The sequence below is a fragment of the Ranitomeya variabilis genome, chromosome 4, assembly GCF_051348905.1.
Source record: "Ranitomeya variabilis isolate aRanVar5 chromosome 4, aRanVar5.hap1, whole genome shotgun sequence".
Taxonomy (NCBI): domain Eukaryota; kingdom Metazoa; phylum Chordata; class Amphibia; order Anura; family Dendrobatidae; genus Ranitomeya; species Ranitomeya variabilis.
This window is the reverse complement of record NC_135235.1, coordinates 216,080,798-216,224,976: the sequence shown is the minus strand read 5'-3', so window position 1 is coordinate 216,224,976 and position 144,179 is coordinate 216,080,798. Positions and strand designations below refer to the sequence as shown.

The following is a 144,179-nucleotide window of genomic DNA, read 5'->3' as shown; positions in this document are numbered from 1 at the left end:
TCTGGAGCATTACATTTGTTGGTTCCATTAAACTCTCAAAAGGCCAGAAAAAAAGAACTTTCATCTGAAACTCGACAGTCTATTCTTGTCCTTAGATATGAAGGCTATTCCATGCGAGAAGTTGCCAAGAAACTGAAGATTTCCTACAATGGTGTGTACTACTCCCTTCAGAGGAGAGCACAAACAGGCTCTAACCAGAGTAGAAAGAGAAGTGGGAGGCCCCGCTGCACAACTGAGCAACAAGACAAGTATATTAGAGTCTGTAGTTTGACAAATCGACGCCTCACAGGTCCCCAACTGGCAGCTTCATTAAATAGTACACACAAAATGCCAGTGTGAACGTCTACAGTGAAGAGGCGACTCCGGGATGCTGGCCTTCAGGGCAGAGTGGCAAAGGAAAAGCCATATCTGAGACTGGGTAATAAAAGAAAAAGATTAATATGGGCAAAAGAACACAGACAATGGACAGAGGAAGATTGGAAAAAAGGGTTATGGACAGACGAATCCAAGTTTGAGGTGTTTGGATCACACAGAAGAACATTTGTGAGACGCAGAACAACTGAAAATATGCTGGAAGAGAGCCTGACGCCATCTGTCAAGCATGGTGGAGGTAATGTGATGGTCTGGGGCTGCTTTGGTGCTGGTAAAGTGGGAGAATTGTACAAGGTAAAAGGGATTTTGAATAAGGAAGGCTATTACTCCATTTTACAACACCATGCCATACCCTGTGGACAGCGCTTGATTGGAGCCAATTTCATCCTACAACAGGACAATGACCCCAAGCACACCTCCAAATTATGCCAGGACTATTTCGGGAAGAAGCAGGCAGCTGGTATTCTATCTGTAATGGAGTGGCCAGCGCAGTCACTAGATCTCAGCCCCATTGAGCTGTTGTGGGAGCAGCTTTACCGTATGATACGCAAAAAGTGCCCATCAAGCCAAATCAACTTGTGGTAGGGGCTTCTGGAAGCATGGGGTGAAATTTCTCCAGATTACCTCAGAAAATTAACTGCTAGAATGCCAAAGGTCTGCAATGCTGGAATTGCTGCAAAGGGAGCATTCTTTGACAAAAGCAAAGTTTGAAGGAAAAAATTATTTCAAATAAAAATCTTTTTTTCGAACCTTGTCAATGTCTGGACTAGATTTTCAATTCATTTGGCAACTCATTTGATTAATAAAAGTATGAGTTTTCATGGAAAACACAAAATTGTCTTGGTGACCCTAAACTTTGTAGGATATATACACTGCTCAAAAAATAAAGGGAACACTAAAATCCCACAATCTAGATATAACTGAATGAAATATTCCAGTTGTAAATCTTTATTCATTACATAGTGGAATGTGTTGAGAACAATAAAACCTAAAAATTATCAACGTGAATCACAACTAATATCCCACGGAGGTCTGGAGTTGGAATGATGCTCAAAATCAAATTGGAAAATGAAGTTACAGGCTGGTCCAACTTCAGTGGAAATGCCTGTCAGAACTCTGAACATTTTTTATTACCTTTTTGTGCATTACTGCCCTTTTCCAAGATGGCGTCTTTGGTCTCATGTGCACTGTGTCTTCCTGCTATAAAACTCCACCCCAGCCTTCAGTCTGTGCTAGAGTATTCTGCCTTGCATCCAGCTCCTGACCTCTGGTGACTCCCTGGCTATATACCTGCTCCTGTGAACCTGTGGGGTTATCCTGCTACTCTGCTCTGAGTTCCTGCTGCATACACCAGTTCCAGTAATCCTCCTTCATCTGCTGCTCGTGTTTACTTCCATCTGCATTTGCTGGACATGTAAGCTGTTGCTGCTCTGCAAGAACCTGAGACTATTATCCAGGCCTCCCTGGTTGAGCTAAGATATTATTTGAACTGCCTTATAAGCATATCTATCTGTGTTTTGGACTAAGCAAAGACTTATTCATGTCAAGTATCCTCAAGAATAATTGTGCTTCATAGATTTTCTGCGTGATTGCATTTTCCTCTGAAGTTTCCTATAGACTGCTGAGCTGCATTTGATATTTGCACCAAGTGTTGTGGACTTGAGTTTCTCTCATCACCTGTTTGATTCACCGTGTGATAATATAGACTTTACCACTTATAAAACTGAGTCCTGTAGTTGTCTTGTTCCACGCAAAGAGTCTCCTGAGTTATCCCCTATAATTATTACAGGATACTCTAGCCTAAAAAAAAAAGGAGACTGCTGGAGCAATGACTGCAGAAAGCAGACTAGAGCAGGTGTTTTCCATAATTAGATAACTGCAGAAAGATGTGGAAGGTCTGCAAAAAAAGTTTGTAAGCTTTGAACACAATCAACAAGTGTTTGGACAGACTTTGCAGGACTTATGCACCTGCATGGCAGCCCAGGAAAACAAACTTGCTGGCATAGAGTCCCAGTATGAACGGGCTTTTCAGGACATAAGCACGCAAATAGCTGCACAAGCGACTTTTCCCTCTGGGCAACCGCCACCAGCTAGCCCACCTAAGTTGCCCCCATTTAGATTTAATGGTGATAGTGACAATTTCGTGGCTTTGTGAATCAATGTATGCTATATTTTGATGTGCATGCTGACCGTTTTCCTAATGATAGATCCAAAGTATTGTGTGTAATAATGCTGCTGACCGCACGAGCGCTCGCCTGGGCGAATCCGATGATTGAGTCTTGTGACCCACGGTTAAATAACTTGGATGATTTCTTGGCCGCTATGGCACTAATGTTTGATGATCCTAATCGCTGTGCAACCGCTGAATCTGCTTTATTGTCTTTACGCCAGGCAAAATATTCTGTTATTGATTATGCTACTGAATTCAGGAGATTAGCGGTAGATACCAATTGGTACAGTTATGCACAATTGCCTATTTTTAAAAGGGGTCTGTCTAGTATTGTAAAAGATGAACTAGCTCGCTCTGAGTCACCACAAGAGCTAGAGACATTTATACAGCATTGTGTGCGCATTGACATTCGCCTTACTGAGCGTAGGCAGGAAGATAAGTTTGCTGCATATAACCGTATTTCTAACTTTTCCCTTCCTTCCAAAGAGCCTGCAGGTAAAACATCTCGGGAGGTGGAGGAGGTGCCCATGCAAATTGATTCTGTTCAGAGGCGCGAGATCAATGAGCGCCGGGAGCATCGCCTTCGTGAAAGTCTATGTTTCTACTGCGGCCAGTCTGACCACTTCTTGATCAATTGTCCTAAGTGTCCTAGACGGCCTAACAAGGTGCTAGCAGCAGTAGGGGAGTATGACAACTGTGATGATGAATCTGACATCTCTGAATGTAGCCTGCCTTTAAACGCTGTATTCCATTCACTTTCTATGACTTCACCCCCCAAGGAGCTTAAGGAAAAGAACTCTCACTGTTCTCTCCCTATTAAGATCTTGTGTTCAGGACAGTGGATTTCCAGTGCAGCTATGATTGACTCTGGTGCAGGTGGCAATTTCATGGATATTGCATTTGCCAAGGAACATGGTATTGAAATTCAGCAAAGAGCCTCTCCAATTACCATGGAAACAGTGGATGGGTCACCTTTAGTCTCTGGGCCTGTGGATCAGGAGACCGTACCCCTTGAAATTTTGTTGGAGCCTAATCATCAGGAGCAACTTTGTTTCTTGCTAATTTCTTCTCTTCAATTTCCTGTGATTTCAGGCATTCCTTGGTTGCGTTCTCAGAACCTAATTATCAACTGGGAGACCAAGGAGATTATCTTTCCAACAAGGAGCAACTCAGCGTTAACAGAAACTGTCCCTGAGTCCACGGCTACGGAACCACATGTACAGGTATTTTCTTTACCTCCAGCATATAAAGAGTTCTCTGACATCTGTGACAAGAAGAATGCAGATCAGCTTCCTCCACACAGGCATTATGACTGTCCCATTGAGTTGCTTCCTGGAGCAGCTATTCCATTTGGTAACGTATACCCTTTGGCGGCACCTGAGCTTCAAGCCTTAAAGGAGTATATTGATGAAAATCTGTCCAAAGGCTTCATACGTCCTTCTTCCTCACCAGCAGGGGCACCTATCTTTGTTGAAAAGAAGGATGGGACCCTGAGACCCTGTGTTGACTATCGGGAACTCAATAAGGTAACCGTACAAAACCGTTACCCTTTGCCTCTGATTCCCGAATTACTGGAAAGAGTCCATCATGCTAAGGTGTTCTCTAAACTGGATCTTTGTGGGGCTTATAATTTGGTGCGTATTCGTCCAGGGGATGAGTGGAAGACAGTATTCAGATGCCGGTATGGACACTTTGAATCTCTTGTGATGCCCTTCGGGCTTTGTAACGCCCCTGCAACGTTTCAACACCTTGCTAATGATATTTTCAGAGATTTGTTGGACCAGTTTATAGTGATCTATTTGGACGATATACTAATCTTTTCTGATTCTCTACAGGAACATGAAGAATATGTGAAAACTGTTTTAAGATGTCTGAAAGAGAACCATCTGTATATTAAGCCGGAGAAATGCGAGTTCCATCGTTCTGAGATACAGTTCTTAGGTTATATCGTCTCTCCCCAGGGGCTGAACATGGAATCTGGTAAGATTCAGGCTATCCTTGACTGGCCGGTACCCAAGAACGTTAAGGAGGTCCAACATTTTATTGGTTTTGCAAATTTCTACAGACGCTTCATTCAAAATTTTTCTGATATTGTCCGTCCCATTACTTCCTTGACAAAGAAGGAAAAGCCCTTTAAGTGGTCATCACAGGCTCAAGAAGCTTTTGATAGGCTTAAGATCTGTTTCACATCAGCACCGCTGTTGATACGCCCAGATCCAACACTTTCTTTCATTGTGGAGGTGGACGCTTCTGATAATGCTTTGGGGGCTATTCTCTCCCAAAGAACTGGAGAGAAGGGTCTGCTACATCCTTGTGCTTTCTTTTCCCGTAGACTAACCTCTGCAGAGAAGAATTACGATGTGGGAGACAAGGAATTGCTGGCTATTATTGCGGCTTTCAAAGAAAGGAGGCATCATCTGCAAGGAGCTGCACAACAAGTCATAGTGCTAACTGACCATCGCAATTTAGAGTTCCTTAGATCCGCTAGATGTCTTTCTCCTCGTCAGGCTCGTTGGAACTTATTTTTAAATCAATTTAACTTTATTATCTCGTGCCGTCCAGGTTCCCGTAATGGGAAGGCTGATGCTTTATCCCGAATCCATGCTGTGGATTCCGTACCTGGAGCCCCGTCCAAGACCATTCTATCTAATGCCAATTTCATCGGAGTTATCCATGATCAGGACTTGTGGAAGGAGTGCAGGGAGGCCTATGACAGTGATGTATTTCTGGCCAACCCACCTGTGGATATTAATCTTGTCTTTAAGGGTGGCATGTGGTTCAGAGATCGACGTATCTATGTCCCTGAGGTCATCCGTCTGCAGATCCTCAAGTTGGTACATGACTCCAAGTTGGCTGGTCACAGGGGGGTACAGAAGACACAAGAGTTCCTGAGCCGATTCTTCTGGTGGCCAACTTGCCTGAAGGATACAAGGACTATGTTCTCTCTTGCAAGGTATGTGCTCATTACAAGACTCCTCATGTGGCACCTACGGGTCTTCTACAACCATTACCTGTTCCGTCCTGCCCTTGGGGGTCTATATCAATGGACTTTATTGTGGAGCTGCCTACATCGGGGGGCATGAATACAATCATGGTGGTAGTTGATTGCCTGACTAAAGCTGCTCATTTTGTTCCGTGCACCGGCCTCCTCTCAGCTAAAGATACAGTGAACTTGGTTATACTGTCACGGGGATACAAGGAGGGCAAGAGCTAATAATCCGGGCCCCTGCAATTTCCCTCAGACTAGGGAAACCCTGTCTGACCCTCTACCTGAAGTTTACACTGAAGGTGTGCATGTTCAGGCCTCCACCCTCACCCTGACTCCTGATTCAGCCCTAGACTGAACACCACCGCCCACCACCCAGTGAATGCAATAGACCAATACCCACAGTTATAACAAACAAGGATAAAGGAAAATATACACCACGCCGCAGTCAATCAGGAATACACAATAAAGGTGCAGGGAAAAATACATAGAAATATAGGAAGGAGTAAATAAGACAAAGGAAAATACACCACCAGCAACGATTCTCCAACAACCAGCTCTCCACTCCGGACCGAGATAACTACGGATAAGACAGAAGCTATAATCGGCAATGCCCAAAGATCAGGAGAACCATTTAAAGGAAATGGGCATGGCCCAGCTTCCTATCTGAGGATCAGATAAATTAACCCCTGAGCAGCCAGACGAAAACTAGGCAACGCCAATGAGCAAACAGTGGTCAAACGCGGAATTACCGCTGTCTGTCAGACGACCTGGTCTGGACAGTGTCCGACATGACAGTACCCCGCCTTCTACGAGGGACCTCAGGGCCCTCACGGCTTATAGGACCCGGCTTGTCCGGATGGCGATGATGAAAACACCTGACCAGCCGATCCGCATGAATGTCCGAGGCTGGTACCCAGGACCTCTCCTCGGGCCCATAACCACGCCAGTGTACCAAATATTGTAAAGTGCGGAGCACCACACGAGAGTAAACCACCCTGGAGACTTCAAATTCTAGGTTACCATCCACCAGGACTGGAGGTGGCATAGGCGCCGCGTCCACAGAACCCACCACCTTCTTAAGAAGAGACCTGTGGAACACGTTGTGTATTTTATACACCGTAGGGAGCTCCAGTCGGTACGCTACTGGGTTAATGACGGCGGTGACCCTAAATGGACCAATAAACCGTGGACCCAATTTAAGGGATGGTATCTTGAGTCTTATGTTTTTTGTGGATAACCACACCCAGTCATCCACACTCAGGTCCGGACCTGGCACACACCTACTGTCAGCCACACGTTTGTACCTAGCACCCACACTCAACAGGCGCTGTTTCACTCTCCTCCAGACTGATGACAATTGTGTTCCTAACTGGTCTTCCTCCGGAACGCCGGAAGAGCCTCTCTGACTCAACGTACAAAACTGAGGATGTAGCCCGTAAACACAAAAAAACGGAGACTCCCCAGATGACTCCTGGCGGTGATTATTGATGGCAAACTCAGCGAAAGGAGGAAAGGTAGACCACTCCTCCTGGTTATCAGAAACAAAGCAGCGCAAGTACTGCTCCAAATTTTGGTTCATACGCTCGGTCTGACCATTTGACTGGGGATGAAACGCAGACGAATGAGACAACTTGATCCCCAGCCGTGAGCAAAATGCTTTCCAAAATTTTGCTACAAACTGAGTACCCCTATCTGACACGATGTCAGACGGAACTCCATGAAGCCTGAACACCTCCTGCACAAACACCTGAGCAAGAGTCTTAGCGTTAGGTAAAGAAGGCAAAGACACAAAGTGCGACATTTTTGAAAACCGATCCACAATCACCAAAATGACTGTGTTCCCAGCTGAGGGAGGCAAATCAGTGATGAAATCCATGGAGATTTTCGTCCATGGCTTACTAGGTACCTCCAGAGGAAGTAGTGTGCCAACAGGACAGGAGCGGGGCGTCTTCGCCCTAGCGCACGTGGTGCAAGCTGACACATATGAGACCACGTCCTGTCGGATTTTGGGCCACCAAAACCGACGTGACACCAACTCCAAAGTACCTCTAACCCCTGGGTGGCCAGCAGGGCCGGACTGGGACTAAAATTCAGCCCTGGCATTTGAAGTTACACAGGCCCACTTGTCACATGGTGACTGTATAATATCTTTGTACACTTGTAGGCAGGGCTGGTTTTAGGCAAAGTGGGGCCCTAGGTAAAGTTTAAAATGGGGCCCCAAATGCTAACATATTGCACATCACACAAAAGCATTTCTGTTGTATTTACGTGCGCTGAGTTCAGGACGCTAAATGAGTTTGATCGACAATACGGAAGTTGTTCAACGCTTGTTTCCCGGCCTCTTTCCACCAACTGAGGAATAATGATGGGACAGAACGATCACTAATAGATCACTAACAGAATATCATACAGTATCATGTTATCAGCAGCACATCTACAGTTTCCACCCGCGATGTGCTGCTGAGAACAATGATTTTTGTTCCAGCAAGAACAATCTGAATATGCAGCATTTTACTTGTTTAGTAAAATACACCCCATAGTCCTCCATATATTATAATGTGCCCCACAGTCCTCCATATAGTATAATACACTCCCTATAGTCCTCCATATTAAAATACACTGCTCAGTCCTCCACATAGTATAATACACTCCTCACAGTGCTCCATATAGTATAATGCACCGCCATAGTCATCCATGTACTACTGCACCCCATAGTTCTTCATATAGTATAACGTATTCCCCATAGTCCTCGATACAGTATAATGCAGCCCACATATAGTATAATGCAGCCACCCAACAGAGTATAATGTAACCCCCCATAGAATATAATACAGCCCACCTCCCCATAATATATAATATAGCCCCCCATAGAATATAATGCAGCCCCCCATAGTATATAACACAGCCTCCCCCATAGTATATAACACAGCCTCCCCCATAGTATATAACACAGCCTCCCCAATAGTATATAACACAGCCTCCCCCATAGAATATAATATACCCCCACAATAGTATATAACACAGCCACATAGTACATAACATGGCCTCCCCCATAGAATATAATATACTCCCCATAGTATATAGCAAAGCCCGCATAGTATATAGCACAAACCATATAGTATATAGCACAGCCTGCATAATATAGCACAGCGCGTATAGTAGATAACACAGCCCACGCATTAGTATACAGCACAGCCCAGAGTACTATACACAGCACAGCCCACAGAGCACTATATACAGCACAGCCCACAGAGCACTATATACAGCACAGCCCACAGAGCACTATATACAGCACAGCCCACAGAGCACTATATACAGCACAGCCCACAGAGCACTATATACAGCACAGCCCACAGAGCACTATATACAGCACAGCCCACAGAGCACTATATACAGCACAGCCCACAGAGCACTATATACAGCACAGCCCACAGAGCACTATATACAGCACAGCCCACAGAGCACTATATACAGCACAGCCCACAGAGCACTATATACAGCACAGCCCACAGAGCACTATATACAGCACAGCCCACAGAGCACTAAATACAACACAGCCCACAGAGCACTAAATACAACACAGCCCACAGAGCACTAAATACAGCACAGCCCACAGAGCACTATATACAGCACAGCCCACAGAGCACTAAATACAGCACAGCCCACAGAGCACTATATACAGCACAGCCCACAGAGTACTATATACAGCACAGCCCACAGAGCATTATATAGAGCACAGCCCACAGAGCACTAAATACAGCACAGCCCAGAGTACTATATACAGCACAGCCCACAGAGCACTATATACAGCACAGCCCACAGAGCACTATATACAGCACAGCCCACAGAGTACTATATACAGCACAGCCCACAGAGAACTATATACAGCACAGCCCACAGAGTAATATATACAGCACAGCCCACAGAGCACTAAATACAGCACAGCCCAGAGTACTATATACAGCACAGCCCACAGAGTAATATATACAGCACAGCCCACAGAGCACTAAATACAGCAGAGCCCACAGAGTAATATATACAGCACAGCCCACAGAGTAATATATACAGCACAGCCCACAGAGCACTATATATAGCACAGCCCACACAGTAGTATACAGCACAGAGCACAGCCTGCATCTCTTCTCTTCCTCCTCCTCCCCGAGAATGGCCCCACACAGTCCAGTAAAAAAAAACAAAAACTCTCCTCACCTCTCCTCGTGCCCCGCGTTGCTTCCTGGTTCCTGCTCCTGTCTCAGCAGCTGCAGTCTGCCCGGGACACAGCAGGTGCGCGATGATATGACGTCATCGTGCACCCGCAGTGTCAGAGGCAGAGCGGGGAATGATGGGAGAGGGAGCGTCTGTAGACGCTCTCTCTCGCCATCATTGCATTCAACTGTACCGGCGTCTATACGCCGGTATAGTTGAATGCGACGGCGGGGGCGGGGGGAGGCGGATCGAGCGGCCCACTACTGGCACCGGCCCTTCTGGCATTTGCCAGAAGTGCCCGATGGCCAGTCCGGCCCTGGTGGCCAGCCAGGACAGTATCATGATGCTCCGCCAACACCTTTAGGTGGAGATGAAGCGGTACAAAAGATTTGTTGATGGGAAGCTCAGATGGTCCCTCCTCCTGAGCCTCGGCAATCTCAGCCTCAACCTCGGTAGTGAGAGCCGAAACCACAACACCCTTTTGGAGGATGGGTACTGGATCTTCCCGTGGTTCTTTCCCCGGAAAACACCTGGACAGAGCATCTGCCTTAGTGTTTTTAGACCCTGGTCTGTAAGTGACAACAAAGTTGAACCGCGTGAAAAACAATGCCCAGCGAGCCTGCCTGGGAGACAGACGCTTGGCAGACTCCAAATATAGCAGATTCTTATGGTCGGTAATAACAGTGACCTGATGTACCGACCCCTCCAAGAAGTGTCGCCATTCCTCAAAGGCCAACTTAATAGCCAACAACTCCCTGTTGCCGATATCGTAGTTACGTTCAGCGGACGACAGTTTTTTGGAGAAATAGGCGCACATACGCAAACCACTCAAGGATGAGCCTTGAGATAGTACCGCCCCCACACCAACCTCAGACGCATCGACTTCCACGACAAAGGGTTTAGATACGCCTGGCTGCACAAGAATGGGGGCTGAAACAAAACTGTTCTTGAGAAATTCAAATGCGCGAACAGCAGCCTCAGGCCAAACGGAGAAATTGGTACCCTTTTTTGTCATGTCAGTTAGCGGTTTAGCAATGATAGAAAAATCCTTGATAAATTTCCTATAGTAGTTAGAAAACCCAAGGAACCGCTGAAGTTCTTTCAGGTTATCAGGACGTTCCCAATGCAGCACCGCTTGCACCTTAGCGGCGTCCATTTTAAAACCAGAAGCAGACACAATATAACCTAAGAACGGCAACTCTTGAGCAAAAAATACACATTTCTCAAGTTTAGCATACAGCTTATTCTCTCTGAGAAGCTGTAACACCTGCCTGACATGATCTAAATGAGCATCACGGTCGCAAGAATATATGAGGACATCATCTAGGTACACGATAACGAATTTCCCCAAAACATGCGAGAACACATAATTGATGAAATGTTGGAACACTGCAGGTGCGTTAGTTAACCCAAAAGGCATCACCAAATTTTCAAAATGACCCTCAGGGGTATTAAAAGCCGTCTTCCACTCATCACCTTGACGGACTCTTATGAGGTTGTACGCCCCCCTGAGGTCAAGCTTGGTAAACCACTTAGCACCTGCCACCTGGTTGAACAAGTCAGGTATCAGTGGCATAGGGTATGGATCACGAACCGTAATCTGGTTCAACTCCCTGAAATCCAAACACGGGCGTAGTCCGCCATCTTTCTTCTTCACGAAGAAGAACCCTGCTGCCACCGGCGAGGAAGACGGCCTGATGTGCCCTTTGCTCAAACTTTCAGAAATGCAATCCTTGAGCGCTTGTCTCTCCGGACCGGAGATGTTGAACATCCTTGCTTTAGGCAACTTGGCCCCTGGTTTAAACCTGATAGAACAGTCATAGGAGTGGTGTGGCGGCAACTCTGAACAACCCTTCTCAGAGAACACATCCGCATAATCCTGAAGTGACTCAGGAACGCTTGAAGTCACAGCGGACACACATGTGGCCAGGCAATTCTCCTGACAGAAATCACTCCACTGGATTATGTCCTGAGTTTTCCAGTCAATCACCGGGTTGTGTGTAGACAACCATGGAAAACCCAGAACCAATTGTGCCGGAAAACTCTTGAGCACCTTACATGTGACCTGCTCGAAATGAAGAACCCCAATGTGGAGTTTAACCTCAGCCACGAACTCAGTAATCTCCCCCTGTGGAAGAGGAGCAGAATTGATGGTGACCGTACGGATAGGATGAGGCAGTTTTTCAATCTTAAAACCAGCAGTGCGAGCAAACTCCTCATCAATGAGATTTGTGGCGGAACCACTATCCACAAAAATAGTGATTGGTATCTCTCTGCCAGCGACAACAACTTTGGCAGGGAGCATGCACTGAGAAATCATCATGGAGGATATACATAAGCTCAGATTGGACTCCTCCACTCCCTCTGAGCTCAGAAGTTTTCCGCCGTTGCGTTTTTCTTTAACAGCAAAGGACAGATATTAATAAAATGACCAGTTTTACCGCAGAAAAAACAGGCTCCCTGCTTCCTGAGTACAGGGGTACGATTCTTAACATGTGACACCCCTGCGATTTGCATAGATTCCGTGGGCTCACCTGCAGCAACCTCACGTGAACCTAAACCTTCACCCACAGGCGGCGTCTCATGATTCCCCTGACGCAAACGGCGATCAATGCGGACAACAAGACTCATAGCGGAATCTAGTGAAGCAGGAGTCTCGTACATCAGGAAGGCTTTTTTAACTCTATTAGAAACTCCATGAATAAAGTGACTCCGCAATGCTGGCTCATTCCACTGAGTGTCAACCGCCCAGCGGCGAAATTCAGAACAGTAATCCTCTGCTACACGCTCCCCCTGGCAAATAGTGCGTAACTTAGATTCTGCTAGAGCCATTCTGTCTGGATCGTTGTAAATGTGTCCTAGACCAGAAAAGAAACTCTCCACTTAAGGCCCCGTCTCACACAGCGACGCTGCAGCGATACAGACAACGATGCTGATCGCTGCAGCGTCGCTGTGTGGTCGCTGTGTGGTCGCTGGGGAGCTGTCACACAGACAGCTCTCTCCAGCGACCAACGATCAGGGGAACGACTTCGGCATCGTTGAAACTGTCTTCAACGATGCCGAAGTCCCCCTGCAGCACCCGGGTAACCAGGGTAAACATCGGGTTACTAAGCGCAGGGCCGCGCTTAGTAACCCGATGTTTACCGTGGTTACCAGCGTAAATGTAAAAAAAACAAACCGTACATACTCACCATCTGTTGCCCGTCAGGTCCCTTGCCGTCTGCTTCCTGCTCTGACAGTGCACCCGTACAGTGAGAGCAGAGCGCAGCGGTGACGTCACTGCTGTGCTCTCACTTTGCGGCGCTCAGTCAGAGCAGGAAGCAGACGCCAAGGGACCTGAGGGACATCAGATGGTGAGTATGTAGTGTTTGTTTTTTTTTACATTTACGCTGGTAACCAGGGTAAACATCGGGTTACTAAGCGGGGCCTTGCGCTTAGTAACCCGATGTTTACCCTGGTTACCAGTGAAGACATCGCTGGATCGGTGTCACACACACCGATTCAGCGATGTCAGCGGGACCTCAACGACCAAAAAAAGGTCCAGGCCATTCTGACACGACCAGCGATCTCGCAGCAGGGGCCTGATCGCTGGTACGTGTCACACATAGCGAGATCGCTACTGAGGTCGCTGTTGCGTCACAAAACTTGTGACTCAGCAGCGATCTCGCTAGCGATCTCGCTATGTGAGACGGGGCCTTTAGTTAAATGCAACAGAATCAGACGGCAAAGAAAATGCCCATGCTTGGGGATCCCCGCTCAATAATGACAACACCAGGCCCACAAGTTGAGCCTCATTACCAGAGGAGATCGGGCGCATACGGAAATACAGTTCGCAAGCTTCACGAAAAGAAACAAATTTACTGCGTTCCCCAGCAAATTTTTCAGGCAAAGGAAACTTGGGCTCATTAACTCCTCCTGTCGCTCCAGCCTGTATATTAGATACTGCTAGTCCCTGTTGCCGCACTGCTCCCTTCAACTCAGTGACCTGTAGGGACAGCGCCTCCAACTGGCGGGTTATGGAAGTCATGGGATTCATAACAAAACACAGAGAAGAGAAAAAAAAAAAAAAAAAAGGAACCCCTTTTTTTCCTTTTTTTTTTTGTAAGGCCGATTATAATGTCACGGGGATACAAGGAGGGCGAGAGATAATAACCCGGGCCCCTGCAATTTCCCTCAGACTAGGGAAACCCTGTCTGACCCTCTACCTGAAGTTTACACTGAAGGTGTGCATGTTCAGGCCTCCACCCTCACCCTGACTCCTAATTCAGCCCTAGACTGAACACCACCGCCCACCACCCAGTGAATGCAATAGACCAATACCCACAGTTATAACAAACAAGGATAAAGGAAAATATACACCACGCCGCAGTCAATCAGGAATACACAATAAAGGTGCAGGGAGAAATAAATACAAATATAGGAAGGAGTAAATAAGACAAAGGAAAATACACCACCAGCAACGATACTCCAACAACCAGCTCTCCACTCCGGACCGAGATAACTACGGATAAGACAGAAGCTATAATCAGCGACGCCCAAAGATCAGGAGAACCATTTAAGGCCGGAGACACACTGGTGCGAGATACGGCCGAGTCTCGCTGGTTAAAAGCAAGCTGTGGCACAGGCACTCTGGAGCGGAGCGTGCGGCTCCATGTATTGCTATGCAGCTGCACGCTCCGCTCCGGAGTGCCGGTGCCACAGCTTGCTTTTAACCAGCGAGACTCGGCCGTATCTCGCACCAGTGTGTCTCCGGCCTAAAGGAAATGGGCATGGCCCAGCTTCCAATCCGAGGATCAGATAAATTAACCCCGGAGCAGCCAGACGAAAACTAGCCGACGCCAATGAGCAAACAGTGGTCAAATGCGGAATTACCGCTGTCTGTCAGACGACCTTGTCTGGACAGTGTCCGACATGACATATACAGAATGTCTTTCGGTTGCATGGGGTTCCGGATGAGATCATCTCTGACCGTGGAGTGCAGTTCACTTCAAGATTCTGGAAGGGGTTTTGCTCTGCACTCAATATTAATGTCTGTCTCTCTTCCGCTTACGATCCCCAGACAAATGGTCAGACTGAGAGTACCAACCAGACGCTGGAACAATATCTAAGATGCTATGTCAGCCATCTCCAGGATGATTGGTTGGAGTTGCTGCTGTTAGCCGAATTTTCATATAACAATTCTCAGAGCACCTCCACTAAATTTACACCTTACTTTGCCAATCTGGGTTATCATCCGTGTATCTTACCTAGGTCTCCAATTAATTATCCGGTTCCGGCAGTGGAATAAAGGCTGACTGCGATGAGGCAAAATCTGGGGGTTCTCAAGGAATCCCTGACCACAGCTCAAGAACGTTATAAGAGATCGGCTGATAGATTCCATAAACCTGCACCCATGTTCAAGGTAGGAGATTCCGTGTGGTTAGCAACTAAGAATCTGAAGTTAAATGTTCCTTCACAAAAACTTGGACAGAAATTTATTGGCCCTTTCAAGATCAACGGTATTGTGAGCTCTGTGGCCTGCCGGCTGAAGCTGCCTGGGACTATGAAGGTACACCCAGTTTTTCATGTATCTTTACTAAAGCCTGTATCTCCTAATACCATCCAGGGATGTGTTGTGCCACCTCCGCAGCCTGTGGTGATTGATGAGCAAGAACAATTTGTGGTGGAGGAAATTGTTGATTCCAGGATTCGCAGGACTGGGCTCCAATATCTGATAAGATGGCAGGGATATCCCCCTTAGGAAGACTCTTGGGAACCTGTGGAAAACATCAATGCCCAACAAAAGATTTCTCGTTTTCATCAGAGATTCCCTGAGAAACCAGGTCCAGGATCGTCCTGAGGCCGCTTCTAAGGAAGGAGTAATGTCAGGACTCTGAACATTTTTTATTACCTTTTTGTGCATTACTGCCCTTTTCCAAGATGGCATCTTTGGTCTCATGTGCACTGTGTCTTCCTGCTATAAAACTCCACCCCAGCCTTCAGTCTATGCTAGAGTATTCTGCCTTGCATCCAGCTCCTGACCTCTGGTGACTCCCTGGCTATATACCTGCTCCTGTGAACCTGTGGGGTTATCCTGCTACTCTGCTCTGAGTTCCTGCTGCATACACCATTTCCAGTAATCCTCCTTCATCTGCTGCTCGTGTTTACTTCCATCTGCATTTGCTGGACATGTAAGCTGTTGCTGCTCTGCAAGAACCTGAGACTATTACCCAGGCCTCCCTGGTTGAGCTAAGATATTATTTGAACTGCCTTATAAGCACATCTGTGTTTTGGACTAAGCAAGGACTTATCTGTGTCAAGTATCCTCAAGAATAATTGTGCTTCATAGACTTTCTGCGTGATTGCATTTTCCTCTGAAGTTTCCTATAGACTGCTGAGCTGCATTTGATATTGGCACCAAGTGTTGTGGACTTGAGTTTCTCTCTGCACCTGTTTGAATCACTGTGTGATAATATAGACTTTACCACTTATAAAACTGTGTCCTGTAGTTGTCTTGTTCCACGCAAAGAGTCTCCTGAGTTATCCCCTATAATTAATACAATGCCCCAGGACAAGGAAATTATGCTCTGTAGTGTGTGTGGCCTCCATGTGCCTGTATGTTCTCCCTACAACACCTGGGCATGCTCCTGATGAGGCGGTGGATGGTCTCCAGAGGGATCTCCTGCCACACCTGGACTAAAGGCTGAGTCACACATAACGATATCGTTAACGATATCGTTGCAACGTCACGCTTTTGGTGACGTAGCAACGATCCCGCTAACGATCTCGTTATGTGTGACAGCGACCAACGATCAGGCCCCTGCTGGGAGATCGTTGGTCGTTGGGGATTGATCAGGACCATTTTTTGGTCGCTGATCACCCGCTGTCATCGCTGGATCGGCTTGTGTGACGCCGATCCAGCGATGTGTTCACTTGTAACCAGGGTAAATATCGGGTTACTAAGCGCAGGGCCGCGCTTAGTAACCCGATATTTACCCTGGTTACCATTGTGAAAGTTAAAAAAAAAAAGTACATACTCACATTCTGATGTCTGTCACGTCCCCCGGCGTCCACAGGGTTAAAACTGCTTTCGGCAGGAGCGCTGCTAATGCACGCGCTGCTGCCGAGAGCTTCCCTGCAGTGACTGTGTCAGCGCCGGCCGTAAAGCAGAGCACAGCGGTGACGTCACCGCTGTTACTGCCGGCGCTGACACATTCAGTGCAGGGAAGCTCTCGGCAGCAGCGCGTGCATTAGCAGCGCTCCTGCCGAAAGCAGTTTTAACCCTGTGGATGCCGGCGGGGGATGTGACAGACATCAGAATGTGAGTATGTAGTGTTTTTTTTTTTTTACTTTTACAATGGTAACCAGGGTAAATATCGGGTCACTAAGTGCGGCCCTGCACTTAGTAACCCGATGTTTACCCTGGTTACCCGGGTGCTGCAGGGGGACTTCGGCATCGTTGAAGACAGTTTCAATGATGCCGAAGTCGTTCCCCTGATCGTTGGTCGCTGGAGAGAGCTGTCTGTGTGACAGCTCCCCAGCGACCACACAATGACTTACCAACGATCACGGCCAGGTCGTATCGCTGGTCGTGATCGTTGGTAAGTCGTTTAGTGTGATTCCAGCTTTAAGCATCGACCAACTCCTGGACAGTCTGTGGTGCAATGTGACGTGGGTGGACAGTGTGAGACATCATGACCCAGATGTGTTCAATCAGATTCAGGTCTGGGGAACGGGTGGGCCAGTCCATAGCTTCAATGTCTTCATCTTGCAGGAACTGCTGACACACTCCAGCCACATGAGGTCTGGCATTGTCCTGCATTAGGAGGAACCCAGGGCCAACCACACCAGCATATGGTCTCACAAGGGGTCTGAGGATCTCATCTCGGTACCTAATGGCAGTCAGGCTACCTCTGGCGAGCACATGTAGGGCTGTGCGGCCCTCCAAAGAAATGCCCACACCAATACTGACCCACTGCCAAACCGGACATGCTGAAGGATGTTACAGGCAGCAGATCGCTCTCCACGGTGTCTCCAGACTCTGTCACGTCTGTCACACGTGCTCAGTGTGAACTTGCTTTCATCTGTGAAGAGCACAGGGCGCCAGTGGTGAATTTGCCAATCCTGGTGTTCTGTGGCAAATGCCAAGCGTCCTGCACGCTGTTGGGCTGTGAGCACAACCCCCATCTGTGGACGCCGGGCACTCAGACCATCCTCATGGAGTCAGTTTCTAACCATTTGTGCAGACACATGCACATTTGTGGCCTGCTGGAGGTCATTTTGCAGGGCTCTGGCCGTGCTCCTCCTGTTCCTCCTTGCACAAAGGCTGAGGTAGCGGTCCTGGTGCTGGGTTGTTGCCCTCCTACGGCCCCCTCCACGTCTCCTGGTGACTAGCCTGTCTCCTGGTAGTGCCTTCAGCCTCTGGACACTAAGCTGACAGACACTGCAAGCCTTCTTGCCACAGCTTGCATTGATGTGCCGTCCTGGATGAGCTGCACTACCTGAGCCACTTGTGTGGGTTGTAGAGTCCGTCTCATGCTACCACGAGTGGGAAAGCACAACCAACATTCAAAAGTGACCAAAACATCAGCCAGAAAGCATTGGTACTGTGATGTGGTCTGTGGTCCCCACCTGCAGAACCACTCCTTTATTGAGGGAGTCTTGATAATTGCCAATAATTTCCATCTGTTGTCTAATCCATTTGCACAACAGCATGTGAAATTGATTGTCAATCAGTGTTACTTCTTAAGTGGACAGTTTGATTTCACAGAAAATTGATTTAGTTGGAGTTATATTCTGTTGTTTAAGTGTTAACTTTATTTTTTGAGCAGTGTGTATATATATATATATATATATATATATATATATATATATATATATATATATATATACACAGTTAGGTCCATATATATTTGGACAGAGACAACATTTTTCTAATTTTGGCTATAGACATTACCACAATGAATTTTAAACAAAACAATTCAGATGCAGTTGAAGTTCAGACTTTCAGCTTTCATTTGAGGGTATCCACATTAAAATTGGATGAAGGGTTTAGGAGTTTCAGCTCCTTAACATGTGCCACCCTGTTTTTAAAGGGACCAAAAGTAATTGGACAGATTCAATAATTTTAAATAAAATGTTCATTTCTAGTACTTGGTTGAAAACCCTTTGTTGGCAATGACTGCCTGAAATCTTGAACTCATGGACATCACCAGACGCTGTGTTTCCTCCTTTTTGATGCTCGGCCAGGCCTTCACTGCGGTGGTTTTCAGTTGCTGTTTGTTTGTGAGTAGTGTTGAGCATTCCGATACCGCAAGTATCGGGTATCGGCCGATACTTGCGGGTATCGGAATTCCGATACCGAGATCCGATACTTTTGTGGTATCGGGTATCGGTATCGAAACAACATTAATGTGTAAAAGAAAGAATTAAAATAAAAAATATTGCTATACTCACCTCTCCGACGCAGCCTGGACCTCACCGAGGGAACCGGCAGCGTTCTTTGCTTAAAATGCGCGCGTTTACTTCCTTCCGTGACGTCACGGCTTGTGATTGGTCGCGTGCCGCCCATGTGGCCGCGACGCGACCAATCACAGCAAGCCGTGACGTAATTTTCAGGTCCTGAATGCCTAATTCTAGGCATTCAGGATTTTAAAATTACGTTCCGGCTTGTGATTGGTCGCGTCGCGGTCACATGGGCGACGCGACCAATCACAAGCCGTGACGTCACGGGAGGCAGAAAACGCGCGCATTTTAAAATTACGTCACGGCTTGTGATTGGTTGTGTGCCGCCCATGTGACCGCGACGCGACCAATCACAGCAAGCCGTGACGTAATTTTAAGGTCCTGAATGCAGAATTCTAGGCATTCAGGACCTGAAAATTACGTCACGGCTTGCTGTGATTGGTCGTGTCGCGGCCACATGGGCGGCACGCGACCAATCACAAGCCGTGACGTCACGGAAGGAAGTAAACGCGCGCATTTTAAGCAAAGAAGGCTCCCGGTTCCCTCGGTAAGGTCCAGGCTGCGTCGGAGAGGTGAGTATAGCAATATTTTTTATTTTAATTCTTTCTTTTACACATTAATATGGATCCCAGGGCCTGAAGGAGAGTTTCCTCTCCTTCAGACCCTGGGAACCATCAGGGATACCGTCCGATACTTGAGTCCCATTGACTTGTATTGGTATCGGGTATCGGATTAGATTTTGCCGGTATCGGCCGATACTTTCCGATACCGATACTTTCAAGTATCGGACGGTATCGCTCAACACTATTTGTGAGCCTTTCTGTCTGAAGTTTAGTCTTTAACAAGTGAAATGCGTGCTCAATTGGGTTGAGATCAGGTGACTGACTTGGCCATTCAAGAATATTCCACTTCTTTGCTTTAATAAACTCCTGGGTTGCATTGGCTTTATGTTTTGGGTCATTGTCTATCTGTAGTATGAAACGACGACCAATCAGTTTGGCTGCATTTGGCTGGATCTGAGCACACAGTGTGGCGGCTCTGAATACTTCAGAATTCATTCGGCTGCTTCTGTCCTGTGTCACATCATCAATAATCACTAGTGACCCAGTGCCACTGGCAGCCATGCATGCCCAAGCCATCACACTGCCTCCGCCGTGTTTTACAGATGATGTGGTATGCTTTGGATCATTAGCTGTACCACGCCTTTGCCATACTTTTCTCTTTCCATCATTCTGGTAGAGGTTGATCTTGGTTTCATCTGTCCAAAGAATGTTCTTCCAGAACTGTGCTGGCTTTTTTAGATGTTTTTTAGTAAAGTCCAGTCTAGCCTTTTTATTCTTGATGCTTATGAGTGGCTTGCACCGTGCAGTGAACCCTCTGTATTTACTTTCATGCAGTCTTCTTTTTATGATAGATTTGGATATTGATACGCCGACCTCCTGGAGAGTGTTGTTCACTTGGTTGGCTGTTGTGAAGGGGTTTCTCTTCACGATGGAGATTATTCTGCGATCATCCACCACTGTTGTCTTCTGTGGGCGCCCAGGTACTTTTGCATTGATGGGTTCACCAGTGCTTTCTTTCTTTCTCGGGATGTACCAAACTGTAGATTTTGCCACTCCTAATATTGTAGCAATTTGTCAGATGGGTTTTTTCTGTTTTCGCAGCTAAAGGATGGCTTGTTTCCCCTGCATGGAGAGCTCCTTGGACCGCATGTTTACTTCACAGCAAAACCTTCCAAATGCAAGCACCACACCTCAAATCAACTCCAGGCCTTTTATCTGCTTAATTAAGAATGACATAACGAAGGGATTGCCCACACCTGTCCATGAAATAGCCTTGGAGTCAATTGTCCAATTACTTTTGGTCCCTTTAAAAACAGGGTGGCACATGTTAAGGAGCTGAAACTCCGAAACCCTTCATCCTATTTTAACGTGGATATCCTCAAATGAAAGCTGAAAGTCTGAACTTCAACTGAATCTGAATTGTTTTGTTTAAAATTCATTGTGGTAATGTCTATAACCAAAATTAGAAAAATTTTGTCTCTGTCCAAATATATATGGACCCAACTGTATATATATATATATATATATATATATATATATATATATATATATATATATAGTGGTTAAAACAATTTAGAATGTTTTTATAATTTTTTTTGTACTCTTTTTCTGAGACCCATAATTTTTTTACTTTTTTGTTCTATAGATTTGTTGGCTTGTTTTTTGTATGGCGTGGCAATGTTTTTTTTATGTCATTTGGGAGTAAATATGTTTTGGTTGAGAGGATAAAAAACAAAAACTGAATATTTGGCAATTTGATCTTTTTTCTTTCTCTTTATACCATTTACCATACAGGTTACTTAATTTTACATTTTCACACATAGAACTGTTTTATATACAGTACAGACCAAAAGTTTGGACACACTTTCTCATTTAAAGATTTTTCTGTATTTTCATGAGTATGAAAATTGTAAATTCACACTGAAGGCATCAAAACTATTAATTAACACATGTGAAATTATATACTTAACAAAAAAGTGTGAAACAACTGAAAATATATCTTAGGCCGGTTTCACACGTCAGTGATTCCGGTACGTGAGGTGTCAGTTTTCTCACGTACCGGAGACACTGACACACGTAGACACATTAAAATCAATGTGTCTTTGCACATGTCAGCGTGTTTTCACGGACCGTGTGTCCATTTGAAAAACACGGAGACATGTCAGTGTTCCTGGGAGTGCACGGATCACACGGACCCATTAAAGTCAATGGGTCCGTGTAAAACACATACCGCACACGGATGCTGTCCGTGTGCCGTGCAGGAGACAGCGCTACAGTAAGCGCTGTCCCCCCCAGCGTGGTGCTGAAGCCGCCATTCATTTCTTCTCTCCAGCAGCGTTCGCTGGAGAGAAAAAATGAAAAATCATTGTATTTTGTTTTTTTTGGGATAGAAATAAATATCTTTGTCTCCACCCCTCTCCCACCCCCTGTGCGCCCGACCGCTGGAAAGAAAATACTCACCCGGCTCCCTCGAAGCGTCCTCTCCGCGCCGCAGCTTCTCCTGTATGAGCGGTCACGTGGTGCCGCCCATTACAGTGATGAATATGCGGCTCCACCCCTATGGGAGGTGGAGCCGCATATTCATCACTGTAACGGGCGGCACCACGTGACCGCTCATACAGGAGAAGCTGCGGCGCGGAGAGGACGCTTCGAGGGAGCCGGGTGAGTATTTTCTTTCCAGCGGTCGGGCGCACAGGGGGTGGGAGGGGGGTGGAGACAAAGATATTTATTTCTACTGCAAAAAAACCCAAAATACAATGATTTTTCATTTCTTCTCTCCAGCGAACGTTGCTGGAGAGAAGAAATGAATGGCGGCTTCAGCACCCAAAGCAGGGGACAGCGCTTACTGTAGCACTGTCTCCTGCACGGTCCGTGTGGTACCCAGTCGGCACATGGGCGGCACACGGCTGCCGCACGTGTGCCACACTGATGTGCCACGTGAGCTCACGGACACACGGACACGGATAACTCCGTTACCGATTTTTCCGGTACCGGAATTATCTGGACGTGTGGGACAGGCCTTATGCTGTATTCTAGGTTCTTCAAAGTAGCCACCTTTTGCTCTGATGACTGCTTTGCACACTCTTGGCATTCTTGTGATGAGCTTCAAGAGGTAGTCACCGGAAATGGTTTTCACTTCACAGATGTGCCCTGTCAGATTTAATAAGTGCGATTTATTGCCTTATAAATGGGGTTGGGACCATCAGGTGTGTTGTGCAGAAGTCTGGTGGATACACAGCTGATAGTCCTACTGAATAGACTGTTAGAATTTGTATTATGGCAAGAAAAAAGCAGCTAAGTAAAGAAGAATGAGTGGCCATCATTACTTTAAGAAATGAAGGTCAGTCAGTCCGAAAAATTGGGAAAACTTTGAAAGTGTCCCCAAATGCAGTTGCAAAAACCATCAAGCGCTATAAAGAAACTGGCTCACATGAGGACCGCCCCAGGAAAGGAAGACCAAGAGTCACCTCTGCTTCTGAGGATAAGTTTATCCCAGTCACCAGCCTCAGAAATCGCAGGTTAACAGCAGCTCAGATTAGAGACCAGGTCAATGCCACACAGAGTTCTAGCAGCAGACACATCTCTACAACAACTGTTAAGAGGAGACTTTGTGCAGCAGGCCTTTATGGTAAAATAGCTGCTAGGAAACCACTGCTAAGGACAGGCAACAAACAGAAGAGACTTGTTTGGGCTAAGGAACACAAGGAATGGACATTAGACCAGTGGAAATCTGTGCTTTGGTCTGATGAGTCCAAATTTGAGATCTTTGGTTCCAACCACCGTGTCTTTGTGCGATGCAGAAAAGGTGAACGGATGGACTCTACATGCCTGGTTCCCACCGTGAATCATGGAGGAGGACGTGTGATGGTGTGGGGGTGCTTTGCTGGTGACACTGTTGGGGATTTATTCAAAATTGAAGGCATACTGAACCAGCATGGCCACGACAGCATCTTGCAGCGGCATGCTATTCCATCTGGTTTGCGTGTAGTTGGACCATCATTTATTTTTCAACAGGACAATGACCCCAAACACACCTCCAGGCTGTGTAAGGGCTATTTGACCAAGAAGGAGAGTGATGGGGTGCTACACCAGATGACCTGGCCTCCACAGTCACCAGACCTGAACCCAATCGAGATGGTTTGGGGTGAGCTGGACTGCAGTGTGAAGGCAAAAAGGCCAATAAGTGCTAAGCATCTCTGGGAACTCCTTCAAGATTGTTGGAAGACCATTCCCGGTGACTACCTCTTGAAGCTCATCACAAGAATGCCAAGAGTGTGCAAAGCAGTCATCAAAGCAAAAGATTGCTACTTTGAAGAACCTAGAATATAAGACATAATTTCAGTTGTTTCACACTTTTTTATTAAGTATATAATTCCACATGTGTTAATTCATAGTTTTGATGTCTTCAGTGTGAATTTACAATTTTCATAGTCATGAAAATACAGAAAAATCTTTAAATGAGGTGTGTCCAAACTTTTGGTCTGTACTGCATATAGCATGCGGGCATGGTTTCATCCACATGCATAAAAATTTGCCAATTTCACAATTTCTCCTGGGTGTGTTTTTTTTTATAACACGTTTAGTATTTTCAGCAGACTCGTTATCATCAGAGGCAGGATTATAGTGACAAATAACACCTCTATACACAGCTGATAATACAGGACCTATCAAACACAATAGATGATCTTACACCGACTCTGCTCCCTGCCCCCTTTCACCTCTGCACACGCTCATTGAATGCTTCAATACAGAAGATAAGCTAATGTGCGTGTGCATTTCCTGAAACTACAGGAAGTTAGTCTAAAAAAAATCCCGGTGGCCAGTGTGGGAATTGCAAGAGTTTTATTTTTAATTTTTAAGAAAAATTGTGATATGAATATAAAAAAAGAATTTTCAAAAATGTAAAAAAAAAATAAAGCACAAAAATATAATTAAAACAATCGATCATTTTCTGATTATAGCTTCCCCTTAAGGTCAAATACTGTAAAGGTAATGAATGAATGACGGACACAAATCATGAAACATGGGCCACTCAGAGCAGGATTATATCCATGACCATCATTATAGGGTTGTGCCGGCTAAAAAGCAATTTCCCTCGCGGGTACTACTTGTCGCAGAGTTTGACCTCTTGGTTGATGCATAGACCATCAGATCCATAATTTTTAGCCTTATGGATTTCCCAGAGAGCGTCGTGACAGATGAAGTGCTGATTCAGCAGGAGTTTTATGCTGACTCTCAGGTAGGAAAACTCTTCGAGTCAACGGTCTAGATATATCAAAGAGACCTAAGGTTTAGCAGGCGCCTTAAATAGCAAGTGTCCCTGGATGTGTCCTCTTCATTTCGCTCACACCTGGCAGCCGCTGATTTCCAATTTTAATGAATTCCCATTCAAAGACCCTAATCCTTTGAAGACGCGACTTCCTCTAATGAAAGAAGTCGGGGTGGCGTAATTTTTTTTTTATGAAGTCTTTTGATCTTAAAAATTGTAAATTACATTAATAATCATTCGATGGCGAGAAAAAAAAAGTTTTAAAATAAAATATCCTCATGGAAAGTTTCTAATCTTCCGATGCGGAGCTGTTACAGATTACAGATATTCATTTATTATAAGATGTTGGGGATAATGACACCATCATAAATCACCAGGGAGAAGGAAATGAGCGCAAATTACTGACGGATGGAGAATCGGCGACGGAATGGAGAAAAATAATCATAATCAGTGAAAATAGTGTAGAGGAAGAAACCAGAGAATACATGAGAAAGATGCAGGGACTGCACTGATTAGGGGGTTAAAGAGGCGCTTTATATTATAGGAGAAAGACGCCAGTCAGAATCATCACAAAGAGGCTCCATTACTCCAGAGAACCCCATGGTCATGTATTACCTAGAAAGCACAATACACCCGTATACTGCTTCATTCCACATATAGGGGCACTGCAGGGAAAATGGGCACTAACTACTATGCTATAGAAAATCAGAGTGCAGCTCCGGAGTATAATACAGGATGTAACTCAGGATCAGTAAAGTAATGTATGTACACAGTGACTGCACCAGCAGAATAGTGAGTTCAGCTCAGGAGTATAATACAGGATGTAACTCAGGATCAGTAATGTAATGTATGTACACAGTGACTGCACCAGCAGAATAGTGAGTGCAGCTCTGGGGTATAATACAGGATGTAACTCAAGATCAGTAATGTAATGTATGTACACAGTGACTGAACCAGCAGAATAGTGAGTGCAGCTCTGGAGTATAATACAGAATATAACTCGGGATCAGTAATGTAATGTACAGTATGTATACAGTGACTGCACCAGCAGAACAGTGAGTATGGAGCAGCCCCAAACGCAGGGCAGCGGGGTACTCGGTACCAGGTCTCTCGGTTCTGGGGATGTCACGGTGGCCCGACCCGGTCCGTGGCCCTGCTAAGAGGCACCCAATAAGAGGTGTAGGTGACGGTGTAAGTCGCAGTAAATAACGAGGACACAGGGTTGCAGTCTCTTTACCTCTTTACTGAAGGCTTCGGCATCCGCAATCCAGAGCACTGCTAACAGGGCTGGCTGAGACCGGCCGGTCCGAAGGCACATCCAGAGTTCCCTTTGCAGGTGGAAATCAGTAGCCTCCCTACCAGCGCCTGTGTGTTGTAGTACCTCCCTGCTGAGCACCACAGGATAGTCCTCACAACTGTCGTGTTTGTTTCTGTTCTTTCTCTCCGTCCCCCTGATGATATGGATAGGACGCACCCGTATGACGGGGTAGGCCTGGAGTTATTTTATAGGGACCCTAGAGACGCCCCTCTCCCACAATTGCCTCCGTTGTCTTCATTAGGTGTAAAGGTGAGACAGCCAACCTAGAGTTAACTGCCCTGCCGTAGTTCAAAGTAATGCGTAGAGCCTATTACTTCTGCGGTGCTCCGGCCACCAGCTACGCGCCTCAGAAGGATGTTGCCGATCTCGGGGCTCGACTCCTTCTGGTTCTATCTCCTTTGTGCTGTGATCCCGTTTCTCACTTCTCCACAATATACTTCGCTTCGTGTCCTTTCTTAGGAGTCTGCCGCTATACGGTACAGGCACGGCTCCGTAACGATCTGTCTGTCTTAGGCCGCTGTCAGGATCCCACCCCTGACAGGTCCTCTCTCGAACTCTCCCCAGCTACTTTCTCCCTAACTTCCTATCCAACCCCCAGTTTTACCCATGTGTGAGGAGTGGCCTAGTAGATAGGACCTTTTGCTCCCCCTGGTGGCCGGAGTGTGAAGTGTAATGTGTGACTGTGATACCTGGTCAGGTGAACTCTTTTAGTGCCATTAGACGTACCATCACTCCCCTTAGCGGCAGAGCGACGTTACTGCAACGACCAGGACTCTGGGGCGCTGCACTCCCCCCCCGTTAAATTCAGTACTCCCGGACTGGGAAAAGAAGAACAACAATACATGTTAGTAAAAGACATACAAAATTTTGAAATGCTATAAACAAGTAAATGCTATGAACAAGTAAATATAACAGTGCTTCCCTTTACGGGAGGTGAGGACACTTGAACGTTGCGAAAGTTTTGGTCATGCACAGTTCATGACTCCCAGTTCAGTGGGTGCAAACTTGAAACAGCAGGGATCCCGGGTAAACAAAGGGATCCCTTTTGAAAGCTTTGGATCAATTCACTGTCCACTACTCCTTTGTCCATTTTTAAACCTGTAACAAAGATATTTACACCAACATTTTCAACCAAATAGCAACTATCATTATTATTTCCAAGTTTTGTAGCAGAGTGGAGTTTGATTCTTGGTGCTACGTGTAGACCTCCGCAGTGCAGGGGTTGCTATTGGCCTAACAGGGCCCGCTGCGCTTGCTATCGCTGGTGTAGTGCACTGTCTTCTAGCTACACTTCTAGTGAGTCTGGGTAGCACTGGCACACTGGAGCTCTCAGGGCTGCTGCTACTAGTGGTGGGCATGGCAGATTCACCGATAGCAGAGGGAGGACTTGCCGGTTCAACGGTTGGCATGACATTCTCTGGTGGGGTCTGCTGTGATTGTGGGTCCGGATGATCTGGCACCACATTTAATTCTGGCGGTTTCAGTTGACAAAACGTTAAGACAGGTACCACGATGGCTTGATTTATTTGAGTCCAGGACTGGGGAAAAACGCCAAGAACAGTGTGTATCATCTTCTCTTCTTCTACAGGTGTAGAGGTTCTTGGATCTGTTTCCTTTTCTCTCAACTTATCAGGGCATATTTTAAGGTGATCTCTGGATATTGCCGTTGAGGTTTCCCCTCCATCTTTGCTGATGAGACAGACCTTCGTATTGTCAAAATCGGATGGCAGGATGGTATACGGTTCCGCTTCCCATTGGTCGTCAAGCTTGTGTAATCTCCTCTTCCGTTTGAGTACTTGCTCACCGGGTGACAAGGGAATCGCAGGAGCATGCTGGTTGTAGTCTCTTTCTTGTTTTTGTCTGGCTTGGGCTAGACTTCTTTCCACGCACTCCTGTATTTTGCGGTACCTTTGCTGCCTTTCCGTATCCCAATCGGCATCTGGCGAGGTATCTTCGAGGGTTAGGACCCCCATGTCTAGATCAACAGGTAACTTGCTAGATCTTCCTCGCATCAGGTACGCTGAGGTGCAGTTGGTGGAATTCACTGGGATGTGGTTGTACATGTCTACCAAGTCAGGCAACTTTGTTGGCCACAAGTTCCGTTCCTCCACAGGCAAGGTCTTCAGTAAGTCGATTACCACTTGGTTCATCTTCTCACACATCCCGTTGGTTTGTGGATGGTACGGCGTGGTTCTGATCTTTTTACACCCGTACAGATTGCAGAACTCCTGGAACACCTCAGCTTCAAATGCTGGCCCCTGATCAGTCAGTACCTTCTCCGGGTACCCATGTGGTCTACAGAAGTACTGCTGGAAGGTTTTGGCGGCCGTCCTGGCCGTTAGATCTTTGACAGGCACAACTACCAGGAATCTAGAGTAGTGATCCACGATGGTAAGAGCGTAGACATAGCCTGACCGGCTAGGTGTTAGCTTCACATGATCTAGCGCGACCAGTTCGAGCGGCTGTTTGGTGATGATAGGCTGCAAGGGAGCCCGTTGGCTGTCACGGTCCTTCCTGCATAGGCTACATGGGCCACACTCTCGACACCACTTCTTGATGGCTTTCTTCATGCCAATCCAGTAGAACCTCCCACGGAGTAGCCTCTCCAACTTCCTCCATCAGAAGTGTCCTTCCCCATCGTGGTACGCTCCCAGAACCATTGGCGCATCTTGCCTTGGAACCACTATCTGCCATACCAATTCATGGGTGCGGGGGTCGATGCTTCTCCGGCACAGCTTACCATCGTGAATAAACAGTTTGCTTCTCCCCATCCACAGCTGTTGTGTCTCTTGTAGATCATCCGGGCCGGGATGCAAACCTGCCTGCGTCAGGAGTTCTTTCACCCGACGGACCACGGGGTCACCATCCTGGGTTTCTGCCCATCCATGGTGGGGCAGGGGATTCAGCGTGGCATCCTGCTTGTTCTTGCGCCTGTTCTTCACATGATGGGAACACTGGGTGGCCTTGGGGCGATGGAAAGCGGGCAGCTCTACCTCTTCAAGTGTCTCCGGATCTTCCCCCATTTCTGGCAAGTTGGGCATCCGGGACAATGCATCGGCATTCGCATTCTTGTGCCCTGCCCGGTACTTGATGGTGAAGTCGTAATTGGACAGCCGGGCCATCCACCGCTGTTCCAAGGCACCGAGTTTTGCTGTGTCCAAATGCGTTAGTGGATTATTATCCGTGAAGACGGTGAATTTCGCTGAGGCCAGGTAGTGCTTGAACCTCTCCGTCACTGCCCAAGCGATGGCGAGGAACTCCAGCTTAAAGGAACTATAGTTGTCACGGTTCCTTTCAGTGGGACGAAGCTTCCTGCTGGCGTAAGCAATTACCCTCTCCTTGCCTTTCTGGACCTGGGACAACACGGCTCCCAACCCCACGTTGCTGGCGTCCGTGTACAGCACAAACAGTTGGTCATACTCAGGGTAGGCCAGTACCTCTTCTCCCATTAGCGCTGACTTTAAACAAGAGAAGGATACCTCTAGTCCATCGTTCCAGTCAAATGGAGTATTCCTACACTTGGTCTTCTTGGACTGGCCCACCAACAGGTCTTGCAAGGGCGCGGCATTCTTGGTGAAGTCCTTGATAAATCTCCTGTAGTAGCCTACCAACCCGAGGAACTACCAGACTTCATGGAGGTTGCGCTGGGCTTCGGCCAGTCTTTGATCACAGTAACCTTGTCGGGGTCTGGGGCCACTCCTTCAGCACTCACCACATGACCCAGGTATTGCACTTTGGGTTTTAGCAGATGGCATTTGGACGGTTTCACCTTTAAGCCAAAGTTGTACAGGGCTTCAAACACCTCGGCCAGGTGCTTCAGATGGTCTTCATAGGTCTTAGAGAAGACAATGACATCGTCCAGATATAGCAGCACGGTTTCAAAGTTCTTGTGTCCCAGACAGCACTCCATCATCCTCTGGAACGTTCCCGGGGCGTTGCACAGCCCGAAGGGCATGTAGTTGAACTCGAGACCCATCGGCGTCGTGAAGGCCGTCTTTTCCTTGTCCGCCTCTGCCTCGGGAACCTGCCAGTACCCACTGGTGAGATCCAAGGTAGAGAAGTAGATAGCAGACTTTAAAGCAGCCAAGGACTCCTCTATCCTGGGCAGTGGGTATGCATCCTTATGTGTAATGCAATTTAGCTGCCTATAATCAACACACATCCTCATGGTGCCATCTTTCATCCTAACGAGGACTAACGGAGCTGCCCAGGGGCTACAACTGTCTCTCACTACCCCAGCCTCCTTCATCTCTCGCAACATGTCCTTGGCACACTGATAATGAGCTGGGGGCACAGGACGGTATCTCTCTTTTATGGGTGGATGATCTCCTGTGGGGATATGATGTCGAATCCCTTTTACCTGCCCGAAATCTAGGGGGTGCTTGCTGAATACCCGCTCATACTCATGAACCACCCTGTAGGCCTCCTGTTTCTGGTGAGGTGGGGTAGAGTCAGTGCCCACGTGCAATTCCCGACACCAATCTTTCAGTTGCCCTGCAGAACCGTTGTTCTCCGCCGGATTGGAGGGGACCAAGGGTCCGGGTGCCTGTATCACACTATTATTAACAGTAAACAGTTTGGCAAGTGTGGCATATTTGGTTAGGTGGACTTCTTCCTCCCCACAGTTGAGAACACGTACTGGCACCCTCCCCTTGCGGACGTCAACCACCCCTCGGGCTGTCAGGAGGGTAGGCCTATTATCTGAATATACAGGTTCTACCAGGGCCTGATAGTCTTTACCCCTGAGGCCTGTGGCTGCCCGACACCATATTAACATTTCACTCCTGGGGGGTATCGCAATGGGGTTTGAATCACTCACTGTGACAAGGCCAATTTCACCACCAGTCAGCTCCACCTGCTGTCTCTGCATCAGAGCCCTGATTTCTTTCTGCAGGGCACGTTGTTCACTTGTTCACTGTAACCAGCTGTTTCTGCTACCTGCTGTAACAAGACAATAACCTCTGCAAGACAATTTTCTATGATATTAGTACCAATGGTCATCATGGGATTACATTCACGTCGGTCAATATCAACAATTACAATCCCTTGGGCCTCCAATTCCACCCGCCCCACTTTATTGGTGACCTCTTTATACCCCACTTGTGGCAATGGCTGACCATTACTGGCTATTATGGTGAAATCATCATCGGGGCCACGAGTAATGTCGGTGTCCTCCCAATAACGTTTATAAAGGATGTAAGGCATAGTCGTCACCTGAGAATCGGTGTCCAACAAAGCGTTCATGGGGATACCGTCGATCACGATGGGAAGAACTGGTCGCCCTCCAATGTATTTGGTTCTCCAATTTTGCGGGCCTGATCATCCTACTCCTGGGGGTTGGCCCTCTGCCCCAGGGGTTGCTCATTTAAATGACAGTACCATGCAAGGTGGCCCACCTGGTGGCAGCGGCGGCAGATAGGTCGTCCGTCCCGATGGAAGCGATCGTCGTCCCTGCCTCTGGTCAGCAGAATCCTCCTCTGTCGCTGCCAGGGGACATCCTCCGGTCTGGAAGCCAGCCAGATCTTCTCTTTGGGGGCCTCCTGTAGGGACTGTACGGTCCGGGCTAGGGCAGGAACGCTCTTGGTCAGCTCCTGCATCTGAAGGCGTAGTCCTGCAGGGGAATCGTCTTCCAGGATCTGGGCATAGGCCTCAGCGGAAACTGGAGCATCTGGCGCCACCTCCTGGTGGTACGTGAGAGCTTGACGCCTGGGAAGTACTGCACGGCTGGGCTGTCGCTCCTGTAGCGCCTGGATGGCTTAATCTTTGAATTGCGCGAAAGTCAGGTCTGGATTCTGGATGGACAGGAAGTGCAGTTGGGCCCTTTGGTGACTGCACAGGAGCCCCTTGATGAACCGCTCCTTCAGGAGTTTATCCTCATCTTGCATGCTGTTTGGGTCATTCTGCTTGATGGCCCGCAGTGCCTCCTGGAGATTAAGGGCATAGTCCCATAAGCTATCCTGTGGCCTCTGCTTGCACCCATAGAACGTCAACTTAATTTCTGTAGCGGTGCGGGTGTCAAAGGTGGTTTTAAGCTTTGCAAAGACCTGCTGCGCAGTCCAGACCTGCTGCGCAGTCCTCTTGGCCTGTTATCATATGAACTTTCTGAGGCTCTGTCAGGGGATAAAACTCAAGCAGGCTGCAGATCGCCTCTTTAAAGTCAGTTAATGTATGTGATTCTCCGGAATATGGCGGGAGCCAGGCTGCTCCAGGTAGGTACGGCAAGGAGAAGGGCATTATGGCTGCTGTAGCTGCGGCAGTATCCAGCTGGCTGCTGGGGGCGGCAAGTTCTGTGGAACCCGGAGGTGGTACAAGGCCTGCGGCTGCGCCTACTGCGGGGCTCGGAGGTGCCTCTGAGTCTCCGGCAGCGACCGCCGCCTCCGCTCCTCCGGGATTAGACATGGCCGCTCCTCCCCTCTGCTAACCTGGTGGAAGTCGGGGTTCCTCTTCCGGAATCGGCACTTCACCGCGTCTCCTTGCTCTGTGCTCTTTTCGTCCGGCTCCGCCCATGAAGCTATGGCTCCTCCCCTCGTGCCCCACATGGCGTGGCGATGGCGGATTTTGGCAGCAAACAGCAATACACAGTCTTTGCAATAAATCACGATTCAAGCATAATTCAGTCACAGTTCCAAGGCACACATGACCTGATTCCTCAGGCTTAAGTAGATCCTGTTCGTGACGCCAAGTTGGAGCAGCCCCCAAATGCAGGGCAGCGGCGTACTCGGTACCGGGTCTCTCGGTTCTGGGGATGTCACGGTGGCCCGACCCGGTCCGTGGCCCTGCTAAGGGGCGCCCAATAAGAGGTGTAGGTGACGGTGAAAGTCGCAGTAAATAACGAGGACACAGGGTTGCAGTCTCTTTACTGAAGGCTTCAGCATCCGCAATCCAGAGCACAGCTAACAGGGCTGGCTGAGACCGGCCGGTACGAAGGCACATCCAGAGTTCCCTTTGCAGGTGGAAATCAGTAGCCTCCCTACCAGCGCCTGTGTGTTGTAGTACCTCCCTGCTAAGCCCCACGGGATAGTCCTCACAACTGTCGTGTTTGTTTCTGCTCTTTCTCTCCGTCCCCCAGATGATATGGATAGGACGCACCCGTATGACGGGGTAGGCCTGGAGTTATTTTATAGGGACCCTAGAGATGCCCCTCTCCCACAATTGCCTCCGTTGTCTTCATTAGGTGTAAAGGTGAGACAGCCAACCTAGAGTTAACTGCCCTGTCGTAGTTCAAAGTAATGCGTAGAGCCTATTACTTCCTCGGTGCTCCGGCCACCGGCTACGCGCCTCAGAACGATGTTGCCAATCTCGGGGCCGGGGCACGACTCCTTCTGGTTCTATCTCCTTTGTGCTGTGATCCCGTTTCTCACTTCTCCACAATATACTTCGCTTCGTGTCCTTTCTTAGGAGTCTGCCGCTATACGGTACAGGCACGGCTCCGTAATGATCTGTCTGTCTTAGGCCGCTGTCAGGATCGGGGTGGTCCTCTCTCGAACCCTCCCCAGCTACTTTCTCCCTAACTTCCTATCCAACCCTAAGTTTTACCCATGTGTGAGGAGTGGCCTAGTAGATAGGACCTTTTGCTCCCCCTGGTGGACGGAGTGTGAAGTGTAATGTGTGACTGTGATACCTGGTCAGGTGAACTCCTTTAGTGCCATCAGATGTACCATCACCCCCCTTAGCGGCAGAGCGACAGTACTGCAACGACCAGGACTCTAGGGCGCTGCAAGTACAGCTCTGGAGTATAATACATGATGTACAGTGCCTACAAGTAGTATTCAACCCCCTGCAGATTTAGCAGGTTTACACATTTGGAATTAACTTGGCATTGTGACATTTGAATAATAATTGACCCACACTTTTATGTTTAAAATTTATAAAAATTTAACTGAGCAACAAAACTTTTTGGTTTGTAAGATTTATGCATCTGTTAATAAATCCTGCTCTTGTTTGAAGTTTGAAGGCTCTAACTTATTTGCATCTTATTAAACCTGCTAAATCTGCAGGGGGTTGAATACTACTTTTAGGCACTGTAACTCAGGATCAGTAATGTAATGTATGTACACAGCGACCGCACCAGCAGAATAGTGAGTGCAGCTCTGGGGTATAATACAGGATGTAACTAAGGATCAGTAATGTAATGTATGTACACAGTGACTGCACCAGCAGAATAGTGAGGGCAGCTCTGGAGTATAATACAGGATGTAACTCAGGATCAGTAATGTAATGTATGTACCCAGTGACTGCACCAGCAGAATAGTGAGTGCAGCTTTGGGGTATAATACAGGAGGTAACTCGGGATCAGTAATGTAATGTATGTACACAGTGACTGCACCAGCAGAATAGTGAGTGCAGCTCTGGGGTATAATACAGGATGTAACTAAGGATCAGTAATGTAATGTATGTACACAGTGACTGCACCAGCAGTATAGTGTGTGCAGCTCTGTTGTATAATACAGGATGTAACTCACGATCAGTAATGTAATGTATGTACACAGTGACTGTACCAGCAGAATAGTGAGTGCAGCTCTGGGGTATAATACAGGATGTAACTAAGGATCAGTAATGTAATGTATGTACACAGTGACTGCACCAGCAGAATAGTGAGTGCAGCTCTGGGGTATAATACAGGATGTAACTAAGGATCAGTAATGTAACGTATGTACACAGTGACTGCACCAGCAGAATAGTGAGTGCAGCTCTGGGGTATAATACAGGAGGTAACTCAGGATCAGTAATGTACTGTATGTACACAGTGACTGCATCAGCAGAATAGTAAATGCAGCTCTGGGGTATAATACAGGATGTAACTCATGGAAAATATTTTAAATGGATGCTGAAAAATAAGCTTGCCATACTGTAACTGGCGATTTGGCTAATTTTAGTAGGTAAGCCAGTTCCATTCTCCGTCATGGCCAGAGTGCGTTGTGTCTGGCAGTGAAATCAGGTCTGTTGTCTTAAATAATAAAATAAAATGAATAAATTATATAAATTAGTCTTTAAAACAAATGTCTTTTTTTTTCTTGCTGGACAGTTCCTATAATGTAGATATGTCACTTTGTATTTTCTTTCTTTTGTTCATTGTGAAGAAGCAGTGACTCTATTGAAAACGATGCAATGTTAGGGAAAGCATGGAGGGAGGGAGAGGTGTGAATACAGCCATCAATGTGGTATCGTGGAGGATGAAGATATTAATTCTATATATATTTTGCCATATATTGTTTCATATATTATTTCAAATAATTTTTTTATATAATTTTGAATTTTTTATTTATGCTCTATATGCTATTTGGCTATATAAATGGATGGATATTGATTAAATAACAATAAAATTAATAAGCATTTAAAGAAACAATTTAATGTGAATATCATTTAAAGGTAATTCTTAAGGTTAATAGTGGACTTGAACAATGGTGCAGGCTATCTTATAGGTGTTGCAATTGCAACATTTTGATCCGGAGGGACCACTTTGGGGCACTGTGACCTTATGTGGCCCTCGGAGACAACCTGAGTAAGGTGTCGTCTGGGGTGTCAGGATATGCTGTTGCACCTTAAATAGTCCACACTGGTCCGATTGGTAAAATTATAGTATATTAGAGGAGTACCTATAATATGGTTGACTACAATAAGGTCTTGGCATAAGTATATATATGGGTAATATATGTTAAAATCCTTTTCACGTTTAGATAAATCATCATATTTTTAGTAAATGAGCACATTTCTTTATATATGGCCTGAATAGCAATTGAGTATATAATGGATATTTCCTATTTTGAAATCGTATGTGTGCAGATAATGATGCCACAACTAGTATGGCGCTTACTTGCGCTACTGCGCATGCGCAGACAGAAAAGTGCCACACAAAGCTTCCTATTGGTTAGGCATGCATTCCATAGCAATGATGCGCTTGTGACATGCGCAGTGGGATGTAATGAACGCCGTTTATCGTACATGGCGTCCTCCATGAGTCCACATGTCTCCTAGGGGTACGTGGAAATATGAATATGATCAATGTAAAGAAACTGTTAATATAGCGATCACAAGGAGAAATGAGTTTATAAGATCTGCGGGGCAATGAGAGGTTATATTTTAATACATACAAGCACCAACCACTTTATATATGAGCACTTTATGTTGCTAGAACCGAGTACTGTATAAGGCACTATTTTGCAAACGCACTTTATTTAATGTAAATTGTAATTGGGACTAATTATTGATTGTTGAGACACATATAAATAAGCACTAAGTAGAGATACCCACTGCTTGAGAAAGGCTCAGATGGAGCCAAAACGTCGCCCAGTAAAATGGGTTGATTAAATCTTCCACATTTTCACAGAAGAAATGGAGTGCTGCCTCTTTTTTTGAGCTGTCATCAATTGGTTATATGCTGTATTTAGGTGTATATGGCGCAGCATTGGTTGTACTCGCATTCGTCACATATTCACATGGTGTCCTACAGACGTCTGTGGACAGGACATTCTGGATGTCTCTTTTAGGCTTGTGGGACAATTCGGGTGAATATGGTCATTTTCCTCCAGTCGGTCAGTTTCACTTCCATCGCACTGACGAACAATGTGGTTGTATAGAACTTTGTGTCTTTTTTTCCCATGAATAAGCTGCAAGATGGTGTGGAAGAAAAGTGACCAGAAGGAGAAGTTAGAAGTTATTTAGAAAAATGTCAGAACTTTTACAACCAACTTTTTAATCTCACCGCCTGATCCGAAAAGGAAAACAAATGCAAGAGTCTGACTACGCGGAATATATTTGTAGTCTGTAACCATGGAGACATGTGAGTCTACAGTCTTTACATGCATTGGCACACCGGCTCATTAACGGAAGTCCTAATTGGGTTTTCCTCCACCCCAAAAAAAGAATATTTGGTGGGGTCTCAGAAGAGCATATCTCACAACTTTGCAGCCCTTACAAAGTAATTTTCATAATATTGAAGCCTTTAGATTCCTCTTTCATTGCCCCCATAAAGTATCACGCCATCAAAATTAATTAAAAATTTATGCCCAAACACACAGTAAACAGTACCCTCCACCAGCACAGTATCATAAACCTACTATACCCCCTCCTTACTGGAAAAGTATGGTGACCCCAAAACAGTATGATGTCCATATTGTGATCGCAAGACAGCCCTCCATACATTATAATAGCCCCCAAAGAACCCTCCATACTGTATTAGTCCCAACACAACCCTTCACATTGTATGATGACCCCAACACAACCCTCCTCACTGTATGACAGTCCCAACACAACCTCTCCACATTGTATGATGACCCCAAAACAACCCTCCACATTATATAATGGCCCACATAGCCATTCAAACAGTATAATAGCCCCAACACAACCCTCCACATTGTATGATGGCTGCCACATAACCCTTCACTATATATGATGGCCCTTACCAGCCCTTCAAACAGTATAATGCCCCCCACATAGTCCTTAAGGCAGTATAATGGCCCCCACATTGTCCTTCAAACAGTATAATAGCCCCAACACAACCCTCTATATGGTAGGATGGCCCCAACACAACCTTCCACACTGTATGTCAGTCCTAACACAACCCTTCACACTGTATGACAGTCCCAACACAACCCTCTATATTGTATGATGGCCCCAACACAACCCTCCACACTGTATGTCAGTCCCAACACAACCCTTCACACTGTATGACAGTCCCAACACAACCCTCTACATTGTATGATGGCCCCATCACAACTATCCACACTGTATGGCAGTCCCCAACAGAACCCTGCACACTGTATGATAGTCCCAACACAACCCTCCACATTGTATGATGGCCCCATCACAACTCTCCACACTGTATGGCAGTCCCAACACAACCCTGCACACTGTATGATAGTCCCAACACAACCCTCCACATTGTATTATGACCCCAACACAACCCTTCACATTATATGATGTCCTTTACTAGCCCTCCAAACATAGCCCACATAGCCCTTCAAACAGAATAATGGCCTCCACACAGTCCTCCCAACACCATAATGACCCCCACACAGTATGACAGACCCCACACAAACCTTCACACAGTACAATTTGCTTGCTTACAATATAGACTATATGCCATAAATGCTTGACACGTGTAGGGCCCCCCGTCTGGAGAATGAAGGTCTTCTTGTTCTGCAGTTTCCGTAATTCCCATAGAAGTTCATGGTTATCTCTCCACTGAAGTGAATAGTGAACACATAAGATAGGGCAGAGGGCAACAGACAACATATTGCATATCCTTCTCTTTTAATATTACAGCCTCTTAACTTGTTGCTAAAGTTCTGAGATGTAGAATTGGGAAGAAGTGCGCGCCCCATGGTTCTTCCGCGCCATCTGATTTATATTTCAGCAGAAGATGGCAGGAAATCACGACCGCTACATGTTAATTAGATTCAGTTTCTCGGAGTCTGTTCCAGTTTGTGAGATTCTACTTCCCCTATGTGGTTTCCGTAACGCATCCAGATATTGTTCTGTGCAGGGTACATTAAGCGCCAGGCTGATGAATCTCACCAGTGCGGCTCTGTAATCTGCTGCTCCACTTGGCATCGAACCGCGTGTTACAGCCACTTCCTGAAAGAACTGTTCTTTTGTGCTGACTTGCAGGCGGCAGAGCGGGTTTCCTTTTTTTTCTGATCTGAAGAACAAGAAATGTATTTTTTTCTCCTTTTTTGTCTATAAGAACTGAAACTAATCTTACAGTAATGGAGGAAAGTCTGAGTCTATGTCATTTTTTGCACCAGTTTTTGTACCAACATTTTTTGCACCAATGGGCATATTCTGTTTTTGTTTGGGAATGGGAGCTACGTCAATATTCAGTGCGATCCTATGCCAAATGTAAAGTGACTGGACCTTGTAGTGAAGTGGAGATATGACTCGTCCTAAGTGTCCTGGTACATTCGGCCATGTCGCCCCATGACATGAGGACAACCCCAGAAAATAAAAACCCTACAAAATAAAAATGGAGTAGTCGAAGACCCTACAAAATAAAAATGGACTAATCGAAAACCCTACAAAATAAAAATGGAGTAATCAAAAACCCTACAAAATAAAAATGAAGTAGTCGTAAGTAAAAATATCCTTCCATTTTGTGCATGCGGCTTCTTTGCATGTCCAGTTGTCCACCATGCTCATGAAGAACTTGTATTGAATAGGCACAAGTTTTCCCACCAAAGTGAAAAACCAGGGTAGTCCGGAGAAGACTTTATCCTCTTTGCCACCATCTCAAAATTACTTCTTAGGGTCTATAAAAAATATGATGCAACTGCCTGTTTAGTCAGATGCTGCGGTCATGTCACTCCACCAATTCTGTTTCTTCCCCTTTGGTTATGTGTGAGAGGTCCCCAGTTCCCACCAGTGTTGGAGACTTTAGTGGTGTAAGTCTCCAGTTCAAAATTGTCCATTTTTAGGGATGCCCATCCAGAAGGATACTGGCTAAAGTGTGTCAACCCAAAAAAGTTTTTCCCTAATCATATCCTCTCTTTAGACCACCATTCTTGGTGGGAGCCCAGGAGTGAGCATTTGTTCTAAAAAAAAAAGGAAAGGTATAAGTCGCTGCTGGTCACCTCTGTTCTCTCCAGAAACCTCCGGCAGCAGCTTCTCTCCCGTGAGAAGAAACGAAGAAAAGGATTGAGCATGTTCAAATCCAACAGCCCGATCCTTCTGCTGTTATCGACAGCATAATAGGGTTCTTAATTCTGGTGAAACGAAGATGTCCTCTATTTGGGGGTCTAACTGCAGGGACACACACCAACTGGCACAACAGGGAATTTTTTATCGCCGCTCCATCTATTCTCAATGGGGTTGACGAGTGTTGCACTCCTCTTTTATCAGCAGCCATCTATTTTCCATGGGACTGACGAGCACTGCACTCAACTTTACTAAGCAGCAATCTATTCTCCATGGGGCTGACAAGCGCTGCACTCAACTTTTCTCAGCACTCATCTATTCTCCATGGGGCTGACAAGCGCTGCACTCAACTTTTCTCAGCACTCATCTATTCTCCATGGGGCTGACGAGTGCTGCACTCAACTTGTCTCAGCACTCATCTATTCTCCATGGGGCTGACAAGCGCTGCACTCAACTTTTCTCAGCACCCATCTATTCTCCATGAGGCTGACAAGCGCTGACTCAACTTTTCTCAGCACCCATCTATTCCCCATGGGGTGATGAGTTCTGCACTCAACTTTTCTAAGCAGCCATCTATTCTCCAAGGGGATGATGAGTGCTGTACTCAACTTTTATCAGCAGCCATCTATTCTCCATGGGGCTGATGAATGCTGCACTCCACTTTTCTCAGTAGCCATCTATTCTCCTTGGGGCTGACGAGTGCTGAACTCCACTTTTCTCGGAAGCCATCTATTCTCCTAGGGGCTGACGAGCGCTACAATCCACTTTTCTGAGCAGTCATCTATTCTCTACGGGGCTGATGAGTGCAGCACTCAACTTTTCTCTGCAACTATCTTTTCACCATCGCTCTGACGAGCACTACACTCCACTTTTCTAAGCAGCCATCTAATCTCTACGGGGCTGATGAGTGCAGCACTAAACTTTTCTCTGCAGCTATCTTTTCTCCATCGGACTAACGAGTGATCTTTCTAAGCAGCCATCTATTCTCCATGGGGCTTATGAGTGCTGCACTCAACTTTTCTCAGCAACCATCTATTCTCCATGTGACTGATGAATGCTGCATTAAACTTTTTCTTAGTAGCCATCTATTCTCCATGGGGCTGACGAGCGCTGCACTCAACTTTCCCAGCAGCTATCTTTTCTCCATCGGGCTAACAAGTGCTGCACTCAACTTTTCTCAGCCCCATCTATTCTCCATGGCGCTGATGAACGCTCCACTAAACTTTTCTCGGCAGCCCCACAGAGAACAAATGGATGACTGAATCTAAAAAAAATGTAATTTAATTTTCTATCTAAACAATAAAAACGTCTACATATTCGAGAGCCGCTGCTACGGGGACTGCAGCCGGTAATCCTAGGGTTTGGTGCAAATCCTCTTGTAGTGCGGAGAAGGTGTCAGTAATTCTCTGTAATACTCGGTGGATGCAGTCCTGTGTGGAGCTTTAAACAAACAAGATGCAGCATCTTGGCATCTTCACACACACACAGTATACAAAATATATCTCTGGAGCGCAGCAGAAGCCGCTCCTGCCAGCACTGCGGATGTACGAGATGCACAATTATTTATAATACTGAAAAACACGGCACTACAAAACAACTGCTGCAAAAACATCCAGGAAATTCACAGGTGCAGCACACAAGACAACTGCTGACCGATGCCATAATACACTCCGAAAGGGACAGAACTCTTTCAGAGGTTCGGAACCAGAAGAAGGAATATGCTTTTTTTTCTAGAGGCAGCACCACTCTTACCTCTGCGTTGTGTCTGGTATTATAGCTCATTCTTATTCACGTATTCATCTAAATAGGACTGAACTGCAATACCACACACAACACATGGATGAGGATGGCGCCATTTCTAGAAAAAAAACACAAAAAACTAAATATTCTAAAATTCCAATATAAGTAACTGTTACGCCAAATTCCCCACTCTCATCCATCCATCATCAGAGAGCTGCAGCCGATCACTGGCCTCTGCGGTGATATCCGAAAGTATAGCACATGACTGCTGAGGCCACCGATTGGCTGCAGCTCTCATGTGATTGATGGAAGGGATGTCATCACTAATGGTACAGGGAATAATAAATGCAGTTTTTGAGCTACAGTTTCTATGGTATACAGCTGGTCTTGTGAGGCGTTCCCAGTATACAGCTATACAGCAGGTCTTGTGGGGTGTTCCCGGTATACGGCAGGTCTTGTGGGGTGTTCTCAGTATACAGCAGGTCTTGTGGGGAGTTCTCATTATACAGCAGGTCTTGTGGGGAGTTCTCATTATACAGCAGTGCTTTTGGAGTGTTCTTGGTATACGGCAGGTCTTGTGGAGTATTCTTGGTATACGGCATCTTTTGTGGGGTGTTTCTGGTATACGACAGGTCTAGTGGGGTTTTCCTGGAATATGGCAGGTCCTTTGGCTGGCGTGTTCCTGGTATACAGCACATCATGTGGGGTGCTCCTGGTATGCAGCAGGTCTTGTGGGATGTTCCTGGTACACGGCAGGTTTTGTGGGGTGTTCCTGCTATATGGTAGGTCTTTAGGAGTGTTCTCGGTATGTCAGGTCTTGTGGGGTGTTCTCGGTATACAGCAGGTCTTGCAGGGTGTTCTCAGTATATGGTAGGTCTTGTAAGGTGTTCTCGGTATGCAGCAGATATTGTGGGGTGTTCCCGGTATAGGGCAGGTCATGTGGAGTGTTGTCGGTATACATGTAGAAAAAGGTGTGAATCCAGCTCCAAGGATAAAATGTAGAAACTTTATTGAATCACTTTAAAATGCTGCTAGAACATGACCGGCATGGTGGGTAACGGAGAGCAACCAGCACCTGACTGGACGCGTTTCGGGCGACAAATGTGCCCTTAGTCCTCAGTTACCCACCATGCCGGTCATGTTCTAGCAGCATTTTAAAGTGATTCAATAAAGTTTCTACATTTTATCCTTGGAGCTGGATTCACACCTTCTTTTTCTACATGTCAACCAGTGTTGTGGCAGCAATACTTTGTCTCCGTGCTCGGACTGATACCTACCACTTCGTATGGATGAACTAAGGGTGAGCTGAAATACCTTTTTTTTTCTTTCTCTGTTCTCGGTATACGGCAGGCCTTGTGGGGTGTTCTCAGTATACGGCAGGTCTTGTGGGGTGTTCTCAGTATACGGCATGTCTTTTGGGGTGTTCCCAGTATACAGCAGGTCTTGTGGGGTGTTCTCGGTATACGGCAGGTCTTGTGGGGTGTTCTCGGTATACGGCATGTCTTGTGGGGTGTTCCCGGTATACGACAGGTCTTGTTGGGTGTTCTTGGTATATGGCAGGTCTTGTGGGGTGTTCCCGGTATACAGCAGGTCTTGTGGGGTAATCTCGGTATACGGCAGGTCCTGTGGCGTGTTCTCGATATACTGCAGGTCTTGTGGGTTGTTCCCAGTATACGGCAGGTTTTGTGGGGTGTTCCCGGTATATAGCAGGTCTTGCGAGGTGTTCCCGGTATATGGCAGGTCTTATGGGGTTTTCCTGGTATACAGCAGGTCTTGTGGTTTGTTCCTGGTATAAAGTCTTGTGGGGTTCTCCTGGTATACGACAGGCCTTGTGGAGTGTTATTGGTATACGGCAGGTCTTATGGAGTGTTCTCATTATGCAGCAGGTCTTTTGGGGTGTTCTTGGTATACAGCAGGTCTTGTGGTGTGCTCCTGGTATACAGCAGGTGTTGTGGGGTGTTTCTGGTATACAGCACATCATGTGGGGTGCTCCTGGTATGCAGCAGGTCTTGTGGGATGTTCCTGGTACACGGCAGGTTATGTGGGGTGTTCTTGCTTTATGGCAGGTTTTTTGGGGTGTTCTCAGTATACGTCAGGTCTTGTGGGGTGTTCCCAGTATATGGCAGGTCTTGTGGGGTGTTCTCGGTATACAGCAGGTCTTGTGGGGTGTTTCCGGTATATGGCAGGTCTTGTATGGTGTTACCATTATATAGAAAATCTTGTGGGGTGTTCTCGGTATATGGCAGGTCTTGTGGGGTGTCTTTCATATATGGCAGGGCTTATGGGGTGTTCCCGGTATTCAGTAGGTCTTATGGGGTGTTCTCGATATAAGGAAGGCTGTGTTGTATTCCCAGGAAACAGTAGATCTTGTGGGGTGTTCCTGTTATACGGCAGGTCTTGTGGGGTGTTTTTGGTATACAATAGGTCATGTGGGGTGTTCCCTAGTATGCGGCAGGTGTTTAGGGTGTTCTTGTTATACGGCAGATCCTGTGGGGTTTTCCTTGTATTCAACAGATCTTTTTCTGTGTTTCTTGAGGTGTTAGTACTTACCAAAAGTGGTCTAAGGAAAGAAACACGGTAAATAAGTGATAGGGTCATCGCACCCAAGGTCATTGACATGTATGGGGTTTGAAAGCTAACCCCTCTGGTCCCACCTTACAGAAGGGGATCTAAAGTACACATGTATATGAAAGTTACCGCTGGTTATGATAAAAAGGTGTCGATACGCAGAGCATCGCAGCTATGGTATAGTGTCAGGACACAGAGCATTGTTGTATAGGTTATTCCCATTATAAAACGAGGCAGACTTTGCACTTCGGAGACTTATCTGCATCATGTTTCCATTGCGCGGCGGCGTTTAATGCTGACTTTTCAATTCGTAAAAGCCGCGTCGTAAAAACAAATACATTTTTCACCCATAAAGCATTCATTAATTTGCATTGAGTGGTTATTTTCCCACAGGTATCAGTCGCGTTGACCGCTGATATAATCAGCATTTGTATCCATGCTAATTAAAAATAAGTGCTGCGTCCAGCAGAAATTCACATTAAAGGAAGTTCCATTATCATTCGCTTCAAAGGTGGGAGAATTCAGGCAATTGCTCAGCGGCGGCAGGATGACAGCGGGAGTATGTGTGCCGCCATAACCCGTCTTGGATAGACAGGCAGGGACCACTGGAAATGACAGTGATAGATTTCATGGCTTAAGACTTGAAACGTGAGATGTATTTCTTGAGAAGATAGGAAGATATTGTTTTTAGTGTTTTCTATTTGCTCGGCTGCATTGCAAGATGTTTCACTTGTCTCTTCCACATGAGGTCTGGGGTGTAGAAAGTGCATCAATCAGACAAGAAAGAGACAGTCGGGCGTCTGATGGCCGGAGGATCTGTCATTCCTTAGGCCGATTTCGCAAGTCTAACATTCACGGTCCGAGCACGGATCATGATGTTCAAGACCGGCCACAGGTCTCCTGACCCAAACTCTTTAGCTTCATATATGGCTGTGTTCACACGTTGCATTTTTGCTTTTTTTTTGCAGGCAAAACCTGCTCTCTTGGCAGTAAAGAAGCTGCTTACAAAAAGCAGGTTTTGCTGAGTTTTTGAGGCATTCTTTTGCCGCGTTTATTGCCTCTTGTGCATGCATTGTCTCTTCATATAAATGGCTTCATCAGCAGTTTTCCTTCGAATATATACGAGTATATATAAAAAAAGCACTGCAGGGGAATATAGCAGATCTCTGCAGTTTCCTCCGCTCTGCCTTCACAAGTTTTGTACTGCTTCCCCAGCAACAAATAAATAAATGTGACTCAGAAGAAAAAGGAGAACCCGAAATTATGTCCTAATGTCCATTTCCGCAGAAGATAGTGCATGTGTCCCAGGTGATGCTAGAAGTGGTGCCCATAAGCCATTCCGCCAAACCCAGAGAGTATTGCGCAACTGGAGTCCAATGGGCCTTGGTGCAAATTTGGACCTGGACCCCACCTGTATGTTGGGCAGATGTATGGGCATTTGCAGTATTTTAGATCCAAAAAGACATACGTGTTCACCTCCCATATGAAAATGTCCTCCATCCAGGCTCCGTCCTATAACAATGTCTCCATTCAGTAATAATGTCCCCGATCCTAACCCTATTCCTGGTATAACGTCCCATATCCTGGCCCCTTCCTGGTATAATGTCCACCATCCTGGCTCCTTCCTGGTATAAATGTCCCCTATCCTGGCTCCTTCCTGGTATAATGTCCCACATCATGGTATAATGTCCCCATCCTGGTATAATATCCCCCATCCTGGCTCCTTCCTGATATGTCTCCCATCCTGGCTCCTTCCTGGTATAACGTCCCCATCCTGGCTCCTTCCTGGAATAAATGTCCCCCATCCTGGTAGAATGTCCCCCTTCCTGGTATAATGCCCCCCATCCTGGCTCTTTCCTGGTATAATGTCCCCATCCTGGTATAATATCCCCCATCCTGGTATAATGTCCCCCATCCTGGCCCCTTTTCTGGTATAATGTCGCCCATCCTGGCTCCTTCCTGGTATAATGTCCCTATCCTGGCTCCTTCCTGGAATAAATGTCCCCCATCCTGATAGAATGTCCCCATCCTGGTATAATGTCCCCATTCTGGCTCCTTCCTGGAGTAAATGTCCCCCATCCTGGTATAATATCCCTCATCCTGGTATAATGTCCCCATCCTGGCTCCTTCCTGGAATAAATGTCCCCCATCCTGGCCCCTGCAGTTCCTTTTCAGCTGAATGTGTCCCCTCTGATGCACATCCAACTGAAATAGGCGCTGGCGTCAGCCCACCACCCGCACAGACCCAGTCGCACACTTTTCGTCTGTAATCGTTACGCCCCTGTCAGAGTATATAGAGGATATAGATATTGCCATTTTTGGCACTAAATTCTTGAAAATGGCACATGCAGTTTTTACACAAAGTCAAAAAATGTTCTTTATTTTTGTCTTTAACATAATTTTGCGACTTTTTACTGCAAAAAAAAGTCACACCTTTCACAAATGTATAAAAAAATCTGCGCCATAACATTTGGAGTACAAAAAAATACTTCTAGAAGGGGGAATTGGAGTGGATGGATGAATCAGGTGAAAACATCTGGAAACCTTAAAACGCCAGATAAAAAAAAAAAGTAGACTTCAGAAAGGCGCAAATAAAATTAATAATATGGTGGCATAAAACCGCAAATCTTCAACAAAAAAATGGAGCAAATGCAATGATGAATTGGATCCTTTTTTTTAGGTTATGAATGAAAATATCCTGCAGAAAAATTGTGTGCAGGTTTAAGGCTTTCTGAGAATTTTTTCACTTTGAGTAGATTTCACTGCAGTTTGAATGCCGATATAATGCGCTACTGGTCGGTATGGCGGTGTTATTTAGTGGAGGATACCTTGACATACGTCATCTGTGGAGGAGCCGCCATATATTTGCTGTCTTCCTATACTTCAACCTTCATTTCCATTTGCTGCTTAAAGGAATTTCCTATAAGTCGCGGCTGTGCAGATCCGATCAATATCCAATGCGCACAAATATGCATTTCCCATTTCCTAGGAATAAAGGCCATCAACAATACAGTAATCCGCCAAGCCATGGGCGCCCCGTGATGGATGATGAAGCTCCCGACTTTACATTTGCAAAATCAATCTCTTATTTTCAGGAGACAAATAGACTTTGTGCACACTTCACCTGCCAGAGCTCGGTATCCCGTCATACTTAATAAATGTGTGCGCGCTGAGAAGCTAATTACTGTACGGAGTTATCTGGGATGATTATTATTCTATTTATGGCCCATATCAACTAAGCTGGTCACGCCAAGTGCCAAGTTTCAGCTTCTGCCCAACCATCGGCAAGTGAAAACACGTGGCCACGTGGTGGATTGGCAGGGGCAATTATGAACTGAAGCACCTGCTTCAATTCCCTCATTTTCGAGTGGGTAGTTTATCATCCATTCTGTCAGCACAATATTATTATATTATTATAAAGCCTTTACTAGCTACATCTGTTCGGCAACTACGACTTTTTTTTAGCAAGCCCAATGGTTTTTGGTGATAAAATAAATCGCTAGACCGAGTAAGATATGTGAAATGTTTATTACATTTGTACCGAGGGAGTAATGATCACACACATTATACAGGATACTTAGCGCCCAATACAGTTAGTATAGCCTCATTCTTGGGTACACCCAGGTGTCAGGGCTCGGCCTGCTTAACAAAGGCTTACTTGGAGACTTCCTATGTTGGAAAGGTAAAAAAGAGGATCCCTGCTGCACGGATTGTGGGGACAACAATGCAGACGTGTTCCTTGGCTGGCTGTAGAGCTTTTCTTGTGAATGCCCATGTCTCCAGGACCTACTATGCATCCATTCTACGCCACCGTCGTTCCCCAGATCCACATGCCTTCTGTCTTTGGGTTTCTCTTGTATAAGAGATGATGGATCCCAAGTGTTAGGACACGTAGGTTCAGGCAAACACCTTAGTTTTGGCTCATCATGTGTTGCGCAATGTGGTCCTACACCACCTTCCTGCCACGAGGACATGTGTCTATTTGCGTCTCTCCTCAATCCTATGGATAAATCCAATGGGAAGACACCTAGGGAGCCATCGGGGTTGGTGAGCGAGGTCTGCAGGACAGAACCATGATGGTTTCCAAAATGTCTTGCCGAGTAGGCGTTATGGGTGCTTTGTTCACGAGCCAACATCCTGATCGGTGCAGGAGAACTAGTTGTGGGTGTCCTCTGATCTCGGCTGCGCTGGAAGAGCTCTGATGTTTTCTCACCATCAGGAAAACACTTCTTTGTTCTTACTCTTGACAGATTTTGCACCTCAGAGATGTCTTCCAAGGAAGCTCTGCTTATACATTCTTGGTTAGTAGCCCGTGGAATGATGATGTGCCTGATGTCGCTCGAAGGAACTTTACAGGTAAATGGCGAATCTGTCGGCAAGTCATTTGCCAATCTCCATCTAACTTGGGGGCTATTGGCGATCAATGGTGAACTGGTCGTCTTCCCAGCTGTCCTCACCCTGCAGAAACTTGACGATTTCCTCTCTGGTCTGCTCGGCTTAGGATTGCGACTTGAAGAAATCAGGATATTGGGTAGACTTTGGGATGGTATTTGTCTGTACTGGCGTGAGAGTTTACCATCAGATCCATAACGGATGGGCTGGTGCAAAATATCCCTGGGATTTACGTGGTCCTCTGGGTTCGCCTATACAAACAATAATAAATTTCATGGATATACCAAGCGACAAACCATAGAAATGCAACACAAGCAGCTCGATGTGACATTCAACAGGGACATTCATAAGATCCAGGTCTTGCTACCCTACTAGGAACGGATATGGACAATGTTTTATAATAATGGATGCCTTAAAGCAATGGTCTACAATCTGTCGTAAAGTATGAATCCCTTAGGGCTTGTTCACACGATCCTTTTTTCGCTGCAGATTTTTCAGGTCCTGATCTGTGAAACCCGACCTGCGGTGGTTTTCACTGCGGTTTTCAGTCCTTTTTCGACTGCGGATTCCACTGCGGGTTTCCAGATGCATTTTCCTATTGGTGCTGGTGGAAACCCGCTGCGGAATCCGCAGAAAGAATTGACATGCTACTTCTTTTTTTTGGCTGAAAATCCGCGCTGATTTTCAAGCCGAAAAAAGGATAGTGGGCACAGCGGATTTCGTTTTCCATAGGGTAACATTGTACTGTACCCTGCATGGAAAACGTCTGCGGATCCGCAGCTGCAAATCCGCTGCGGATCCGCAGCGAAAACCGCATCGTGTGAACATAGCCTTAATGCGCACTGACAAGCGAATGGGGCTGAGCTACAAAACTAGATTTTTTCAGAAGACCCTAACTTCCTATATTGTTTAGTAGCCCCTTCTTTACTCTCTCTTCCATGTCTTCGCCAGGTTACATCCTCGATTATTCCGCATTTGGCCGTATTTTCATAATCGAACAAGACTCACCATCTTTATAAGTGTGTGAGCCGGGCTGTTGCTGGGAAATGGTTGATACCGGATCGTGGGGGTCTGTATCGGCAGCCTTCCTCTCTGGGTCGTTTGCACTAATTTCCTAATGTCTGCACCCGTTTTACCGACAAATCCTAGATCTTTATACATATGAACATTACCTACGAAAGAATAAGAAAAATACTTCTTGATTTCTTATGTACACATATTTTTGCACAGCTTGGAGATATGCTGATGAGGGCTGCAGGAGAGCTGGATGTTCCACATTACTAAAAGGGGTTGTCCACTACTAGGGCAACCTGCCAAAGATACCATATTCCCACTTGTAAAATAAAAATACACTATACTCACGACTTTCACCAGCATCGTTCTAGCAATGTCTCTCTTGGGTCCCCCAGGGCTTGTGTGACATTATTATGCCACGTGAGTCCTTCAGCCAATTAAGGACCACTAATGGGCTGTAGACGTCCAATGGAAGTGAGAGCACTGAAACTTAATAGTTGCTGATTGGCTACAAGGCTCATGTGGCCTAAGCTTTGTTATGAGAGCCCTGGTGCGACGCAGAAGGGGAGTATAAAGTGATTTTATTTTCCAAAGGGAAATATAGTGTTTAAACTAAGGCTAGTAGTGGGCAACTCTTTGAACACCTTTGACGTGGGAAAAAATATTTTTACCGATGTTAGTGGTTACCTTGAGTTGATAAAATTGCACAATCTTCACCCTGATCCATGTCTCAGATTTCTCTCTGATGGGAGTATTTCTTCCAGTAATGTAGGCTGGATGTAGTGTCTGCTCTCTTCATTAGCTCATATATCAGAACATCTTCTATCCTTCACATATGCTTTCTCCATTTCCACATCCTGTATTCTCTGCCTTCCATAAAACTACACATGCTTTCTACCCTCTCTATGCTGTAAAGATCTATGTACAACCCTTTCCCTCCTGATTTCTCTAAGGCCACGTTCAGTATTTGATCAGTATTTCACATCAGTATATCTAAGCCAAAATAAAGAGTGAAACAATACAATCAGATGACACTACTTCTGCATTTTTCACCCACTACTAGTGATGCAAAATACTGAGTGTGTGACACAGAGAAAAGAGAGGTAGGTAATGGTGAATAGTCAGAAATAGGAGCAGGCGTTCCGATGGATTTGCACAATTTTTGAAGACTATTTAGCAAGATAAACAATATGAAGATGCTTAACTCCGTAGAAAGTGCGGTCAATAGTGTACATAGCATGTAAGCGGTTACAGAGAGAAAAGGAGTTACTTTTTTTTTTTTATCCCTAAACCAATGGGGCGCTGATGAGTTATATAATAAGCTGCAGTCAGGGCCGGACTGGGACTAAAATTCAGCCCTGGCATTTGAAGTTACACAGGCCCACTTGTCACATGGTGACTGTATAATATCTTTGTACACTTGTAGGCAGGGCCGGTTTTAGGCAAAGTGGGGCCCTAGGCAAAGTTTAAAATGGGTCCCCAAATGCTAACATATTGCACATCACACAGAAGCCTTTCTGTTGTATTTACGTGCGCTGAGTTCAGGCCGCTAAACGAGTTTGAGCGACAATACTGAAGTTGTTCAACGCTTGTTTCCCGGCCTCTTTCCACCAGCTGAGGAATAATGATGAGACAGAACGATCACTAATAGATCACCATACAGTATCATGTTTTCAGCAGCACATCTACAGTTTACACTGGCAATGTGCTGCTGACAACAAGGCTTTTTGTTCCAGCAAAAACAATCCGAATATGCAGCATTTTACTTGTTTAGTAAAATACACCCCATAGTCCTCCATATAGTATAATACACTCCCTATATTCCTCCATATATTAAAATACACTGCTCAGTCCTCCACATAGTATAATACACTCCTCATAGTCCTCCATATAGCATAATACAATCCTCATAGTCCTCCATATAGCATAATACAATCCTCATAGTGCTCCATATAGTATAATGCACCGCCACAGTCATCCATGTAGTACAATTCACTTCCCATAGTATAATGCACCCCATAGTTCTTCATATAGTATAACGTATTCCCCATAGTCCTCGATACAGTATAATGCAGCCCACATATAGTATAATGCAGCCACCCCAGAGTATAATGCAGCCACCCCAGAGTATAATGCAGCCACCCCAGAGTATAATGCAGCCACCCCAGAGTATAATGCAGCCACCCCACAGAGTATAATGCAGCCACCCCAGAGTATGTAACCCCCATAGAATATAATACAGCCCACCTCCCCATAATATATAATGTAGCCCCCCATAGAATATAATGCAGCCCCCCATAGTATATAACGCAGCCTCCCCCATAGAATATAATATACCCCCACAATAGTATATAACACAGCCACATAGTACATAACATGGCCTCCCCCATAGAATATAATATACTCCCCATAGTATATAGCAAAGCCCGCATATTATATAGCACAAACCGCATAGTATACAGCACAGCCTGCATACTATAGCACAGCTCGCGTAGTAGATAACACAGCCCACACAGCAGTATTCAGCACAGACCACACAGTAGTATACAGCACAGACCACACAGTAGTATACAGCACAGCCCACGTAGAAGTATACAGCACAGTCCACACAGTAGTATACAGCACAGCCCACAGAGTAATATATACAGCACAGCCCACAAAGTAATATATACAGCACAGCCCACAAAGTAATATATACAGCACAGCCCACAGAGAACTATATACAGCACAGCCCACAGAGAACTATATACAGCACAGCCCACAGAGAACTATATAAAGCACAGCCCAGAGTACTATATACAGCACAGCCCAGAGTACTATATAAAGCACAGCCCAGAGAGTACTATATACAGCACAGCCCAGAGAGTACTATATACAGCACAGCCCAGAGAGTACTATATACAGCACAGCCCACAGAGTACTATATACAGCACAGCCCACAGAGTACTATATACAGCACAGCCCACAGAGTACTATACACAGCACAGCCCACAGAGTACTATATACAGCACAGCCCACAGAGAACTATATACAGCACACAGTAGTATACAGCACAGAGCACAGCCCACAGAGAACTATATACAGCCCACAGCAGTATACAGCACAGAGCACAGCCCACAGAGAACTATATACAGCCCACAGCAGTATACAGCACAGAGCACAGCCCACAGAGAACTATATATAGCACAGAGCACACAGTAGTATACAGCACAGAGCACAGCCCACAGAGAGCTATATACAGCCCACAGCAGTATACAGCACAGAGCACAGCCCACAGAGAACTATATACAGCCCACAGTAGTATACAGCACAGAGCACAGAGCACAGCCCACAGAGAACTATATACAGCCCACAGCAGTATACAGCACAGAGCACAGCCCACAGAGAACTATATACAGCCCACAGCAGTATACAGCACAGAGCACAGCCCACAGAGAACTATATATAGCACAGAGCACACAGTAGTATACAGCACAGAGCACAGCCCACAGAGAGCTATATACAGCCCACAGCAGTATACAGCACAGAGCACAGCCCACAGAGAACTATATATAGCACAGAGCACACAGCAGTATACAGCACAGAGCACAGCCCACAGAGAGCTATATACAGCCCACAGCAGTATACAGCACAGAGCACAGCCCACAGAGAACTATATATAGCACAGAGCACACAGTAGTATACAGCACAGAGCACAGCCCACAGAGAGCTATATACAGCCCACAGCAGTATACAGCACAGAGCACAGCCCACAGAGAACTATATACAGCCCACAGTAGTATACAGCACAGAGCACAGAGCACAGCCCACAGAGAACTATATACAGCCCACAGCAGTATACAGCACAGAGCACAGCCCACAGAGAACTATATACAGCCCACAGCAGTATACAGCACAGAGCACAGCCCACAGAGAACTATATATAGCACAGAGCACACAGTAGTATACAGCACAGAGCACAGCCCACAGAGAGCTATATACAGCCCACAGCAGTATACAGCACAGAGCACAGCCCACAGAGAACTATATACAGCCCACAGTAGTATACAGCACAGAGCACAGCCCACAGAGAGCTATATACAGCCCACAGCAGTATACAGCACAGAGCACAGCCCACAGAGAACTATATACAGCCCACAGTAGTATACAGCACAGAGCACAGCCCACAGAGAACTATATACAGCCCACAGCAGTATACAGCACAGAGCACAGCCCACAGAGAACTATATACAGCCCACAGCAGTATACAGCAGAGCACAACCCACAGAGAACTATATACAGCCCACAGCAGTATACAGCACAGAGCACAGCCCACAGAGAACTATATATAGCACAGAGCACACAGTAGTATACAGCACAGAGCACAGCCCACAGAGAGCTATATACAGCCCACAGCAGTATACAGCACAGAGCACAGCCCACAGAGAACTATATACAGCCCACAGTAGTATACAGCACAGAGCACAGCCCACAGAGAACTATATACAGCCCACAGCAGTATACAGCACAGAGCACAGCCCACAGAGAACTATATACAGCCCACAGCAGTATACAGCACAGAGCACAGCCCACAGAGAACTATATATAGCACAGAGCACACAGTAGTATACAGCACAGAGCACAGCCCACAGAGAGCTATATACAGCCCACAGCAGTATACAGCACAGAGCACAGCCCACAGAGAACTATATACAGCCCACAGTAGTATACAGCACAGAGCACAGCCCACAGAGAGCTATATACAGCCCACAGCAGTATACAGCACAGAGCACAGCCCACAGAGAACTATATACAGCCCACAGTAGTATACAGCACAGAGCACAGCCCACAGAGAACTATATACAGCCCACAGCAGTATACAGCACAGAGCACAGCCCACAGAGAACTATATACAGCCCACAGCAGTATACAGCACAGAGCACAGCCCACAGAGAACTATATATAGCACAGAGCACACAGTAGTATACAGCACAGAGCACAGCCCACAGAGAGCTATATACAGCCCACAGCAGTATACAGCACAGAGCACAGCCCACAGAGAACTATATACAGCCCACAGTAGTATACAGCACAGAGCACAGCCCACAGAGAACTATATACAGCCCACAGCAGTATACAGCACAGAGCACAGCCCACAGAGAACTATATACAGCCCACAGCAGTATACAGCACAGAGCACAGCCCACAGAGAACTATATATAGCACAGAGCACACAGCAGTATACAGCACAGAGCACAGCCCACAGAGAGCTATATACAGCCCACAGCAGTATACAGCACAGAGCACAGCCCACAGAGAACTATATACAGCCCACAGCAGTATACAGCACAGAGCACAGCCCACAGAGAACTATATACAGCCCACAGTAGTATACAGCACAGAGCACAGCCCACAGAGAACTATATACAGCCCACAGCAGTATACAGCACAGAGCACAGCCCACAGAGAACTATATACAGCCCACAGCAGTATACAGCACAGAGCACAGCCCACAGAGAACTATATACAGCCCACAGCAGTATACAGCACAGAGCACAGCCCACAGAGAACTATATATAGCACAGAGCACACAGTAGTATACAGCACAGAGCACAGCCCACAGAGAGCTATATACAGCCCACAGCAGTATACAGCACAGAGCACAGCCCACAGAGAACTATATACAGCCCACAGTAGTATACAGCACAGAGCACAGCCCACAGAGAACTATATACAGCCCACAGCAGTATACAGCACAGAGCACAGCCCACAGAGAACTATATACAGCCCACAGCAGTATACAGCACAGAGCACAGCCCACAGAGAACTATATATAGCACAGAGCACACAGCAGTATACAGCACAGAGCACAGCCCACAGAGAGCTATATACAGCCCACAGCAGTATACAGCACAGAGCACAGCCCACAGAGAGCTATATACAGCCCACAGCAGTATACAGCACAGAGCACAGCCCACAGAGAACTATATACAGCCCACAGTAGTATACAGCACAGAGCACAGCCCACAGAGAGCTATATACAGCCCACAGTAGTATACAGCACAGAGCACAGCCCACAGAGAACTATATATAGCACAGAGCACACAGTAGTATACAGCACAGAGCACAGCCCACAGAGAGCTATATACAGCCCACAGCAGTATACAGCACAGACCACAGCCCACAGAGAACTATATACAGCCCACAGTAGTATACAGCACAGAGCACAGCCCACAGAGAACTATATACAGCCCACAGCAGTATACAGCACAGAGCACAGCCCACAGAGAACTATATACAGCCCACAGCAGTATACAGCACAGAGCACAGCCCACAGAGAACTATATATAGCACAGAGCACACAGCAGTATACGGCACAGAGCACAGCCCACAGAGAGCTATATACAGCCCACAGCAGTATACAGCACAGAGCACAGCCCACAGAGAGCTATATACAGCCCACAGCAGTATACAGCACAGAGCACAGCCCACAGAGAACTATATACAGCCCACAGCAGTATACAGCACAGAGCACAGCCCACAGAGAGCTATATACAGCCCACAGCAGTATACAGCACAGAGCACAGCCCACAGAGAACTATATACAGCCCACAGTAGTATACAGCACAGAGCACAGCCCACAGAGAACTATATACAGCCCACAGTAGTATACAGCACAGAGCACAGCCCACAGAGAGCTATATACAGCCCACAGCAGTATACAGCACAGAGCACAGCCCACAGAGAACTATATACAGCCCACAGTAGTATACAGCACAGAGCACAGCCCACAGAGAGCTATATACAGCCCACAGCAGTATACAGCACAGAGCACAGCCCACAGAGAACTATATACAGCCCACAGTAGTATACAGCACAGAGCACAGCCCACAGAGAACTATATATAGCACAGAGCACACAGTAGTATACAGCACAGAGCACAGCCCACAGAGAGCTATATACAGCCCACAGCAGTATACAGCACAGACCACAGCCCACAGAGAACTATATACAGCCCACAGTAGTATACAGCACAGAGCACAGCCCACAGAGAACTATATACAGCCCACAGCAGTATACAGCACAGAGCACAGCCCACAGAGAACTATATACAGCCCACAGCAGTATACAGCACAGAGCACAGCCCACAGAGAACTATATATAGCACAGAGCACACAGCAGTATACAGCACAGAGCACAGCCCACAGAGAGCTATATACAGCCCACAGCAGTATACAGCACAGAGCACAGCCCACAGAGAGCTATATACAGCCCACAGCAGTATACAGCACAGAGCACAGCCCACAGAGAACTATATACAGCCCACAGCAGTATACAGCACAGAGCACAGCCCACAGAGAGCTATATACAGCCCACAGCAGTATACAGCACAGAGCACAGCCCACAGAGAACTATATACAGCCCACAGCAGTATACAGCACAGAGCACAGCCCACAGAGAGCTATATACAGCCCACAGCAGTATACAGCACAGAGCACAGCCCAGAGAACTATATACAGCCCACAGTAGTATACAGCACAGAGCACAGCCCACAGAGAACTATATACAGCCCACAGTAGTATACAGCACAGAGCACAGCCCACAGAGAGCTATATACAGCCCACAGCAGTATACAGCACAGAGCACAGCCCACAGAGAACTATATATAGCACAGAGCACACAGTAGTATACAGCACAGAGCACAGCCCACAGAGAGCTATATTCAGCCCACATCTCTTCTCTTCCTCCCCTCACCTCCTCCGAGAATGGCCCCACAGTCCAGAAAAAAAAAAACTCTCCTCACCTCTCCTCGTGCCCAGCGTTGCTTCCTGGTTCCTGCTCCTGTCTCAGCAGCTGCAGTCTGCCCGGGACACAGCAGGTGCGCGATGATATGACGTCATCGCGCACCCGCAGTGTCAGAGGCAGAGCGGGGAATGATGGGAGAGGAGCGTCTGTAGACGCTCTCTCCTCCATCATTGCATTCAACTGTACCGGCGTCTATACGCCGGTATAGTTGAATGCGACGGCGGGGGCGGCGGATTGAGCGGCCCACCACTGGCACCGGCCCTTCTGGCATTTGCCAGAAGTGCCCTATGGCCAGTCCGGCCCTGGCTGCAGTTCAGACATAAAAGTAAAAAGTTCAACTTTCTTTAAATTAAAAATATAATTTCTTCCCTTAAAAATGTTTTAATTATTATAGAAAAACACCAAAACATCAAAAAAAGTAAGCTACATAGCCTTTATCCTGCATGGTATGCACCGTAAAAAACTATGACAGAATTGCTGTTTTTTCGGTCACTCAACCTCCTAAACAAATGAAATAAAAAGCGATAAAAAAGTAGTTTCTTTCTCAAAACGGTACAAATAAAATCTAAACCTCGTCTAGCAAAACCTCCGTCTACGGAAAAATAAAGAACTTATGGCACTTAAATGTGGAAACATTTTTTCAAGTGTTTTCATTGTGTCACAGTATAAAAAAAGGAATGCAAAAAAAGAAATCTACATTTTTTTTTACAATAATTTTTCCAAATCATGCCAATAAAGTAAAACCTTTGTTGCCAAAAAACTAAAGAAAAAAAAAAAGCTTTTGAAATGCGGATATGTAAAAAAATGGCTGCTGCATTAAGTATTAAAGGGTAGGACCTCTTGGCTGTGGATTTTTCGACTGCGCACAAGGTGATATTTCCATGGCCGTCAATAAAGGGATGTTTCATTATGGATATTTCAGGTTTTGTTCTCTTTCTGAGCGATGATGACATTCGGAGGCAGACAGGCCGTGTATTTGTGAAGTGATTTGTATGAAGTTTCATGCGCTGGGCCTGTCAGGCTGCCAAAACCCATCAATCTTGAAAAAACTTTTTAAGTATGCATCTTTTTTGGCGGCAGGAACTGGAAGCCGTGCGGCGGGGTGACCTAAATTCTTCCGAGGCGTGGGATTAGATGGAGCACTGTCTGCGCTGCCATCCCCTCGTGTGCAAACATTAATATTAACGTATCGCTAACGGTATAGTCTTATGTAAATCAATCGGCGCAGAGGCCATTAGTATAAAAAGAAAGACGGAGAAGAGATGATAATGAAAAACTATAACCCGTGTAGTTGTAACCCCGCGGTAACACCTACGTTAGGATGACAGTGGAGGCAAAGTTTATTTTTCGTTCAGATGGATGAAAAATTAAAATAGCGCAAATTTACAACGACAAAAAAAAAAAAAGATTAAAAACATCCTACAGTTTTGTGTCTTCAGCTCTAATGCCGGGATGTGTGTCTCCGCGATTACAGCTCCATACGTTGAGTAGTGTCCACCATTAATTAAAGAGCTTGCAGAACCATCCGTGACCGATGCAGAGAGGTCAGTTGAGTTGTCAAGTTGAACCTCTCCTATCTGATGCCATCTACACTGCTCAAAAAATAAAGGGAACACTTAAACAACAGAATATAACTCGAAATAAATCAAACTTCTGTGAAATCAAACTGTCCACTTAGGAAACAACACTGACTGACAATCAATTTCACATGCTGTTGTGCAAATGAAACAGACAACAGATGGAAATTATTGGCAATTATCAAGACACCCTCAATAAAGGAGTGGTTCTGCAGGTGGGGACCACAGACCAAACTCAGTACCAATGCTTTCTGGCTGATGTTTTGGTCACTTTTGAATGTTGGTTGAGCTTTCACACTCGTAGCATGAGACAGACTCTACAACCCACACAAATGGCTCAGGTAGTGCAGCTCATCCAGGATGGCACATCAATGTGAGCAGTGGCAAGGTTTGCTGTGTCTGTCAGCGTAGTGTCCAGAGGCTGAAGGCGCTACCAGGAGACAGGCCAGTACACCAGGAGACGTGGAGGAAGCCATAGGAGGGCAACAACCCAGCAGCAGGATCACTACCTGCCTTTGTGCGAGGAACAGAAGGAGCACTGCCAGAGCCCTGCAAAATGACCTCCAGCAGGCCAGAAATGTGCATGTGTCTGCACAAACGGTTAGAAATTTACTCTATGAGGATGGTCTGAGTGCCCAACGTCCACAGATGGAGATTGTGCTCACAGCCCAACACCGTGCAGGACACTTGGCATTTGCCACAGAACACCAGGCTTGGCAAATTCACTAGCGCCCCGTGCTCTTCACAGATGAAAGCAGGTTCACACGGAGCACAAGTGACAGACATGACAGAGTCTGGAGACGACGTGGAGAGCGATCTGCTGCCTGCAACATCCTTCAGCATGACAGGTTTGGCAGTGAGTCAGTAATGGTGTGGGGTGGCATTTCTTTGGAGGGCCGCACAGCCCTCCATGTTCTTGCCAGAGATAGTCTGACTGCTATTAGGTACCGAGATGAGACCCCTTGTGAGACCATATGCTGGTGCGGTTGGCCATGGGTTCCTCCTAATGCAGGACAATGCCAGACCTCATGTGGCTGGAGTGGGTCAGCAGTTCCTGCAAGATGAAAGCATTGAAGCTATGGACTGGCCCGCCCGTTCCTCAGACCTGAATCCAATTGGACACATCTGAGACATCATGTCTCGCACCATCCACCAACGTCAAGTTGCACAACAGACTGTCCAGGAGTTGGCGGATGCTTTAGTCCAGGTCTGGGAGGAGATCCCTCAGAAGACCATCCGCCACCTCATCAGGAGCATGCCCAGGCGTTGTAGGGAGATCATACAGGCACGTGGAGGACACACACACTACTGAGCATCATTTCCTTGTCTTGAGGCATTTCCACTTAAGTTTGACCAGCCTGTAACTTAATTTTCCACTTTGATTTTGAGCATCATTCCAACTCCAGACCTCCGTGGGATATTAGTTGTGATTTACGTTGATCATTTTTAGGTTTTACTGTTCTCAACTCATTCCACTATGTAATGAATACAGATTTACAACTGGAATATTTAATTCAGTTATATCTAGGATGTGGGATTTTAGTGTTCCCTTTATTTTTTTTTGAGCAGTGTATATTAAAGTCTGAAAAGATCCCTTTAGGCCAACGTACTATGAAAGTCATGCTGTAGTGGTTTAAAAGCTTCTGTAGACTAGTAGGTGGGCTGTCCAGATATAACCGACAGCCGGGGAGCCCGTATTGATGTGGCCAGTCTCCTTGTCAAAAAGTGAAGTGTTTACAAGTTCTTTGTTATAAAGCTTGCAAGCGCCGCCTGATCCCTGGATTCCGGACTGCCTTAATGCCCACCTAGGCTCGTCTAAAGCTGCCCCTGCTTGGAGCATTGGAAAATTTGGGCCAGCGGCACGTCCATGTGAATTATCTGGAGCCTAGATAGGTCCACCAGGGTCTTCTCCATCGTATCTTGATACTATCAAGCAATCGGGTTGCTGGTCTTCCTCTTCACCTTGCTCCTTCTTTTCTTCCAACCATGATGTCCTTCTCAAAACACACAACCCCCTCGGGAAAGTAGAAAGGCGGGAGGCAAGGGAGCGATGAGCTCCTTAAGTAATGAATGATTTCCAGAGGTCTTTTAAGACCTAAAGAGGAACATCTAATTTAACAACAATATAACCAAAGGAGAAAAAAAAACATATTTCCCGCGACAACATAAACTTGTCCCTGTTCAGCAGAGACTTTTTTTTTTTTTTAACGGTCTTCAGCTCGATCTTGAGCCACGGCAACTTGATAGATGAACGCTCTCTAGGAATATCGACCTTGTGCAAGCCTAGATAGGTCCATCAGGGTCTTCTCCGTCGTTATCTTGATAGTATCAACCCATCGGGTTGCTGGTCTTTCTCTTCACCTTGTTCCTTCTATTCTTCCAACCATGATGTCCTTCTCCAACACATAACCCCCTCGGGAAAGCAGGAATGCGGGAGGCAAAGGAGCGGTGAGCTCCTTAAGACTTGAGAGTAACCCTCCTTTAAGTGATGAATGATCCCAAGAGGTTTTTTATGACCTAATGAGGAACATCTAATTTAACAACGTTACCGAAGGAAAAAATATATATATTTCCAACAACAACATAAACTTGTCCCTGTTCACACGAGACTTATTTTTTTTAACAGTCTTCAGCTCGATTTTGAGCCATGGCGACTTGACGAATGAACGCTCTGTAGGAAGATTGATCTTGTGCAAGCCAAGATAGGTCCACCAGAATCTTCGCCGCCGTTATCTTGATGGTATGAACCCATCGGGTTCCTGGTTTTCCTCTTTACCTTGTTCCTTCTATTCTTCCGACCATGATGTCTGTTGTGAACTATACCTTTTGGCTCCCTCTTGTGGTCACTAGTGATTTGGCACTTGGATTGTCTTTTACCAGGTTGGTACTCACCTGCTTCGTTAGACCATGGGTGTTCCTATTTAAACTTCCTGGATTCTCAGTCCAGTGCCTGGCATCGTTGTAATCAGTTCACTTCTGTTTGCTCCTGTCTTCAGGTCCTGGTTCTTTGCAAGATAAGCTAAGTCCTGCTTTCGTACTTTTGATCATTTGCATTGTTCTTATTTTTTGTCCAGCTTGTACAAAATGTGATTCCTGATATCGCTGGATGCTCTAGGGGGCTGATATTCTCCCCCCACACCGTCAGTCGGTTTGGGGGTTCTTGGATATTCAGCGTGGATATTTTGCAGGGTTTTTTGCTGACCATATAAGTCTTCTTACTATATTCTGCTATTAGTCAGTGGGCCTCTCTTTGCTAAATCTAGTTCATTCTTACGTTTGTCTTTTCTTCTTACCTCACCGTTATTATTTGTTGGGGGCTTCTATTACTTTGGGGTATTTTCTTTGGAGGCAAGAGAGGTCTTATTTTCCCTGATAGGGTTTGTTAGTTCTCCGGCTGGCGCGAGACGTCTAGGATCAACGTAGGCACGTTCCCCGGCTGCTGTTAGTGTTTGCGCTAGGATCAGGTATATGGTCAGCCTAGTTACCACTTCCCTAAGAGCGAGTATTTATGTTTTGCAGACTTTGCGGTAATCTCTGAGGTCCCCTGCCATTGGGACCATAACAGATGTCCTTCTCCAGTGATCGCTCTCTTCGTATGATGTGTCCAAAGTAGACAAGTCGTAGCTCAGTGATTCTTGCTTCCAGTGACCTTTCTGGCTTGATTTGTTCCAAAATTGATTAGTTAGTCCTCCTTGCCATCCATGGTATCAATAACATCCTTCTCCAGCATCACATTTCGAAGAGTTGATTCTTCTTCTTCCTTTATCGCACCCGAGACTATGCATATCGAATATCTAAATGGCCAAAATAATAGAGACCCTATTCTAATCCCTCTATTTTAGTGTCATTTTACATATTTAAAGAATTTAAAAAATTAGACCGTTAAATGTATTTTACCCCAAATAAAAAAAAAGATATCCTAGAAAGAAATTAAAAATACCACAAAATTATTTTGATAGCCCTCCTAAAAAATAGAACATTTTTAGGGCCATTAAAGTCACAAATGAATTGAGACAGACAGTGCGCCGTCACATGACCGTCCGACACCTTGTCACTGACTTCTTAGGAGTTCATCATTACAGAATGAGGTCTAAGATGTGAAAATCTATGGATGGGGAACAGGCATCAGGCGGTTTCGCTTTTAATGAAAGATTCCCTTTAAATGTAAAGTTCTGAGAAACATAAAGTAAAGGTTGGGGGATGCAGCAAGGCTACAGCATGCGAGGTTTCATTACAAACAGCGCCACCTGGTGAGCAGTATGTCTCATGCAGATTATGGAGCCGCACCTAAGAAGTCATTTTAAGGATCTGTTCATGAAGGGATAACATTTCATCCGCTCTGTAAAGTCACTTCAGTAAATTAACTGCAGAACATAAGACCATAAATCAGAGAATCCAACAATCCTGGAATGACCTTCATTGATGTTCTTCAAGCGCGAAGAGTGTGATCCCCTTTGTAACCACTAGGAGTCACTGTAGTGAGAAAAGTTAAGTCGTGTAGCATGGTGAACTTTCTTGCACCTCTAATAAACAATAAAACGTTTTCAGATGGGATTTCTTTCACCCCCTTTCAGCAATATCTCCTTCTACTGCATCCCTCCTTAAGAAAACATTTTTAGCATGTTTTTGGTAGCCTATTTTAGGCAACTTTTGCAGTAAAACTCGATATTGGCACTCAGTCAATAGGATAACATCACTATCTAAATATATTTATTTTAGTGTTTTTTTTTTTTAATATTCCAGATTTTTTTCGCCTATTCATATGCCATTTTTCACTGCAAAATTGGAAAATATATGCACTGCAAAAAAATAAATAAGTGTGTTTATGGGTCCAGATGTTTTTCTTCCCCAAAAGCAAGGGTGCCATTCTTTAGATATCATTTTTTTTTCCTATGGGGAAAAAAAATGTATGTTAAAAAAAAACTAAACTCAGAGCCATTTATGGGGCAAGTGCGCCATAAAAAATAAAGTAATACCGACCAATGGGAGGGGTTAAAAATGTCAGATTTTTCACCCTGGTGGTTTTCTCGGCCCAGGCCTGGATTAAAAAAAAAATAATCAAATATTAATGTGGAGGATATTGTCGTTGGTGTTCCGGAACTCCGTGTTCTAGCGACCTGGCGGGATTTCCAGGAGGAGGTTGCAGCTGCCCCAATTATAGCGATATTTTAGGTAAATTGCTGGAGAAATTGCTCACAATTGCTCAGAAATAGCTGCTCGCACACTGCCGGTCTCTGCATTCGGATCGTTAAGTAGCTGTGCAATCAAAGCGACCTACTTCTCGCCCCGCAGCAGATGACACCCAGCTGGGAGCTTGTAGGGCACCATGAGGATGAAGGCACAAGGACAGATGGGGAATGATAGGAGGATATCCCGGGACCCCTAGATCAGACAGCGTTTCTTCACTTCATCTGGTCCTCCTCTGGGGTCTTCGTGCTTCTCGATACCTTGTTGGTAAGTTCTATAAAACTTCATCTCTTTCACGTACAATTCTCTCCCCCCCCCCCCCCAAGTTGAATCTTTTCACGATCAGTCCAAAGTAACATCAGGTCCCAGTCTGCTTAGTGCAGTTTTTAGTGTAAACTTCGGTCTCATTTAGTCCAAGATCGTTGTTTTGCAATTCTGTTTTTTTCCTCATTTTTGTTTATTTTTCCATCATTTTTTTTTTTTTGCTTTCGCGTTGACAATGACCTCATCTATTTTACTATTTGACAAACTGAAAAAAGTCGGGAAGAAATTCCAAACTGGGGTGGAATTGAGTATTTAAAAAAAAAAAAAAAAAAACAGCAATTCTGCCATTGTTTGGTTCTTGTGTTTACGATGCGGTAAAGAACTTTTTTTTTTACGGGTCAGAAAAGTTATAGTTATACCAAATTTATAGATATAGGTTTATTTTTTTTGCTTACAAATTGCATAAAATGAAAAAAAATGTTCCGTTCTTTCCTTTTTGCATGAGATATAGTTGTTTTTAACACAATTTTGGGGTCCGTACAACTTCTTGTTCTCTTTTATTTCCACTTTTTTTTTTTTCAGGGGGGATGAAAGGGGTGTGAAGTAACCGAAAAAACAAACAAACAGCAATTCTACCATTTTGATTTTTTTTTCAGTTTTAGCGTGGCAGACAGAGGCGGTAAGCAGTCTCGTGGATGCGATGGTAATGCCTTCAAGGGGGGCCGATAGGAGTTAGAAGAGGCCCCTCTTAAATGCTACTATCATGACTAACAGTAGCATCTAAGGGGCTAAACTGTTGAGATTGGAGCAGCAGTTTCTCTTAGGTGCTGGCTGTATAATACTGCTTACACCCAAGCTGTATGGAGTGGTCTTTGCTCCATATAGAAATGATGAAGCTGCTTTCTATAGCTAGGACACAACTCTTCAGTACTACACACTGACCTTACCTGTCTGGTTGTGCGCAGGACTTCTTTGTACAGGCACCGCAGGTGGAGGAGGCTTCGTATCACGTAGGCGTCTCACCTTCTCGAGTATAGCTTGTCGGGTCTCACGTATCAGGTTGTGGCCGGGAAAAAATGAGTGTTTATTCAGCATGTTCACGATGTCCTTGGCTGCCTCCAAAACGGGTGTTGATTGATTTCTGAAAGGAGACATTGTGGTTTCACAACCTCTGTCAGCTTGGTTCTCATCTTGAGGGTACGACTGGCACTTTTGTATTTCCTTGTCTAACGGGTTGCAAAAGGCAGGATTTTGGTTTTGCTGGTTGTACCAGGTAGACTTGACGTCTTGCTGGATGCCCGAGAAATGATCATGGTCTTGCTGTTTGAACCAGGCACGCTCATGGTCTTGCTGGATTCGCGAGGCACGCTCATGGTCATGCTTGTTACAAGAGGCACGCTCATGGTCTTGCTGGTTGTATGATGCACGCTCATGGTCTTGCTGGATTTGCGAGGCACGCTCATGGTCTTGCTGGATTCGCGAGGCACGCTCATGGTCTTGATGGACTCGCGAGGCACGCTCATGGTCTTGCTGGATTTGCGAGGCACGCTCATGGTCTTGCTGGATTTGCGAGGCACGCTCATGGTCTTGCTGGATTCGCGAGGCACGCTCATGGTCTTGCTGGACTCGCGAGGCGAGTCGCGAGGCACGCTCATGGTCTTGCTGGATTCGCGAGGCACGCTCATGGTCTTGCTGGATTCGCGAGGCACGCTCATGGTCATGCTGGACTCGCGAGGCACGCTCATGGTCTTGCTGGACTCGCGATGCGAGTCGCGAGGCACGCTCATGGTCTTGCTGGATTCGCGAGGCACGCTCATGGTCTTGCTGGATTCGCGAGGCACGCTCATGGTCTTGCTGGATTCGCGAGGCATGCTCATGGTCTTGCTGGATTCGCGAGGCACGCTCATGGTCATGCTGTTTGCAAGAAGCACGCTCATGGTCTTGCTGGTTGCACGAAGCACGCTCATGGTCTTGCTGGTTGCACGAGGCACGCTCATTGTCTGGCTGGTTGCACGAGGCACGCTCATTGTCTGGCTGGTTACACGAGGCACACTCATGGTCTTGCTGGTTGCACAAGGCACGCTCATGGTCTGGCTGGTTGCACAAGGCACGCTCATGGTCTGACTGGTTGCACAAGGCACGCTCATGGTCTGGCTGGTTGCATGAGGCACGCTCACGGACTTGCTGGTTGTACGAGGCACGTTCACGGTCTTGCTGGTTGTACAAGGCACGCTCATTATCTTCTTGGCTGCACTGTGCAGGCTCAGATATACGGGCTGGTATTTTAGTTGAATACTCTTTTTGAGAGGAATGCACATCTTGATTTTTTAATTCTGGTGTTGGAATAAGGCCTAAACAGAGTTGCCCCTGGCTTTGAGGTGTCCTTCCTCTGGGGTGGTCAGTGCCAGTCTTTGATAGATCCTCTTTGGTTGTCCGGTTTACAATTCTCCCAATGTCAATAGATTTGATCTCATGATTGAAGATCCCTTGGTGATGGGTCAGGCGGTTTTCCGTAATGAACACTTGCCTAGAGTTACACGCGCCTTTCATTCCAGATTGAGAGACCATCTTCGCGACCATGTTGTTTTTTTGCTGGACTCCTCGAGGGAACGTCTTCTTCTTGAAGATTTCAGTATGCAAATTGAATTTTGCATTGTTCAGCTCTTTCTTAGTTTTCCGTCTCTTGACTTTTAGGGGTTTATTAGTCTTAAAATCGTTGATCTTCATCACGTTAGCATTGGAGTAAAAGACTGAACTGGAAATTGGTCCCAGGCTCGGGGGAAGCTTTGGATCGCTGGGACTGTGGTGGTCTCGAAACATCATCACCTACGATGGAAACAGGATTAAGATTGACAATTGCCTAGGAAACTTCACTTTATACCCCTTCCTGAACTGAAAACTCTCTAGTGTGCACGCATGGACACTTTATTACGCACGCTCACCTGTTGAAACTCAGTCTTTAGGGTTTTTTCAGTTGTGATAAAAACCTTTTTCTCACAAATTTTCTTCACTCACCCTCCCCTGGTCCAGCGCTAAGTCACCGCCATTGCCCCTGATGTATCATATTGCCTGTAGTGCGCTGGCGTCACGTCAACAGCCAATAACTGAGCTCACTGATTGACTGCAGCGCTGTCAAGGTGACGTCAGCTCTGCAGAAAATAATAGACACCAGGAGCAGCGGTGCAGACTAGCGATAAGCAGGCGTGCTCGGGTGTTATCTGAGCATGCTGGTGTCCTAAGAGTATTTTCGGCATGCTGAGTCCCCATGGCTGCAAGTCTCCTGACTGTTAGGCAGCCACAGTACATGCAGGCATTGTTTGATTGTTCAGTAATCCTTGCACGTGTTGCAGCTGTCAAACATGGAGACGCGAGCATGCTGAAAATACTCAATTAGGACACAAGCACGCTCAGATAACACCTTACCCGAGCATGCTCGTTCACTAGTGCAGACTTACTCTGGACCTGGGGAGGGTGAGTAAAGCAACAGAAGCCTTTCAGGGGGTTTCCTCTGAAACTGTAAAACTCCTTTAAGATAAAGAGTATTAATACTACAAAATGTGGCTGTTTAGGATCTAAGGTAGATCCTGGTGGTCAGCAGGCCATTAACGTTTGTGATTGTTGTTAGAACGTGCTGATTGTTGCATCTGATGTGGATCGACACCCATCGATGGTAGGTTTCAGGTAAGAAGGATGGGGCTGTTGGATGTCAACACGTCCGATCCGTTTGCTCTCAAGAGGGATGCATCATCATTGTGACTCCGGTCCCTTAGGAACACGTGCACGGATGAGGGTGCATGTGTGGGGGGGAGGGGTGGTATAGCTCCCACCCAACTAGACTGGGTGCAGGGGTCACCTACAGCCTAGGAGGGTCCGAAAGGTTCTCCAATACGAGACCAGTAGCATTAAAGACCCCCGAATAGCTGAGGCCTAGTGCTGCAGGTTACATATGAGATCCTGGGAGACCCCCATATGCTGGGCCCAGAGATCTAAGGTGTCAGGGCCCTCTATGTGATTGGTGGGGCCCTCCTGTGTCAGACCCCCAATATTCATGTCGTCACCCTACGCACCGCCGCCGTACATGAGGCCTCCAGGAGCAGGGGCCCCATCTACAGCGCAAACGTCACATTGATATGTAACACAACTTCATCATCTGTGACTAAAAATCATGAAAATATATAAAAGTTACAGTTACATTTTAAAGAGCCTCACAGTCATGATACTATATACTATACCGTCCACTATTACACAGGGCTGTAATACCAATATCATGTCACACATTATTATACCCATGGCTTACATAACGGTCTCCAGAAACAATATGGCGGCGCAGGGAAGCAAGACCCTCGCTCTAACGCTCTACGACGTCACCGAAACTGTCTATCCATTCTAATCCCCCGGCTTGTGCCACATGGTATCGCCCAGATTGCATCTCTATAATGGCGAGATTGGCTCATAACATTATAAAATAGGGGGGGGGGAATGATCGCCCCTCCAAAGGCAATCATGGTTCAATCTGAATGTAAAGACTGGGCTGTTCCATTGCAATTTATAGGGGAGTGCAAAGTTTTCATTTCCGCATTGATAGAGCTACTTCCTGGACAAATCCATTCAGCACATTACAGAAGGGGGGGAAGAATTGTTAGTTGCCGACTTGGTAGTTGTGGGAAGTAGGATTTGTCAGAGGGGGCTCCCCTGCTGTATTCGCAGGGTGGTGCGGCCCAGGAGGGAGGAATCCTGCTGGAGACAGTGGAAGAAGGGAAGAGCAGGTGAGGCGCACAGGAGTCACACACTGCCGCCATACGTGGGACCGCCGGGTCACTGCATGAGGGGAATGTGCACCTAACTTGCTACGTGTGCGCGCCAAGGCAGAGTGATGCAGCTGCCCATAGCAACCAATCAGAGCCCAACTTTCACTTTGCGGCTTGGTTGCTATGGGCAACGACTCTGCTTTCCCCTTTGCTTCAGTTTAACCCCTTCCGTCGCCATTTTTCTTTTTTGCGCTTTCATTTTTAGAATTTTTTTGGGGGGAGTGGGGATAAATGTCCTTTGTCAGAGCTCAGGACGCTGCTGGCGGTCGGAAAGGGTTAATTGTAATTGTTTAGATTTTCTTAAAGGGGAGCCCCTCGAAGGGAAACTCGACCCCCTTTTGTATCGCGTGGTCGGCGATTTGCATCATGTAATACTCCCTGTCCGCTGCCGGGCTCCCGGGACGTACAATCGGCCATCGGCGGTGCCTGTTGACGTCACCGCGTCTGTCTGGCACGGAATATTGGGACTTTCGCATCATTGTGAACTAAAACTACAACTCCCAACGTGGACATCATTCTTCCATTACTCTTTCTTTTTTTTTTTTTCCTCCAGGACACAATGTGTGACAGCGACAAGAACCCCGCGGCGGTCCCCACCCCTGTGACAGACGTGCAGGGGGATGGGCGCTGGATGTCTGTGGTCAGTACCAATCCTTTACTACTACACCCAACAGCTGTTGCAAAACTACAACTCCTGAATACCGGGAGGCAGGAGACAGTTCTCCGGGCCACGGATTAGTGACTTTGGCCACCATAACCTGCAATTCTGCAAGAACAGACCCCTTTTTTCACCCAGGACTCTGCCGCATACTGCAAAGCTGGGAGTTGTAGTCCCTACAGCAGGAGAAGCTGCATAAAAAGTCTGATTAGAATGTGATGGGAGAAAACTATTTGATTTATTGCTGATTTTACTGTGCGCATAAAATCCATGCATATAAAATCCATGTGCTTAAAATCCGCAGAAAGAATTGTGGATTTTAAAGAAACAGATATTTTCTGCTGAGGGAAAAAATGTCTTATCGGTTCATCCTCCCTTGTTCTTTTGTTTGTCTTTCAGCACAATCACTTTGTGGCCAGCAGCAAAGACAAGGAGCCGGAGGTCGTCTTCATCGGAGACTCCAATCTGCAACTTCTGCACCAGTTGGAGGTGAGAGCTGAGGAACGACACCAGCGGCTCCAGCCGGGGGGGTTACACTTTACTCAAGGGGTGGGGAAAACAAAATTTCTGCCATGGGCCATTTGGATATTTAAACTATTATTCGGGGGCCACAAACAATTATTATTTGGTAAAACCTTTAATTCGCCTCTAATGTGATGGCTGGAGCGGCTTCTTTTTGGCGCCCTTGTGATGTTGCTTCTCGTAACTGCTTTTTCAGATTAGTGCTGGTCTGGAGCGCAGGCGACTCTTTGTGATAAGTTTTGTAAAGAACTCACAGCAGTAAGTTATGAACAGAGCTGTAGAATACGCTGCAGGTCTCCTCTCGGGGGGAAATTAATCTCTGCTCACGTTATATTTATAGAACGCAAGTGGTAGGACGTCTGTAGTACATACATCACATAGGAGACACTGAGGCTGGAAAATATACATCACATAGGAGGTGCTGAGACTGCTACATATACATCACATAGGAGATGCTGAGACTGCTGTATATACAGCACTTAGGGAGATGCTGGAGCACATCCATCACCGGAGACGCTGAGGTTGGGGTATATACACCTAACATAGAAAATTTAAGAAAAACATACCATAAAGTAACAGCCTTACCAAAACCTGTCAGATGATAAATGCACTAGCAGAATGCAGCAGGCCCCCATGAGATGTTGAGACTGCTGAATATCCATCACATAGGAGACACTGAGACTGCTATATATACAGTACTTAGGAGACGCTGGAGCATATACATCACATAGAAGACGCTGGGGCTGGAGCATATAAATCACATAGGAGATTCTGGGACTGCTGTGTATACATCACATAGGAAACTCTGGGACTGCTGTATAGACATCACATAGGAGACTGGGTCTCCTTTTATACACATCACATAGGAGATGCTGGAGCGTATATATATTACATAGAAGGCGCTTGAGACTGCTGTATATACATCACATAGGAAATGTGCTGACTGCTGTATATACATCACATAGGAAACACTTGGGTTGGAGTATATACAGCAGGAGAAATTGGGACTGGAGTATATAGATCACAGGAGATGCTGGGGGCAGGAGCAGGTATATCACAGGAGATGGGGGTTGCTGCTGTCCTCATCGGTGGGATGGGAGCGCATCACAATATGTTCAGATACTGCAGTGTTCAGTAGTGAATGCTCACAGTACAAGAAGGGAGTAAAGGGCCGGAGGCTGGAAAAACGCGACTGCCATCCTGAGCACTGTGGTCCCCTGGAATCTGCCCGAGGACCATAGAGAAAAGGTCATTGGCCCCGGGGGCCGACGGTTGCCCGCCCTTGGTTTATTCTAGGGCTACGTTATAGGGGTTATCAACTATCCAGAGGCTTTGCCATAAAAACCTAGTGTACAACTAGCTCACATTACAACTGCAGTAAATGTTGGCGGGGTCTGGTCATGTGTGTGACATCACTTCTTGCACCCTTTAGTGCCTTTCATATGGCACTAAAGGTTGTTTATCCTAATAAATGAAAAAAAAAAAAAGATTTGTGGTCTCCCACCCCCAGCCAAGGTAAAGCAGACAGCTGTGAGCTGATATTATCATGTTGGAAAGGTTCCGGGTTATTGGCCCCTTCCCAGCCTAAAAATACCAGCCTGTAGCCTCCCTAAAATTGGCGAATCACATGAGATGCGCCAATTCTGGCACTTGCCTTCGCTCTTCTCCATTGTGGTGGCAATCGGGGTAATGGTGCTTGGGGTTGACGACAGCTGTGATTTGCCAAAAATATACTTTAAAACTGCTTTTTGTTATGTGTCTTCTTCGTTCTCAGATCTGGAGGGAGCTCTTCTCTCCGCTACACGCCCTGAACTTCGGGGGACTCGGTGACGGCACCCAACACGTCCTATGGAGACTGGAAAATGGGGAACTGGAACACATCAAACCAAAGGTAAATCACCGAACGTTCATATTACGAATTGTCACGTTGATAAAGGTCCACAATGACCAGCATAATCAATAATTTCCATCCTTATAGATTATAATGGAATAGGAGTTTTCCCTTTTCTCACACTTTTGCGGAGCCCCACCTAACGTTTCAGTGTTGGTGGGGTCACCAGGGATCCTTACATGTATCACGTGTCCTGTAAAGTATATTCCGTCCTTCTGCCACAAGGGGGAGAAAATTGTATAATTATTGCTGCTTCCATTAGGCAGCACATGAATCCTTGCAGTGAGCTCCCTCTAGTGGTGGATGCAGGATGTGTAGCAGTAAGCAGAGGATTTAGAGGTCTGGCCCCTATAAAGAATTCTCAGCAAAAAAAAAAAACTAAACTAAATTGTGGGTACGCTTTCCAGACATACACCCATATTTTTTCTCTTCACCATCCGAAACAATATAATAACCATTTTTTTTTTTTTTGTAATACTGACCTTTTGATCTGCAGAAAAAGTAGATATTAACCCATGAACACTTTAAGTGAGTGGGAGGGAGCCGGGCTTCTCTGATTGGGTGAGAGAAGCGGGACTCACAGGCTTCTGAGTGGATGAGAGAAGCGGGACTCATAAGCTTTCGCTGAGTGGGTGGAAGAAGCAGGACTCACAGGCTTCTCTATGAATGGGTGGAAAAAGCAGTACTTAGGCTTTCTATAGGAGTAGATGGAGGAAGCAGGTCTCTGAGTGGAAGGGAGAAGCCTGACTCACAGGCTTCTCTATGAGTGGGTGGCAGACCAGGACTCACAGGCTTCTCTGAGTGGGTGGCAGAACAGGACTCACAGGCTTCTCTGAGTGGGTGGCAGAACAGGACTCACAGGCTTCTCTGAGTGGGTGGCAGAATAGGACTCACAGGCTTCTCTGAGTGGGTGGCAGAACAGGACTCACAGGCTTCTCTGAGTGGGTGGGGGAAACAGGACTCACAGGCTTTGTATATGAGTGGGTGGGGGAAACAGGACTCGCAGGCTTCTCTATGAGTGGGTGGCAGACCAGGACTCACAGGCTTCTCTGAGTGGGTGGCAGAACAGGACTCACAGGCTTCTCTGAGTGGGTGGCAGAACAGGACTCACAGGCTTCTCTGAGTGGGTGGCAGAACAGGACTCACAGGCTTCTCTGAGTGGGTGGCAGAACAGGACTCACAGGCTTCTCTGAGTGGGTGGGGGAAACAGGACTCACAGGCTTTGTATATGAGTGGGTGGGGGAAACAGGACTCGCAGGCTTCTCTATGAGTGGGTGGCAGACCAGGACTCACAGGCTTCTCTGAGTGGGTGGCAGAACAGGACTCACAGGCTTCTCTGAGTGGGTGGCAGAACAGGACTCACAGGCTTCTCTGAGTGGGTGGCAGAACAGGACTCACAGGCTTCTCTGAGTGGGTGGGGGAAACAGGACTCACAGGCTTTGTATATGAGTGGGTGGGGGAAACAGGACTCGCAGGCTTCTCTGAGTGGGTGGCAGACCAGGACTCACAGGCTTCTCTGAGTGGGTGGCAGAACAGGACTCACAGGCTTCTCTGAGTGGGTGGCAGAACAGGACTCACAGGCTTCTCTGAGTGGGTGGCAGAACAGGACTCACAGGCTTCTCTGAGTGGGTGGCAGAACAGGACTCTCAGGCTTCTCTGAGTGGGAGGGAGAAGCCTGACTCACAGGCTTCTCTATGAGTGGGTGGCAGAACAGGACTCACAGGCTTCTCTGAGTGGGTGGGGGAAACAGGACTCACTGGCTTCTCTGAGTGAGTTGCAGAACGGGACTCACAGGCTTTCTATATGAGTGGGTGGAAGAAGCAGGACTCACAGGGTTTGTATGAGTGGGTGGAGGAAGCAGGACTCACAGGCTTTCTATGAGTGGGTGGGGGAAGCAGGACTCACAGGCTTTCTCTTACAGAATTGGAAAACCCATGTATCCCAGTGGCCGTGCCTTCCTTTTGCTGCCCTCATTTTTGTCCGGAGAGCAGGCCGCTCCACGTTTATTATGTCAACACATGACTGTAACGTGACATTGATTGTGAACTCCTGGTCCCGGTGAGTCTGATCACTAACTGGAGCTGTTACTTCCCCACCAGATCATCGTGCTTTGGGTGGGCACATATAACATGGGGCACACGGCCGAGCAGATCGCAGGGGGGATTGAGGCCATTGTGCAGTGCATGGAGCAGAGGCAACCACAGGCCAAGGTCCTCGTGCTGGTGAGTGACGCCCCCGTGACATGACCAGAGTCCTTCCCTCCCCATTTCCTCCTTTTTTAGCATTTTGATTCCATTTTACAGGGTTTGTTGCCACGAGGGAAGAACCCCAACCCCCTGCGGGAGAGGAACAGGCGGGTGAACGAGCTGTTAGCGGACGCCCTGCAGTCTACGCCCAACGCAAAACTTCTGGACGTGGACCCCGGGTTTGTGCATTCAGACGGCACCATCAGCCACCACGACATGTACGACTACCTGCATCTCAGCAGGCTGGGATACTCCCGCGTGTGCCAGACGCTGCACCAAACACTACTCCAACTGCTGGAGGGCAGAGGAACCGCCGAACAGCAGAGTTAAGGCCGACCCCGTGTGATCGACCAACTCCAAGGTTTTTTGGGGGGTTATAGATTCTCTGAAGGGCTCCCCCGCCGAGGAACACTCTTCCAAAGATCTAGTTAAAGGGATATTGGTAGCTTCTCCTGCATTTACCCCTGGCCTCCCCTTTATGTAACTGCCTGTGCAGAGGACAGACGGACCACCCCGTGCCCCCCCCCCCCCCGCTATTGTATTTCCTTTTTTTTGTTTTTATACCTTTTGTACAGTATTACCTTTTTTTGTATACTTAGCTCAGATTTGTGACCCCCTCTCCCCATCCGCTCAATATAATAAACCGTACAGTTCACAACCCTAAGAAGTGAAGATTCTCCAACCCGGGTAATAAATCTGTTGTGACATCGATCAGTCTGTGAATACTGCTTTTTTTTTTTTTTTTCTTTAGCATCTCCAAACTCCTATCCCATTATGGAGTAGGTAAATTAGCTAATCAGAAGAAGAACTATCCTACATTTCTATGTCACTTAACCCATGTGCAGGGCATTGGTATCCATGGTTACAACCAATCCTAGTGAGCTAGTAGTCGTAACCATGGATAAGCTGTGACCTAGCTTATCAGAAGAACTATACTACATTACTAATTGGAGATATTGGTTACTATTATCATTATTACACCTACATGCTGGGATAGGAGAGGGGAATGCTTCTTTGATTTGATTCAGGGGGGAGAGAAAGTGCAATCAGACCCCCAGATATTACATAAGCCGTTAACTTTTTAAGACTGCATCTTAGGGGTTGTCCAGAGCCGCCACTATGGGAACATCATCGGCAGCACTCGCTTCCGATTGGGAATTAAATGGTGCCGCCGGATACCCCCTTAAAGGTTTCCAGAGTTACAACCACTGCTGTACAGTGAGGAGACATAAAGGGCTGAAAGTAGGATATAGCCTCACTCTGATAAAGGGGGTGCCTGATGTGCGGGGAAACCGCAACCAGCTCCATTCACAAACTTTAAAGGGGTCTCACTTTTAAAGGATCCACACTGATGACATTCCCTACCAGTATCCCATCACTAAGATGAACGTGTGTATTTTTCCCTAGTGTTGGTTACAGCGCCACTTCTGCCTAGGGGTTGTGATTGGTATTGCAGGCTGATAGAATTACAATTAACCTTACTTCATTTTGATGGGATTTTTCAGAACTGATGCCCCCTATCTTATGGGTAAGAGACAAGGAATACATTTTTATTTTTTATTTACACATCAAGCAGAACTGCAATACCAGTCACAACCAGAGGCCACACGTGGCGCTCCATTGGCGAAAAAAATCTAAAAAAGAAAAACGGAACCATTGAAAAAGGGATGAAAATTAAGCGTGGAGCGAAGAGACCAGAATCCCCAATTTTTTACAAAAAATACACCTAGAGTGAATTAGAAGTCACTTTTTTTTTATTTATTTTATTTTATTACAGTAAGAAATATTGCACATGATCAACATGTCTGTTCTCTCTCCTCTCTCGCTGAACACACCCGGGAAAGAAAAAAAAAATAGAAGCGCAAGATGTCGTCTGATCGGTGGTCTTCCTGGGGGGGGGGGGGGGCAGCGCTACGTGGAAGCAGTTCATTAACGTGCGTAGATGCTGTGATGCAATTAACCCTCGATGGGGATGCACCATTTATTTGCTACCGAATGCAGACCAGGGCTAGTGGGAGGGCTGAGTCAGAGTCCATGTTTGTTTCGGTAGGGGGGTCACTTATACAAATATAGCATTAAAAACTCATAGCAATGTTTTTGGCAGGCAATATACCCCCCCCCCCTAAATTCAGAATACATCACATGATCAGAAGGGGACGATCCCACCCAAACTTGATTTTTTCCTTCTTGTAATTCTAATAAAATGCCCTCCCCTACTTCTTTCCAAAATGGCACCATTGCCCCACCAGCTGTATATGTCAAATATACATATAATATCCCAAATCGGGCACTTTGCTGTATACACGCAGACCCTACATTCCCCCCCCCCCACAGCCCAGACCGTTCCTCTATGACTATAGCAGAAGTGTGCGAGGAGACTATACGGCCACTCGGCGTACATGTGCATCCTGGTATACCGATGGCGTATACTATATATATATATATATATATATATATATATATACATATACATATACACATATACACACACATCAGACTAAGAAAAATAATCTGTTTACCACCCTTAGTACAGACTGCACACACACAAAAAAAAGTTTCCTTCCATACATCTAAAGTTTGCCAAAACTTTTGTTTTTGCAGATTAGGAGTAAAATTTAGAAGAAAAAAATAAAATCGGCATCATATGAAATGTTAAATGTGCAGTCGGATATATCCACACACGTGTACAATACAGACATACACATAGTGTATATATATGTATCTATAGGAGCGTGTGCATATATATTTACGCTGCGTCCGACGATTGACATTCGCTCCAGATCTGATCAGAAGGAATTTCCGTTTTTTTTTTTCACATCATCGTTCGTCTTTGCATAAAAAGGTCTATATATAATTATATATAATATATTTATACAGCTCCCCATAGTGCAGCTGCTTCTCACTAAAGTGTCATAAGAAAATAGCATTTTTTTTTTCTTAAACCCCCTCCCATGACGGCACTTGTGTCCATAGGCGTAAGACGGGGAGTCACGTATCTGACCATGATGTAGTCACGTCCGACCATGATTTGGTCGCATCCGACTATCGTGCTTTCCGATCGGATTGACCTGCTGCTACAGGGACATACACGCTAATGATGACGCAACATCACTCTGCTACATCACTACGCGCCCGCTGTCGCAACCCTGCTCATCTGCTACCCACTGATCGTGTGGGACAAGGCCAAGGTTACCCACCGCCCTCTTGATGCCCCCAACTAGGAGTCCATAGAAGAGATCTTGAAGTGCCATTGATGATCACCCCCCCCCCCCCATTGATTGTCTGTGAATGAGGGGGCAAAGTCTGGTGCAAGGGTCACCTCCGGTGACCCTGATCCCCCACCCCATGCCCTCAGTTTGTAAGGAGGTCATACACAAGGACTCTCCAGCACCCTTGAGCAATCATCTGCTGCTTGAAGGATCGGGCGGTTCTTGTCCTCCCTCCCAAGTAGAATCAGGAAGCTCGGCAGGCCGCAGTGCGTGATCCTGCGCCAGGGGCTGCATTTCAGAAGATCCGGTCTCGGAGGTGCTCGGAGAAGAATGGTCGGGGAACGGGGGGTGTTCTGTTGGTGTTGCGGCTTGCATGATCTTCTGCCTCACCTCCCGAATCTTTAGTTGAAGACAAACCTTAGTCGGAAAGATGTCGGAATAGCGGGACTGGAAGGCAGCAGTGGACTGAGCTGAAGATAGAAAACAGTCGTAAGGACTCAAAAGCAAAGGGATGTCAGATTATCTTTTAAAAATTTAACCAGCTAAAAGCAGCATGATATAGGCACAGAGACCCCGATTACAGTGATGTGCCACTTACTAGACTCTGTTTTGCTGTTTCAATACAATCAGTGTTTTATCAACAGAAGATTATCACTACTGGACTAGGCATCTCATGCCTCCTAGTCCAACCACGCCTCCAATACTGATTGGCAGCCCTTTGTCAGTGTACACAGAAAGTGTCCAATCAGTGGTGTGGGCGGAGTTATACATAGTTCCACATTCTGAGCTCTAAAAAGGATTTTATCAGCAGGCAGATCAGCAAGCGACTGTTGGAATCAGGTTCTCAGCTGGTCTCAGATTACATAACAGAATATCCCTTCAATAGATTGTCGGAGAATAAAATCCCATGAGTGGCGAGGAGAGCTGGACAACTGCAGCCATGCTTTTGAAATTCTGGACAACCCCTTGAAATAGTTTCTATAGGTCCTTTATCCCTAGTTATCGGCATTTTACTCCGGTAATTTCCGTGCTACTTACAAGAAGGAAAGAATCCGTGCTCTTGGAAAAGCTGCATGACCAGGGCTCGCCGCTGATCGAGGGTCCGGCGTAGAGAAGAGTAAGGGACTTTATCGTACTCCAGCTCGGCCAACATGTCGTCTGCCTCCGTCCCTTTAATGAGATAATCCAGGAGATCAGAAGTGGGAGAGAAGATATACAAGACACAAAGGAGATGGACATCCGAGCTTTGGACGGACACCTTACCTGTTCTGTCAAAGGTGAAGATGTCGCCCTCGCATTTGGCACTTTTGGGGGTGTTTGGTTCTGAGCTGCAGCTAGAACGTCTGCGCATCTTCCTCTTAGGGGACGTGGGATCCTCGGTGGAGGAGTCCAAATCTATAAAAATAATTAAAAAAAAGGAATAGAAAAAGTTGCCCAATGTAATCACCAGTGGTAGAGGAGGTTCGATAGTCGCACTCCTCCTACCCAGGGGGCACATACCAGTAGAATTCTTACGTTTCTTGCGATAGGAGCCCAGGATCGCTCGTGGGGAGGTCGCGAGGGACTGAAGGGTGGGCGAAGGCAGCACCTCCTCTGGCTTAAACTCGGGAAGCTCAGCAAAACGTTCCTCAAAATCCACGTCCGACAGGACCCTGCTGGTGTTAGAGCGAGAGACATGAGTGTCTTAGGATGTCACCCCTCGCCCTGAAAAAAGAAAAGATGGATAGATAAGCGAGTATACAACGGCAAAGACTTACTTGTCAACAGAATCAAACGTCTTCTTCAAGGGCGGAGGACGCAACTTGGGCTTTTTCACAGGTCCATCTTTACGGTCGGGAACCTCGGAAGGGGGTCCCGTGGACCTGCCAGCTTCTCCAGGAGACCCACTAACACTAGCTGAGGCAGCGGATGCCACCGGAGAAGAAGGTGGGGGAAGGGCAGGCTGAGCCGGAGTGGTGTCAGGGCGGATCTCTGATGCGGTGGCTTTCCATTCTGTAGGATACTGTATGGGTGTGAAGAAGACATGACACAAAGTCGTCCTTTTTGGGGGGGGGCATTTGTTGAACACATGTAGATGGATGGTGAAGGAAGGAATCCATCCATAAAGGCAAAGGGGGTCCCGGACCACTCCGGCTGGACGTGGCTAGCACAGATCTAAATTAGAAGTGACTGAAGCAGCAGGGGGCGCCGTGCAGGGGCATGTGAGGGATCGGACCACTTACCGATGACTCCTTTTTGACAGTAGGCGATGGTGGCGGTTCTTTCTTCACATCCGACGCCCCAAAGGCTCCGCCACTCTGTAGAGGGGACCCAACGGACTTCTCCTCCGTTACATTCTTAGCCCACATGTCTCGGGATGGTCGCTCCTCAGAAACGGGCAACCTTGGTTTCCCTGGAGCAAGCTCTCGAGGCGGAAAGGGGCTCGATGAAGACGACTGCTCCGCTGTAGTTTCTCGGACAATGGGTGTCCCCCGAGACTCTAACGTGTACCTGATATACACACACATGCTGTTAGGACTGACCATCACTAGCAGGGGACCCCCACCTTTATTTTCTGGAATCCTAAGTTTCTTACTTTGGTTCTGGTGTCTCTTCGCGCAGCAGCAAAGGTGTGGGTCTGGAAATGGTGCGCCCACCGGGGGAAAGAGAGGTGGCCTCGTACGATCCCACCGGGATACTGGCAAGGGTGGCCTTTACCTTCTGTGGAGGCTTCGGGAGGTTTCTCTGTGGCTTGGGGGACACTAAACTGAATGTAACAGAGGAGGCTGCAAAAGGGACAGAAGTGGAGTTTAGTGATAATAACCGGTCACACAGAGGTATAACTACGGTATATTATACATACGCATTAGTCATCTGAGAACAAAATGATGTAGGGTTAGAAATCCTGATTCCAGTGATATATCACAGGGCTGCTTGGTGCTTTTTAGACAGAATCTAGCAGTGCTTGGAATGCTGAGCCCTTAATAACCCTGCCGACACCATTGATTGGTAGCTTCCTGTATACACTGTCAGCAAGCTGCCAATCAGTGGTGGTGGTGAGACTGCCTAGCACGTGAGATCCAGTCCTGCAGTGATAATCTCCTGCTGATAAAACACTGATTGTTTAGAATCTATAGCACACAGCTACTTCGTGGTGCTGTCAGATTCCACAGCAAAAACCTGGTGACACAATGCCTTTAAATAGCTTGAAGGATCCTGGGAGAAAGTGGAGGGCGAAGCAAGCAAAACTTGGTACATGGCAAGGTTTTTAAAGGGGTATCCGGGACTTTATAAAAAACAAAAAATGTACCTAAGCACTAACAGGACTGTAATTGCAACTTACATGCCTGTTGTGTCCGGCACCGTTGTTCCCTGGAAAACAGCGGTCACAGACCGCTCCTGCTGGAGATTCAGAAGCCTCTGCTAACGTCACGTTGACAGAGCGGAGGATTCTTTTCCTCTCTGTTGACTGGGTGGGACTTTCAATGTCATTCTGATTGACAGCCGGATCCCCGCTGCCTAACAGGGGGAGCCGGCTGTCAATCAAAATGACGTTGGAAGTCACACACAGTCTCGTAAGCAGAGACAGCGGAATCCCTGGCAGGAGCGGTCTGTGACCTGGGGAAGAACACGCAGGTAAGTAGCAATTACCTTCCTGTTAGTGTATAGGCACATTTTTTGTTTTTTATAAAGTCCCGGACACCCACTTTAACCTTATAGAGTGCATCTCTGGAGTATAATGCAGAATCTGTAAAGGATCAGTAATGTAATGTATGTACACAGTGACTGCACCAGCAGGATAGTGAGTGCAGCTCTGGAGTATAATACAGGATGTAACTCAGGATCAGTAATGTATGTACACAGTGACTGCACCAGCAGAATTGTGAGTGCAGCTCTGGAGTGTAATACAGGATGTAACACAGGATCAATAATGTAATGTATGTACCCAGTGACTGCACCAGCAGAACAGTGAGTGCAGCTCTGGGGTATAATACAGGAGGTAACTCAGGATCAGTAATGTATGTACACAGTGACTGCACCAGCAGAATAGTGAGTGCAGCTCTGGGGTATAATACAGGAGGTAACTCAGGATCAGTAATGTAATTTTACAAAGTCTCCAAACTTATGAACGGTAGCCATCAAAAGTCTGGACACACCTGCCCATGCAATGATTTTCCTTGTACTTACTGCAATTTGCACATTGTAGATTCAGACTGAATTCAGCAAAACCACAAAGGAACACGTATGGAATCAAGAAGTGCAAGAAACCAGAATATACGTGTTACACCATAGATTCCTTGGCATTCGCCACCTAGAATGGCTTCCACAGTCGTGAAGGAGTTCCCAGAGGTGCTTGAGCATTTCTTGGCTGCTTTGCCTTCTCTTATTATTATTACTCTGCGTCCAACTCATCCCCCGTAATACACAATTTCCTCTGGACAATAGATGTTGAGATTTATCTGCTACATGTTGTCTGTGCATCATTTGCGAGGGCTGTTCTCTGGAGTGCTATCAGTTTGTAGTTTTTGAGGCAAGTAATTGATGAACTTATCCTCTGCAGCAGAGGTCATTCTTGGTCGTTCTTTCCTGGAGCGGTCCTCACAAGAGCCAGATTCATTATAGTGATTGATGGTTTTCATGACTGCATTTGAGGGTACCACCAAGGCTCTAGCAATTTTCCAGATTGTCTGAAAAGTAATGATGGACTGTTGTTTGTCTTTATAGTCGAGTGTTTCTTCCCATATTCTGGCTCAGAACAGTTGTGGAAAAGGACAATGGGTACCAACACTACAACCATCAGGGGTGTTTTGCAGAGGCAAACACTTTCTGAAGGCCAGTGATTCTACAAATGAACTGTTCAAAGGAAACCATTGCATGGCCTGGTGTGTCCAAACTTTTGACTGGTAATGTACTTTATAATGAAGGCCTGAAAAGATGTGCACTTTATAAATTATTCATTCATGCAGAATTGCAGGACGAGCAGCGATGGCCGTGTGTAGTCGTAGTCGCACACGACCTACCGGTAACTGTTGTGACGTGTGAGGCGCTGCCCCCTGTGGATGGCGCTGGCGGTGCGCTGATTGTTGGTGGAGATGTGACGACTTTAGGCAGTATGGTGGTGGGTGCAGCAGGCACAACGCTGGTGCTTGCCACGGTGTACACCAGGTTTTGTGTGGAAGGAGCAGCCGGCACAGCCAGTGTGCTGGAGCCAACGGAGGGGTATATAGCTGTTAAGACCTGGCCGCTGCTATTCGGGGGCCCGGGAGGCGTGGAGGCAGGAGACACACCAACCTGCCCGGAGGCAAGAATTTGGCTTTGTCCTTGGATCAAAAGAAAAAGAATATATAATTAGAAATCAGACATAATTAAAGGCAGCGCTATTTTCAGCTTCATCCATGGGCCAATGCCCAGCACTGCTGCTCGGACCCCTTTGCGCAGATGTAGCCCACCTGGGATAGTGTCCATTTTCTTACCTGCGAGCAGCGGCTGTACAATGGTCTGACCGCCCGGACTTATGGTGGTGAAGCCGAGAGCCATGGAGCCAGCCGGGAGTGTGGTCTGCATACAGGGGGCAGTGCCGGGGGCGGCAGCCTGGGAGTGCGAGCTGGTGGTCACCAGAGGTAGTGAAGGGCCCGCCGCGGAGGGGACGTAAGTGATCCTGGCCGAGAGACAAGGTTAGTTGAAAAGGAGATCTATAGATTTTACTAGGCACATGGCCGTAACTCAGAGACCGAGGCATCTAAATGGTTAACAGCAGAGATCAGAGCAGAGATTTGGCCACGGCTGTTAACCATTTAGATGCCTCTCGGTCTCTGACAGCAGCCACAGCCAGCGATAACGTACTATGACTACCGTATTTTCCGGCGTATAAGACGACTTTTTAACCCCTGAAAATCTTCTTAAAAGTCGGGGGTCGTCTTATACGCCGGGTATCGCCTTGTACGCCGGGTGTATATGGTGGGTGGGGGGGGGGGGGGGGGGGGGGAGTGGTCCTGATGACGACGAGGGGGCGTCTCACAGGAAAGTGAGTATCCCCCATTACCTCATCGTAGTGCTGCAGCGTGGGGTCTCTGTGCTGGGAGCGGCCGCTCCTCTTCTGCAGTGTGGGGCCTCTGGTGCTGTGGGGCGGCGGCGTATCTTCATGCAGTTGGGGCTCCTCCGGCATCTCCTTAAAGCTCGGAGGCCCCGCTGGCAGCTCCATCGGTACAATGCGGTGGCCTCCGGGAAAATGGCCGCTGCTCAGATTCAGATCTCGTGTCCCGAGATCTCGGGACGAGATCTGAATCTGAGCATGCGCCGCCCCCAGCGGCCATTTTCCCGGAGGCCACCGCATCGCACCTATTGAGCTGCCTCCGGGAAAATGGCCGCTGCTCAGATTCAGATCTCGTCTCCCGAGATCTCGGGACGAGATCTGAATCTGAGCAGCGGACATTTTCCCGGAGGCCACCGCATTGTACAGATGGAGCTGCCAGCGGGGCTTCCGGGCTTTAAGGAGATGCCGGAGGAGCCCCGACTGCATGAAGATACGCCGCCGCCACCCCACAGGCCCCACACTGCAGAAGAGGAGCCGCCGCCCCACAGCACAGCAGCCGCCGCTCCCAGCACAGAGACCCCACGCTGCAGCGCTACGATGAGGTAATGGGGGATACTCACTTTCCTGTGAGACGCCCCCTCGTCGTCGTCATCAGGACCACTCCCCCCCCCCCCCCCCCAAAAGGCACATATTCACCGGCCCTATAAGACGACATAGGGTGTATAAGAAGACCCCCGACTTTTAAGAAGATTTTATATTTTAACTGGTAATGTTGGGGGGTCGTCTTATACGCCCAGTCGTCTTATACGCCGGAAAATACGGTATATATATATTTTATATGTGTTTTTGCTCAAAACATGTATTTGGGACTAAAAATTAATTTTTGCAATTTAGTTACAGCTAAGAAGATCTACAAATTTGCCTATAAGACAAACAGAAGGAGCTCACTGATGGATTTTCAGTTAACTCATCCTGCAGCTGGCGCACCATAGAGGCTATAGATGGCAAACAATGCAAAATATTTCATGGAACAGAACTGCATATATTATTTTCAGCCTCAGTTACATGCATTTATGAAATTAGAAAATAAATAAATAATAATAATAATAATAATAAAAAAATATTATTAATAATAATGTCTCCAAAAAAGGTGGTAATTCTCTTGCCTTAAGAAGGCAGGGAAGAAATAATAATAATAAAAAAAATAATAATGATAAAAAGAATGGCATTTACTTCTGCTTTCTTCTGTCCTAAAAGATCCACCTGCTATAAATGATGCAGAGAACAAGAATAATTGTTTGCTGCATTTACCGGGTAGACGGTAAAATGACTTTCTGCTGTTGAGAAGTCGCTGCCACAACCGTCGCAGTCGCCATGGTGACGGGAATTGCGCTCTGGAGTGTTGAATTAACTGGGGACGCTAAGGCACTCTGGGAAGGGATTGGCGGCTGCACCATGGACATCGGAGTAATCTGAATGATCTTCAAAGTAACAGAAGATAAATGAGACAGGAAGCAAGTAATCAAAATACAAGTGCGGACGCACAGTGACAGCGCGCAGACGCACAGTGACAGCGCGCAGACGCACAGTGACAGCGCGCAGACGCACAGTGACAGCGCGCAGACGCACAGTGACAGCGCGCAGACGCACAGTGACAGCGCGCGTGTGCTTCTGTCCCGCTCTGCTGTCTGCGGCTGCAGACAGGTGAGAGGGCGGAGAGCGTGCTTGCGCTGACACAGTGATGCTTGGCTCCGGATTTTCTGCCGTGTACCTTATTGGTGGGTTGAGCACCGTTCTGCACGGGGAAAGGAGACGTTACTAGTGGTAGCTGTGTTGCAGGGTTGGGCCGCACAGTCATATGAGGTGCAGTCACAGGAACCAGCATCTTGCCCTGGACAGGAGTACTGGGTGCCAGGATTCCCGGAGCGGGCAGCAGCTGCGCACAACTCCCTGGTGAAGGGGCTGGAGAAACAGACTGGGCTGTGAATGAAGAGAGACACAATCAAGGGGCTGAAGACAGAGGAGAAAAAAAATTATTTGGCAGAGCCGCCATGGTGGTTTACCTTTGCCACCCGCTGACACAATACCCAGTGACGGGCTGGCAGCAGGGCCAGGCTGGACGATTGGGACAGCTTGAGGGGTGGCGATCACTTTCGTATTTCCAGGTGGAAGAGTGAATTGGATGCCCCCCGGTAACTGCTGGGGTATGGTGGGCAGGATATACTGCAGTTGGGTGATGCCGCCCCGCTTGTTTGCTGCTGCCGGAAGCAGTTGCTGCGGCTGGAGGATTCCTAGCGGCACGGCTCCGTTCGGACTACCTGTAGGATTCTGGGTAATAAACTGCAGAGCCGTGACTGGAGCGTGTCCGGTACCGTTTCCAGAATTGGGAGCCGGCTGCCCATAGCTAGGTGCCCCTACCAGGAGGTTAGTCACTAGCCCACCTGTCGGTTTTCCCTGTGGAAGTGGGGAAGATGCTGGAGAAGTCAGCTGCTGCACTGGTTTTCGGTCATGGGCATACACTACTCCGATGCCCACGGGGGACCCAGGTATGCGCCCATCACATAGCTCGCTGCTGCTGCTCCGGCTTACCGGCAGCGGCTTGCTGGCTATGGGCACCGGTGTGCTGCTTACTGGTTTCACCACATTAGTCACCTCTGTGGTGGCCGGTTTGAAGCCTTGGGGAATGACCCCGAGTCCCTGTGGTCCCGACACCAGTACAGTCCCTAGTGTGGGTACAATGGAGCGGCCATCCAGGGTCCCCCGCTGCAGGTCGTAGGATCTGGGCACTGAAGAATACACGGTGCTTGAGTTGTTGGGGGAAGGTAAACTGGGTAGGACAAGAGTTTGGGGTGCACTCAGTGAGATAACGGACTGAGTTGTGTACTGACTGAGCAGAGGGGCCGCCTCTCCTAAAACCTTCTGCCCCCCGCTTTCAGAGACGCGCTTCCTCTTGTAGCTGGCCGCTGGGTCCACCATGGTGAAACGCACTTCTGGTGGTCTTTTCGCTTGGTGCTGGCTGGGCTGACGAGCAGGTGGTTTGGCTGGAGGAAGTGGGGGGTATCCACGAGGGAAAGCAGCTTGTGGGTGATCGCTGGGCTTGGGCGACTGAACCATACTGACGGGCCTTTCAGATTTCAAGTCATCGGATGAAAGCGGAAAGTTCCCGGACAGGGAGGCGGAGCGAATAACTGGCGAGAAGACCCCTTGTGGGGGACCCTAGATAAACAGCAATGACGGGGTTAAACTGCAGTAATCTAATAGTGAAGGATTTGGGGAGGGGGCCAATATATTTGTGCGACTCACCTTGCCTTCCGCCTCATCTCCAGATACGCCCTCACTGTCGCTGTCGGTGACTCGCTCCTTACATTTCAGGTCTATGTCCGCACAGCCGAATCCGTCATCTGCCGGGGAGGAGATAAATTAGGGAAGGAGGTGAGGAAGTCTGACAAATCATGCGACGTTGGCGAGGGGCAGAAACTCACCGATGACGTCGTCGTCCCCTTCTTCCTCGCAGATGACCATTCTCTCCTCGTCGCTGGTCATGTCCTCGCTGGCGGTGCGTGGCGGGCGATAAGGTCCCGGAAGGGTCAGACAGACTCGGGACGTTGGGCAGACAGAGCTCTCGCTGTGTGTAGGCATTGGGAACGCCGTGGGCTCCGGGCCGCCGAACGTGGCCTTCTGGTTGGAATATGGAGAACGACTTGAGCACATCTGTGAATAACGGCCATCGTTGCAGTATATGACTACACGTATGGACTCAACTCGCGTGCAACTACATGTTCGCCAACTTTACAATATACTTCATCTTTCAATTTCTTAAATGTTTTTATAACCTCTGCTTCTGGTCAGTGAATAGAATTTTTTTTTTTTACATGCTATTTCTGGACATATCTCCTTCCCCCTCTGGCAGCTGACGAAGTTGATTCTTACTTCCTCTGTAGAAGAAGACTCATTAGATCTACTGCCAAGTAATGCAATGGGCTCTGGACAGGATCAGTCTCCTTCCACCTCTGGCAGCTGACAATATAAATCCTTTTTACTTGTTCTGTAGAAGAAGTCTCAGATCTACTGCCAAGTAATGCAACAAATTCTGCTTAAAATCAGTCTCCTTCCTCTTCTGGCAGCTACAATATAAATCCTGCAAAGTAATGCCATGTGAACTGACAGGATCAGTCTCCTGCTGCCTCTGATAGGTGACTACAAATTATTTTTGCTTCCCCCCAGTAGAAATTCTCTAAGATCTACAGCCAAGTAATGCAACAGGCCCTGAATAAAACCAGTCTCCTTCCTCTTCTGGCAGAGGACAATATAATCCCTTTTTACACAGTAGTTTCAACAAACGGCCCAGTAATGCTGGAGGGGGGACTGACAGGATCAGTCTCCTTCCACCTCCGGAAGCTGTTCATACAAGCCCAACAAAATGTTGCTAAATAATGCAAATGGGTCTGGACCGAATCAGTCTCCTCTCTCCCTCTGGCAGCTGGTAACATTTTTAGCTCTAGAGCCAGACATCTGTAGATGATCTACTCCTTTCCTAACAGGCAGGCAGAAAGCCATTCCTATTGGCCGCCAGGCAGTGATCAGAGGGCCATTATGCAGAGACCCCGACTAGGTGACTGATTATGTGTGACCACCAGGTGGCGCCTTATCCAATGCTCTCTGGGTAATGGACGCTATAGCCTGCGCTCCAGACAGGTTACATTTTAACAAGGACAATCAGACCCAGACATTACACCTGCGTCTGGGACCCAGAAGGACAGCGTGTACTGAAGAGAGGGGGCCGTAACCTTAATAATCACAGACTATTAACCTGATTTTCTCGTCTCCAGCAGTGACCGGCTTATTTACTATAAGAGCAGAGACTTGGTGAATGCAAGAGTGGCCTTCAGCAGAAGTGTATGTAAAGCTTAGACTTTTTTTTTTATCCAATATTTAGCCAGAAAAAGCCTTTAAAAAAAAAGCGTCACACGACCCATCAGGTTATCAGCGCTGTAAAGATTCTGCATAACCTGTAGTTTTCCTTATTAAAGCCCTGCGCTTTTAATGAGCAGGGGTCCAGTGGGTGGTTCTACTCAAGTGACTGACAGCTTACAGATGCATAGTGGAGGAAGACAATCACCTAGTAGGACCGCCCACTGGACTCCTAAGCGGACAATCAGCAGTGATGGAAATGAATACTAGAGATTAGCAAAGTATAAAAAATTGCAGGACTATAGCCGTCACGTCGACAGACCACGGCCCGGGTGGGGGTCATGTCGACAGACCAGGGCCCGGGTGAGGGTCGCATATGTATGTATGGCGTCGTATGTCCCAGTTCCTGACCGTTAACAGGAACTTTTCACAGAAATTCACCCTACACGAGTCCCTCGGCAATGTCGGCGCTGTACCTGCTTCAGTTCCTGCAGGGCTTGGCTGTCCTCCCGATGCTCAATGCTCTGCACGGCGCTGTGGGAGAACGCCCGGGGGCGAGAAAGTTGGGTTGTCGCAGTGGAGGTAGTGGGTAGGCGATCCCCGCTTGGCATAGTGGATGAAGGAGCCCCGAGCTTGGATTCCAGCATCAGACCGGACGGCGCAATATCTGAGGAAACTTAAGAAATAAAAGAAAAAAAAAAATGTACTACTTCCGTGTTGGTCTGATAAACTCAGGGGCAGAATGCCGACATGAGGGGTGGTCTCACCTCCGGGGGCAGCCGTGGTGCCAGTCTCGGACATACTCCTCTCCCTCATCTCTTTGGGCACACCCCAGGGACCGGGCATCACCTGTTTCACATCCGAGCTGGACTTCTTACGGTCTTTGTTGCACCACTTCCAATCGGGGTGCGCCTTGAAATGTGCTTCTTTCACCTGGTATAAGAGACGATGCTAGTGACCGTGCCAATACCGGGGTGCAGCCCACCCACCATTGTCTTAATTCTGTTCCAACAATAAGTTATCTCATACCGATGACCTATCCCTGCAGACTGGCCATAAATTGGACAACCCCTTTAAGGCGCAGTATGCATCGTGGTGCCGTCACCACCCATTCCAATAATCAGTTTGCCCCCTATGGGTACCTGGAAGGCCAGGTCGTGATACTTCTGCTTCTCCTTGGTGCCCAGCGCGTACCACCACTCGCCCAGGATCTTGCTGACGGTGCGGTTGTCCTGGTTCGGGTGGCGCTGGTGCACCAGGGCCCGGTGACGCTTACTGAAGATCATGAACGCATTCATGGGACGGCGAATGTGATCCTTCTCCCTCTGTACAAAAAATAAAATAAAAAGGACCACGTATTAAAGGGGTATCCACACCACACACCCGATAGATGGGGCTCCCACCGCTGGGAATACTGATGAGGTGGGTGCAAGGCCGTGTCTCCCCACTTTACTTACACCAGAATTTTCCGAGGGTTACCTTGTTAGGACTTCGCCCGTCCTTTTCGGAGGAAGAGTCTCGTTCCTTGGGGAGGGCACTGAGAGACTGGGTCCGACGTTTCCCAGAATGCACCTGGAGAGGGATCTCCGAGGGGCCGATCGTAAAGAACCTGCAAGGAAATAGGAGCACAGGTGAAAACTTGTCTAATGTGCCGAAATCCACAGCTGAATCCGAGCGGACAGGGCCGGCGCACCCGAGCGGACAGGGCCGGCGCACCCGAGCGGACAGGGCCGGCGCACCCGAGCGGACAGGGCCGGCGCACCTGTTATCTGCATGGTCAGCGCCCTACTCACGGGTCATCGTGGTCACTCTCTGTCTCGCTATCCGCCCTCCGGTCAGCGGTAGTGCCTTGCGTGGTGACCTCTTGGTGCTGGGATTGTCTCACGGGCTCCTCGTTGGGTAGCTGGGGCACTGTATCGATCAGGGTGACTCCGCACCGCTCATCTTCTACTCTTGGCACAGGGACAGCCTCGTTGGTCACCGATGCAGATTCGGGGGGCTCTGGAGGAGCAGAGTAAGATTAACCCTTCATATTATCCTCGCCAACGTAGTGGGTGGGCACATAACGGACGTACAGGACGTAACATACCTTTGCTCTGGCTGGAGGCCCCAGGGTGGGTGACCGGCTGCTGCCCCTCGGTGGGCTGGACGGAAGAGTCTGGTTGGCTCGGGGCCAAAAATGGAACTAGAGAATGCCAGGGAAAGACGGCTACAGACCGCGGCTCCACGTTAGTCCAGACTAGGAGAAAGAAGAGACAAGATTAATCTTTGTTAATTCTCGCCTCCAGATACAATTCCATTCACTGACAGGAAGCAGAGATCTAACAAAGAAGAAGTGCCAAACTTCTAACTATGCAATAAAGAAGCTTTTTGATGTTCAGTCCCCCTGTCCCCCAGAGATTTGGCTGGGTAGTGGTGCCCCCGAGGCAGTGACCGGCCCCCCCGCTGACGCAGTATGTAGCAGAGCTGGGCGCGCACCCTAGATTCAGGAAGGTCTCCTTTTGTTCTCGTTCCTGTTTTCTCAGACTCGCTGTGACCTTCCGTACGACCTCAGAGCGGCCACAAACACAATGTGAGACGTAGAGGTAGGAGAGGCAGACACATCCGAGCTGGGGCTTAAAGGGGGGCACTAGATTTATAGCAGAGGACCCTGCCCGGAAAAAAAACGGAAGGATCAGCTCTGAAAATTGCAAACTGGAATCTCATGAATCAGGGTGCTCAGGCTGAACAAATTCTGCAGAACCTCTTTAACATTCCCGAGGCAGATGAAACCTCAACACCCCCAACTTTGTGGAGCACAACTTTACTTAAAGGGACTTTCAATGCAAATAAAGTGTCTCATGCCGCAACATTCTTTTCCCCATGGGGAATCTTCTGTCGCTGTGGGATACATGTACGCCGTACCCTGCCAAAACAAGATGATGACGGCGGCACACACAGGCTGAGCACCTGAGGCGTGATCCGCCCCGACACTACGGGGAGGCGAGAGGACACGTGTCTGCCTCCCAGCTGAGGAATACTTTGGTCTGAATGGCTGATAGCAGCGAGCAATAGATTCTCTCCCGCTACACTCAGTGTACACAGGGGGGGATTCATTTAGGTTGCCGTCCCTTTAAGGGATTTTACGGGAGGCAATAATCTTTCATCTTGGTGACCCCAATGCCAATAGCATCCCCCTATGGATAAGCTGATGTCCAGGTAAGCTACATGGCTGTGGGGGCAGTGAGGTCGAGCATTACCCATCACATATATACCCACATGCCAAGCGTAGCCGACGCGGTACACTACCCCACTATGCAAGAGTGTGGGAGGGGAAACAGACGGGGTTAATCAATTCATTGATCAGGCTGGAGCTCGCAGCCTGCGTCAACAATATAGATCCAGTGCCCCCCCCAACTAGTTCTGCCCCACCGCTGCCACTTGTGCCCCGCTGCTGCCACTTGTGCCATCTCCTGGTTTAGATGCGCCACTTAATTAAATCCTTTACTATCAGAGGTTGGACCAGTGAGCAAAAAAAATGTGTCAGGGAGGCCGATGCACTAAGCGGAGTCCTCCCACTCACTCCCCGCTGCCCCGTACACATCCACACACATCTACAATGCTACTACACAGAGCGGGCACTGCCCATCACCAGGGGAGAGAGGACACCTGTAGAGCAGGGAACTAACCGAACATGCTGAGGCCGCGGGCACTGGGGGTCTTCTCGGAGAACATGCTGGGCACAGGGTGGTCACGATGCCCTGGGAGCAGTCACTGACAACTCCTGGGTGCCCGTGCCATGCTGTCACATAGCCTGCAGGTCCGGGGGGCACAATGCAGGAGAACAGGTACAGGTGCTGCTGGCAGAGGGACGGTGCTGCCGCGGTGTAGTGTGCCCCCTCCAGGAGCCACGAGAGGCAGCGCAGGAAAACAATAACAAATGTGTAGAGGAGCTGCCAGAGAGGAGGAGCTGCACCTTCACATGACAGCGCCACAGGGCAGCCACCGGGCGCCCCCCATCATCTGCTGCTCCAGGCGGGGGGCTGCCGTGCACAGAACCTGCCCCGATGCAGGCCGCGCTCTCTCCCAGGGGGGTCTCCTCTGGAGGCCTCAGCTGTTGGCGGGTTCTCTGAGGAATCTCCCTCACTCTCTTCTGGAATGTCTCCGCAGATTGGAGTCTCACTCACAGTTGTTGGGAGATGTACTCCGGAGGGGTTTTTCCTTTGCCACAGTTGTCAGAGCCGTGTTCCTCTCCCTCAGTTGTCAGAGCCGTTTTCCTCTCTCTCATTTGTCAGAACCGCTTTCCTCTCCCTCAGTTGTCAGAGCTGTTTTCCTCTCCCTCAGTTGTCGGAGCCCTTTTCCTCTCCCTCAGTTGTCGGAGCCCTTTTCCTCTCCCTCAGTTGTCGGAGCCCTTTTCCTCTCCCTCAGTTGTCGGAGCCCTTTTCCTCTCCCTCAGTTGTCGGAGCCCTTTTCCTCTCCCTCAGTTGTCGGAGCCCTTTTCCTCTCCCTCAGTTGTCGGAGCCCTTTTCCTCTCCCTCAGTTGTCGGAGCCCTTTTCCTCTCCCTCAGTTGTCGGAGGCCTTTTCCTCTCCCTCAGTTGTCGGAGGCCTTTTCCTCTCCCTCAGTTGTCGGAGCCCTTTTCCTCTCCCTCAGTTGTCGGAGCCCTTTTTCTCTCCCTCAGTTGTCGGAGCCCTTTTCCTCTCCCTCAGTTGTCGGAGCCCTTTTCCTCTCCCTCAGTTGTCGGAGCCCTTTTCCTCTCCCTCAGTTGTCGGAGCCCTTTTCCTCTCCCTCAGTTGTCAGAGCCCTTTTCCTCCCTCAGTTGTCAGAGCTGTTTTCCTCTCGGTTGTCGGAGCAGTTTTCCTCTCTGCTGTCGGACCAGTTTTCCGCTCTGTTGTCGTAGGTCCCTTTCAGTTGTTGGAGCCCTTTCCCTCCCTCAGTTGTCAGAGCTGTTTTCCTCTCTCTCGGTTGTCGGAGCTGTTTTCCTCTCGGCTGTCGGACCAGTTTTCCTCTCGGTTGTCGGAGGTCCCTTTCAGTTGTCGGAGCCCTTTTCCTCCCTCAGTTGTCAGAGCTGTTTTCCTCTCTCTCGGTTGTCGGAGCTGTTTTCCTTTCTCTCAGTTGTCGGAAGCAGTTTTCCTCTCGGCTGTCGGAGCAGTTTTCCTCTCGATTGTCGGAGCCGTTTTCCTCTCAGTTGTCGGAGCCCTTTTCCTCTCCCTCAGTTGTCGGAGCCCTTTTCCTCCCTCAGTTGTCAGAGCTGTTTTCCTCTCTCTCGGTTGTCGGAACTGTTTTCCTTTCTCTCAGTTGTCGGAAGCCGTTTTCCTCTCGGCTGTCGGAGCAGTTTTCCTCTCGGTTGTCGGAGCCGTTTTCCTCTCAGTTGTCGGAGCCCTTTTCCTCTCCCTCAGTTGTCGGAGCCCTTTTCCTCTCCCTCAGTTGTCAGAGCGGTTTTCCTCTCCCTCAGTTATCGGAGCCGTTTTCCTCTCCCTCAGTTGTCAGAGCCCTTTTCCTCTCCCTCAGTTGTCAGAGCCGTTTTCCTCTCTCAGTTGTCGGAGCCGTTTCCCTCTCAGTTGTCGGAGTTTTCCTCTCGGTTGTCGAAGGTCCCCCTCAGTAGCCGGCCTGCGGGGTGATGATGCCGCTGCGCAGCTCGGGTGCAGGCTATACTCGGGGTTCCCCGCTCGGTGTTTTCCCGCTGGTCCTCAGCCCCGGGGTGTCCGTGCTCCGGGGGTGTCCGTGCTCCGGGCCGGGTGTCAGCTGCTCGCAGCCCCGCGCTCCCCGCGTCCCTTCCCTCCGGCCTGTAACATTGTATCAGGCACCATTCACTCTCCCCTCTCTGAGAGAAATAGCAGAGGGCGGGGGAGCGGGAGGGAAGCCTGCGCCCCCCTACGCATGCCCATTTACCGCTCTGCCCCGGGATTGGCTGCCTCAGACGTGTCATTCACATGCAAATCAGCACACTCACCCGCTCTGTCTGCTCATTGGCTGGCACAGGAATGTCAGTCATATGCAAATGAGACACTACGTGCTATCAGAGCGCTGATTGGTCAGGGCGCGATTCCCCCCTCACCTCTTCTGGACGGCATGGTAATGAGATGATGCTGCAGGATTGCTGGGCGTGGATTGGTGGCAGCGGAAGGAGGGAGGAGCCTGGCACGGGAAGCGGGTCAGATTGCAGCGCAGTGACTGGGAGGTGACACAGGGCAGGGGGCGGGGTCACTGAGCCAATGGTGGGGGAGGGGAGAAACTGTCCTGCTACAACCTCGGCAGGAGGGAAGGGGCCGAGGGATGGCAGCAGCAGATCCCGAGGAGGCAGCTCCTGGAGAGTAGATCCAAATAACAGGATCCTGTGTGAATAGGGGGACAAATCCAAGGGAATAAGATCCTAAAGAACAGGATCCTGGATAGAGGGTGAACAGATCATAGGGAATAGGATCCTAAAGGAAGCAGATATTAAGGAACAGGATCCTGTCCTGGGTGAATAGGGGGTCAGTTCCAAGGGAATAACATCCAAAAGGAGGCAGGATCACAGGGATGCAGATTATAAAGAACATCCTGGGGGACAGATCATAGGGAACGGGGTGGGGTGGGGTGGGGGGGACACAGATCCTGGGTAATAGGATCCTGAGGGACGCAGATACTAAAGAACAGCATCCGGGGGGGTCCAAGGGAGACAGATCCTAAGGAACAGGATCCTGGGGGCAGATCCTAATCAACAGGATCCTGGGGGAATCCAGGGAAGCCATCCTAAGGAACAGGATCCTGGGCGAACAGATCCTAACAGGATCCTGGTGGGGATCCAGGGGAGGCAGATCCTAAGAAACAGGATCCTGGGGGGAATAGGATCCTAAGGGAGGCAGATCCTAAGGAACAGGATCATAAGTATGCAGATACTAAAGAACAGCATCCTGGGTGGGATCCAGGGGAGGCAGATCCTAAGGAACAGGATCCTAGGTGAATAGGCGGGACAGATTCAAGGGAATAGAATCCTAAGGGAGGCAGATCTTAGAGATGCAGATACTAAAGAACAGCATCCTGGGGGGATCCAGATCCTAAGGAACAGGATCCTGGGGGATCCAGGGGAGGCAGATCTTAAGGAACAGGATCCTGGGGGGACAGATCCTAATGAACAGGATCCTGTGGGGGATCCAGGGGAGGCAAATCCTAAGGAACAGGATCCTGGGGAGACAGCCTTAGGAACAGGATCCTGTGGGGGAACAGATCCTGGGGAATAGGATCCTAAGGAACAGGATTATAGGTATACAGCATCCTGGGGGGATCCAGGGGAGACTGATCCTAAGGAACAGGATCCTGGGGGGGGATCCAGGGGAGGCAGATCCTAAGGAACAGGATCCTGGGTGAATAGGCGGGACAGATTAAAGGGAATAGGATCCTAAGGGAGGCAGAGCTCAGGGATGCAGATAATAAAGAACAGCATCCTGAGGGAGACAAATCCTAGGAAATAAGATCCTATGGCACCAGATCCTGAGGAACAGGATCCTGGAGGGATAGGTGCGGCAGGGAATAGGATCCTAAGGGAGCAGATCCTAAGGTGTGACAGTGTGACCCTCTAACCCCTGTGTGCCCCCCCATAAGTGAGCGCCCAGACTCTGCTGCGTATCTGCCCCATGTGCACAGACACTGACAGGTAAAGTGGTAGAACACATTCTGACAATCCCCCAGCAGCGGAGCGCGCTGGGCCGGCCGGCAGTGAAGACATTTTTCTGGTCAATTTTAGTTTTTTTTACTGCAACTTACAGGCGGCACCATCACAATGCAGTCATAAGTATAACCTTAAATAACATGGCGGTATAACGGAGAAGACGCCATCTGCGGGGAAGAAGGGCTATAGTGTTAGCTGCCAGAGGGGGAAGGAGACAGATTATTTCCAGAATGTACCACATAAGGACCACAGTGTCAGTTGCCAGAGGGGGGAGAGAGGGATCAATTGTATCCAGAGTCCACTGCATTACATGGTGGTATAGTTAAAGGGAACCTGTCACCCCGTTTTTTCGGTATGAGATAAAAATACTGTTAAATAGGGCCTGAGCTGTGCATTACAATAGTGTATCTTGTGGACCCCCGTTCCCCACCTATGCTGCCGAAATACGTTCCCAAAGTAGTCGTTTTCGCCTGTCAATCAGGCTGGTCAGGTCGGATGGGCGTGGTGTCTTCCCCCAGATCTTGCGTAGTTTTCCGTTGGTGGTGTAGTGGTGTGCGCATGCCCAAGGTCCCGAATCCTGCACAGGGGTGTGAAAAGATCGCGATGTGCGGTATTTCATTGGTGATCGGTGGGCGCGGCCATCTTGCTTTGGCCGCGCGTGCGCAGAAGCGGCGCTCTGCTGGCCACGGCTTCAGGAAAATGGCCGCGGGCATCCGCGCGTGCGCAGATGGCTATCGCGGCGGCCATTTTCGTGAAGCCGAGATGCGAACTCTGCTTCACGAAAATGGCCGCCGCGATAGCCATCTGCGCACGCGCTGCATCCTGCGGCTATTTTCCTGAAGCCGCGGCCAGCAGAGCGCCGCTTCTGCGCACGCGCGGCCAAAGCAAGATGGCCGCGCCCACCGATCACCAATGAAGTAGCGCACATCGCTGCTATTTTCACACCCCTGTGCAGGATTCGGGACCTTGGACATGCGCACACCACTACGCCACCAACGGAAAACTACGCAAGATCTGGGGGAAGACACCACGCCCTTTTGACCAGACCAGCCTGATTGACAGGCGAAAACGACTACTTTGGTAACGTATTTCGGCAGCATAGGTGGGGAACGGGGGTCCACAAGATACACTGTTGTAATGCACAGCTCAGGCCCTATTTAACAGTATTTTTATCTCATACCGAAAAAACGGGGTGACAGGTTCCCTTTAAGAATTTTGTAGGGGGTTAGTAAAAAGGAGCGATATTGTTAGCTGCCAGAGAGGGAAGGAGAGATATACTGTCCAGAGTGGGAAAAGGACAGACTGTGTCCAGAGTCTCCTGGATTATATAGCAGTATATCTAAGAAAATTTTTCTTAGAGACGGTAAGAATTGGCTATAGTGTCAGCTGCTAGAGGTGGAAGGAGATCAATTCAGTCTCAAGTGGAAAAAGAACCAATTCTCTCCAGCGGGGAAAGGGGACCAATTCTGTCCTGAGCCTGCTGCAGTACATGGCAGTATAGTTAAGGAGATTCCTTCTGTAGCTAAAGCAACACAGTTCTATATAATCTGCTACCAGAGGGGGTAGGAGACTTTGCAGTCTGAGCCTATTGCATTACATGGCAGTACTGTATACTTGAGAAGATCTCTGTAGGGGAAGGTAAGAAAGGACTACATTGTAAGCTACCAGATGGGGAAGGAGACCGATTCTAGTCACAACCCACTGCATTACATTGCAGTACAGTTGAGAAGAGCTCTGTAGGGGAAGGTAAGAAAGGACTTATAGTGTCAGTTTCCAGATGGGGAAGGAGACCGATTCTAGTAAGAACCCACTGCATTACATTGCAGTACAGTTGAGAGGAGCTCTGAAGGGCAGAGTAAGAAAGGACTATGTTGTAAGCTACCAGATGGGGAAGGAGACTGATTCTAGTTAAAACCCACTGCATTACATTGCAGTACAGTTGAATAGAGCTCTGTAGGGCAGAGTAAGAAAGGACTTATACTGTCAGTTTCCAGTTGGGGAAGGAGACTTGTTCTGTACACAACCAGTTGAAGTACATAGAAGTATAGCTGAGAATACTGCTTGTGTAGGGGAAGTAGGGTGTATGAAGTAAGTTGCCAGAGGGGGAAGGAGCCCCAACAGCTCAGATTGAGACATATAAAAGCTAAAAAAAGAAACCCTGCAAATTGCTTCTCAGTTAAAGACTATAAGCTGTAAAGGAGAGGCCACTAGGTGGACGACCCAGTGAAAACTGTGATGTGCTGGTGCTGCAGAGGACATATACCCTGGGGTGCAGCAGCATATTAGAGGACCCCTCTAATTAAAGGGATTGTCTAGTGGACCACTCCTTTAAGTATCACTACGTTGTGCTTTCATAAGCAGGACAGTAAGTTAGAAGCCGTTGTTCCCATCCGTGGATAGTGCATGTAATGCGATGCCGGGGCTTACAATATGCAGGCGAGGAGGAGGGGGGTTATACTCCGGGACATAGGCGGCCATTTACTGTCACTGAAGGTGGGATACACTGTGCCCACCCCACTTCAAAAGGTGCCTTATACACAGCCGACCAAAAAAAGGAGCAACTGGTTTCTGTTTGCCACCCTGCCCACACCCTACAGACCATGGCTCCGCAGTCAGGGCGCTGCGGAGGGGGGGCACGCTGTAATGACGGTCAGACCGGACGGAGGATATTTTTTCCTTGTAGGTCAGGACATTACGCCAGCGGAGACGACAGGATGATTGCGCGGATGACAGACTAATGGCGCTATCACGTTTCCAAATCGTCAGATAGCGGCATCCATCAGTTGGCGCCGCGTTCTGCAGCGGCGTCTGTCCGGTGTCATGGCGTTTGGCTTTTTATTCTCGGGGAGGAGGTGGGGGGCAGCCCCTGTGTATGCAATAGGGGGGATGAAGGGCACTACCTTTTGTCACGTTCTTTGCCAGGCTACAATCTGTGCAGAAAAAAACGCTGCACCTAAGCGGCGGGCGGGCGAGTGCCTCCCGCTGAATGCACTGGGCCGCGTGCCTGGAAAACTGACAAATGGGCAGAAAAAGAATGGAGAGGGGGTAGAGTTTGGGAGAATGGAAATGTATATGAAAAAAAAAAATGCTTAAAAGCCGCCTCCTGCTTGCTGTCAGTGAATAGAGACTAAAAAGAATGCTTGAAAGCCGCCTCCTGCTTGCTGTCAGTGAATGGAGACTAAAAAGAATGCTTAAAAGCCGCCTCCTGCTTGCTGTCAGTGAAAGGAGACTAAAAAGCATGCTTAAAAGCCGCCTCCTGCTTGCTGTCAGTGAATGAACACTAAAAAGAATGCTTGAAAGCCGCCTCCTACTTGCGGTCAGTGAATGGAGACTAAAAAGAATGCTTAAAAGTCGCCTCCCGCTTGCTGGCAGAGAATGGAGACTAGAAAGGTATTTCAACATGTCGTAAAGTGATCTCTAATCTGCTTAAAGGGGCGCCCTCATCTTATGAGGCAATGATATATAATCACTTTCTGATCGGCGGGTGGTCACCCTTCAATTTGATCTGGAGAATGCGAAGGTCCAACTATCTGACTGCAGCTCTTCAGAATGTGCGGAACTACAACTCCCAGCATGACTGCATCGGCAGACCGATTTTGCAATAGACAAATGATGGCATTACTGAAAACTGACACGAGGCCAGGAGGAAGAGCGCGGCGATAGAACGCTAGGTCGCGACTTCCCTTAAAATTATCAGACAGAATCAAACCCTGACTTTCCAAAAATATAATATAAATATATAAAAATTCAGATATGCATAAATTAATACGTGTCTCCTTTAAATGGTCCTCCCACACATAATGTTCCCACGGTGACCACAGCACGACGCGATTGGTTGGCCTGAGCTCCCGCAGTTGTACTATCTGTGTAATTGTTTATTTGTGCTGCGGAGAGCGGTGAGTCACACATGAGGCACATACTCTGAACCAGACGCGAAGTCACAGGCGAAAGAGTCCAAGAAATAAAAAATCCAGAGCGAGCGGGACACCGTGCTGCAGAAACAGTCAATTAACCAACCCAAAAATCCAGAGCGAGCGGGACGCCGTGCTGCAGAAACAGTCAATTAACCAACCCAAAAATCCAGAGCGAGCGGGACGCCGTGCTGCAGAAACAGTCAATTAACCAACCCCAAAATCCAGAGCGAGCGGGACACCGTGCTGTAGGAACAGTCAATTAACCAACCCAAAAATCCAGAGCGAGCGGGATGCCGTGCTGCAGAAACAGTCAATTAACCAACCCCAAAATCCAGAGCGAGCGGGACACCGTGCTGCAGAAACAGTCAATTAACCAACCCAAAAATCCAGAGGGAGCAGGAAGCCGTGCTGCAGAAACAGTCAATTAACCAATCCAAAAATCCAGAGCAAGCGGGATGCCGTGCTGCAGAAACAGTCAATTAAGCAACCCAAAAATCCAAAGTGAGCAGGATGCCGTGCTGCAGAAACAGTCAATTAACAAACCCAAAAATCCAGAGCGAGCGGGATGCCGTGCTGCAGAAACAGTCAATTAACAAACCCAAAAATCCAGAGCGAGCGGGACACCGTGCTGCAGAAACAGTCAATTAACCAACCCAAAAATCCAGAGCGAGCGGGACACCGTGCTGCAGAAACAGTCAATTAACCAACCCAAAAATCCAGAGGGAGCAGGACGCCGTGCTGCAGAAACAGTCAATTAACCAACCCAAAAATCCAAAGTGAGCAGGATGACGTGCTGCAGAAACAGTCAATTAACCAACCCAAAAATCCAGAGCGAGCGGGATGCCGTGCTGCAGAAACAGTCAATTAACCAACCCAAAAATCCAGAGCGAGCGGGACACCGTGCCGTAGAAACAGTCAATTACCAACCCAAAGCGAGCGGGACACCGTGCCATAAAAACAGTCAATTAACCAACCCAAAAATCCAGAGCGAGCGGGATGCCGTGCTGCAGAAACAGTCAATTAACCAACCCAAAAATCCAGAGCGAGCGGGATGCCGTGCTGCAGAAACAGTCAATTAACCAACCCAAAAATCCAGAGCGAGCGGGACACCGTGCCGTAGAAACAGTCAATTACCAACCCAAAGCGAGCGGGACACCGTGCCATAAAAACAGTCAATTAACCAACCCAAAAATCCAGAGCGAGCGGGATGCCGTGCTGCAGAAACAGTCAATTAACCAACCCAAATATCCAGAGCGAGTGGGACACCGTGCTGCAGAAACAGTCAATTAACCAACCCAAATATCCAGAGGGAGCAGGACGCCGTGCTGCAGAAACAGGCAATTAACCAACCCAAAAATCCAAAGTGAGCAGGATGCCGTGCTGCAGAAACAGTCAACTAACCAACCCAAAAATCCAGAGCGAGCGGGATGCCGTGCTGCAGAAACAGTCAATTAACCAACCCAAAAATCCAGAGCGAGCGGGACGCCGTGCTGCAGAAACAGTCAATTACCAACCCAAAGCGAGCGGGACACCGTGCCGTAAAAACAGTCAATTAACCAACCCAAAAATCCAGAGCGAGCGGGACGCCGTGCTGCAGAAACAGTCAATTAACCAACCCAAATATCCAGAGGGAGCGGGACACCGTGCTGCAGAAACAGGCAATTACCAACCCAAAGCGAGCGGGACACCGTGCCGTAAAAACAGTCAATTAACCAACCCAAAAATCCAGAGCGAGCGGACGCTGTGCCGCAGAAACAGTCAATTAACCAACCCAAAAATCCATAGCGAGCAGCACACCGTGCTGCAGAAACTGTCAACCAATTAATTAAGGGTCCAGAAACGTTTTTTTACGTGCCGTCACAGATACGTCTGTATTGTACAAATATTTCATATCCTCAGCATTTTCCAGAGCTCTGCTTCCTGTCAGTGAATAGAATAACTCCCATTTGTATCTGCTTTCCCAGACCTCGATTACGTTTTTTTCTGTACACAGCAGTCACGTCCCATAACCCGCTGCGTCACGTATTGAGCGGTTTCTGTAGCTTCCGCCCTATGAGCGGTAACGATCGGGTCTTGGGTTCTTTATGAGAGGATGACTCCAGGATGAGCTCAGAAATCTCATTATTTATACATCGGCTGAGTCACGTGCGCCGCAGTCACCGCTCTGCTCTTAGGAAATTACCGCTCTCCCTATGAGCAATCGCTGCAAAAATGTGAAACAGAAAGAAAACAACAGAAGCTGACGAACTTCCCCCAGAGATCCGGCCGCAGATGTGCGAGCGTTTAGGGTCACCATAATCAAAATGGTTAAAGGTGAACCTGACTCACAAAGATAAGCGGCTGAAGGCGCCACTTATCTCTGGAAAGGTGGGATAGGATTGGACGTAGTGACCTCCAAGTGTCAGACCTCTGGGGAGAGCAAGTGCCAGGGCTCCCCCCCCCCCCCCGGCTACACTGCTCCGCCCCTGCACTAGGCATTACACCAATGAGAACCTGTGTCGTGCTCCGCCCCTGCACTAGGCATTACACCAATGAGAACCTGTGTCGTGCTCCGCCCCTGCACTAGGCATTACACCAATGAGAACCCCTGTGTCGTGCTCCGCCCCTGCACTAGGCATTACACCAATGAGAACCTGTGTCGTGCTCCGCCCCTGCACTAGGCATTACACCAATGAGAACCCCTGTGTCGTGCTCCACCCCTGCACTAGGCATTACACCAATGAGAACCTGTGTCGTGCTCCGCCCCTGCACTGGGCATTACACAAATGAGAACCCCTGTGTCGTGCTCCGCCCCAGCACTAGGCATTACACCAATGAGAACCTGTGTCGTGCTCCGCCCCTGCACTAGGCATTACACCAATGAGAACCCCTGTGTCGTGCTCCGCCCCTGCACTAGGCATTACACCAATGAGAACCTGTGTCGTGCTCCGCCCCTGCACTAGGCATTACACCAATGAGAACCCCTGTGTCGTGCTCCGCCCCTGCACTAGGCATTACACCAATGAGAACCCCTGTGTCGTGCTCCGCCCCTGCACTAGGCATTACACCAATGAGAACCCCTGTGTCGTGCTCCGCCCCTGCACTAGGCATTACACCAATGAGAACCTGTGTCGTGCTCCGCCCCTGCACTAGGCATTACACCAATGAGAACCCCTGTGTCGTGCTCCGCCCCTGCACTAGGCATTACACCAATGAGAACCCCTGTGTCGTGCTCCGCCCCTGCACTAGGCATTACACCAATGAGAACCCGTGTCGTGCTCCACCCCTGCACTAGGCATTACACCAATGAGAACCCCTGTGTCGTGCTCCGCCCCTGCACTAAGCATTACACCAATGAGAACCCGTGTCGTGCTCCACCCCTGCACTAGGCATTACACTAATGAGAACCTCTGTGTCGTGCTGCACCCCTGAACTAGGCATTACACTAATGAGAACCTCTGTGTCGTGCTGCACCCCTGAACTAGGCATTACACCAATGAGAACCTGTGTCGTGCTCCGCCCCTGCACTAGGCATTACACCAATGAGAACCCCTGTGTCGTGCTCCGCCCCTGCACTAGGCATTACACCAATGAGAACCCGTGTCATGCTCCACCCCTGCACTAGGCATTACACTAATGAGAACCTCTGTGTCGTGCTGCACCCCTGAACTAGGCATTACACTAATGAGAACCTCTGTGTCGTGCTGCACCCCTGAACTAGGCATTACACTAATGAGAACCTCTGTGTCGTGCTGCACCCCTGAACTAGGCATTACACTAATGAGAACCTCTGTGTCGTGCTGCACCCCTGAACTAGGCATTACACTAATGAGAACCTCTGTGTCGTGCTGCACCCCTGAACTAGGCATTACACTAATGAGAACCTCTGTGTCGTGCTGCACCCCTGAACTAGGCATTACACCAATGAGAACCTGTGTCGTGCTCCGCCCCTGCACTAGGCATTACACCAATGTGAGGACGTGATGCTAAACCCCTGCACTAGGCATTAACACCAATGAGAAAACGTGATGCCTCTGCACTAGGCATTACACCAATATGATAACCCGAGTCATGCTTCACCCCTGCACTAGGTATTACACCAATAAGATAACCCGAGTCATGCTTCACCCCTGCAATAGGTATTACACCAATAAGATAACCCAAGTCATGCTCCACCCCTGCACCAGGCATTACACCAATAAGATAACCCGAGTCATGCTTCACCCCTGCACTAGGTATTACACCAATAAGATAACCTGAGTCATGCTCTATCTCTATCTATCTAGCAGCTATAATAGATAAGTGTCAGGACATGCAGAGCATCGCAGCTATGATAAGGGTCAGGACACGCAGAGCATCACAGCTATGATAGATAAGGGTCAGGACACGCAGAGCATCGCAGCTATGATAGATAAGGGTCAGGACACAGAGCATCGCAGCTATGATAGATAAGGGTCAGGACATGCAGAGCATTGCAGCTATGATAGATAAGGGTCAGGAGCAGCAGAGCATCACAGCTATGATAGATAAGGGTCAGGACATGCAGAGCATCACAGCTATGATAGATAAGGGTCAGGACACGCAGAGCATCGCAGCTATGACAGATAAGGGTCAGGACACACAGAGCATCGCAGCTATGATAGATAAGGGTCAGGACATGTAGAGCATCGCAGTTATGATAGATAAGGGTCAGGACACGCAGAGCATTGCAGGTATGATAGATTAGGGTCAGGTCACGCAGAGCATCGCAGCCATGATAAATAAGGGTCAGGACATGTAGAGCATCGCAGCTATGATAAGGGTCAGGACATACAGAGTATCGCAGCTATGATAGAAAGGTGTCAGGACACGCTAAGTATCGCAGCTATGATAAAAAGGTGTCAGAACATGCAGAGCATCACAACTAGGATAGAAGGGGGTCTGAACACGCAGAGCATCGCAACTAGGATACAACCATGTATTACTCAAAAAGTTCCTTCTGGCTGTGATAAAAAGGGGTTAGGACACACAAAGAATCGTAGCTAGGATAGAAAGGAGTCAGGACACAGAGCACACAGCTATAATAGAAAGGAGTCTGGACACACGGCATCACAGCTATGATAGAAAGGGGTCTAGACACAGGGAATCACAGCTATGATAGCAAGGGGTCTGGACACAGTGCATCACAGCTATGATAGAAAGGGGTCTGGACACAGAGCATCACAGCTACGATAGAAAGGAGTCAGGACACGCAGAGCATCACAGCTATGATAGAAAGGAGTCTGGACACAGAGCCATCACAGCTATGATAGCAAGGGGTCTGGACACACAGCATCACAGCTATGATAGCAAGGGGTCTGGATACAGGGCATCACAGCTATGATAGAAAGGGGTCTGGACACAGGGCATCACAGCTATGATAGAAAGGGGTCTGGACACAGGGCATCACAGCTATGATAGAAAGGGGTCTGGACACAGGGCATCACAGCTATGATAGAAAGGAGTCAGGACACAGGGCATCACAGCTATGATAGAAAGGAGTCAGGACACAGAGCATGACAGCTATGATAGAAAGGAGTCAGGACACAGCATGACAGCTATGATAGAAAGGAGTCTGGACACAGAGCATCACAGCTATGATAGAAAGGGGTCTGGACACAGGACATCACAGCTATGATAGAAAGGGGTCTGGACACACAGCATCGCAGATATGATAGAAAGGAGTCAGGACACGCACAGCAGGTCTCTGCGTCTCATCTCATAAACTTTCAATTGAGATGACAGGTGGCAGCTGTGAGAGAGCAGAGTGCAGCCTTTGTTATCTCGGCCGCAGCCTATGCAGAGTGCAGCAGCTGAGACCGAGTTTGTCATTGGCCTCTGCACTCTGCATAAGCAGCCACCAAGATGAGAAAGTTATCAGTGTAATGGAGTGATCTTTGTCGTCTCAGTCGCCACCTGTGCAGAGTGCAGCGGCCGGCGATAAACTCAGCTTGACTGCTGCACTCTGCATAAAAACAGATCTGTCAAAAATAATGCACCTGCTTGCTGACAGTTTCCACTTCCTTAAAAAAAAAACAAAAAACTGTCAAATATTTATAAAATGTTAAAACAAAAGCATCACTTGGATTTATGATATCTCCTGGAGGTTCGACCTGCGGATTATGTGTCCCGAGAGACGGAGCATCATGGCTTCCTCCGCTTGGCTCCATACTGACCTCCTCTCCTGCATGAAAGGACTATTGTCCCGGGGAATAAACACCATTTTATGGCTACTTCTTTCTGGCAAGACACAAAGGGCATTATTCGTACAAGCAGATAGCATTTCATGATTTCGAGATTAAGCCTCGTTTCGTGTACGCAGGTAGCACGCGCACTGCTGTAACCGATTCCTCTAATGGCTAATCAATTATCGTCAGGTTCCGGGGGCATCGGGGGGCCACTTATAAATACCGTTATGAGGATTTCAGAAAATTAAGGAGACCAAATTCAACCTTAAAGGGAAACTCGTGACACATAAAATAAATACCGCAACAGCTTTTTTGGGACTCGGGAGGTGGATTAGTGATAACAATCGGTCTATTGTTTGTTTGAGCTTTTTTTTTTTTTTTGTTCTACCCCCTGCAGGTTTTCGGTTCTGCGTTCGTATCGGTTTTCACGTATCGCCTGCGTTTTCATTGTCTGCATTTGCAAAGCCCCGTAGTAATCCACCTACACTAGGTGAGACCGCGCTGCGTAGGCGGCGATTTCCCAAAAGGCATTTAAAGTGTTAAACTACTAGGCAGAAGAGAGAAGAGCGAGGATCTGGTGCCAACCAATCCGGGCGGGCAGGCTGCCACCAATGAGGAGAGCAGCAGAGCCCCGTCCGCTCCCACTACTGCCTACAGGAGTCAAATCAGTTCACCATAGTAAACAAGAGACAGAGGGAAGGCAGGAGGGGGAGGGGAGGGCAGTGCGGCTGCAGGACAAAGGGGGGGGGCATCATGAAAAAAAATAATGCACCAAGTGTGGAGGTGAGGAATAGCAGAGATGAGAGTGACAACCACACACACCAGCAGAGAACACAATGTACCTTCACCAGATCCAGCCACTAAGGATCCAGATCCTCAACGAATAGGGGGAAGGGGTGTATGTATCATACACATCACGATGCACGTGCACGCTCGACGACATACGTGCACGCTCGGATCAACAGAGTGTGCGTTCTGTACGGGAGGGGAGCAGTAAGGTGCAGGAAGACGCCGAGAACGCACGCCCTGTGAACAATATGCACTCTGCTCGCCGAAGTGCTCATGCACGCTCGCTTCAGCCAAGCGTGCATGGTTCCAAGCCCATCCCAGGGCCCCTCAAGCGTACAGAGACTCTGGCATGGTGCGTGTTCGCCAATCCTGGGGCTGCTCAGTCGCACGGCGACCCACCAAGCGCATGAGCATCCTTTCCAGGGCACATCTCTGCGAATGCCAGGCGCACATTTGCCCATCGCAGGGCTGGCCAAATGTGTTTTCACCCATCCCAGGGAATCCATGCATTTGGTGGGACAGCCAAGAGCAAGAAGGCCCACCAAACGCATGGGCATGCACTCCAGGGACCACAAAACGCATGGCCCCCATCCCGGTGGCGGCCAGGCGTCTGTTCACCCATTCCGGGGGCCAGCCAACCGTACGGAGACACTAGCAAGTGAATGGCTATTCATGTCAGGGCCCACTAAGTGCATGTTCACCCATCCCAGGGCTGGCCAAGATTGTGTTCTCCCATCCCGGGATCGGCCAAGCGTAAGGGAGCTCACCAAACGCACAGGTGCTCATTTCAGGGCCTACCAAGTGCATGTTTGCCCATCCTGGGGCTCAGCAATTGCACAGGTATTCATGCCGTGGCCGGCCAGTTGCGTGTTCACCCATTCCAGGGCCCACCAAGAACACGGCATTTATTCAAGGGCATACCAATCACATGGGAGCCCATCCCAAGGCCGGCCAGTCGCATGGTCCCACCAAACGCACGGACATCTATTCCAGGGCCAACTAAGCACATGAGCGCCCATGTGCATGTTCGCCTATCCCGGGGCTGTTCAGTTGCAAGGCGGCCCACCAAGCACACGAGCATCCTTTCCAGGGCCCACCAAGCGCACGGGAGCCTGTCATGGTGAAGGACGGGTGCACATTTGCCCATCCAAGGGGCTAGCCAAGTGGAAGGAGGCCCACCAAACGCATGGGCATGCATTCCAGAGCCCACCAAGCGCATGGACGCCCATCCTGGTGGCGCCATTTTGCCCATCCCAGGGTCAGCCATGCGTATGGAGACACTGGCAAGTGAGCGGGCATTCAGGCCAGGGCCCACTAAGTGAATGTTCGCCCATCCCAGGGCTGACCAATATTATGTTCATCCATCCAGGTATCATCCAAGCGCAAGTGAGCTCACCAAACACACACAGGTATTCATTCCAGGGCCCACCAAGTGCATGTCACGGCCAGTCGCGCGTTTGCCCGTCCCCGGAGCCGGCCAGTCGCGCGTTTGCCCGTCCCCGGAGCCGGCTAGTCGCGCGTTTGCCCGTCCCCGGAGCCGGCCAGTCGCGCGTTTGCCCGTCCCCGGAGCCGGCCAGTCGCGCGTTTGCCCGTCCCCGGAGCCGGCCAGTCGCGCCAGCCTCCTACCTGCCGACATCCTTACAGTGTGACGCACGTACGACATTGCACGACACTTACTAATCAGATGATGGCCCCTCCGATTCAGTACTATGGACAACCCTTTTAAATGATGAGCACTGCACGTATGTGGCCATCTTTCTACCTAACAATGTCACCTCAGGATCGGTGAGGACCCAGCTGTCAAATAGCATTTATGGAAAGACCCTTTAAAGACATAAGGAAGACCAGGGGGACAGGAGAGTCTACAAACACTCAGCAAACACAAAGCATTTCGTGGATTACGCCACCAGCGTTCTCCTCTACAAACCTAAAAGGGAGCTCGGTACGATAGGATACGAAAGTGGTGTATTGTAAGTGTGTGAAACCGGCAAAGGAGGGGCAGAGAGACACCACAAGTGCCAGAAAAGACAAAAGCTGGCAGAAAAATACAGCAATCTGGAGATATAAAGTGCTGGAGCGCTCACTGCTGCCCTCTGCTGGAGGACAGAGACATTACACTCAGGCTGATGCAAGAAATTACTTGGGAGGGAGGAGAAGGGGGGGGTCTTGCAAGAATCTAAAGAGAATCTAAGATCTTGGGAGGGTGAGGGTTTATAATACTCAGGAACCAGGAGGCCAGGCTGAACAATGAACACACTACCGCAGTTCCTCTATTATACACATGAACCAGGAAGCCCCGGCTGAACAGTTAATACAATACCAAAGCTCATAGTAGTTCTGCCACATACATGAACCAGTGGGCTCAGGATGAACAATGAGTAGTTCTGGAATTTCTATATATTTTCAGTATTGTATTCCTGAACCAGCAAGCTCAGGATGAGCAATGCTTTACTGGAAGTTTTATAGTTTCAGCATATTTATGAACCTGGAGGCTCAGGATGAACTACGGCAGTATTGCGGATGATAATAGTTGTGGAAGTTTTAAAGTTGCAGCATTATACACGTGAACCAGGAGGCTCAGGATGAGCAACGATATACCGCTGCTGATAGTAGTTATGGAGGTTTTTCTTATACTTATGAACCAGGGAGCCCAGGATGAAAAGGGCTGTACTATGGCTGACAGCAGTACTGGATGCTGTATCACTATACAAGGTTACATTTAAGAACCAGGAGGCGCAGGATGAACAATGACATACTGCACCCGATAGCAGATCTGGAAGTCGTTTAATTTGAGGCAGCAGGAGGCTCAGGATGAACAACGCTCTCCCGCTGCTGATAGTGTTTATAGAAGTTCTAAAGCTGTAGCGATCAGGTGGCTCAGGATGAGCAATACTATATAATGTTGATGATAGTAGCACTGGAAGCTGCAGATTTTTTTTTTTTTATCTACATGAACCAGGCAGATCTGAGTGAACAATGCTATATTCTATACTGAGGCAGATAGTAGTTATAGAAATATATACACACACACACACATATATACACACTCATGAACCAGGAAGCCCAGGATGAATAGGGCTGTAATGTGGCCGCCAGCAGTACTGGATGTTGTAAAGGACTCAGTATTATATTTATGAACCATTAGGCTCAGGATGAACAATGATATAATGCACCTGTTGACGGTAGATCTGGAAGTTTTATAAGTTTTGGGCATTATATACACGAATCAGGTGGCTCAGGATGAACAGTTCTATATTGATGCTGATCGTCACACTGGAAGATGTAGATTTTCATTATTGTATACATGAACCAGGAGGCTCAGGGTGAACAATACTACACTGCAGGTCACAGCAGTAGATCTGGAAATGTTTCAGTATAAGATTCATGAATCAGGTGGCCTCAGGATGAACAATACTATACTGCAGATCACAGCAGTAGATGAACATCCATTAGGGTCAATCAGAGGCGCAGACAGAGGCGATGAGGAGCCCAGCGAGGGCTGAACGGGGCGATATCGCAGGAATGGAAGGGTTAAGCCATTTCAGGCCATTCTCTGGGGACACTTGATGCTGGTATGCAGTGATGGATATAGATATTCCCGTCATGGAGGAGGCCGCCGTCACTGATCGTCTGGCGGAGGCTTACTCCCCTCTCCCCATTACCAGGCCCGGTGATCGATGCCACTGATTGGACACCTGGGTGCAAATTCTAAATCGGAGCTCCCCCTGCTGGTCAAAAAATAATAAATCCGAAATATTGGGAAAATTTGCCGCACACGTTATTATCAGCGCAACCAGAAATGGATCCGTCAACAGCAACACAATGTAAATGGAAACCTTGCCCAATATTCGTGGAGCTGAAACGGACCGGGCTCCGCTACGCTGTGTGCCGTAGGTGGCGGTGGAGCATCACCGTGGTTTCCTGTACGATAACACCGCTCTCTCACTGCTATTGTGCCAGGAAAAAAGGACCATTGTAAAAGGGACGCGGGCCTAGTTTTTCCATAATTTTCCCGTTATGATGTTTTTTAGGTTTTCCTCTGATTCTCTACTTTATGTCCGATATGGGAGGGGCAGATACACGAGGCACGGAGGCTAGCAATAGTAAAGGGGTATTCATCAATAGCGGGGGGAGCAGAGGAAAAGCGCGCAGGTGCAAGAGAGCAGAGGAAGAGTGAGAGGGCAGCAGAAAGCAGAGGAAGAGTGAGAGGGCAACAGAAAGCAGAGAAAGAGTGAGAGGGCAACAGAAAGCAGAGAAAGAGTGAGAGGGCAACAGAAAGCAGAGAAAGAGCGAGAGGGCAACAGAAAGAGGAAGAGCGCGAGGGCAACAGAAAGCAGAGAAAGAGCGCGAGGGCAGCAGAAAGCAGAGAAAGAGAACGAGGGCAACAGAAAGCAGAGAAAGAGCGCGAGGGCAACAGAAAGCAGAGGAAGAGCGCGAGGGCAACAGAAAGAGGAAGAGCGCGAGGGCAGCAGAAAGCAGAGAAAGAGCACGAGGGCAACAGAAAGCAGAGAAAGAGCGCGAGGGCAACGGAAAGCAGAGAAAGAGCGCGAGGGCAACAGAAAGCAGAGAAAGAGCGCGAGGGCAACAGAAAGCAGAGGAAGAGCGCGAGGGCAACAGAAAGAGGAAGAGCGCGAGGGCAGCAGAAAGCAGAGAAAGAGCACGAGGGCAACAGAAAGCAGAGAAAGAGCGCGAGGGCAACGGAAAGCAGAGAAAGAGCGCGAGGGCAACGGAAAGCAGAGAAAGAGCGCGAGGGCAGCGGAAAGCAGAGAAAGAGCGCGAGGGCAACAGAAAGCAGAGGAAGAGAGCGAGGGCAACAGAAAGCAGAGGAAGAGCGCGAGGGCAACAGAAAGCAGAGGAAGAGCGCAAGGGCAACAGAAAGCAGAGGAAGAGCGCGAGGGCAACAGAAAGCAGAGGAAGAGCGCGAGGGCAACAGAAAGCAGAGGAAGAGCGCGAGGGCAACAGAAAGCAGAGGAAGAGCGCGAGGGCAACAGAAAGCAGAGGAAGAGCGCGAGGGCAACAGAAAGCAGAGGAAGAGCGCGAGGGCAACAGAAAGCAGAGGAAGAGCGCGAGGGCAACAGAAAGCAGAGGAAGAGCGCGAGGGCAACAGAAAGCAGAGGAAGAGCGCGAGGGCAACAGAAAGCAGAGGAAGAGCGCGAGGGCAACAAAGCAGAGGAAGAGCGCCGAGGGCAACAAAGCAGAGGAAGAGCGCCGAGGGCAACAAAGCAGAGGAAGAGCGCGAGGGCAACAGAAAGCAGAGGAAGAGCACGGGCACAAGAGAGAAAACAGAGGAAGAACGCGGGCAAAAGAGAAAGCAGAGGAAGAGCGCGGGCACAAGAGAGAAAACAGGAAGAGCGCGGGCACAAGAAAGAAGGAAGAGCGTGGGCACAAGAGAGAAAGCAGAGGAAGAGCGTGGGCACAAGAGAGAAAGCAGAGGAAGAGCGCGGGCACAAGAGAGAAGGAAGAGTGCAAGTGGAAGGGAGAGAGCAGAGGAAGAGGAAGGACCAGAGAGCAAAGAAGCGAGCGACAGCGGAAGAAAAATAAAAACCAGAGGAAGAGAGAGGCTCCATGGTGATGTTCCAGCTCCTCGGCCGCCCCATTTACACATATAAACCGTATATATTCATGCACATCCATGGACCTACACAGTCTGGGCACTAATCCTGAGTAAGGAGCATCTAAGGCTACTTTCACACTAGCGTTAACTGCAATACGTCGCAAATGCGTCGTTTTGCCGAAAATACGCATCCAGCAAAAGTTCTTGCTGGATACGTTTTTTCGTCATAGACTAACATTAGCGACGCATTTGCGACGCATTGCCAAACGTTGCGTCCGTTTTGCGACGCTTGGGCGTGTGGTAGCGGACCGTCGGGAGAAAAAAACGTTACATGTAACGTTTTTTGCTCCCGACGGTCCGCTTTGTCCGACCGCGCATGCGCCCCCACCTCCCCGCACTTCCCCGCACCTCACAATGGAGCAGCGGATGCGTGGGAAAAATGCATCCGCTGCCCCCGTTGTGCGGCGGAGACCACGCTAGCGTCGGGAACCTCGGCCCGACGCACAGCGACGGGTTGTTCCCGACGCTAGTGTGAAAGTAGCCTTAGGCTGTGTTCACACCCTGTGTTTTTTTTTTTTTCAGTCCAGATGTGTCCCAAAACCTGAAGGATTTCCTCGTTACCACCAGCAATGTGAGAGTCCTGAAGCCGCGCGCACACGTCGCTTATTTGTGACTTGCACTCGTCAATTCTTTCGGGGGTTTTGCTGCAGGTTTCATACATAATAACGAGTGGGGAACAATCTGCACCAAAAACGCGCTGTTTTTCCTGCTAAGAGATGCAGAAATTTCTGCACCAAACCCCTAGTGTGTGCACACAGCCTTACCATCTGCCTTTGTGGATAGTAAGGGTATGTCTCCACGTTCAGGATTGCATCAGTCTTTGGTCAGGATTTTATGCAAGTAAAATCCTGACCAAAACTGCACCTGAGGTCACTGGCAGGTCACCTGCGGTGTTCCTGCGTGTTTTGCTCATAGTAGCAACATGCAGCGTTTTGAAAAAACGCACAACGCATGCGTTTTCGCGACAAAAACGAATGCGTTTTTAAACGCATAGTGGAGTCTGGATTTCATAAAATCCCATCCACTATGCTGTAACATCTGGACGCTGCGTTTTTGACGCAGCAGAAAAACGCAGCGTCAAAAACGCAGCGTTTCCTGAACGTGGAAACATACCCTAAGGACTTCACCGTGCACATCACACGCTCCCCCGGTCCCACACGTGGCCCGTATATACCCTACAGGACGATGTGGTGATAGAACATCAGCCCCGTGTCCAGTGATGGCCACTCCATACTGCAACGCTACGCCTGAGACTAATTTATACGCTGTAATGAGCGCTGCTCACATCCTAATGGCTCCGGCTCTCCGGAGGACGAGCACATACTCATCACCCTAATTAGCTCCCACGACGGACACTTATTTCAGGTCCACGGGAGTCGGACACGCAGCAGATATTCCATCCAGAAAAGCTAAATACAGATGACGAATGTGACGCCTTACTTCATATTAATAGCAAATGACAATACATCTGTGAAGGACTGTGCGTATCTCTCAGGTCACACACCACTATCGGCCACTAGAGGGCGCCCCGAGGCTTCAGATCTGTATATATGTGTATATATATGTATATATATATATATATATATATATATATATATATATATATATATATATATATATATATATATATATATATATATATATATACACTGCTCAAAAAAAATAAAGGGAACACTAAAATATCACATCCTAGATATCTCTGAATGAAATATTTCAGTTGTAGATCTTTATTCATTGCATAATGGAATGTGTTCATAACAATAAAACATAACAATTATCAATGTAATTCAAAATGAATATCCCACGGAGGTCTGGAGTTAGAATGATGCTCAAAATCAAATTACAGGCTGATCCAACTTCAGTGGAAATGACCCATGACAAGGAAATGATGCTCAGTAGTGTGTGTGGCCTCCACATGCCTGTATGATCTCCCTACAACACCTGGGCATGCTCCTGATGAGGCAGCGGATGGTCTCCTGAGGGATCTCCTCCCAGACCTGGACTAAAGCATCCGCCAACTCCTGGACAGTCTGTGGTGCAACGTGACGTTGGTGGATGGTGTGAGACATGATGTCCCAGATGTGCTCAATCATATTCAGGTCTGGGGAATGGGCAGGCCAGTCCATAGCTTCAATGCCTTCATCTTGCAGGAACTGCTGACACACTCCAGCCACATGAGGTCTGGCATTCTCCTGCATTAGGAGGAACCCAGGGCCAACCGCACCAGCATATGGTCTCAAAAGGGGTCTGAGGATCTCATCTCGGTACCTAATGGCAGTCAGGCTGCCTCTGGCGAGCACATGGAGGGCTGTGCGACCCTCCAAAGAAATGCCACACCAAACCATTACTGACTCACTGCCAAACTGGTCATGCTGAAGTATGTTGCAGGCAGCAGATCGCTCTCCATGGTATCTCCAGGCTCTGTCACGTCTGTCACATGTGCTCAGTGTGAACCTGCTTTCATCAGCACAGGGCGCCATTGGTGAATTTGTCAATCCTGGTGATCTGTGGTAAATGCCAAGCGTCCTGCACAGTGTTGGGCTGTGAGCACAACCCCCCCCCCCCCCCTGTGGACGTCGGGCACTCAGACCATCCTCATGGAGTCGGTTTCTAACCGTTTGTACAGACATACGCACATTTGTGGCCTGCTGGAGGTCATTTTGCAGGGCTCTGGCAGTGCTCCTCCTGTTCCTCTTTGCACAAAGGCTGAGGTAGCGGTCCTGCTGCTGGGTTGTTGCCCTCCTACAGCCCCCTCCACGTCTCCTGGTAGCACCTCCAGCCTCTGGACACTACGCTGACAAACACAGCAAACCTTGCCACAGCTCGCATTGATGTGCCATCCTGGATGAGCTGCACTACCTGAGCCACTTGTGTGGGTTGTAGAGTCCGTCTCATGCTACCACGAGTGTGAAAGCACAACCAACATTCAAAAGTGACCAAAACATCAGCCAGAAAGCATTGGTACTGAGATGTGGTCTGTGGTCCCCACCTGCAGAACCACTCCTTTATTGAGTGTGTCTTGATGATTGCCAATAATTTCCATCTGTTGTCTATTCCATTTGCACAACAGCATGTGAAATTGATTGTCAAACAGTGTTGCTTTCTAAGTGGACAGTTTGATTTCACAGAAGTTTGATTTACTTGGGGTTAGATTCTGTTGTTTAAGTGTTCCCTGTATATTTTTGAGGTGGAATTTACTACAGAAGAACGTTCAGTGCTCCTTCCCGGAAGCTACGACTTTCTCAGCGAGCACCTGACACGTGAAGTTCCTCCGCCGCTCCTCCCTACATCTTTTGGGTGTGACCCTTCCAGTTAAATGGTGTCTCATGAGGTTGTGTGACTGTGACTCAGCGTCTGGGAAGAAAAAAAAAATACAACCACGCGACAAAAATACTAGCACTATGTCACAAAGTGCAGGCACAACTACTACTCCCAGCATTCACAAATAGAGAGCGGAAGGATTGCCACTGTAGGGTGAGGGAGAAAGAAAAAGAGAGGGAAGGAAATAGGAAGAACTAGAGAAAAAGACAGCGATAAAGAGAATGAATGGCGAAAGAGGAAAAGAGTATAAGAAAAAGATGGTGAGAAGGAAAAAAATAGTTGCAAAGAAAGAGCAGAAGAAAGTGCAAAAAAAGATGACCAGAGAGAAAAAGAGCAGAAGAAGGAAAGACAGCGAGAGAAAAAGAGCTGGAAAAAAACACCAAAAAGAATGATGGAAAGAGAGAAAAAAAAGAGCAGAAGAAACAAAATGAAAAAGAGAACAATAGTCAGAAAGACAAAGCGACAAAAAGAGAATGAGAGAGCTAGTAAGACAGCAAAAAAAAGTTAAGACAGAGCGCGAGTAAGGCCTCATTCAATAGTCATCTTTTGCTGTGTGGGTTCTATCCACGTTTTTCACACAACACAAGAAAGAATAAGAAAGAAGGAAAGAGCAAGACAGAGAAAGAACAAACAGAAAGACAAAGCACAAGCGAGAGAGAGAATATGAGACAAGGATCGAAGAGGGAGAATAACAGGGAGAAAGAGAAAAAGCTAGAGAGCGAGAGTACAAAAAGAGAAAATGGCAAAGAGCAAAAGAAAGCAGAGGGAAAAAAAGCGACACCGAGCATAAAAAAAAAAAAAAGAGTAGGCATTAGAAAAACAGAACGAGCACAAGAAGAAAAAAGGAAAGAAAGAATGCGGGAAAAAGAAACAGCGCACCAGTTAGAGTAAGGCTGTGTGCACACGTTCCGGATTTTACGCGTTTTTTTTTTTGTTTGTTTTTTTTTTTTTTTAGAGAGGAGGAGTGTACATGGTGAGAGTGAACATTCGTCATCGTACACTCACTGCACACTTACTAGACACTGAAGCAGATGATCGGCGCACAATGTGCCTGGTGCCAGAGTCGTCACAGAGCGGAGAGGCTGCCACCTTGTGTCCGGGGTTACGATGACGAGACAGCAATCCAATATTATACCTTAGCAGTAATCCTGAGGACGTTGACCCCACCACCTGACCTCAATGTGGAGGGAACAATGTCTGCCCTCACCTCACCATAGAGGGATCGATGTCTGCCCCCGCCACCCTCACCTCACCGTAGAGGGATCGACGTCTGCCCCCGCCAACCTCACCTCACCGTAGAGGGATCGACGTCTGCCCCCGCCACCCTCACCACACCGTAGAGGGATCGACGTCTGCCCCCGCCACCCTCACCGTAGAGGGATCGACGTCTGCCCCCGCCACCCTCACCTCACCGTACAGGGATCGACGTCTGCCCCCGCCACCCTCACCTCACCGTAGAGGGATCGACGTCTGCCCCCGCCAACCTCACCTCACCGTAGAGGGATCGACGTCTGCCCCCGCCACCCTCACCGTAGAGGGATCGACGTCTGCCCCCACCACCCTCACCTCACCGTAGAGGGATCGACGTCTGCCCCCGCCACCCTCACCTCACCGTAGAGGGATCGACGTCTGCCCCCGCCACCCTCACCTCACCGTAGAGGGATTGACGTCTGCCCCCGCCACCCTCACCTCACCGTAGAGGGATCGACGTCTGCCCCCGCCACCCTCACCTCACCGTAGAGGGATCGACGTCTGCCCCCGCCACCCTCACCTCACCATAGAGGGATCGACGTCTGCCCCCGCCACCCTCACCGTAGAGAGATCGACATCTGCGCCCGCCACCCTCACACCGTAGAGGGATCGACGTCTGCTCCCACCACACTCACCTCACCGTAGAGGGATCGACATCTGCTCCCGCCACCCTCACCTCACCGTAGAGGGATTGACATCTGCTCCCGCCACCCTCACCTCACCATAGAGGGATCGAAGTCTGCCCCCGCCACCCTCACACCGTAGAGGGATCGACATCTGCTCCCACCACCCTCACCTCACCGTAGAGGGATCGACATCTGCTCCTGCAACCCTCACACCGTAGAGGGATCAACATCTGCCCCCGCCACCCTCATCTCACCATAGAAAGGCCCCACCATTCAACTACGGTTTTATTATGGAGAGATCGACGTGAGCCCCGTCATCAGAATTTATTGTAGGGGGTTCGATATCTGCCCCCGCCACCCAACAATATCTCACTCTGGGGGGTAGACATCACCCACCACCTTATTACAACTCAGTATGTGGGGGTGATTGACATCAACTCCCACCACTGCCGTCATGACCTAACTGTGGGGAGGGGATCAACATGTTGCACTTGTACAGCAGAACACTCCTTAGGATTAATGGACTGTTAATTGTGATGTCAGAGGCCGGAGTGGGATTAACAATCACTCCTGTCTGGCAGGTATTGATCCCGCTCGTCTTTGCTGACCTCTTGTCGATAAAGCATTGTACTGGAGAGTGATGGCGGATGTGGATTACAATACTCGGAGGAGGGGGACGTCATGTTCCTGACTCATGTGCGGCTTTAATCCAGAGAGTAATGAATATTATACACCTGATTGGTTGAACACACAGCTGACGCCCAATCACGAGCCAAGGATAGGCTGATACGTTGCAACAAAGCTATCATGATGCAAGGGATTGGTGCTGCCGACGCGTTTTGCTCACAATTTTCTGTAAAAAAAAAAAAAAAAAAAAGCTCAACTTTGAGCAGAATTTACATATGAATAATGGCTGGTTATCACGACTCCACTGGGTGAATAAGTAGGATCGGGCATATTAAAGTCGAACATGCCTGATACTTCTTTTTCCCCTACATCTGTGGGCCTCCCATACATATCAGACAGACGGTTAATAATCACAAAATGTATCTGATCAAAGGGATCAACGATCGCAAAATCTTCATTGTTAATCCTGCACAGCGACATACATCCAGTAGTGGCCATTACTGGTATTGCAGTCCGGTCCGGAAACGCAGTGAGCTGATGGCGCTCTACCACGCATTTCATCCCGCTGAATGTGACGGGCGGGAGGCGATCTGCGCAGACAGCAGGGAAGGAAGTGTGTGTGGGAGAGTGCAGGATTAACCCCTCTGCTCCCAGGCTGGCGCACAACGAAGCGATGCCGTGATCGAGCGATGGGGAAGGGGGACGGATAAACGGTGGAGGAAACGTACGAGCTCATCAGAGAGGGTTTACAAGCGCTTTCCCCTCCTCTCCCGCCAACTCGCTGACCGTCAGCAAAATCAGGGAACTTGTTAAATATATATAAAAATAAAGTGCAGTGTCTCTTTAAATGCACTTTATAAAAAAAAGTTTTTAAAAAGTTTAGAAATTAGTTAAAACAAAAAAAAAAAAAAAAAAAACTTTAAACCGAAACTTAAAAAAAAAATAAAAAAAATTTCAGATCGACAATATGGGCAATTACGGAATTTAATGCCATGGCCGACGGGAACATTAAAAGTGGAATTTAATAGGGGCGGAGGACGGGGAGGGGTGCGCCTCGCTTTCAGGCTTTTTTTAGAAAACGGTCGCCCCGGTTACCTGTTGCCGAGAAACGGTTTCGTGTCACTGATGATGATGTGGGGGGGGGGACGAGGCTCCCTTAACCCCCGCTCAGCCAAGCAGAAGACACCCACGGTGAAAACCGTGCGGCGGGTGCCTATTATAGATGGAGGCATTATCTCTGCATGAAAGAGCGAGGGGGGACGTTCAGCGAGCGCGGCGGCGACTAGGGCAGAAGAAGAGGGCAGCAGAGAGCAGCTGACCACGTGCCAGCAGGGAGGACAAGTCCTAGCGGGCGATCAAACCACCCAGGAGGAAGGAGAAATAAACCCCGGCAGCAATCCGATACTATGCCGACCATATTGGTGGTCAGGGTATTTGGCGGAAGGAGCGGCTCTAGATGGGTTGGGCAATTCTGCACCGACCGACGCTGCAAAATGAGAGGTGGCAGAATCCACTCCCAGCACAGGACTATGGCTAAGAGCAGAACTGTCAATCACAAGGTAACTCTGCCCACTACAGCTGCAGAGCCCTGAGCAGAACTGTCAATCACAAGGTAGCTCCGCCCACTACAGCTGTAGAGCTGAGGAGGAGAACTGTCAATCACAATGTAGCTCTGCCCACCACAGCTGCAGAGCACTGAGGAGCAGAACTGTCAACCACAAGGTAGCTCCGCCCACTACAGCTGTAGAGCACTGAAGAGCTGTCAATCATAAGGCAGCCTGGCCACCACAGCTGCAGAGCACTGAGGAGCAGAACTGTCAACCACAAGGTAGCTCCGCCCACTACAGCTGTAGAGCACTGAAGAGCTGTCAATCATAAGGCAGCCTGGCCACCACAGCTGCAGAGCACTGAGCAGAACTGTCAACCACAAGGTAGCTCCGCCCACTACAGCTGTAGAGCACTGAGGAGCAGAACTGTCAATCACAATGTAGCTCTGCCCACCACAGCTGCAGAGCACTGAGGAGCAGAACTGTCAATCACAATGTAGCTCTGCCCACCACAGCTGCAGAGCACTGAGGAGCAGAACTGTCAACCACAAGGTAGCTCCGCCCACTACAGCTGTAGAGCACTGAAGAGCTGTCAATCATAAGGCAGCCTGGCCACCACAGCTGCAGAGCACTGAGCAGAACTGTCAACCACAAGGTAGCTCCGCCCACTACAGCTGTAGAGCACTGAGGAGCAGAACTGTCAATCACAATGTAGCTCTGCCCACCACAGCTGCAGAGCACTGAGGAGCAGAACTGTCAACCACAAGGTAGCTCCGCCCACTACAGCTGCAGAGCACTGAGGAGCAGAACTGTCAACCACAAGGTAGCTCCGCCCACTACAGCTGCAGAGCACTGAGGAGCAGAACTGTCAACCACAAGGTAGCTCCGCCCACTACAGCTGTAGAGCACTGAGGAGCAGAACTGTCAACCACAAGGTAGCTCCGCCCACTACAGCTGTAGAGCACTGAAGAGCTGTCAGTCATAAGGCAGCCTGGCCACCACAGCTGCAGAGCACTGAGAAGCAGAACTGTCAATCACAAGGTAGTTCCGCCCACCACAGCTGCAGAGCACTGAGGAGCAGAACTGTGAATCACAAGGTAGCTCCGCCCACTACAGCTGCAGAGCACTGAAGAGCAGAACTGTCAATCACAAGGTAGCTCCGCCCACCACAGCTGCAGAGCACTGAGGAGCAGAACTGTCAATCACAAGGTAGCTCCGCCCACTACAGCTGCAGAGCAGAGGAGCAGAACTGTCAACCACAAGGTAGCTCCGCCCACTACAGCTGCAGAGCACTGAGGGGCAGAACTGTCAATCACAAGGTAGCTCCGCCCACTACAGCTGCAGAGCACTGAAGAGCCCGGCCCACCACTGTAAGCAATAGAGAGTTGCGAGGTCACTGGCACATGAGAAATAGGGGCACTTTTTTTTTACCCCCTTCATTCTATGCGGTGCAGTGATTACTCCTGGGGGACAGAAATAGATGTGCTGGCGGTAATGAGCCCGGTATATGGCGCCCGCGCACACACCTCCTCTATGGCTCAGGGAGCTGAGACTTTTCATTCACACTTCCAGGCACCGTCAAGTCACATTCACAGCTCAGGGTCACGGGAAAAAATAAAAAAAAAAAAAAATGTAAAGGAGACGTCCAGGAACGTGGGAGCAGATGACGCGGGAGAAAAGAAGAGAAGCTGGCGCTACGAGGCCAACACCGGCAACTGCATAGGCACCTCGGGAGAAAACGGGAGAACTTCCCCAGCAATGGGGAATGCTGGGAGACCCCAATATGGTCCCTATCATACAATGTCGCCCAGGTGTACCAGACCCCTGAATGGTAAACCTGCCTCGTTATGGGAGCCTGGACGAGCATGCATGTGTATAGAGGAGCCGGGAGAGATAGCAATCTGACAGATGAGCGTGCATGTGTATAGAGTCGGGAGAGATGGCAATCTGACAGATGAGCGTGCATGTGTATAGAGGAGCCGGGAGAGATGGCAATCTGACAGATGAGCGTGCATGTGTATAGAGGAGCCGGGAGAGATGGCAATCCACCAGACAGAGCGTGCATGTGTATAGAGGAGCCGGGAAAGATGGCAATCCGCCAGACAGAGCGTGCATGTGTATAGAGGAGCTGGGAAAGATGGCAATCCGCCAGACAGAGCGTGCATGTGTATAGAGGAGCAGGGAGAGATGGCAATCCACCAGACAGAGCGTGCATGTGTATAGAGGAGCCGGGAGAGATAGCAATCTGACAGATGAGCGTGCATGTGTATAGAGGAGCCGGGAGAGATGGCAATCTGACAGATGAGCGTGCATGTGTATAGAGGAGTCGGGAGAAATGGCAATCCACCAGACAGAGCGTGCATGTGTATAGAGGAGCCGGGAAAGATGGCAATCCGCCAGACAGAGCGTGCATGTGTATAGAGGAGCTGGGAAAGATGGCAATCCGCCAGACAGAGCGTGCATGTGTATAGAGGAGCAGGGAGAGATGGCAATCCACCAGACAGAGCGTGCATGTGTATAGAGGAGCCGGGAGAGATCGCAATCTGACAGATGAGCGTGCATGTGTATAGAGGAGCCAGGAGAGATGGCAATCCGCCAGACAGAGCGTGCATGTGTATAGAGGAGCCGGGAAAGATGGCAATCCGCCAGACAGAGCGTGCATGTGTATAGAGGAGCAGGGAGAGATGGCAATCCACCAGACAGAGCGTGCATGTGTACAGAGGAGCCAGGAGAGATAGCAGTCGGCCAGGTTGAGCGTGCATGTGTATAGAGTCGTCGGGAGAGATGGCAATCCGCCAGACAGAGCGTGCATGTGTACAGAGGAGCCAGGAGAGATAGCAGTCGGCCAGGCTGAGCGTGCATGTGTATAGAGGAGTCGGGAGAGATGGCAATCCGCCAGACAGAGCGTGCATGTGTACAGAGGAGCCAGGAGACATAGCAGTCGGCCAGACAGAGCGTGCATGTGTATAGAGGAGTCGGGAGAGATGGCAGTTGGCCAGGCTGAGCGTGCATGTGTACAGAGGAGCCGGGAGAGATGGCAATCCGCCAGACAGAGCGTGCATGTATATAGGTGCGCTAGGGAGAGATGGTAGTCAGCAGTCATGCATGTGCAAAAGTTTAAGCAACCTTCTTAGAATGGGCTGTCCTTTCCAGGATTTTTCATCTTGTACATTTGGATTTGGAAGGGTTTTGTAATATTTTGTGTGAGTGGGGAGGGGAGGAAAAGGATCTGACAACAGGGAATTTGGTGACGCAAAGAGAATAGGGGCTTCATAGAAATCCGAATATCCGGAAGCTAAAGAAGACGAGGAAGACACATGAACGATGAGGACATAACCGGGGGCGGCACTGCAGAAATGGCGAGAATTCCCCTAGTGTCAGTCCCTGCGAGCGTGGGCCAACGCTTACTGTCCAGATATTCCAGGCTTCCGAGGGAGCGCTGGACAGGAAGTCTGCAGAGCGAAGAAAACCACCAACACCCCCCAAACACACAGCTGCTCCTCCATTACACCCAGGTCTGGGACTTTACTGTATACGAGGCCGGTACAGGCTGGTATACGGAGAAGCCAGTGACGCTCAGCTCCACTCCAGCTGGATATGAAACGGCTGATAACAGAAAGCAATACACCGAGCCATGGCATGGACAATCCAGGTGACAAAGTACAGAACTGTCACCCTGGCGGGAGTCTCTCCTGTAAAAGCACAGTCACGTACACCACACAGCACATATGATGCCACCCAGAAAAACAGATTTTTAAGGCAATATCTATAGCTACTATATGATAACTTCATGGTGCAGCTGCTCGAATGGTGGAGTTTCACTTTAAAGGGGTCATCCAGGATTACAAAAAGATGGCTGACTTCCTCCAAAAGAAAGAGAAGAGTCGAGTTGCAATACCACAAAGGACCTGCGGACAAGTGTGGCGCCGTTTGTCTTTCTAATCCCCTTTAAAGGGAAGATCCATCTTTCGGGCAGATTTTCAGTGTAAGGGAACATGCAGTGATAATGGTATATAGCGGCGTGGATGCGGAGTTGTCGCTTACCTGTGCCCGGCCGTCCCATTATGATTTCTTTCTTGGGAGCAGGATGGCTGTTGTAGTCGCTGGGCACGATAACGGGCAGCAGAGCGGCGGGCGACGGATGGAAGGCGACAGGCTGGAATGGAGAGGAAACGCTGAATATGGCTGGAGGGTGATCCGAAGGTCGGGACGAGGTGCAGATGGTCAACTCTCCGACGCTCGTTTGACAGGATGGCAGCGATCGTGCCACATTCTGTATCTGGGTGGCATTGATGGGCACTGGTATCTGGAGCGGAGTTTTAGAGGGATGCTCCTTGGAGCACACTTTAACCAGGCGCCTGGGACTGCCACCTCCTCCTGCGACCGCTCCGCCGATGCCACGAGATCCACCATCGGAAGGCTTTTCCACAAACTTTGAGGGTAGAGGGACATCTGGGTTACGTACGATGACGGGCGAGTCTCTCTGCACGGCTGGGACCCTGCGGACAGTGGGGCTGGGGTCTGAGGTCAGCCCAGCGGGAGGCGACAGGAGCAAAGATGGGGAGGCCTGCTGAGATCGCGAAAAGATGGCGGGTGACACCGATCGGAAACCGGCAGGTGTGGATGGGGTCGGTGTGTGAGAGACAGAGTCCACCCCGGAGTCCATGCTATCAGTCTTCTGGAAGTCAGCAGTTGAGCCGGCGCTGCCATGATGGGACTCTGGTTTCCGTTTGCTAGGGCTCATGGGTACGGTGAAGGTGAGGTTGGTCTGGAATGAAGGTAGGATGCCAGCCGCTTGCCTATCTCTGTGGTGGGAGTGGTGCAGCATCTCTGGGGTCAATACTGCTTGCCCTTTGGGGGTGCTTGCGCTTACGTGACGGCTACGAGCTCGCTGGATGACGGGGGAAGCGTTAATGGGGCTGAAATTGGCAGGCCTGAATCCAAAAAGTGGAGAAGGTGAAGGAGACGGCGTTGGGGAGAATGGAGACTGGTTCGAGACGGGCGAGAATGATGGCGTCCCCGAGCGGGAACTTCCCAGAGACACTAACATATTTGCTGCTTCACATTCGTCAAAGTCAAAGCGGGAGAGATCCGCGGCGGCCACCAGGCGGGGACGGGAGTCAGTACGTATGCTGCTGACCTCGCTGTCCCGTGAAGTGTCATCCCACTCAAACTCCGCACTCCCTTCCCGCCCGCCACGGCCTTCGGACAAGCTCTCCATCTCCTTCGTCCTCATGGACAGATGTCGGGAGCAGTAGCCTCTACGCTGGGACTCCTTCATGCAGCCGTCTCGGGAGCACAGTCGCCTCCATTGCTTTCCGTTAAACTTCTTACGGATACCGTTGGGGGTGCAGACTACGTCTCCCTTCTTGTACTTCTGCTGCGCTGCCGTCAGCGGGGTCCGGGAACGGGATCCTGGTGTACTGCACTTATCCAAAGACACGCTGCTGCAGCTGCTGCGGCTCCCCGCGTCTGGGCTCAGCAGCGGGGAGGGCTGCTCCGGCAGGCGGCTCATTATCCCGTACGCCGGTGACTTGGGTGGAGACAGAATACAGTGCTGGACAGAAGACATCTTCTCCTCACTCACGGGCATGCTAAAACTGATCTTCGAGACCTCGGCATCCTCAGGATGCTTTGGTTCTGATGCCGGCATCTCCATGGCCCCACTGGACTGCAACTCGGGAGGATGTGTGCTGGAGAATCTTCCAAGCGTTTGCGGCAGCTTCTCCTCTGCCGTGCGGGGAACCATCAATATCGGCTCCTTACACCAAGGGAAGCGCACCAGCCGGATACTATTGTGGGGGACCCAGCCGTAATCCCGATCCCGTCGCCCAGGACTCTGTTGAAAACAAACTTTATAAGACAGCGGGTTCTGAATGGTCTCCACAACGGTTCCCTCCCGAAAAGTTGTGCTCTCTGGTCCAACGCACGCGCAGACCGCCGAACTCACTTTTACTTCACCCGGTGCCGGGATCTGGTCTAAAAGAACCGGTTCCTGCATGATGTCCAGATATGTAATGGTCTGCGAGCCGGGAAACAGCACCCCAAGTTCATGGTTCCTACGGACTTGCTTTACTTGGCAAAGATGAAAAACGTCCTCCTTCCTGGCCAGGACTTTCTGGGGTTGCAGGAGACCTTGAATGTCCATCTCCGGCCAGGATGAGGCCGGTGGCTCCAACTCTGTTTGGACTTTCTCGGCTTCTTCTTCTAAATCAGCGGAGTGCTCGCTGGCTGTGTCTGTGCTAGAAGACCTGACGGAGGGACAGATGTCCTCTGTTTCCAAGGCAGGTGCGGCGGCTGCGGACTGCTCCAGCATGCACTCCTGCGGTGCTGGAGGACCTTCACTGCTGCTGGAGGAATCTTCTTGAGATCCTTGGCCCTCCACGCATTTTCTTTTGGGTGCTTTAGACTTGAAAGTTGCAGTTTTCCTGCTCAAAGGCATTTCCCATCGAGGAGGCTCGTACACACCTTTACTCATCACTTGGTCATTGTTGGGGGCTTCTATGCCAACCTGAGAGGTGCCCGCCTGCGTCTCAGCCTCCATCATCTGTTCCGGTGGCAGTTCCTGTTCTTTTATCCTGGTCCCGCTGATGTCAGTCACCGCGGACTCCGCTTTTTCCTGCATCTTCCTTACATCTACGAATGCCAGGTGGTGTCCTGCTTCCTCCGTAGCCTCCTCCTCTGTGGCCTCTTCCTCCTGCCTTTCTTCCTCCACCTTTCTTTTTGGTTTCTTGCTGCGGGTGGAATTTGAGGCTTTCTTTGCTGGTTTCATCTTCGGGGGATCTCTTCTAGAAAGATGCCACCTGCAAAAAGGAAAAAAACAAAATGGAAAAAAAAAAAATCAGTACACAATGTTAAAAGAAAAAAAAAAAGAAGCGAAGTCACATACAGCCCAATGCTAAAAAAAAATAAATAAAAAAAAAATAGTACTTTAAGGGGTTGTTGAGATGGAACAAAACACACTAGAAAAAGTATGGAAATTGTCGGCACCCAGCGAATTGCTGAGCTTCCTGAACATTTGTGACAGATGGCAGGACTAGGTTACTGGCAGCCACCCCAATTTTACTGGATTCACAGTTGTTGTCCTTTTAAAGGGTTTCGTATTGGGAACCCCACCGACCCTAACTATAAAAGATCAGATTCACACATCCATGTTTATCGGTCGGACCGCGGTGCTGTGTGTCTCCAGCATCGACCTTGATGGCCCCATAAGTTTTAATGAGACTGTTGAGGTCGAGGCAGCACCCCAGTGATCAGTACAGTCACACAGGTCATAGGTCAGGATCTCGCCGCCATGCACCCTGCCCCCCATGATCAGTAGAACTATATGATCCCTGTAGGTTTTAACAGTGATGTATGAATTTGGACATACAGAATACGTCAGGGCGTTACTCATCTCCCCGGAAATTTGCAAATGAAAAAAATAAATAAAGCAAATAAAATGTAGTAAAATTAGAAGCAATTCAGTAATGTTATCACACAGCAATACCATCTGCCCTCAATTAAGACCCCTTTAAGGGACCCACCCACCCATGATTAAGAAAGATCCCTTTAAGGGACTCTAGCCACCCTCAATTAAGATCACTTTAAAGGACCATAGCCACCCTAGAATGAGACCCCTTTAAGGAACCCTAGCCACCCTCGATTAAGACCCCTTTAAGGAACCCTAGCTACCCTAGATTAAGACCTCTAAGGAACCCTAGACTAAGACCTCTTTAAGGAACCCTAGCCACCCTCGATTAAGACCTCTAAGGAACCCTAGACTAAGACCTCTTTACGAAACCCTAGCCACCCTCGATTAATACTCCTTTAAGGAACCCTAGCCACCCTCGCTTAAGACCCCTTTAAGGGACCCTAGCCACCTTCGATTAAGACCCCTTTAAGGAACCCTAGCCACCCTCGATTAAGACCCCTTTAAGGGACCCTAGCCACCCTTGATTACGACCCCTTTAAGGAACCCTAGCCACCCTCGATTAAGACCCCTTTAAGGGACCATTTTGAAGTTAACACAGGGACACTTCCTGAAGAAAAAGGTACACAGGCTTTCCTATTAGAGCCAAATTTTCCATTTCTTTTGCGCTTTCGTTTATTCCTCCTTTCTTCCAAGAGCCATAACTTTTTTTTATTTTTCTGCCATTGCTTTCAGCTTGTTGCTTTGGAGACCGACCACCTCTGCTCGACCGCAGCGCTTATAAGCTCTTTACATCCGCAAGTGACTGCAACTCCTGTTTCTTTCAGCAGCCTGGCCACGCCCCCAGCCATAAAATTAAACTTAATCTGTGATTGATGCCCATAGTGACCAATCATGGTGCAGCCTTTAGTTTACCTCAGCATTGTAAAAAAAAATGGAAGTTCATCTCTTCTTGTTGCTCAGAGTGACCAGTCACAGCCCAGCTTTCATATTTCCAGAGGGGTGTAAGAAATGAAAGCTGAGCTCTGATTGGTTGCTATGGGTAACACAGCCAGCTCATCTTCTAGGCCCGATGTTCTCATTCACTGACACACGGCAGAGCTCTCGTACAGAGAGGAACTGAAATGTGAAATGTCACTGAGCGCTGCTCAACGGTTTTTGTGTAAAACTAGAAACCACCATATAAACGTGAGATTTACGCTGGCAAAGATTAAAATGCCATCAGTTTTTGGTCAAAAATAAAGACAGGGTCGGCGTTTGGAGGGGGAAGGGTGTGGGGCCTACTGGGCCCTGTGCACACTGCATATATGGGGCGAGAATACCGAAAAATAAAATTGAGCTCTTAGAGGGCGAAGAAAAGAGGGAAAAATAAAATAAAAACAAAAGCAAAAAGGGTCCAAGTAAACATGGTTACTCGCTTCCGGACCACTACCCCCATCATAGCCGGCATGACCTTACCAGGGCACATTTATTAATGAGTCACGTAGACAGAGCGAGGTGTAATTTGGAGGCGTTTGTGTATATGATTTGGCTGATATTTTGCAGCCAAAACAAAAAAAAACAAAAAAGTCGCCGATCCATAATAATAAATTGCGTAACATCGCGGCACCCGATTAATAATAACGGCGCGCGTCTTCCATAAATGCGGCACGCGTCGTTACTTTATGGCCGCCGCATTACATTTGATAATGGTGTCTATAGAGGGACATGAGCAGACAGGACTCCGATAGCCCATCCCCCCCATTACATACACATCCCCCCTCCCCCCAACCTTCTCTCTGCCAGGCAGAATGGCAATGAGGAGCAGCAGTGAAGGGGTTAAAGGGCTCTTATGAAGGCTGCGCGGCGGCGCCGTACGGCAGGGTGCATATGTTATCGGCATCATGGGTCGGCTAATCGCATACATGACGAAGCATGCAGACAGGTCCCGACACGCACCCACCGCGCCACCGGCATACACACATACACGGAGGTATACCTGAGCATGGCCACCTGAGCTTCCACATAGGTATGCCGTACGCCGCCGTCGCCACCAAAAATGGCTTCTTGGACCCAGACCGACGCATTTCAGGCAACTGATTGGCAGCACGAAGATTACCATACTGGGGGTCTGCTCTTCTACCCCCCCCCCGCAGTCTGACGATGTCGGCTCACAAACGTCACCAAGTTGATAGATCTTGGCCGTCGGAGTATATAGTGGATGTAAGCTCGGACTCCTCTCCCCCCACCGTAATACCTGGTCATCTATTTGGTGAAGGTGCGCGACAATGTCCCCCAAACTGAGTGTGTATGTGCCCGGACAAGAGAGGACGTGCCAGCGCACATATGCCTTAAAGGACATGTTCGGGCACATCTTCATACAAATATGCAAATGGGGACACGTACCCGTGCACCCCGCGGCTGAGCACAGACACCCACACAGACTGCAGCAGAGGTGTACACGCCACGAACGACATATGTCCGGAAAAGCACTGCCATGTACTGAAGCCCGTAGACAGACATGCAAGACGCGCTCATGCAGAAAACACACGACACGCAGGGAATTCACGAGCAGACCGAGACATCCAGACTCTCCCCCACATCCACACCCACGCGTTTCACTCACAAGTTCTCACCCCCTCAAGTCACATCACAATCTCGCTGCCAACAATGCTCGTGGAGGGTGCAGTGCCAATGTACGATGCCCGGCAAAGCCATGACTTCCTACTCGCCGTCCATGCCCTCGGCAACATGGGAGGGGAGATGGGGGGGGGGGGGGGGGGGGGGGACTCCTCTAATGATAGCTTCAACCTAAAATGGAAGGAAATGGGAGTGGGATGAGGGGGGCACTTATTAATCTACAGAGTACAAAGCCCTCCATCCTCACTAGTGGCCCCAATAATACTGTATGGCACACTGTGACCCTGCAGTACCACAAGAGGAGTTTTAATTTACTTGTGAGCACAACATTTTCATCAGTGCACGGTACTAATGCTCAATTCACTGTGCACAACACTAGTGATCCCATTACTACCGCCATCATGCTCACAGCTACTATACACTGCACTAGTTATCCCATTACTACCGCCATCATGGTCACATCTACTATACCCTACACTAGTGATCCCATTACTACCGCCATCATGGTCACATCTACTATACACTGCACTAGTGATCCCATTACTACCGCCATCATGGTCACATCTACTATACACTGCACTAGTGATCCCATTACTACCGCCATCATGGTCACATCTACTATACACTGCACTAGTGATCCCATTACTACCGCCATCATGCTCACAACTACTATACAGAACACTAGTGATCCCATTACTACCGCCCTCATGCTCACATCTACTATACCCTACACTAGTGATCCCATTACTACCGCCCTCATGCTCACATCTACTATACCCTACACTAGTGATCCCATTACTACCGCCCTCATGCTCACATCTACTATACACTACACTAGTGATCCCATTACTGCCGCCATCATGGTCACATCTACTATACACTTCACTAGTGATCCCATTACTACCGCCATCATGGTCACATCTACTATACACTGCACTAGTGATCCCATTACTACCGCCCTCATGCTCACATCTACTATACACTACACTAGTGATCCCATTACTGCCGCCATCATGGTCACATCTACTATACACTACACTAGTGATCCCATTACTACCGCCATCATGGTCACATCTACTATACACTGCACTAGTGATCCCATTACTACCGCCATCATGGTCACATCTACTATACACTGCACTAGTGATCCCATTACTACCGCCATCATGGTCACATCTACTATACACTGCACTAGTGATCCCATTACTACCGCCATCATGCTCACAACTACTATACAGAACACTAGTGATCCCATTACTACCGCCCTCATGCTCACATCTACTATACCCTACACTAGTGATCCCATTACTACCGCCATCATGCTCACATCTACTATACAGAACACTAGTGATCCCATTACTACCACCATCATGGTCACATCTACTATACACTACACTAGTGATCCCATTACTGTCGCCATCATGGTCACATCTACTATACACTACACTAGTGATCCCATTACTACCGCCATCATGGTCACATCTACTATACACTGCACTAGTGATCCCATTACTACCGCCATCATGCTCACAACTACTATACAGAACACTAGTGATCCCATTACTACCGCCCTCATGCTCACATCTACTATACCCTACACTAGTGATCCCATTACTACCGCCATCATGCTCACATCTACTATACAGAACACTAGTGATCCCATTACTACCGCCATCATGGTCACATCTACTATACATTACACTAGTGATCCCATTACTACCGCCATCATGCTCACATCTACTATACAATACACTAGTAATCCCATTACTACCGCCATCATGCTCACATCTACCATACACTACACTAGTGATCCCATTACTACCGCCAACATGACAACATCTACTATACACTACACTAGTGATCCCATTACTACCGCCATCATGCTCACATCTACTATACACTACACTAGTGATCCCATTACTACCGCCATCATGGTCACATCAACTATACACTACACTAGTGATCCCATTACTACCGCCATCTTGGTCACATCTACTATACACTACACTAGTGATCCCAATACTACCGCCATCATGATCACATCTACTATACACTACACTAGTGATACCATTACTACCGCCATCATGATCACATCTACTATACACTACACTAGTGATACCATTACTACCGCCATCATGCTCACATCTACTATACACTACACTAGTGATCCCATTACTGCCGCCATCATGCTCACATCTACTATACACTACACTAGTGATCCCATTACTGCCGCCCTCATGCTCACATCTACTATACACTACACTAGTGATCCCATTACTGCCGCCCTCATGCTCACATCTACTATACACTACAATAGTGATCCCATTACTACCGCCATCATGCTCACATCTACCTTGCACTCTTTTGGCATCAGGCGCACCCCACTAAGCCTCCACTCTGCGTCACTATACATCCCCCAGCGCTATGCTACTGCTCCCCACATCCTCTCTGTACGTGCCGGCAGATACAGCAGAGCCGACCATGCTGTTTAAATGTGCACTGCGTTTACAGTCCATAAGTTTTTAGTCGGCCCGCCTGCAGTCCCATGTAAATTAGTCTATAGTGCACCACAATGTCGCCACAAGTTGCGCCAAGTGTCGACCGCACAGAGTGACCTCTGCTGCATCATTCCACGCGTGCGCTACATCTTCGGAGGATGGCGCAATCACCCTGGGAGCCGGAATCCACAACTTAACCCTTTGCATCCTGCAGCACTCCTGTCTTCCTGCATGAGACAATAGGCCGTGTGTGCACTGGGCGCTGCTGTGCGGGTTTATTTATACTCTTCGCAGTTCGGTAATAATAACTCGGGGAATGTCAGACGGCAGAGTGGGCAACACCCACATTCTTTGCCACATGGCACGGCCGCGGTTCTGGATGTGGGCTGGGACACACACTGGTATATTATAGGGACTAGGGGGGTCTGATCACGTCACCAGAAATAACGGATGGACCCAACTTTTCTTAAACTCTGATGGGCGACTACGAACTGTTACCCAGCCACCACAGCAGAGGCGCCCCCTGTCTGCCAGTACCTGCCCTCCACTGAAAAAATAAGTGGTTTCTAAGCCATTCTTAATCGGATAGACCGTCCATGAAAGCACGTATGCTCCTCGCCAAAGTGCCGCCATCCCCCTGTGCCGACATGCAGAAGCTGGCACATACGTGGCGAAGAGGGAAACGTACGAGGACACATGCCCAGACTAGCAAGAAGGAAGTCGTCACTCATCGGGGAGGATGTCAACTGTGATGGTTTATGATACGAGGAGCGATGTACCGCCATATGTGAGCACTGTGTGTCATACCGCAGACATATGGCTACAATGTAACGTGCGCAACGTATGCGGAGTCTGTGTGCAGCAATACAGAGTGTGTGACAGGCACGTAGTACAGGACATGCACTGTATGTCCTGGTGATGATGTGATCAGGGGGTATATGACTGTATTCACTATGCAGATACACTGTATGTCCTGGTGATGATGTGATCAGAGGGTATATGGCGGTATTCACTATGCAGATAAACTATGTCCTAGTGATGATGTGATCAGAGGGTATATGGCGGTATTCACTATGCAGATACACTGTGCTGGTGATGATGAGATCAGGGGGTATATGGCGGTATTCACTATGCAGATACACTGTATGTGCCGGTGATGATGTGATCAGGGGGTATGTGGCGGTATTCACTATGCAGATACACTGTATGTCCTGGTGATGGTGAGATCAGGGGGTATATGGCGGTATTCACTATGCAGATACACTGTATGTCCTGGTGATGATGTGATCAGGGGGTATATGGCGGTATTCACTATGCAGATACACTGTATGTCCTGGTGATGGTGAGATCAGGGGTATATGGCGGTATTCACTATGCAGATACACTGTATGTCCTGGTGATGATGTGATCAGGGGGTATATGGCGGTATTCACTATGCAGATACACTATGTCCTGGTGATGATGTGATCAGGGGGTATATGGCGGTATTCACTATGCAGATACACTATGTCCTGGTGATGATGTGATCAGGGGTATATGGCGGTATTCACTATGCAGATACACTGTATGTCCTGGTGATGATGTGATCAAGGGGGTATATGGCGGTATTCACTATGCAGATACACTATGTCCTGGTGATGGTGTGATCAGGGGGTATATGGAGGTATTCACTATGCAGATACACTATGTCCTGGTGATGATGTGATCAGGGGTATATGGCGGTATTCACTATGCAGATACACTGTATGTCCTGGTGATGATGTGATCAGGGGGTATATGGCGGTATTCACTATGCAGATACACTATGTCCTGGTGATGGTGTGATCAGGGGGTATACGGAGGTATTCACTATGCAGATACACTATGTCCTGGTGATGGTGTGATCAGAGGGTATATGGAGGTATTCACTATGCAGATACACTGTATGTCCTGGTGATGATGAGATCAGGGGGTATATGGCGGTATTCACTATGCAGATACACTATGTCCTGGTGATGATGTGATCAGGGGGTATATGGTGGTATTCACTATGCAGATACACTATGTCCTGGTGATGATGTGATCAGGGGGTATATGGCGGTATTCACTATGCAGATACACTGTATGTCCTGGTGATGGTGTGATCAGGGGGTATATGGAGGTATTCACTATGCAGATACACTATGTCCTGGTGATGGTGTGATCAGGGGGTATATGGAGGTATTCACTATGCAGATACACTGTATGTCCTGGTGATGATGAGATCAGGGGGTATATGGCGGTATTCACTATGCAGATACACTATGTCCTGGTGATGATGTGATCAGGGGGTATATGGCGGTATTCACTATGCAGATACACTATGTCCTGGTGATGATGTGATCAGGGGTATATGGCGGTATTCACTATGCAGATACACTATGTCCTGGTGATGATGTGATCAGGGGGTATATGGCGGTATTCACTATGCAGATACACTATGTCCTGGTGATGGTGTGATCAGGGGGTATATGGCGGTATTCACTATGCAGATACACTGTATGTCCTGGTGATGGTGTGATCAGGGGGTATATGGAGGTATTCACTATGCAGATACACTGTATGTCCTGGTGATGGTGTGATCAGGGGGTATATGGAGGTATTCACTATGCAGATACACTATGTCCTGGTGATGGTGAGATCAGGGGGTATATGGAGGTATTCACTATGCAGATACACTATGTCCTGGTGATGGTGAGATCAGGGGGTATATGGAGGTATTCACTATGCAGATACACTGTATGTCCTGGTGATGATGAGATCAGGGGGTATATGGCGGTATTCACTATGCAGATACACTATGTCCTGGTGATGATGTGATCAGGGGGTATATGGCGGTATTCACTATGCAGATACACTATGTCCTGGTGATGATGTGATCAGGGGTATATGGCGGTATTCACTATGCAGATACACTGTATGTCCTGGTGATGATGTGATCAGGGGGTATATGGCGGTATTCACTATGCAGATACACTATGTCCTGGTGATGGTGTGATCAGGGGGTATATGGAGGTATTCACTATGCAGATACACTATGTCCTGGTGATGGTGTGATCAGGGGGTATATGGCGGTATTCACTATGCAGATACACTATGTCCCGGTGATGGTGAGATCAGGGGGTATATGGCGGTATTCACTATGCAGATACACTATGTCCTGGTGATGATGTGATCAGGGGGTATATGGCGGTATTCACTATGCAGATACACTGTATGTCCTGGTGATGGTGTGATCAGGGGGTATATGGAGGTATTCACTATGCAGATACACTATGTCCTGGTGATGGTGTGATCAGGGGGTATATGGAGGTATTCACTATGCAGATACACTGTATGTCCTGGTGATGATGAGATCAGGGGGTATATGGCGGTATTCACTATGCAGATACACTATGTCCTGGTGATGATGTGATCAGGGGTATATGGCGGTATTCACTATGCAGATACACTATGTCCTGGTGATGATGTGATCAGGGGGTATATGGCGGTATTCACTATGCAGATACACTATGTCCTGGTGATGGTGTGATCAGGGGGTATATGGCGGTATTCACTATGCAGATACACTGTATGTCCTGGTGATGGTGTGATCAGGGGGTATATGGAGGTATTCACTATGCAGATACACTGTATGTCCTGGTGATGGTGTGATCAGGGGGTATATGGAGGTATTCACTATGCAGATACACTATGTCCTGGTGATGGTGAGATCAGGGGGTATATGGAGGTATTCACTATGCAGATACACTGTATGTCCTGGTGATGATGAGATCAGGGGGTATATGGCGGTATTCACTATGCAGATACACTATGTCCTGGTGATGATGTGATCAGGGGGTATATGGCGGTATTCACTATGCAGATACACTATGTCCTGGTGATGATGTGATCAGGGGTATATGGCGGTATTCACTATGCAGATACACTGTATGTCCTGGTGATGATGTGATCAGGGGGTATATGGCGGTATTCACTATGCAGATACACTATGTCCTGGTGATGGTGAGATCAGGGGGTATATGGCGGTATTCACTATGCAGATACACTATGTCCTGGTGATGATGTGATCAGGGGGTATATGGCGGTATTCACTATGCAGATACACTATGTCCCGGTGATGATGTGATCAGGGGGTATATGGCGGTATTCACTATGCAGATACACTATGTCCTGGTGATGGTGTGATCAGGGGGTATATGGAGGTATTCACTATGCAGATACACTATGTCCTGGTGATGGTTTGATCAGGGGGTATATGGCGGTATTCACTATGCAGATACACTATGTCCCGGTGATGGTGAGATCAGGGGGTATATGGCGGTAGTCATACTTGCTGTGTGAGGTGCGGATATATCATGTGGAATAGTATTGATCTGCCGTATGTAAGGACTGCAAGTCCCAGGACAGCAATCCTGCCCCATCATCAGTGCAGGGACATATGGGAGGCAGGCAGGAGCGCGGAGGACACAGGAGCGCACATAGAAGCTGCAGCCGGGACATTGCACAACACAATAGGAGGCTGAAGCAGTGAGCAAACACGGGGAGGAACACACGGTGGGGGCGTCCTGTGCACACGTCCAGGGAGGCGAAGCTCTCGGTGACCGGAGGGGAGCCGCGGACACTCACCTGGCCCTCACTCACGGACATCCACACACTGCTGCCTGGCCCCCTTACTCCAGGAGACAAAATGGTGAATGAAGCAGGAACAGCTGGAGAAGGCAACCAATCACAGCCCACAACTAGCCCAGTGACAGAGTCCTCAGCCAATGGGAAGCTAGAGGAGGCGGAGCATAATGACAAGTGGGCGGTAAAAAAAGAAAAAAAGCTTGAGCGACACATACAGTAGCCAATCACTGGTGGTTAACGGTGAAAAGTAGGCGGTGACATGCTAATAAGCAGGTGACAGGCTGGTACAGTAGCCAATTGGAAAAGAGGTAGGGTGTGGCCATAGCCCTCCAACCACAATGCGAGATGAAGCGCCTTGTTTATCAAGAGCCGAGTCTGCCACAGGGCCTGCCGGGAGTTGTAGTTCGACATGGAAAAGGTTCGCCCAGACAGGAAGCATAAACTACGCGATAGAGAACTACAACTACCAGCAAGTACAGCGTGAAGTAGCTTGGATTGTTGAAGAGCTGCAGAAATCCCTCTCGCTCCTTGAGAAAGGGCCATCGGAGTTTGGAAGTGAAGTCCGTCTATGACAGAAAGAACCGGAGCAGGTTCGGAGAGCGGGCTCGCAGTGACTCACCCCTCTGTCCCCTCTCCCGGCTCTTCATCAGAAGCCGGCAGCTCCAAAGCCGTCTCCCCACACAGCAACAGCAGCAAGAGCCCGTCAGGCTTGACCAATCACCTCCGGCTTTGGCGATGACGTCATAACCCAGGAAGGCGGAGACGCGTTTAGAGGAGATCAAAGTCCCCGCCCCCTCGGCTCGATCACGCCCCCTTCTGTCGGCGCGTGCCGGGGGATGGTTACTAAGCTGACGTCACTTCAGCGGCCATCCATTGGCTGTCGTGGCGGCCAATAGCGAGGGGCAGAGGTGACGTCTGCCAGCGTGTTGCCATCAAACTGGAAGGTGTGGGCGTGGCCCAGCCCCGGCGGTAGGAGACTTGTTACACACTGAGGGGCGTGCGAGACCAGCCAATCACCTAGCAGCAAGTGAACATTTAGCCAATGGGCGCGGGAGAGGTGGATACTTTGTGGCATTCAGGAGTTCATTAACCCTTTGTGTGCCGCCACAGAGTAATTACAGGCCTGGGTACTGGTGCGAGTGTCTGTTCTTTCTCCTGACCACAGAAAATAGTAAGGCTATGTGCACACGCTCAGGATTTTCTGCACAATTTTCCTGAACAAAACCGGACTTTTTCTGCAGGAAATCCGCATGCATTTTTTATGCATTTTTTCCGGCGCTTCCCAATGCATTAAATAGCGGGAAAAACCCGAAAAATCCGCAAAATTAATGACCATGCTGCGTTTTTTACCGCAATGTTTTTTTTCGCGGAAAAAGACGCATCATGTGCACAAAAATTGCGGAATGCATTCTAAATGATGGGATCCATAATGTATGCAGTTTTTATGCATTTTTATAGCGTTTTTGTAGCGAAAATATATAGCAGCCTGATGACTTGCTGTGCATCTGCCAACATACAGGAGATGGGTACAGCGACGGGTGCTAACAGTGCCCCACAATATGCGACTCTATGTATGGCCAAGCTGGAAAGTGACTTACTGTGCATCTGCCAACATACTTACAGGAGACAGATACAGCGATGGGGGCTAACACAGCCCCACATTATGCAAATCTATTCATGGCAGCCTACAACCTGCAGTAACCGCCGATCGACCAAACCGCTGCCCAACCAGCTCTACCCTCACCTACTGTATCCTCACCCATCCCTTGCAGACTGTGAGCCCTCGCGGGCAGGGTCCTCTCTCCTCCTGTACCAGTTGTGACTTGTATTGTTTAAGATTATTGTACTTGTTTTTCTTATGTGTACCCCTCCTCACATGTAAAGCGCCATGGAATAAATGGCACTATAATAATAATAATAATGGCGGAGCTGGAAAGTCACTTTCTGACCTCTTGTCCCGTCACCGTTACATGGACGATATTTTCATTACCTAAACGGAGCTAAAGACGTTCAATGAATACTTTAATCAGTTTCATTCCACCATTAACTTCATCCTACCCTCAATTGCTCCTGGACTAACATTTTGGACACCATTATCAAGCTTCTTTTTCTGGCTTGGTCTAGAGCCGTGACAACATGATGGATGAACGTCTGTAGGAAGATTGATGTAAGCCCAGATAGGTCCACCAGGGTCTTCTCCACCTTGATTGTATCAAGCCGTCACATTGCTGGTCTTCCTTTTCGCCTTGTTCCTACTAGTCATCCAACCTTGATGTCCTTCGGTGATTGCTCTCTTCGTCTGATGTTTCCAAAGTAGACAAGTCCTGGCTTGGTGATCCTTGCTTCCAGTGACTGTCTTGATTTTGATTTGTTTGTTCTTTCCTTTCCTGGTATTGATAACCTCCTTCTCCAGCACCACATTTCGATGGCGCCAATTCTTCTTCTGTCTTGTTTCTTTATCGTCCAGGTTTCTCATCCGTATGGTACCACAGAAAAGACCAGAATATGTCTTAAACATCAGTGAAATGATCCTCAATCTGTAGGCCTTATCCAGTGACTTCATTGTTGATTTCTCTTAGTGACTTCCGGTGTCGTCGCTGCATCTTGAGTGATCATTGATCTGAGTAGGTTGAAGTCCTTTACACTCCCTGTACCAGAAGCTAGTTGATCGTCCAACATACCTCAGATGGGACAATTTTCATCCCAAACACATAAAAAACTTTATTACCTACAGAAACAATCAGATATGTTTCGACCCTACAGATAAGAGACAAACACCTTGGTGGCCTCAAAAAGACCTTTTTGAATCAAGGCTACTGTCACAGGCATACCAAAACAAAGGGGGGTCAGACGATCGCAGCTTCTGTGACACATACACCTGAGGTAGATAGGACAGTGAAGACGTTCTATTAGCAGCTCTGGCTTTCTTTGCTCTGGTGCTGGAAGAGTTAAATTGCTTAGTTGAAGGTCTCTATCTTGGGTGGTATCAGTCGTTCTAAGTTCATTACTTCTAGCGGGTATAAGATCCCTCCTCCTTGCTTCTGACTTTGCCAATGATAGTTCATTCAACCTGGTTTGGTGTTTGAGAGTAGTTCGTGATTGGAGTAGGCGTTTGGAGAGTTGTTCTGGAGATTTCTGGAGGAGTTGGTTTGAGTGCTTATCCTTATCCTCACCTATTTGGTTTCTCCCACCTATCCCTCCGCTGTGTTCCAATTTGTTGTTTTGTCAGTGTATTTCTTTTAGCTCTGTCTGTCTGGTTAGTGTAATCCTATAAACTTCGGACTCACACCTCTCTGCGTGAGAGGGAACAGATAAGGGCTAAGATCTGAGTATAGCAAGATACATGACCCAGGCGTCTCCACCATCTGGGGTAATCGGGGACAGGTATAGACTAGGGCGCCCTCTAGTTCGAGAAATCAGGTAAGCACCCACAGTCCCAAGTTACAGCATGACAGCTATCCAAAAAAAAAACAGATTGCAAGAGCCACCATGATATCAAGACATCATCTTCTACATGACAAAACTGAAGAAGAAAGCGACTAGGTCCCCCTCGTTGTCATCTACAATCCACACCTAAGGGGAGCTGCATGAAAATGACAGCCGCTAATACACTCACATCAGGATTACAAGATTCCTGATACCGTCAGCTTCACCACATCTCATGGGGTGTACTTAATTATATGTCCGACTGGGGGTCTGTATTTGGGGGAGAAAAGGGCAAAAACTTAGGACAAGGACGAATTCTCATCACCACACAATAAAAGAAAAAAAGAATAGATCTACCTGTGGACAAACATTTTAGTACTGAGAGTGTGCAAATTGCTTTTTCAATTTCCCACAGAACCATTTTATGGCCTTTATGTCTCCTTACACTAGCATGTCAGGCATGTCACTCTCCACAAGGAGAAATGTTACCCCTTAGACCCCAGGCAGAGGCTTCTTATACTGCTAAATCAGATTTCATACTTTGCACTGAGGAGGGGAAACAAACCTGAAATGTGTGTCTGGAAATTAAGGTTCTGCTTTGACTTTTATTCTAAGTATATGGCAAAGCTCATTAAAGGATCGATATTGACTTTTAGGATTGCTACTCCCAATAGGTGTCGCTAGAGTTCAAGAGCTTTTCCTGTCTGAAGAGGCAATTTGCATACTTAATTTCACAGAGGAGCATTTTATGGCCTATAAGTCTCCTTACATTGGCATGTAACTCTCCACAAAGAGAAATGTTAACCTTAGTATTGAAAAGTCACTCCTTATCTCCGACAGACACAAGAGTCTGGGAGTACAAACTTATGGCGACCTGTGACACCCAGAGCAGGAATGAACGTGTCACGCTGAGAACTCTCAAATTTTAATATTTTTTATCTACTGAATAACACAGTACAAATATAGATTTTTTTCTCTATCTGGAGGAGATTCACATTTCTACCTAGCAGGGGCCTTCTGCTGTGCTCTTGGTCACCTCTGCTGAGCCATGTGCTTTGTGTGAGCTGAGAAGTGGGGGAAGGGATGTGACCACTGAACTGACTACATTTATTGATTCCTATGTTATCTACTGTATGTAGAGGTGTTATCAGTCATTGTACAGGAGGAGGTGAGCTGTGATATCACCTATTGTGACTGGTGGATCCTGTGTTATCTACTGTATATAGAGGTGTTATCAGTTATTGTACAGGAGGAGAAGGTGAGCTGTGACATCACTTATAGTGAATGGTAAATCCTGTGTTATCTACTGTATATAGAGGTGTTATCAGTCATTGTACAGGAGGAGGAGGTGAGCTGTGACATCACTTATAGTGAATGGTGGATCCTGTGTTATCTACTGTATATAGAGGTGTTATCAGTCATTGTACAGGAGGAGGAGGAGGTGAGCTGTGACATCACCTATTGTGAATGGTGGATCCAGTGTTATCTACTGTATATAGAGGTGTTATCAGTTATTGTACAGGAGGAGGAGGTGAGCTGTGACATCACCTGTTGTGAATGGTGGATCCTGTGTTATCTACTGTATATAGAGGTGTTATCCATTATTGTACAGGAGGAGGAGATGAGCTGTGACATCATCTATTGTGAATGGTGGATCCTGTGTTATCTACTGTATATAGAAGTGTTATCAGTCATTGTACAGGAGGAGGAGGTGAGCTGTGACATCATCTATTGTGAATGCTGGATCCTGTGTTATCTACTGTATATATAGAGGTGTTATCAGTCATTGCACAGGAGGAGGAGGTGAGCTGTGACATCATCTATTGTGAATGGTGGATCCTGTGTTATCTACTGTATATAGAGGTGTTTTCAGTCATTGTACAGGAGGAGGAGGTGAGCCGTGACATCACCTATTGTGAATGGTGGATCCTGTGCTATCTACTGTATATAGAGGTGTTATCAGTCATTGTACAGGAGGAGGAGGTGAGCTGTGGCATCACATATTATGAGTGGTGGATCCTGTGTTATCTACTGTATATAGAGGTGTTATCAGTCATTGTACAGGAGGAGGAGGTGAGCTGTGATATCACCTATTGTGAATGGTGGATCCTGTGTTATCTACGGTATATAGAGGTGTTATCAGTCATTGTACAGGAGGAGGAGGTGAGCTGTGACATCACCTATTGTGAATGGTGGATCCTGTGTTATCTACTGTATATAGAGGTGTTATCAGTCATTGTACAGGAGGAGGAGGAGGAAGTGAGCTGTGACATCACCTAATATTAATATATATATATATATATATATATATATATATATATATATATCTATAATATAACGCTGGGAGCTTCACTCTGTCCGAAGCCTTTATAGACTGCACAAGCGCAAGCGTCGGCGCAGTCTGGACCCCACAGAGTGACGCTCCCAGGAGGAGATCGCGGTATGCGTAAGCAGTGAACGCACACCGCGATCTCCATCGGAGAAGCAGGGACGAGCCAGGAGGGTGAGTATGTGATATTTACCTGTCCCCGTTCCAGTGATGCGCGCTGCTCCATCCTCCGCCTGCGACTGTTCAGTCAGAGGGCGGCGCGCATTAACGTGTCATCGCGCCCTCTGAACTGAACGGTTCAGAGGGCGCGATGACGCGCTTAATGCGCGCCACCCTCTGACTGAACAGGCAGAGGACCCGGAAGATGGAGCGGCGCGTAGCAGTGGAACGTTGGACAGGTAAATATAGCAAGTGCTGGGTGCCTGAGCTAGCGACGACTTCGGCACCTGACCCCCCCAGCGCGCCGGTGTCCCTGCCTGCTCAGGCCGCCAGCACTCGGCGCCCAGCACAGCCACGCACATCCGCCCACACTCACCAGAGCCACCCACAGCCGCCCACACTCACCAGAGCCACCCACAGCCGCCCACACTCACCAGAGCCACGCACAGCCGCCCACACTCATCAGAGCCACGCACAGCCGCCCACACTCACCAGAGCCACGCACAGCCGCCCACACTCACCAGAGCCACGCACAGCCGCCCACACTCATCAGAGCCACGCACAGCCGCCCACACTCACCAGAGCCACGCACAGCCGCCCACACTCACCAGAGCCACGCACAGCCGCCCACACTCATCAGAGCCACGCACAGCCGCCCACACTCACCAGAGCCACGCACAGCCGCCCACACTCATCAGAGCCACGCACAGCCGCCCACACTCACCAGAGCCACGCACAGCCGCCCACACTCACCAGAGCCACGCACAGCCGCCCACACTCACCAGAGCCACGCACAGCCGCCCACACTCATCAGAGCCACGCACAGCCGCCCACACTCA

General features: G+C 48.3%; 3 protein-coding genes across 12 annotated transcripts; 1 reads left to right on the top strand and 2 right to left on the bottom strand.

Annotated features, from left to right (window-relative positions):
* Positions 1 to 36,562: 36,562 nt before the first annotated feature.
* LOC143770366 (uncharacterized) lies at positions 36,563 to 69,045 on the bottom strand. Of its 5 annotated transcripts, XR_013214621.1 has the most exons (5): positions 68,788 to 68,956; positions 65,438 to 67,316; positions 49,672 to 49,835; positions 38,398 to 38,971; positions 36,563 to 36,938 (listed from the first exon to the last, which is right to left on the bottom strand). XR_013214621.1 is itself a non-coding variant. In XM_077259951.1 (4 exons), the coding sequence occupies exons 2-4, from the start codon at positions 67,311 to 67,313 to the stop codon at positions 38,822 to 38,824; spliced, it is 2,190 nt and encodes a 729-aa protein (XP_077116066.1). In that variant the 5' UTR covers positions 67,314 to 67,316; positions 68,788 to 68,956; the 3' UTR covers positions 38,376 to 38,821. The 5 variants fall into 5 exon arrangements, 4 of the variants coding, with proteins under 4 accessions (XP_077116066.1, XP_077116062.1, XP_077116063.1 ...); XM_077259951.1 differs by lacking the exon at positions 36,563 to 36,938 and having other exon boundaries at positions 38,376 to 38,971; XM_077259947.1 differs by lacking the exons at positions 36,563 to 36,938; positions 38,398 to 38,971 and adding an exon at positions 47,782 to 48,914 and having other exon boundaries at positions 68,788 to 69,045.
* A 68-nt stretch (positions 69,046 to 69,113) lies between these two features.
* PAFAH1B3 (platelet activating factor acetylhydrolase 1b catalytic subunit 3) lies at positions 69,114 to 75,326 on the top strand. Its single transcript, XM_077259952.1, has 6 exons — positions 69,114 to 69,256; positions 69,852 to 69,938; positions 70,356 to 70,445; positions 72,253 to 72,369; positions 74,469 to 74,591; positions 74,673 to 75,326. Exons 2-6 carry the CDS (start codon positions 69,858 to 69,860, stop codon positions 74,943 to 74,945), a joined length of 684 nt encoding a protein of 227 aa, XP_077116067.1. The 5' UTR covers positions 69,114 to 69,256; positions 69,852 to 69,857; the 3' UTR covers positions 74,946 to 75,326.
* Positions 75,327 to 76,362: 1,036 nt separating this feature from the next.
* On the bottom strand, positions 76,363 to 138,160 carry CIC (capicua transcriptional repressor). 6 transcript variants are annotated; one of them, XM_077259945.1, is made up of 22 exons: positions 138,046 to 138,160; positions 124,296 to 127,054; positions 90,838 to 90,987; positions 90,542 to 90,749; positions 90,228 to 90,357; positions 89,891 to 90,073; positions 89,516 to 89,681; positions 89,225 to 89,424; positions 87,320 to 87,548; positions 87,141 to 87,238; positions 85,901 to 87,053; positions 85,609 to 85,817; positions 85,149 to 85,318; positions 83,278 to 83,462; positions 82,825 to 83,124; positions 80,400 to 80,589; positions 80,047 to 80,314; positions 79,582 to 79,826; positions 79,325 to 79,479; positions 79,088 to 79,219; positions 78,863 to 78,994; positions 76,363 to 78,294 (listed from the first exon to the last, which is right to left on the bottom strand). In XM_077259945.1, the coding sequence occupies exons 2-22, from the start codon at positions 127,021 to 127,023 to the stop codon at positions 78,017 to 78,019; spliced, it is 7,509 nt and encodes a 2,502-aa protein (XP_077116060.1). In that variant the 5' UTR covers positions 127,024 to 127,054; positions 138,046 to 138,160; the 3' UTR covers positions 76,363 to 78,016. The 6 variants fall into 6 exon arrangements, with proteins under 6 accessions (XP_077116060.1, XP_077116061.1, XP_077116056.1 ...); XM_077259946.1 differs by lacking the exon at positions 138,046 to 138,160 and adding an exon at positions 137,427 to 137,514; XM_077259941.1 differs by lacking the exon at positions 138,046 to 138,160 and adding an exon at positions 129,641 to 129,663.
* Positions 138,161 to 144,179: the final 6,019 nt, after the last annotated feature.

What these genes read in the sequence shown, in the direction of transcription:
- LOC143770366 (XM_077259947.1), bottom strand. Translation starts at nt 67,313, where the DNA reads ATGATGTTTCGAGACCACCACAGTCCCAGCGATCCAAAGCTTCCCCCG. An exon ending in TCCTGCGCACAACCAGACAG is followed by an intron (nt 49,836 to 65,437) that starts GTAAGGTCAGTG and finishes ATTCTTTCGTAG; the next exon opens with GTAATGTTCATATGTATAAA. An exon ending in CTCACACACTTATAAAGATG is followed by an intron (nt 48,915 to 49,671) that starts GTGAGTCTTGTT and finishes TTGTTTGTATAG; the next exon opens with GCGAACCCAGAGGACCACGT.
- PAFAH1B3 (XM_077259952.1), top strand. Translation starts at nt 69,858, where the DNA reads ATGTGTGACAGCGACAAGAACCCCGCGGCGGTCCCCACCCCTGTGACA. An exon ending in ATGGGCGCTGGATGTCTGTG is followed by an intron (nt 69,939 to 70,355) that starts GTCAGTACCAAT and finishes TTTGTCTTTCAG; the next exon opens with CACAATCACTTTGTGGCCAG. An exon ending in TGGAACACATCAAACCAAAG is followed by an intron (nt 72,370 to 74,468) that starts GTAAATCACCGA and finishes CTTCCCCACCAG; the next exon opens with ATCATCGTGCTTTGGGTGGG.
- CIC (XM_077259941.1), bottom strand. An exon ending in TGTGTCAGCGGGTGGCAAAG is followed by an intron (nt 85,818 to 85,900) that starts GTAAACCACCAT and finishes CTTCATTCACAG; the next exon opens with CCCAGTCTGTTTCTCCAGCC. An exon ending in GTGCTCAACCCACCAATAAG is followed by an intron (nt 85,319 to 85,608) that starts GTACACGGCAGA and finishes GTTACTTTGAAG; the next exon opens with ATCATTCAGATTACTCCGAT.